At 42.1% G+C, this 103,066-nt stretch overlaps 13 protein-coding genes across 13 annotated transcripts; 12 read left to right on the top strand and 1 right to left on the bottom strand.

The window, feature by feature from the left end:
• Nucleotides 1-9,922: 9,922 nt before the first annotated feature.
• On the bottom strand, nucleotides 9,923-31,177 carry susd2 (sushi domain containing 2). The gene is made up of 14 exons (XM_076730751.1): nucleotides 30,695-31,177; nucleotides 30,283-30,481; nucleotides 29,930-30,078; nucleotides 29,064-29,421; nucleotides 28,190-28,391; nucleotides 27,256-27,341; nucleotides 26,888-27,156; nucleotides 25,929-26,072; nucleotides 25,142-25,294; nucleotides 24,447-24,698; nucleotides 22,819-23,097; nucleotides 22,303-22,479; nucleotides 14,169-14,265; nucleotides 9,923-10,712 (listed from the first exon to the last, which is right to left on the bottom strand). Exons 1-14 carry the CDS (start codon nucleotides 30,762-30,764, stop codon nucleotides 10,661-10,663), a joined length of 2,487 nt encoding a protein of 828 aa, XP_076586866.1. The 5' UTR covers nucleotides 30,765-31,177; the 3' UTR covers nucleotides 9,923-10,660.
• Nucleotides 31,134-33,945, top strand: LOC143320806 (retinol dehydrogenase 14). The gene is made up of 4 exons (XM_076730755.1): nucleotides 31,134-31,559; nucleotides 31,820-32,062; nucleotides 32,569-32,871; nucleotides 33,388-33,945. Exons 1-4 carry the CDS (start codon nucleotides 31,400-31,402, stop codon nucleotides 33,645-33,647), a joined length of 966 nt encoding a protein of 321 aa, XP_076586870.1. The 5' UTR covers nucleotides 31,134-31,399; the 3' UTR covers nucleotides 33,648-33,945.
• A 258-nt stretch (nucleotides 33,946-34,203) lies between these two features.
• On the top strand, nucleotides 34,204-35,652 carry LOC143320805 (zinc-binding protein A33-like). The gene has a single exon (XM_076730754.1). The coding sequence runs from the start codon at nucleotides 34,222-34,224 to the stop codon at nucleotides 35,650-35,652; it is 1,431 nt and encodes a 476-aa protein (XP_076586869.1). The 5' UTR covers nucleotides 34,204-34,221.
• Nucleotides 35,653-44,407: 8,755 nt separating this feature from the next.
• Nucleotides 44,408-45,841, top strand: LOC143320960 (nuclear factor 7, brain-like). The gene has a single exon (XM_076731022.1). It carries the CDS (start codon nucleotides 44,408-44,410, stop codon nucleotides 45,839-45,841), a length of 1,434 nt encoding a protein of 477 aa, XP_076587137.1.
• Nucleotides 45,842-49,357: 3,516 nt separating this feature from the next.
• LOC143320961 (nuclear factor 7, brain-like) lies at nucleotides 49,358-50,785 on the top strand. The gene has a single exon (XM_076731023.1). It carries the CDS (start codon nucleotides 49,358-49,360, stop codon nucleotides 50,783-50,785), a length of 1,428 nt encoding a protein of 475 aa, XP_076587138.1.
• A 691-nt stretch (nucleotides 50,786-51,476) lies between these two features.
• Nucleotides 51,477-54,408, top strand: LOC143321473 (nuclear factor 7, brain-like). The gene has a single exon (XM_076731848.1). The coding sequence runs from the start codon at nucleotides 52,975-52,977 to the stop codon at nucleotides 54,406-54,408; it is 1,434 nt and encodes a 477-aa protein (XP_076587963.1). The 5' UTR covers nucleotides 51,477-52,974.
• A 5,071-nt stretch (nucleotides 54,409-59,479) lies between these two features.
• On the top strand, nucleotides 59,480-60,907 carry LOC143321472 (zinc-binding protein A33-like). The gene has a single exon (XM_076731847.1). The coding sequence runs from the start codon at nucleotides 59,480-59,482 to the stop codon at nucleotides 60,905-60,907; it is 1,428 nt and encodes a 475-aa protein (XP_076587962.1).
• Nucleotides 60,908-63,121: 2,214 nt separating this feature from the next.
• On the top strand, nucleotides 63,122-64,555 carry LOC143321471 (zinc-binding protein A33-like). The gene has a single exon (XM_076731846.1). It carries the CDS (start codon nucleotides 63,122-63,124, stop codon nucleotides 64,553-64,555), a length of 1,434 nt encoding a protein of 477 aa, XP_076587961.1.
• A 2,183-nt stretch (nucleotides 64,556-66,738) lies between these two features.
• LOC143321009 (zinc-binding protein A33-like) lies at nucleotides 66,739-68,172 on the top strand. Its single transcript, XM_076731102.1, has one exon. It carries the CDS (start codon nucleotides 66,739-66,741, stop codon nucleotides 68,170-68,172), a length of 1,434 nt encoding a protein of 477 aa, XP_076587217.1.
• Nucleotides 68,173-78,253: 10,081 nt separating this feature from the next.
• On the top strand, nucleotides 78,254-79,681 carry LOC143321459 (zinc-binding protein A33-like). The gene has a single exon (XM_076731831.1). The coding sequence runs from the start codon at nucleotides 78,254-78,256 to the stop codon at nucleotides 79,679-79,681; it is 1,428 nt and encodes a 475-aa protein (XP_076587946.1).
• A 5,008-nt stretch (nucleotides 79,682-84,689) lies between these two features.
• On the top strand, nucleotides 84,690-86,117 carry LOC143321277 (zinc-binding protein A33-like). The gene has a single exon (XM_076731541.1). The coding sequence runs from the start codon at nucleotides 84,690-84,692 to the stop codon at nucleotides 86,115-86,117; it is 1,428 nt and encodes a 475-aa protein (XP_076587656.1).
• Nucleotides 86,118-91,141: 5,024 nt separating this feature from the next.
• Nucleotides 91,142-92,569, top strand: LOC143321366 (zinc-binding protein A33-like). Its single transcript, XM_076731670.1, has one exon. The coding sequence runs from the start codon at nucleotides 91,142-91,144 to the stop codon at nucleotides 92,567-92,569; it is 1,428 nt and encodes a 475-aa protein (XP_076587785.1).
• Nucleotides 92,570-97,594: 5,025 nt separating this feature from the next.
• LOC143321358 (zinc-binding protein A33-like) lies at nucleotides 97,595-99,022 on the top strand. Its single transcript, XM_076731661.1, has one exon. The coding sequence runs from the start codon at nucleotides 97,595-97,597 to the stop codon at nucleotides 99,020-99,022; it is 1,428 nt and encodes a 475-aa protein (XP_076587776.1).
• Nucleotides 99,023-103,066: the final 4,044 nt, after the last annotated feature.

Here is a 103,066-nt window from a genome sequence, read left to right as displayed (position 1 = left end):
ATATCTTCCCCAGTATCAAATCATGCAGACAGTTTTTGTGTTTATTTTTCCAGTTTTGAGTCTTTGACATTTCTGCCACCACTTCAATACAATAAAAGCAAATGAAAATCCTTTTGTGGCGCTCACAACATTAAAAATGACATTTAAGAAAACAGCCAGAAGCAGCTTCCTGGTTGTTCGAGAGCATTCACAGACCTCACTGTGAGCAGCGTTCATGGGAAATTAATCTGCAGCTATTTTGATAATAAATTCATTGCTTGTGTTACACCAGAATACTCAAATGTGATACCATACTGAATATGTTCGGACTGCTGGTTGGACAAAACAAATAATGTAAATAGCTCAATTTGGGCTCTAGCAAATTATGATTTTTCTCTACTTCCAGCTATCTCAATTAATGAAGAAAATAATTAGCAGAATTATCAGTCATGACAATAATTACTTGCAGTATTTATGGGAAATAGTTCCAGAACGGATCGCAGTCGATTGTTCTGTGGATTTTCTGGAGCAAACACAATACTGTTTCTGGGAAGACTTGTTTTAACGTGGTACAATATAAACAGCATTGCTGGGAAGGCAGCGGGAATCTCAGACAGATATCTTCAAACCGGAGCACAGAAAAGCAAAGCTAGATAAAGATAGTTGATAAAGGATGCTCTATGGTAAAACTAGTCTGTTCCAGGGAGTAAACACCCCGCTCCTGATGCTAAAATTAGGGGATTCGGGGAAATGTGTCTTGCACCCTGATGAATAGACTGTTGGCAGCAACGTGACAAGAAGAAGGATGACGATTTTGTCTCTCTCTTTGACATCACCACTGAGTCACTGTTTGCTGTCGGGATCGTTCTCCTCAGTGCCAAAATAATCTCTGCCATCGCTTGGCTCATTACATTAATTAAAAACAAAACACGCTTGACGCACAACGTCTTGCGTCTGCTCCTATGGGGGACACAGTGAGTCAATGCGATTACTCAACCAAAGCATCTGGTTGCTGTCTGAAGTCTGTGCGACCTGGCCAACAACCCCCACATGACCACATCAGTGTCTATATGATCCACATCATTAGTGGTTGCACACACAACACAACACACATTATGGTGTCACTCTCTGACCCCAGCAAAGCTCTGCTGAAGTGGGCTCCCCTTGACAAATGACTGCCTCTTGCCCCATCTGTCCTAGTAACAACGCCCCCAGCCACCATCTCTCAACTACTATCCCCGATACGTGCACACACACCTGTGCAGGCCCCTGAGGTTACCCGTGTTCAAAGCCAAGATAAAAGCTAAAGTTTACATCCAGCCACCTGCACGTAACCAGCAGCCACTGGAGCACCACAGCCCCTCCTCCTCCGCCTCTCTCCGCTGACACACACAGCCATCATCCATCTTGCTAGGCCTCCCGGGTCTCTAATTAGGCTCTGGGTGGGTGACACCCCCTGGAATGTTCATTGTAACATCGGTCAGCTTTATCTCCTTTACACAAAAAACCAGAAGAGGAGGAGAAATAATAGAAAACAGACAGAGAAGCGGAGAAATGATGAGAGGTGGATGGATGGAAGGTGTTTCGGTACACACCGAGATATTTATCTGGACTAAATTGCAGTAGATAGGTGCATTGCCGGTTATTACAACTTGGGCCTTATGGTTCGATTTTGTGCATTTTCTCCATCAGTTATAATAACACCGTACTCACCAAGTAATTGCAGAGATCTGGGAATATGGTGACAACACTGCAACACAATCCAGCTTTATGTGGTGGTGAAGCTCAAAGTGAGTACACACACCTGTATAAAGTACATTCACAGGTCAAAGCTGAACCCAGAAAGTCTGTCTGTAAACTGCAGTGGATGTTTAAAACAAATGGTTCGGTTAGTTTTCTCTTCCTGGCTAACCTGACTGTCTGTGCGTCTTGTCCTGTCAAATATATTTTTTTCGCAATGTCAGTGCGCTCTGAGATCTTGACAGTTAATTTGGTGCGTACAGTTGGATCTTATGATTACAGAGCCGATAACATACAGTATAACAATCATTTCAACTCGATTAAATGATCACTTAAGGTGACAGCCTGTGTGGGTTGATGTGATAACTTTACATTGGTTGTTTTGTTCGTCCAGTTTGAACAGCGGGGAAGAGGAGGAGTGAACTCTGAGCATGGCTGGTTGAGCATCAACCCAGTAGCCATGTTTTGACCACAGTGGACGCCAGACATTCGTGTTTCTTACGCTCTCCATCAGCCTCAAAGGGCAAAAATACTGAGGGCCTCAAACTCTCAAAACCAAACCAAAAACCCAACCTAAAGCATCCCGGTCCTTGTAAACCAAAGCCCCGTTCCTGCATAAGTGATCATTCCATTTTTGGGAAATCCTATAAAAGTGAATGATTTATTGGGTGACACAGTGAAATTTATTTGAAATAGGGTGGCAGCAGTAGCAGCAGTGGTAAGAAAACGTTGAAAAATAATGACAAAAAGAAATGCTCAAGATGACTAAACTTTTAAAGCGCGATCTATTAGATTTCCCTGAATATCATGAAGCTGCAGTGGATACACATTTAAATGTACTTACACAAACCAACACAACAATGTTAGCCAGATACATCCACATACCTTTTCTAAAAAAAAAAAAAAGATTTTTTTTTTGTCAGATATGGCATATTGCCAATATATAAATTCATTTATAGAGTTGTTGAAGCCAAAGTGTTAGCAAACACAAATCATTTGGGGTCATGTTTCTGGCCTTTTAGATGCTAAACGCTCCACTATGTTCACCAGCTAGTTGCTAACTCTGCCTCTGCTGTTTGGTGCTGGGTAGGCAGTGTACTTTTTCAGTGGAAACAGCTGCCTGCTGCGGCTCAAAGAGGGTTCATGAAAGGGGTGAGAGTGAATGAAAACAGTAAAGCTGCAAGATGCTAAAATCCTCCATAGAGCTGAGGGGAACTGCAAAATGACTCTGTGGGTTTGTCGCCACAAGTGACCCCGTTTGAATTACATGTCGACATTTTGCTCTAACAAAAATAGTGATTAGTGTAGCTTTAAACTAGCCTTAGATGCCCTACTCACTGCTTAGGGTAACACATTTTTAAGTCTACCACTTAATATGTGGCCCCTTAAAGATAGTACACAGTGCTCTTACTGAATATCCATTCTTCACTGACTAGAATATGTGATTGATATAACAGAAGAAAACAAGTAATTTTTCTGATTTATGCTTTGCTACTAACAAAGATAAGGATATCATGGCTAACACCATCACAACCATCATTCTTCCAAGTCAGAAATATCTTCACATTAATTCATCACAGACCAGGACAGGAGCCAGACAGCTGTTGGCCAGCGACGTCGCACTTCCCGCCATGACAAAATTACCAGTGCGCCGGTTTGTGGAAATCATCCTGAGATGGATCTCTGTTGTGGGCTGACAATGACAGCACATCAGGCTCGCACTCCAAAAGAGCTGCTAATGGTTAAAATGCGTCAGCGCTATTTCATATGTAGTTTGAGGCCTGTCAACAACAACAATACAGGTTTTCTCTATTGGGCTGGAATGGCACTTGATGCAGATCTTATATATCTACTTTTGTTATATTTGGCTCTGGGAAATTCTAGGAAACCTTGTTTTGCAGAAACAGAACAAATAAAATGATCTGAATGTTTTCTTTACATTTGGAAGTGGTGCGTCTTCTTTTGAGAGCTGTCTGGGCCTGGTCTTCAAAGGACTGTAGAAAGTGGTCACCACATTAAATCAACTTCAATCCAAATGCTCTTTCTGAGCACAAACAACTCTAGGGGGGTTTAGCTTTGTGGGGTATATTGAGGCCAGACTTGTTTTTACACTGCACCTCTCTATTTTCCACGTCAGACTTGACTACATTGTAAACATCCTGTGACGGGTGCCTTTTTCGTTTCATCCATTCAGTGAATGCTGTGTGAGAACAACAATCTGCCATATGCAAAGTGTAAACTGCTCATGAGAAACACACTTTGAGGATGCAAACTTTGGTATGGCTACATGGTTTACAACAGCTGAACAAAAATAAGATGAAAAGCATCCTGGCATCATATTTCATTTCAGCGGCCAAACATTTGGTGGCCAAGTGAAAACAGAAACACAGTTCTATAGTGTCTGATATCCCCGACGCAAGCCATGAACCAAGTTTCAGGACACAGAACAGGAACAAATGTATGTTTGCAGGTTTATGGTTTCAAGCTACAAACGAGGCCGTCCCCTGCACAGTCGCTGCTAATACACCATGTTATGCTGATGTTTGGCAGGTCTCCCACTACATCTCAGTCCCAATTATGAAATGAAACTAGTCGGGGGAAACTGTGTCCTCCATGCAATCTTCGAACACTAAGATCAGAGAGCATGACAAATCCTTGCCTACAAATCATACTGAAACCGATGGAAAAAAAAAAAAAAGTTGGAAGATTTCAGTCAGCATCCAGAGAATTACATTGTGCTGCACAGTAAGACACTACACAACAATTGCTGCAAGAGATTACTGTCTTACTTGAATTGCATAAATTTCAGTTTGTTACATTCAGTGGGGGATGCAGGCTGTCTGAGGGGCGTTGGTGAAAAAAAGAGCACCAACTGCATGAGGTGGAACACCAGCACGCAGAATGCAATTCCAAACCCTGGTTGAGAATAAAATTGTTTTATTTTGTGACTCAGACTCAGATGTCTAACTAGTCATACTACTACCATTTAAAGGCCAATAAAGTTTCTAGCATGTTATCACATATTCGTCACTGGAAGGGCACCCCAGGTGACACTTAATCACATTTTCTTGTCTGCTGGGCCACTGTAGAACACACTTTTTCATGTTTTATCTACCATAGAGGCATCCAAGAGGGCACATTTGCAGTGTTTTGGGAACGACTGGCATGCAGTAGCATCAGTTTTACAAAAGATGATATACAACATATTCTGTAATAAAAACACAGATAACTATTTACAATTTAACCATTTAGAGGCATGTAGACTCATTTTCTAGCATGTAGGGCAGCCAAGAGGGAGGAAAATCCTAGAGGGCAGTTCATGACCTTTTCTCCATTTTAAGGGCATCCTAGTGGGCACTTTATCATGTTTTCTCCACTGGAAGGCCACCCTACAGGGCCTTTTTCATGGTTTTTGGCACACTGGGTCGAGTCGAGTGCACTTTATCACATTTTATCTACCATAGGGCACTTTCGTGGCTTAAAATCCTCATAAAATCCTCACATTTGAGAGACTGGCGTGAAAAGTGACTGAAATGATTAACTATCAGATAAGTTTCCTATTAATTTTCTGGCAAATGATGGTTGGACTAATTGTCTGAGCTCTATAATTTCCAGTTTTTAATTAATGTGTTGGGGGAAAAAAAGGAACTCCAGCAAACTTAAAGGTTGAATGTGAGCAAAATTACAAATCCTTTGTAAATGCCAGCATAGTGTACTGAATTGTTTATATAGGTAGCGACTGTTTACACTGTACCCTATAGTGATGTATGTGTAGCACGCTGATGTGCTGTGCATAAGCACCATCAAACCACTAACCAGAGACATTACAACAGTTCAGAAGGCAGTCTGAATGACAGGGCTGAAACAAAGACAAACTCCTCTTTCCTTAAATGAATATGAATAACAAGGAATTAACCTGATGGCACTGTGGCTGCTGTGTCTTCTCAATTAGCGCAGGGCTGAGCGGGGACGGGGATATGAATACTTATGAGCTCTTTGACCTTGTCGGTTCAGGAAGAGACAACAAATGATGAAACACAGCACTGAAAATTCATAAGAAGACTGAGAGAGAAAAATTAAGGACCTTCAATGCCCCTGTGATATGAATCACACACTCACAAGAAGATATATGCACAGACACACACAGAGAAGAACACTCAGAGATATCACAAGCAAGTGTGTCTAGACAGTAAACAATACCTGCCTCTAGGGCCAAAGAATGTGGGCTAACTAGATACAAAACTGACTGCAGAAGGCTTGAAAGTGAGCAAACGTCTACATAAACAATTGTGAGTTTGTCATCTCATGCACTCCTATTAAAATCAATAGGATATAAACTGAGCAGACAAACACCCTAACTGCACCAGATTAGATGATCGTGAATAAGCACTGCATGCTGCAATCACTGAATATGAGGATGCTTCTTAATTAAGGCTCTAATGTCACTAAATGAAAAAGATGAGACAGAGGCAAGTCTAGGCTAGTACCAGCTTTCATTTGAAAGATATGTACACTGTATGTGTGTGGTGTACTGCAACTGATGGGACTTCAGACTGTGTGCACACCCACACACGGCCTCACACAAACAAATCCTTAGATGAAACTCCACGTACACAGAGCAGGGATTTAATTCCTTCTGTATCATATCTGTGCATCGGACAAGTTCCACAGTGCATGATAAGGAGGAAAAAAGGGGGAAAACACAAACCAAGCGAGGAGGAATATGTGCCTTTTGAAGTTGTCCTTTTTCTTGGAACTCGCTTTGGTGAAACGCGGCTAGTAAAGCAGATCATTAAGCGTAATGGTTGGGGAGGATTGCAAAGCTTTATCTCTGATGGCAAGAACAAAGTTCTTGATGATCTGGGGGATTCTGGAGCTGGATTTGTTGGGAATTCCCATGCCTGCTGGAACAGTTTACTTGCATTAACAGACAGGTGCTATCATAAATCTAGAGTCAAGGAATTACTCGCTCTGCTTTACATACCAAGACTTAAGGTATATGGAGACACATTTTGACAGATAATATCTACAGACTGAAGATTCTCCTTCAGACAGAAGCCATTTTTGTCAATGTCTGGCATCAACATGTGACAATAAATGAATGACATGGAGAAATACATGTCAAAGTTTGGAAAAGAATCCTATTTTTGGAAAACATGTTGCTGAAAATGCCAAGAGATGCCAAACCCTAAAAGATTGCCTTTGCAAGTTCAGTGTTGAGTAAATAAAAGACCACACAACAATAAAACCTGTGGCTGTGAATGGGATCAGATTGAAGCAGATGAAAGTCAGTCACATGGGCTACAGGTTGAGGTCAACTTTGGCAAAAAAAACAAAAAAACAAAAAAACAAAAAAGAGACATGGAATGCAGTGAAGCAGGGTCACGGGAGTTTGCGTCTGTAAGGAATGAATTTCTTCAAAGGGAGACAAACAACCAGGACAGAGCACAACTTTATCTTTGCTTGTTGCAAAGAAGTGCCACGATGCACATCTTTATTCATGAGTACGGTTGATCCGTGCATAAAAGATTTTGAAAATGGTTTGTATTCCTTTCAGTGGAGAAATCAGAGGGGAATGTTGTTTGAGGATTATCGCCACTAAAATGATTTCTCAGGATGAGAATGAGCTTTGAAAATATTTCCCCTCCAGGCAAATAAAAGGCGAACGCTAGCAATTCTTTATTTATTTTCTCCTCTCACTTCTATTTTGTCAGTGCCCTCCACTGCTTTGCATTTGAATCACTCCAAATCGGGAAATCGCTTCCACCCAGTTCTCGTGTTTATGAAAACACAAGTTTCCAAGAGCCTGCAATGAATTTATATTTGGTACAAGCTGCGTAGTGCATCTCACTCCCCTGGCAACGTGCCCCTCCACAAGCTTTCCATGGAGGTTTGTCCCCCAGGTTTCCACAGTGCCGACTGATTGATTTGCTCTTTAATGGCTTCCTGTGTTGGGCATGGTCTCGGATGAACATCTGTAAGGGTGGATTGGGCATGCTGGGTCTGTTTTGCTCTGCTACGCTCATCTGTGGTGTAGTAAAGTGAGGTATCTGCCTTTTCTGTGGCCTTGGAGAATGACGTGCTCCATTATAAAAAGAACTGCCTCCCATGAAAAATGAGCCTTGGGTCCTAACGGCCGCTGGTCGCTGAGTGGATTACACTGCCTCGGGGGATGAAGTTCAGCCTCTGATGTTGATGACTGAGAAGGTGGAACACTAGTAGCTGGCCCGTGAGTTATAAAGTTATACAGAGTGTTAATGTCAAGAGCAGTTTGTGTTTGAAGGGCCACTTCTACGAGTCCTGACAGGGGCTGAGGTTCAGCTTTGGGTCACACAGTGGACTGCAGTGTGAGTTCTGCATGCTTGGCGTGCCAATGGTCACAGCTCTGAAAAGACTGGTGGCATTGCTTAAGATCTGAGTAAATTAAGCTTGTGAATATTTATTCAGAATCTTTAGAATCACTGAAGCAAAACACAGGAAATTGGAAAAGGACAATGTGGCAAGACTAAATTAGTTGGAAAATGCAATTCAGGGAGTTCAATAATGGAGATATCAACTCATAAAATGCAAAACATTAAAGGGATATTAGAACAAAGGTGATGTGAAATTATAATATCTTATACAGAAAGGTTTCAAATTAGTTTCTTTTATATTTAAAATGTTATGTTTTACCTGCTTACTTTTCATTTCTGTGTTTCATTGTACTGCCTCAATGTTTGTATATATATGAAAGCATTTATGTGGACATTTATGCACATGATTGAAATGTGATCAGATCTTTGATTGGATTTTGGCTGTGATGTCACAAGCTAATGGCTGCAAATGAAAGATGATTTTTGTTTTTAATTGATTATTTATTTGACGGCTGTTCTATGTTTGGGGGGAAAAAAGAAATTAAAAATAAAGTATAAGACAATTAGGACCAGAAAAACAATCTTGTTTTATCTACCTTAGGATTAGCTGACTTTGCTCAAATCTTTTCTCCAACTTTAAGTGTTCAGGTTGCCAGTGACAAACTCAAACACAAAACTCTGTGTTTGGGCAAACACCTTAATCCTGAAATCCATCTTTATTTCAACCTACGCCTTAAAATTAGGAGTTAACATCAGAAGGCGCTGCTCAACTGTGAGGTATTAGGAGGTAAGGGACAAAGCACACCTGCAAAGCTGGAGTTGACATGAAACAAAGAAACGCCCCCAAAACAAAAGCCTCATCCAAAAGCCACTTCAGAAGCCTTTCTTCATAATCCAGGGATGTAGAGTAGATCTGAGAAATGGGAAAAGTCCCACGTGAAAGCAACAAGCTTCCACAGAGCACATTAGCATTTACTTGTGTTTGAATTTGATTGAACTAATTACGCCGGGTTGTTGGGATGATAAGCGAGCGTAAACATTCGGGGTTAGAACAGGCCCCCACAGAGATGAAAACCCTCGACTTTCATCCATACGCAATTAATCAGCATCTGACTCTGCAAACAGACGCAGCAGCTTGCTCCATTGCCTCTCTTGTAAGCACTGACTGACAGATGAAAGCAGGGAAATTTGCACCCAGTTCGGAGATTATACAGTGAGCGAGTCAAATCCGAGCTGATACTGTGGAAAGACCTCAGACAGCGTCACACAGTGAGGCTTATTTCAACTTATCAGAACAGTTTCATTACCAGGTAACACCACACGTCATGGTGCATGTGTGCTTGTTTACGGTTGTAAAAGGACATGAATGTGTTTTTATGTGCGAAACAATAGTGTCCCTGAGCGGCAGCAGCAGTCAGTCTCTGCAGGAGCTTTTAATGGTAGAGCACTGCACAACTACTAGTTAGGACACAGTGTTCACATGCAGCAAAAAACTTCAAAGCCTTCCATATACAGCAGACCAGGTTATTTCAATTAGTCTCCAACAAGAGCCCTTCTTCTTCCACAGCTGGACCCCCACCTATCACTCCCAGGGATCAGGCACACGGGACCCTGTCACTCTGTTTCCTCCCCCCTCCCCCCAAGGGCTTTGTTTTGGAAAAGGAGAAGTGAGTCAGGTTCAAAGTAGAGGAGAAGACCGTGGGGTAACATGAGATGATGATCTGTCGGACGGGGCATGTGGCTGTGCCAGACGATGCATGCCTGCTGGCCTGAAGAGGAGATGATGCGCACACACACACGCACGCACGCACGCACGCACGCACGCACAGACAACACCACTAGATAAAGAGTCGTTTTTAAAAATAAAATTTATTGATTTTTAATATTGATTTTTATCAATGTTTTGAATCACTTTGTGTGTTCAACAGCAGATGTGTAACAGTGCAACGAAAACCCAGAGAGCAAGTGTTGATATAGTGCAAAAAGGTGACCTTTATGTAACATTTGTGGATTTTTCGGGCTCAGTCACTCAGCAAAACCCTTCGTTTGACTGAAGGCTGGGAGCCCACACAAAGGCTGCATATGAGTTCAAAGTCTTTCAACCAAAAAATGGTCAGGTTCGCTTCACATCTGACATGAGCATGAACACATCTGGTCCTATTTTAAACTGAACAGGAGAAGGGAGTGTTGACGGTAATGATGATATCTCTGTGCAGTATTTATACAATTCTCTCTCTAGCGAAGATCGGGCGTCCAGTCATGCAAAACGGGAATATAAAAACAATTATGGCATTTTTCCTTTACTTCAATACCCTCAATCCTCACCCCATGCGCCTGCACAACCTGGAGGTTTTCCAAACTAAACAAGAGGAAAAAGCGGGCCAAACAACACGCTGAAAGCCTAACTAGTGCCTGAGGTTTTCCTGATAAGGTCAACAAGTCAAGAGAAGACCATCATCCTAATGAACAACACGACTGCATGTGATTCCCAAATGCTCAGCTCTAAACATATGTGTTGCCATCGGCCGCATAGTTGAAGGTTTCAGTGTAGAGTGGTGTGATCCATAGCCCGAAAGGACTTTGATGGTTTAGCAAGTTTGTTCTTGGGTCACCATCTGGTCCAGTTTCTCTTTCTTCTCTCTGAAAATACAAATTTACCAACAGTCACTGAAACAACTTTAGAATTTAAGAAACACGATGTTGATTAACATGAAAAAGCAACCAACTAATAGTAGTAATAAGACACTTTTTTTTTACACCACCACTTCTGTTTAGGTATGTCATTATTTCGTAGATGCTTATCCTCACCTTTCCATAGTTATTTGGGGGAAATAGCCATCCAGACTGCATGTCCTGCTGCTCCATGGGAGTTGAATAAGTGAAGTAATGGGGAACACTTGTTTAATCAAAACTGACCGCAGGAAAATTGTCTGGTGACCTTACATCAGGGCAGGGATCATTTTCGACTCGGTAATAACAACACTTTATTGCTCTTATTAATAGTTTTTTATTAATGCTGCATATAAAACTTAGTTGCCCATTAGGGACACTTACAAAACAGGGACAGAAATGTCAAAAGGCAAACATATTAAGCCCTCCCACGGTACTGGAACTAGTAATGCATTAGTTGGTTTTTGATATTATATCCATATACTATATATATTACCCACCTCCCCTCATATTATGAATCATTTTCAAATGGGGCTTTTGACTCTAATAATTAACATGTGAAGTGAACACCTTAAGACTGAGCTACAGTGATTAAAAAAAGGGCAGAATTCAAATCTAATTAGAGATCACCATCAGTGAGTCAAGCAATGAGAGGCTGGCAAAAGGCTTCCCAATCTCAGCACTAATCCTTGAACATTTACTGACTCACTGGCGATATTTTTCGGATTCTGAAATGTTTTTGAGAAGTCTAATCTTCTTTTCAGATACACCAGTGAGATGCGTTACTAAAATTTCCTGGCGTTTGGTGTGGAGACAGTTTACCTCACTTTGCTAAATGTGCTTCCTCCCTCACTCCTTCAATACATTTTGAACCTCTTGGCAGGTTCACACAAAGCCCCCCTCTACCTTTTTGATGTGTCATATAGCAGAAGTGGAGCAGACATGATGGTAAACACACATACACACATACACACATACACACACACACGCGCCTCTTATGGTGTAATGACTTTCTTACTCCTGTGGTGAGCTGCCAGCAGACCTGTTGAAACCTGCTGAGTAACCCTAGATGTGGAAAGTACCCATGCAAGTCTGAGTCTGAGACACAGAGAACTGAGGCACAGGAGGCCTTCACTATCTATCTGTCTCACACAAACACACATAGACATGCACACACAGAGTTGTGTAGTATCACTGCTACTTTCCTCCAGACACGCAACCCAGACATGATCTGAAATACAGTAAGACCCCCACTACTTCCATCCTGCTATGCTTCTGATGTTGGGAGGAATCAATGTGTCTGCACTTGTTAGCTGGGGAGTGTGTATGCGTGTGTGTGTGTGTGTGTGTGTGTATATATATGTGTGTGTATGTCTGTTCATGTATGTCAGTATGACCTCTCACACTCAAGGAATGTATAAGATTTCCCTTTGCACATTTAGGCTACTGTATGCACAGTGTGTTTCCTGGCTGTGTGTGTGCCGGGTCTTCTATATTAGCATGTCATGTGTGTGAGATCACCTCAACCACATCTGCTCACTCTTCATCTCTTTTTACACCTGGCCTCCCATGATCAAGGCTTTAAGAGAGGGCAGGTGTGTTCGCTCATTGCCCTCATGACTTGAAAACATAGCAGTTTCCTCGCCGGCATGCCCCAAGTGCTGCTGGGAGCGGGAGGTTGCTCTTGACTCCTGACATCCATCTTTTTTCTTCCTCTGCCGGAGTTACGGTGGGGGAAAGCCCAAATGAAGTCTATGAGCCCATAAAACAAGTCTTTAATTTGCTTGTATACGCCCAGGAGCTAGCGCTGCTGTTAGCTTCTTGCTTCTCGGAACTGCAGTCATGAATATGATCCCACAGGGTGTATGGGTTTACTCGTTTGATCAGATCAGAAAGAAAATTTACAGTTAGGAGGATGGGATATGTTGAGTATCAAACAAACAGGTGGGATTCATTGCTTTTGTGTTTTGTGTCTTTGTTGGCACAGCAGAAAGGTTGTGACTACTGAGAGGAAATGGGAGGGGAAGAAGACCTCTAGCTATGTACCGGTTTTCGCAAAGTGCCTCCTATTTCCAACACATAATCTGTGTATTCAAAGACATGATAAAAGATATACGGCAGACAATGGCTGGAGGCCTTCCGATCAAAAACAAGTCATTATTTGTGTCATAAGTCAGTGTTTGTCTGACCAGGGGAGATGTTTCCATTAGTGGTTTGTACTGAGACAGACAACAATCTGTTTTAGTCTCACCATAAAGTTAGAGTCATTAAGATATTCACAAAATCAAACCCTATTTTTGAGATGTATAGATTTACAGCATTTTTTTCAGCAATAGCTGTTCAGTGTGTTTGCATTCTGTATGTGCCTGTCTACTGTATATAGTAGTTTTCCTTCCTTGTATATATTAGTTTTCCTTCACATGCACACACGTAAGGAATTCACAAGAAACAATGCATTTATGTGTACATCAATGTCATTGTATCTCAATGATAGCAGCCCGCTTACTATGCGGACTGTATTGCATACTACTAATGCAAACACAACATTTCCCACTGCTGTAGCAGCTTTACATTGAAAGCGTTCGACTGGAAAAACACAGGGTGACTTTTACTGTGAAACAGTCACAGGAAATTCAAGGTATGCGCTCACTGTTTCTGTTCATCAAAAATGCATTTGCAAAACAAGACAATGGTGAGTTTCAGCAAGAAGGACCAGCCACAACTAGTTGTTAGATGAAGAGCTCCAGGCAAAAGGCAACCACCTCCATTCACTGTGCCCTGCTGCTGTATGAGGCCCGTATGGAGCATGAAATCAGATTATTGTAGTGTATGATGGCAAGAGAGCGATATGTCTCCTTTATGAAAACAACAGGAGTTTGTTTGGCTGCACTCTAAACAGATACACCAGTTGCTCTGCTGTTGTATTTCTAACAAAGCAGCTGCTCAAGGACTGTTTGCTTCCCCTGGGATTCTGGGAGCTGTAGTATTAAACCACATTTAACGTTATCATGGCAACCACAGGTGTCGCCAGATTCACCTGGATTGAAATCTTAAGGATTAGAACTTTAAACTAATCCTACAATGAGATCCTTTGAAATATACTAAACTATTATCAGCTTTCTGTGGTGATATTATCACCTCAAGCTGGATCACAATTATTATACTACCAAGCTGTTGGGAAATATCTTGGTGTGTTGGATACCTACACCAAACACTCAACATCCAGTGTCATCTGGGTCATAAAAACAATCTATGAATGCAGTATTTTATCTAAATTAACAGAAAGTGAAACAGACAGCTTAAACTCCTGAAGAGGGTATTGCAAGTCCTACTGATTTATATCTCATGCTTCCTATATAGCATTTTGTAGCACCAGTAGAATAGAGGCATTGATTTTCATGTGAAGCGAATCGTCTGTGAACCCACCTGTCTTGTTTCCTGTTGTGCAGATGGACCATTACCCCCATTGTGACCAGCGCTGAGAGGGAACCAACGGCGCCAAGTACAAACCCCACATTGTCATCTGTGAAAATCATACCAACACAGAATTAATCACCGCCATTGATGCTTCTGAACAACATCATCTTTTTCATATCTGGATCAATGCAAAGTTAAAAGGCAACCAGGAAAGCACTAGGTTAGAAGTAAAAACATGAGGAAAAGATCAATCAATAGTCCAGCATCCAGTGGAGCTGCTCCTGAGGCACAAGTAGAGGACTGTGATTGAAGCTCCATGGTGAGGGTGGGTGTAACAGTTTGAGAATGTAGCGAGGTGTGGCTGAAATTCACCATGCATGTTCACTCTGTTTTATCTGGGTAAATAAAGGATTAAGGAACAAAAACCTGCTAGACCAACACAGAGATTTCTGTGGACATGGAAGCAATGGTGACTGAGATCAGAAAGAAGAGCTGTGAACCGCTGGTCACATTAAATGTGCCGCTTGGCTGAATGTGACTGTTAAATGATGTCAGCTTCACTTGTAGGCCACTGTAATGTAAACAGATCTGATTTAGCTCTGAATTAGCACCCTCTATTTTAGCACAGGTGTGCTTTAATAGCGAAGGTATCTGTTGCCTTTAAATTAGCCTGGGGGCTGATAAGCTGGCTAAAAGTACTGAAATCAAATCCAAATCAAATCCATCAAGTGCACAAAGGTGATACATGTAGTGAACAATTACAAAAGTATAACTGCTACCAATTGATTCTGCCGTTCAGGTACGGTTGTCTGATATGTCATATCTGTTATGTATGATTGTCATAGAATTTGCCAAAGTGATTGTTTCAATATAGTCTGATAGTCTGACTGCAAAATCATATCATTTCACTTTAATTCAGGCAAACACTGTGCTCATGTTCATTTTGTTTTGCTTTACTGTAACCAGTCAGTGGTAGTGTTGTATTCATCCTCAATATAGCTTAATTAAAATTATGTAAAATGAGTATTTTATCCACACCAAACAATTCTACGTTCAGTAATCCTAAAATGTATCAGTGCATCTGTGATTGGCCTACGAATCTATTGTACATGTATATGAATAAAAAATGTATGAAGAGTTTCAGTGTAGTCCACATAGTAGTCTTGGTAGACTACGTGCAGGTCAAGCACAGCCATTCAACAAAAAAGCCCATTGTGCTCCGACAGTATATCAGCAAGTGCATGATATGCTGTCAGAGCCCGATGCTGGATGGACTGATACAGCCTCCATTCGCTGGATTTTCCCAGCAGTTGCCTTCACATTGTTTGCTCTTACTTAGGTAAGGCTGTGATCAAATTAGAATATCTGAAACGTTCCTTGGCAAGTTCACTCAACCATTTTCAAATCCATTTGACTATTCATACAGTATATTGTGCCAGGAGTTATTTTTTTAAGGAAGGCAAGTGTACAGACGTTACGAGGATGATAATTATCAAAGTACCGTCACCCTCTAACGCATGACTGCATGAACATATGTCAAGTATGGTAGATGTTTGTCAGGCAGGCACTGCAGGTGCTGGTGCTTTAAAATGTCATCAGCCTTGGAACATCAAACACAAACACACATGCATGCAGAAACACAGTGAAATGCACGCCCACGTGTACAAATATTCCCTGAAGTTTCTAAACCAATCAGTCTCGCTACACACGGCCAGGCCTTGGATGAAGGAGCACTGGCGTCAAACTGCTGCACACTGAAGCCTTCGGCATCAGTGCGACAAGCTGCCCAGAGTATAATTGCACTGGGAGCATGTGGAGGACTGGCAGTCAATCAGTGTTAACGTTCACCTTTTTCCTTTTTTCCTGCTGGCAAAAGCCCCAAAGTTATCTCATTACTCTACTGAACACCCCCCTGCATTGATCAAATAGTAAAGCTCCAGGGAGCGATACTGTAGCACTTAGTTTGAACCATTACATTTCCAGTGAGTGGGGATTAACACCTGGCAAACATCATGGGGTTGGACTAAACAAGTTGAAGGTGACAGAAAATAGAAAAAGGTGCTTTCCATACATTTTGAAGATGGGAGTGTATATCACCCATCTGTATCACCTCTACTTGGATGCAAATAGACTCAAAATGGTTATGTTTTACATGTAATTCCTGCAATTTGCTTCAAATTCAAACTCAAAAACTTCAGTTCATCATAGTTCAATCCATTTTCCAGTGTTTATCTCCCAAAGAAATTGCAAACCGACGATACAAATCAGACATCCAAGACTGTTTTCATAACCCTTCCACGTCCACACACCCCTGAGCTCTTATCACACAAAGCGTTTCGTAAGATAGAGATGAGTTTTTTGACAGAGCTGATATCATCTTAAAATAATTCTGTTGATTTCCTTCTCCCTGGTAACAGCGTGTGTCTGTACCGAGCTACTGTCGTCATCTGGTATCTCACCCTGTCTGACTTAATGTGATGGCGGAAGTATTTTTGGAATTTGAACCATGTGTCACACGCCGAACTTCAAACATCAAATGTTCCATTTCCAAACTTAACTATCACCTGGTTGCATAAACACACAGAAAGAACACAAAGCCAAGCAGTAGCCAGCTAAGACATTACTCATCTCTAAACATGCTTTTTGACTCCATCCATTTTGAGATCCACACCCCGACACTGAGTTTATGAATATGAAGTCGGCACACAGCAGCAGCAGCTCAGGAACATAAAGGTGTCCAACGGAATTAGACTCAGATTCAACAGCTAATGTTTCTTATGGTCTGGGACCCTGGGGCCAGGTGTGCGTGTCTCTGTGTGTAAATGTGCGCTGCATGTGTTTTGGAAATGAAATATTCTGATAAAATAAGTCAAGTACACTTTTAATCGCATTCTCACATCAAATCTATTTCTCTGATTTAATTTTCCAGTTCTATCCCTCATGTACGTACATGAGTCTGGTAAGTTGAAGATCTTTTTAGTCTGACGTACGTCCACAGCTCAACAGATGAGCTCAAGCACCCCATCACTGTTACTGATTTTAAACTAGATGTTACTTAACACCACTGAAGTGTCCTGCAATTGTCGATGTTTAGGCTTGATTTTATGTCCTTTATTTTAGGGCAAAATCTGGATCTGTTCGCTTGCTAGTATACACATGCTCACGTGGTGTTCAGGTGTTATAGCTGACTCATGGAAGGCACTGTCCTGTCGTAGCAGATAGTTCATGGGCATGGCATGACAGAATCCAACGCACCTATGTCCAGTCGACGTAACAGCTACAATTATTTACTCAAACCATTCAAATACATACAAATACAGGGCTTTGTTTTCTCTGCAACTATGCCGGCAAGGTAAGTATATCAGAAGTAATTTTATCATTTGTTCTTCACTCATTCCTTCATTTATCATTATCATAAACTCTTAAAGGCGTGGCTTCATGTGCAGCAAAAACAGCATTCTCTTCCTGATTTGTACTACAAAGCAAATTAATTCTAGAAAACAACAGATTGGATTTCTAAAAGGATCCCATCAGCTCGACAGTGGTCTTATTTGTATTTAAGACTGTAATCTTAAAAATACAGCCAGAATCAAATGTTTAGAGTCCCAAAATGACCAAGAGAAGCTCATGTGTGCTTATATTCCCAGTAGGGTTGACTGCTGTAATGGTGTCTCAACTGGTCTTCCCCAAATGACCATTAAAGCGCTGCAGCTCATTCAGAAAGCAGCTGCTAGAGTTTTATCTATTTCTAATGTGTTTTAGTTTTGCTCTTTGGTTTTCTATTCGGTGTTCCAAAGGAGATAAACACACAGTCAAGGCTACTTCCACTATGTTTTTATTGTAATCTATGCACTTTGTATTTTTTTTACTTATCTTTTAATTCCCATTTTATGTGTTTTGTACTCTCTTTAACGATATTAATAATGTTCTTTTGCTTCTATGTAGAGCACACTCACACGCCCTGTGTATGAAATGTGCTATATATATATAAATTTGCAATTGCTAATCAAAAATGCAGCGTTGATGCCAGTACGGGATGCAATCTTCTAAGCAACAGACTTGCCATTCAGATTTAGACCTCGCCATCGCACAGAAATGGCCCTCATCAGATGTGCCGACTATCTGTGCATAAGCACCAACTCAAAGAAAGCCTTCCTTCACGTGCCTCTTCATCTTAGTGACCCACTTGAAACTGTGGATCACATCACACTCTTAGATTGGAACTGTGGGTAGGCACAAGTTGTGTAGCTCTTCAGGTAAATCTGACTTCAGTTTGAGATGGACTGCTAATTAAAGCACGACGGAGACCTTTGTACATTGACAGAAACGGCCGAGAGAGAAGACGGTGAAGTGGGAACAACGTGAGATAAGTCTCAAGCAGCCCTTGGTTGGCATTTCAACAACTCCTGCTTCTACGCCACCTGCATTTACCAACCACTTCTGTCTCTCTTTCAGCACTCGAGTGCTCTATCTCAGGGGAATCTGAGAAGAGAACCATGGGCAGAAATTTGAGTGAGGCTTTGTCTTCCAACCCACGTCACTTCTTCCTGTGAAAATCACTCTATCCCTCTCTAGCAGCTGTCACCTTTCCTTTAATCACTTTCTTCTCCTCTGCGCACGGCACTCTATTAATATTATAATGCCATCAAGATGGATTATTGGTAAGCATCTGATACTCAACCAGGGCTATTGTTTTTCAGAAGACCGTGACAAGGCGCAGCCAAGCAAGTAAACTCTATAACCTCATACTTCTCAAGTCTCCCATAGTCCCGTTTGTGCTCAGATCAAACACACACCAAGGACTTTCTCACCAAACCCCACCCTCACCTCTCCAACACTGCTGTCATTTCCAGCCGAAGATATTAACATTGATCATCATGATGCACCACACCCCTGTCTAAAGTCTAAAGCAGCTAAAAAGCACATTGACAAGTACGACAGCAGGTTATAATCCATCTCAAATGGGTGGGGCTTTTCATAATGGGAGATATTCAAACAGAGATCCACTTTTGATGGAAGGGACTTAGTGTCACCTCTGCTGACAGGCGCCATTTCAATAGCAGCTCACTGAAGTGACTCAGAGAAGAAGCCAAACCGGATGCAGAGGCATTTGTTGTGCAGTGGCACACCGTTTCCATCTTAACCGCGACTGCAATTCTCTGGCTGTCCAGCCTACACATCATGCTGCAGTGATTCATAGAAGGGGAGGAGGAGAGATCCGTCAGGGCGTCTCCTGCTCGGTCTGTATTTAGTGTTGTTTACATGGCTAGAGGTCACATTTGAATGGCGTAGGTAACAGCTCATGCAACACCTGCCATTGAGCACCTCGGGTCATGTTGACAGTTGTTAGCTCTGATTTGTGTAATGAGAGTGTTGGAGCAAGTGTGATCATTGTCAGACAGCTAAAAAGGCCCAGCTTTACACGTTTGTGTGTGTGTGTGTGTGTGTGTGTGTGGGCTCTGTCTCACACTGTATTGTGTTATCTATAAATGCATGTGAATGTGTATGTATGTATGTGTGTGTGTGTGTGTGTGTGTGTCAGCGAGACAATATTTATTTGCAGACACTTCCAGAATCAGAATCAAAATTCTTGCCAAGTAGGTTTTTTCATATACAAGGGATTTGCCTCTGTAATTTGGTGCATAACAATAAACATAGTGAGAAAAAAAGAGATAAAAAGAAAGTGCAGATGAAGTCAAGAAGGATAGACAGAAAATAGAAACACTGACAATAAAAATATAAAAAATACTATAAAAAATATGTAGAATATATCAGTATTTTAAGAAGAAACAGTTGTACAGTGCAAAAATGTCCAAACACTGACCAAGGAAGGCATGAAAGCTCACAACATGAAGTATAAAGAATATGTGCAAAGTGCAGAGACAATAATCCCAAAGATGTGTGTTAATGTAACGCATTGAGTCAGACGTGGACTGTGCATTAATGGAACGTGCAGTGGGGTCCCTGGTCTTGTTGATGAGGCCAGCTGCAGCAAGGAAGAAACTATTCTTGTGACACATCATGTCACTTGCACACTCACTACGACAGATATTTGCTAAACTTTCTGTCTGACTAGTCGCTGCAGCAATGCCATACAGTCGATATACAATCAGCAGGTGCGGTTTTTTGTTGAAGATTAGAGGTGCATGTTAGTATAACACATAAAGCTTAATAAAAAACACCTCTCAACAGCGCTGCACTGGATAACCCAGTTATGAAACTAATATGTTTGCTTAATGAATGAGTCACAGCGTCAACTGCGTCCAGCTGTAACCCAGCCGCTGGTTACATGGGTCTCCAAATCTCACATATGAAGTCTATTCATCCCCGATTACCATCAAGAGGAAGTCTCTGTTTGCAGCTCTAACAAGGAAAGGATGTAGGACAGGGGTGAAGCCAGGAAGGGATGAAAGTGGAGGTGGATCACAAGTCAAGAGGCTTTGTTTCTCTGCTTCCTCTCACTTCACTCAGCCGATAGGTCGATGAAACCGAAACCTTTGAAATTTGTGAAGCCTTCACTCTTATGTTTCCCCAAATAAGAGATTCAAAGTCTGATTTTAAGCAACCATGCTGTCACTGCAGTATGGATGAATAGTTACTATTTTTCAAGGTTTTCTAAAACAGCTCCACACTCCTGGACCCACAACACTAGGCATTTAGTGGGAAATACTGCCACCTGATGGCCACAGCCAACAACTACAACAGTACTCCAAGAGGTCATGGTTGGGGTGATAAATGAAACCATTAGAGGAACCCAGGTGCTTCCAATTTACAAACAGAAAGCCAAGACAATCCAGGATCAGAAGTTTATAGCCTTGTAGCTAATGGTCTGCATGAGCTACAGAGCGCCAAGTCTATTGAATCGTTGCTTTCAAAGAGACTGGATGAGAAGTGGAGGATTCCCCAAGTCCCTCTCAGGTTTCAGTGGAGAATGATGCCAATCATACAGGATATAAAACATGTGAGGCGTTTGTAATGAGTTCATTATGTAGTGCCTTTCTAGAGCAACCACCACAAATTGTTTCACAGGTGAATGAAATAAAACAAAAAAATGTTCACACACTGTGAAAGAAACAGCCAATGAAACATGAATGGTTTTGCATGTTTTAGACCAATTTAAATGATGTCATCCCTGTAATATATTAAGTATATTGCACTACACTTTAGGCATTGTTCAGACTGCAGGCAAATTAGATTTGTTTCTAAAACTCAATATTTAAGACAGACTGTCCACAGTTATTTGCAAGTGATCAGATCAGATTTGTGTGTCCTGACACCTTATCTGCATGGGTTGCGATGATAACAATGTAGGCATCAATAACTTTATACACTGGTGATGTGGTTTTCAATGCAGAAGCATGAGAAATTTCAGCTTTGCCTGGACAGAGGCCCCCCCCCACAAAGTGCCAGCAGTGGACTGCTCATTCTGCTCAGCCAGCCTGATGCCCTTCCGTCACTCTGGATTTTATGTCATTGTCATGTTGTGAGTGATGCAAAAGACACTGCGAAATCCAATTTGAGCAGCAAGAACATCCAGCCTGAGACACGGCTGTGAATGGAATCACATTTCAAACCACCTCCAAATGTGGCTGGGATCCATATTGCAAAAATCGCATTTTGTGGGTTTTCTGCTGTCCAGAGTGCTAAAAAACAACTTTAGGCTGACTATGACTCCTACCATAAATGCAGCCAGCGGTTTTCTATGCAGTATAGTATAAAACTCAACTTGCAGACATTTAACATGTCAGAGAAAAATGATAGTAATTATTATTTTTCATTGTAATGTGGTAATGCTGTTGCCAGACAAGACTGCGTCAAAATCTTTCTCTGTTTGTGCTTAAGAACGTGTATTTGGACGTCTATTATTACTGTTAATAGGTACTCTGTTGTCCTGGGTTTGATTTCTGAAAACACAGCTGAATGCAATGCAATCCTGCAGCCAACTCTCAAAACTCTGATGTCAAAGAATCACTCAATGTACCACCTGGAGAGTTTTCCAGGCATTGTTTACAGTGCAGGCAATATTTATAGTAGACTTTATAGGTATGAGTTCATAATATTGGTGGTTCTCCCAAACACATTACAGTTGAGTTTATTTCAAGCCAAACAGCCAGCTGTAATTTTGTTTCATATGAGAACCAACCTGTTATGCAGTAAGGTTGCTCTCCTGTCCAGGTCCCATCATTCAGACAAGTGCGCTCTGTAGAACCGTACAGTATGTAGCCTTGATTGCAGGTGAAGCTCAGAGTGTTTCCCTCCAAGTAATGTGTCCCATTCTTCTTGCCATTCCTGGGTGTGGGAAGCCAGCCGCAAGACACCACTGAAGGAGCAATAACACATTCAAAAATCAATCAACTTGTGACAATCAGATGTTTTTGATAGATATGCAGATGAAAATAACTAACTTATGTAAACTAATGTCTTCCCCTCATTCATCTTTATAATGGCATTATATTACTATGGAGTATTGATGAATTCCTAATCAAACATCCAGAAGCTCCCACAGGTCCTGTATGTCACATTTCCAGAAATCCCATTATTCAAAGATGAAAAAAAAGCAATAATAAACATGTTAGTTACCCTTTGGCATTAATACAAACAAAATCAGCAGAAATAGAATTAATGAATGGACAGAGATCCATCTTGTTTGACACGGTACCTGGCTCCAGAGCTGCCGTTTGGGCTCGATGTCTCTGGTAGGCCTTGAGTGTGGCGTTTCCCATTGTGAGGCTCCGAGTGGTCAGGGTATCATATTTACAGAACTTCGCTCCTTCTCCAAAGCACACCCTCAACATGTCTGCCACCAGAGGGTCATCAGGTCCCTCAGGTAGAGAAAAGGCAGGAATGAACACAGGATCGTGGCTTGGTGGGAAATAGTAGTTGTCCAAAAGGTACTCTGAGTCATATGTGAAAAGGGAGGACTTCTTTGAAATGTTCCCTGTGGATAAAAAGACAAAACACCAGTTCAGACGTGCTACCATGCTGGATTGTTGTGTACACAAAGAAATTACAGGTTTGGGACTGATCCTGTACTACCTGAAATCAATGTCAGTGGTGGTATTTGTGATGTCAGAAGTATTCATACTTACACGAGAGAACATCATTAACTACATTACAGCTTTTTACCTTACAAACACACGTGGCATCTAAGGAGTTCTACCCAATATGCGAGGAAAGCACATGCAGGAAGACATAAACACGAATGGGTCTAGAAAGAGAGTGACTATATATAAATTATAAATATAAATTTGTCATGGCAACTGACATGGATAACCTCATTTATGAGAATTATTGCCACAGCAGCATATTCTTGACCAATCAGGCTGCTTGGCTCAAGCTACCGATTTTCTAAAAAACGGAATAAAAAATAAGAGAATATGAGGCATGCCATAATTTGGAGATAAGAACAGGACTCTGAGAGGTCAGTGCAGGACACACACGGCATGCTGTCCTGGTTTTCTTTAGGCCCAGACTTTGATGCACACAAAAACGTCATTCGTTATGCACCATTAAGTCTATTAGCTCCCACAAGCATAAACTGGGTGTTTGCTGCACTTACACTGAAGTGAATGATTACAGTGAAAAGGTCAAGCGCATGAAAAGTCAGCTACTCGCCGCTTTTGAGGGATATGTACTGTAATTAGAGCTGAGACATTATTATCATGTATGTATGCGGTCTGGCTCCAACTGTGCTCCAGAGATGTGGTTTTCCCCTGATATCTCTCTGTAATCTATCAAAGCTGTGCTAACTCTAAAACATGTGCCACATTTTCTTTGGCAGATTTTTGCCAAACGTGGCTCAAATATGGTCATTTACAACCCGGATTTCAAAAGAGTTGGGAAATAGAAACAGAATGTAATCATTTGCAAATGAACTGTGTTTACTGACAACAGTTTTATGAAGTGTTCCTGAGCCCATGTGTTAATATCCTTTGTACAATCATGTGTTCACAAAGTGGTGAACCTCGCTCCATCCTTGCTTGTGAACAACTGAGCCTTTCCAGGATGCCCCTTTCATACTCAATCATGTTACTATCACCTGTTACCAATCAACCTGTTTACCTGTGGAACGTTCCAAACAGGTGTTTTTGGAGCATTCCACATCTTTCCCAGTCTTTAGTTGCTCCTGTCCCAACTTGTCTGAAACGTGTCGCTACATCAAATTCAGAGTAAGCAGATATTCACAAAAACCAATGAAACTGACGAGGTAAAACATTAATTGTATTGTCTTTGCTCGGATTAGCAAATGATCACACTCTGCTCATGTTTTTTTCCTTTCACACTCACAGCCGGCTCCAAAGGTGAAGATTTGCTCCGACGTGGCGTCGGCCGAGGAGATGACCTCTCCTGCTTGGGTCACCAGGTCATCTGATGGGTCGGAGTTCATCAGGCCAAGGAGACCCTGAGTGTGGTTGGTGAACTCTGTTGGAAGCAGGACGGTCGCTGACATGGTTCCTTCATGTACATGAACCTCCACGCCAGCACCGGAGAGGAAGATTACCGTCAAGTCCTGAGGACTGGGGACAAACACAAACACTCCTGGAAAAGAGAGACTGCATTTGTATTAATACAAATTAAAGATGGTAAAAATCTTTAAAATGCCCACATGTGAAATACACTAAAATCTTACAACTTTTACAATACACAATGCTACAAGACAAAAACAGGGCCCCTACAGCAGATGTCAGTGAGGTTAAGGCTGCACTAGGTGACGTTCAGCTGTACAAATTATATAAACTAAGTTTTTAAAAGAAGACAGAGCATGCTATCCTCTTTAAACAACATGATATGAATGAGATTATGTCTGGTTTGATCACTTTAGCTTTACCAGACATTGAAAAGACAGAGAGAGGGTGCAACTGATGTCAGATTACAATATTTCATGGTCTGAAGATCTTTAAATTGTCAAAACAGTCATCTCTTGCTGCCAAAGTTAAGGATGCCTAGTGTGCAGCTGCTCAGGAGTGTCTAAATCATCTCACCGTGTAGGTCCATCCATCTCTGCTCGGTGACAGGAAGGACCTTTTGGTTCCTCAGCACCTGAAGCTGGCCCTCTGCTAGACGTACCTCGACGACATCAGAGGCCTTCTCCTTCATAGCCACTGATGACAGCCACGTGGCTCTGGCCAAGGTGCCTTGGTGGTCAATATACACATCGCATTGTTATAGATGCACTATGTATTCAGCATGCTGAAGTCAAGAATGGTTTTATCACTGCTTAAGACTCTGCAATATCAAACAATCCAGATGTTTGACTTCACTAATATAATGAGGAGAATATTTATGACATCTGGCCATCGACAGCCTCTTGGCCCATGGCCCCTTGGCTCTTGTGAAATTCTAAACAATGGAACCAATATCCGTTCTTCTGCACCACATGTGACCCCCATGAGATGCTGAGTGAAAACAACGGGGATAAGCTGTCAGCTTACAGTGCCAACACTTTTCACTCACACAGAGATCTGACATCACTTGCTCTCAGAACTGTGTACAAGACAAGAGAGAGCCTTACACACTCCTTCATTTGGGAGTGCAAACAAATGAAGACAAACAAAATTCAGCACGAAATATCATTGTCAATAATACTGAGCAGACCCTGGAGGCAGGCAATCTATCGTCAATCCTCAGCTGACCCAGAAAATAGGTCCCTTTGAAGAAAACCCTGGTTTCATCCAAACAAAGCTTTAAGCTGAAAGGGAGAGACACAGTAGGAGCATGGGGACGAAAGAGGGGACACAGACAGGGCTTTCAGGTCAAATGTGGACTCACCGTTCTTAAGTTTCACCTGTTCTGTTCTGGCCTGAACACTCAGCTCTCTGTCTGGCGAAGACACAAGGTAGAACTCTCCTTTTCCATTGAAGGTGTAGCTGAGGCCGTCGAACGTTACGAAATGCGGATCGCCGAGGACAACACCTGTGAGGCGTCAAGAAACAAAGCACTGATGAGTTTATATCAGATGCACATTTTGGCACAAACACACTTATTTCAAACAGTCAGCAGCCAAGCTCTGATTCATTTAAACACTGGTTTTCTAATATCAGTATGTGGCTTTATGTGTTTACAGCCCGTGAAGAGCAGGTAGTCGACTGCATGATAAAATATATTTCCACATCTTCACTCTCAGCTGCGGTCTGTAATTCATTTACTTGCCCTGCAACTGATCTGCTTATTACTTGCTACTCTAATGTCCATTAGCAGAGTAAAGTTTATGTGTGTGGCTGCGCAGTTGCAGTTAAACACAGACACAATATGCACACATAAACACACACTGTTGCCATTTCTTGCAGTTTTACCCCAAATTCACCGACACAAACCAGCATCAAGACTTTATAGTCACTTCAAACAGGTACTGTATGTTTGATATTCAGAAATATACTGTATGATATCCTTATCTCGTCCAGAATTATCAAAACATACATTATCACCTCAGTAATCATAGAGTCCAAAAACGCAGCTCAACATGAATGTTTGACCGTGAAATGAAGTCAGAAAATACATTTGACTGTAAAATAATTTCCCACAAATTTCCATTTGTTTGATACTAAACTACAAACCTTCAGGATCAAAGCAGCAGAGCAACTAATGAACCAGAAATGTGTCATCAGATTGAAATAACCTGGTTAAATGGGGTCATCATCATCATCACTGTGTATCTGTTAAGCATGTTGTGGCAGTCTGATATGTTGAAAGCAGACTATAAATACACTTGATCTTATGAACAGTCTCACCAGCTCTTGGGGGCCGGTAGTTCTGACATCCGCTAGAGGGTCGACGGTTGAAGTAGATGTGGCAGCGGTCAGACCACAGGCAGCAGTAGTAGAAACTCATGACATCGTAAAGCCAGTGGGAGTACCCCGGCACCCGTGGTGGCTCGCGGTACGGAGGTGAGCCCCAGTCGTGAGCCCTGTCTGGGGTGCTGCCACCGACTGAGTCTCCTGTCAGCATCAGAGCACCTGTGCTGTCATAGCAGCACTGCTGCCCTGAACCATGTGTAGGACTTGAAATATGAGAAGGAAGTCATGTCAGAAAGGGAATAAATGCTTCTATTTCCACTTTTAAAAGGTAGAAACTTCATCTATCCTCTTGTCTCTCCTACCTGGCCTGAATTGCTCTGACACAATGGACGCTACCTGGATGATAAGTGCAGACACTGCCCCTCTCAATGTCACAACTATAGTCAGCCTGGAATAACAGTAAATAAAAGTCAGTCTCATAAATGTGATTTGGCAACAAATACATCAACACTCCTGTATCAATCCCGTTGACTTTAACAGCTCCCAAATGAAGTCAGTGCCCGTAACGCTAATCACATACTATGATTTAACACAAAGCATGTTCCCTACATGAATCCTGAGTGTCTGTGTTTGCTCACAATGTGGCTGCCATCCATGAGAATCGTTTTAGTGCAATTCTGTGTCATTTTAGGACTTAGTTGCTACATTTACTATACAAGTGTGACCTTGAAAACATGATTCTCCCTCTCTCCCTCTCTCTGATCCGTCTGTTATTATCTTCAAATGACTGTGAGGAGCACATGGGTATTCTTCTTGCACATTTCAAAGTCCTTGTTTGTTATGCAAGTACTGCTTTGGAGAGAGGGGTTTTAAAAGTTACTGGACATGAATATTAAATACAATTTATAACAGGAACTGTGCATAAACTTCATGATTCAAGTTTTGATCTTACATTGAATGTTTGGTCTTAAATAAACAGTCTAGAGACAAATAATTCATATGCCTTGACCATCTTTATATTGCTTCCATACTGTGCTGTGTAACAGTGAAGGTCACTCTCACACCCAGATCTTTCTCTACCATCATCAGAATATTAACTGAATTGCTAGAGCACACTGCTGTTAATGGCCTCCTGAAACAGCCTTAGTTTAACCAGAGTTTGAAATTCAACTTTTAACATTCAAATATTAACCAACCACCTCTTTAGACGGTGCTGCAACTTCTTTAAGCAAACAAAATATCCAAAGCAATAAAGCCAGTGAAATTACGTTTCTAAAGAGTACCAGATGCACTCACATGAAACCTGCCCGTGTCTGCTCGGGCCTGTGCCAGAGTGCAAGGACAGTCCATGAGCTCATCCAGGAAGTTGGGCAGCTTCTTCTCCAAGACGTCCCACTGCAGACACTTGGTCTTGGCCCAGGCTGCAGAGTCATCTCTGAAAGCCTGCTCCAGGTGCCAAGCTAAGACATGACCTCCACTCCAGAGCCCCTGGACATCCCTGCATAGTATCAACAATTATAATTGGTTAATTGTTCATAGTAAAACATGTCCCCATCTTGAGATTGCTTGTTTGGCCAGACCATCATTTTCAATGTAAAATAGAGAAAGGCAGAACATCCTCATATTTGAGAAAATCTGGCATTTTTGCTTGTGATTAATCAAATAACAAAAAATGTGTAGGTTAATTTTCTGTCCTTTGTCGATGAATGGTTTCAGGTGCCTGCAGTCAGACCAATACCACCAGTACTGAACTCTGGAATCAATGCGACAACTCTACATATAGCCCATTCTCATTAAACTATTTTTATGTTGATTATCACTGCCATAAGGCAGGGCAAGGCACGGTGGACTTTAGCTTTTACAGCCAGGGACATGTGAGAATGTGATGAGTAAATCCAGATCACTGCTCCATCATAGGAGTAAACAACACTGACTTTCTGATACTTGCTAAATATACACGAAATATACTTTAAAAGCATTTGCAAACACTGTGTCTGTCACCCATTGTGCCAGTTTACAACACCTGTAAAATTGGCAGCATTAGAATGAGAGTTTCTCAAACAATCAGCCAAACAGGGGCATAAAAACGTCTCTTTTTTTTTCTTTCTTTCTTATGTTGCATACTTTTATTAAGACATATTTCTAGGAAGCTTGATATGCATTTGGATACCTTGCTCCATCTGGCTTCGAGCTAGCAGTGATCCGGATATTCCCCAACTCCCAGTCAGAGTAGTCCTGTGAGGGCTCAGGGATGAAGCTGAAGGCACCAGTGTTGGACATACTCCTGCCGAGAGAGTAGAGATAGCGCAGCTCGGCCTGCAGAGAGGATGACCCATTCGTCGCTGCCTCTGCGCCGCTGCTGAACTCTCTGTAACCCCACAGCTCTACATTGACCTTCTCTGCACCAATCAAAGAGCTGTTCCACGTCATCTTAAGCCGTCCTGCCATGTTCGGCGTGCCGTAGTACTGCCACTGTGTTGCATTCACCAGGGTGACTTCAAAGGCTGGATCTACTTTACTGGGGTGAACTAACACGGTGAAAAACAGAAAATATTAAAGGGACACACAGGTAACCAATTTTGGTGTAACTCCAGGTTTGCTGATCCAAAGTAAAAACAGAGACAAGAGAAAAGAACTGAAATGGAAAGGTCACTTTGCTCAATGACAACTCTTTATGAAACATTTACATAGTCATACAGTAACTGGTCAGCAATAATAATTATTGCAACCCAGGTGAAAAAAATATCACTTAGAATTTTTGAAGAATGAAGTGCATTTTGTGCTATTTTGTCACCTTCAAGTATACTTAAGTGTACCCAAGTAGTCTTTGAGTACCACTTGGCATTCAAAACACATTTGAAGTACAACTGTATGTGCTGAAAATATACTTACAATTAAGTACGCTAATAGTATATAATAAAGGACTTGAAAATAAGTATAGTTTCATACACTGTATTACTATTAAAAGTATTTGTAATTTAGTACACTTTTTATAAGCACTTTGAAAAGCCTCATTTTCATATTTTAGTAACATACCTGACAAGTACTCTCCTGATCTGTCAAAAGTTTTTCCATTTGTTGAGACAGCAAATGGTATCCAGCCTGTCTCATACAATAAAGGAGAGATGCAGTGAGCACGGCCTTCAGCATCAATAAACCCTTCTCGCTCAATCTCTCCTTTAAACCTGCAACAGAAACAGACAAACTCTGGAATACATGTGCTTTTGTTTGGGGCAGCGTACACATATTATACAAGCAACATCTACAGCAAAACATACGCACTTAAAAAAACACAGCATGTGAGAATGCTGAAATGTTAACTGATCAGTGCGTGCAAGACTTACATAATGATGCTTTAAAGGTCACTGTGTGTGCTCGCGGACACAAACCTGCAGAGAAGGCTCTCACCAGGATGAAGGTCCAAACTGAGGATCCTCAGAGCTCGTCCACCCAGCATGGAGCTGGAGTGAGGCACCACCTGGAAACAGGACTGGTTGTAGTCTGCACAGCAGTTCAGCAAAGACACACAGGTCGTACGGCAGGAGCATTCCTCCAATATGTGTCCACACTGTCCCCTGCATGTTTGACCTTAGAAAAAACAAACACAGCATCACAAACATTTGCACTGAATTCTGTTGAAGCTAATGCACAACAAGCTGCTTCATTTGGTTTGCTGTATATAGTTACTGCAAACAAGGCAAGCAGCTTATAAGAATTCAAATGGATTTTCCAACGGAAATATGACTGAACAGCAGCTCATGTTAATCTTAAATCCCAGAAATAGCTTTGAGAGTGACTTACCAGCTGTTTTAGATAAGGAAACAAGAAAAACTCCACATAGAAATATGGCCCCTCTCAGTGTTGCTGTCATGTTTATCTTGGAGACATAATAAGAGTGCGTGGACTCGCAGGCCTGCCTCCCTGTGTTTGGCTGAAGTCTGGCATTGAGCTGTGCAGCGTATCAAAGGTCATTTAAATAACAAACAAACTTAACGACCACTTTCCCATGACAGCTACAAGTTATGAATTAACACATGAAAATTTAACGTCGGCCGTTCAAAAAGTTTGTCTTCAGACGTACCAGCACGCAGTATATCTACCTCACAAAACGCACACTATTATGTTTATAATAACGTTTTTTGGTAATTTTAAGCAGAATTTTAACCTAACCGTTAACGCCTTTAGTTATTCATGTTGGTTACAAGCTGTCGCGAGACCTTACGCTATCTGGGCATTTGGCGCATGTGCAGTGCGCATCATGAAGCTAACGTCTCCCTGCTAAGTGTCTCACAATGAACTGGAGGAGGTCGTCAAAATAAATAAAACAGTTGTCTTCTGTTGTGTTTATTTTTCCCTGGATCATCTCCACCACATTAACCGCGACAGGACCTAAAATGGAAGAACAGTGGGGGGAAAATGACGTCTTTCTTAGTCAACTAGCAAGCTAACAGGCTAGCTAACGTTAGCTCCAGGTTTACACAGACAGCAGCTCAGCAGCTGCTTGTGATGAAAGGTATCAGCTCTCAAGGCAGCAATCATAGAGAAATGTATTTATTCTACACTGTCATCGCGTCTTTAGTTTCTTTTTTCATTTTGAAATGGATGAAAAGGAGGAGGTATTGCACGGATCTAAAAAGACTTGATGGCAAAACAGTTCTTATTACAGGTAAATAAACATGTCTTTTTTGTTGCAGCATACATCTCTTTGTAACCTCGTTTGTTCGGTGACTGTATGAAGATCAGTGTGTTTAAACTGATAGAATGACTTATATGACAGTTGTATGACATAAACTAAACATCATTGCCTGTTGCCTTATATTACAATAAAATTCAGATTGTTGCAGGCAGTATCACTGCTGTCCTCTTCAAGTCATGAGCACAGGTGAGGTTCATTTACATGTTTTGTTTTGTTTGTTTCCTTTGCAGGTGGGAATTCTGGCATTGGCAAGGACACAGCTGTTGCCTTGGCAATGAGAGGTGCTCGTGTCATCATCGCTTGCAGAGATGTGGACAAGGCTGAGAAGGCTGTGAGGGAGATCAAGTTCAAGAGTCACAGCCTGAACGTCCTTCACATGGAGCTGGATCTGGCCAACCTGCGCTCTGTAAGGGAATTCAGTAAGAGCTTCCTCCAGAGGGAGAAGAGGCTGGATGTCCTGATCAATAATGCAGGTGAGCGTGTCAACCACGCCAAGGCCTCCTGATGCATGAGAACACTGTTGGCAAAGAGAGAAATGAAGAAAGAAGGGGAAGTTGATTCCTTCCAGTAACCTGGAAGTTTAATTGGCCAGACGTTAGACCTGACCAGCTAACATTGCATTAAAATTTGTTGAGTTTTTCCTGATCTGAACCAAGGGTCTAAGCTTAGAGGGTGCTGTCTGCTGTGCAGATTGTGGCATATTTTTATTTGATCAATGTGAATTAAACATTTTCCTGACTTCTGTCATCTTTAGCATCAACAGAGGTGAGCCACACTGTTGCTCTGGGTGACGTTTTATTACCACAGCCTCTGTAGTTTGTTTTGAGTCAATCCAACTTACTGTGCACCGACAGTCTGAAGTAGTGAAGTGTCAGTATCAGGCCTGATCAACTTTAAATAACTCTGGAAGCCCAAATCATTGTCTTTCTCCACCTCATTGTTTTGACCTTTTTCTCCACCCTCTGTTGTGCTTCTGCAGGCATGCCCGGCGTCCTCGACTGGACGGACGACGGCTTCAGCATGTGTTTTGGCGTCAACCACCTGGGTCACTTCCTCCTAACCAATCTACTTCTGCCTCGGCTGAAGGAGTGTGCCCCCAGCCGGGTGGTCACCCTCACGTGCTCCACCTACAAATACCAGAAACTGGACTTCCAGGACCTCAACTACAATCTGCTGCCCTTCTTCACCTACTGCCGCAGCAAGCTGGCCAACATCTACTTCAGTCAGGAACTGGCCCGCATCACCGAAGGGAAAGGAGTGACCTCCCATGTTGTGCACCCTGGTAAGTGTTTCTTTTAACAAAAGTGTGAAAACAGTGGACACTTTTCAACCGTCAGAGATTTTTCTGTATAATTAAGACTGAGGTCGCTATTTCTGTATTTATAGTTGTATGAGGCCATTGTGGTTAATTTTAAAAATTCAGTGGGCGGGGCTTCTTTATGACAATGTTATATTTAATTACAGGCCTTTTGCATCAGTGGTGTAGGACCTTTAAAACCTTGATTTTTCACTATTTAATTCACAGGATTAACCAAAAACAGACATTCCTATGTGGTTATTTTATATATAGGAGTCAATTGAATTTCCAGAAAAATCACATTATATACTAAAATCAATTAGTAAAGTCACTCATGTCGAGGTAGAACATTTGAGTCATGTAGCCCAGACACTCTATCTATCTATCTATCTATCTATCTATATATGTGTGTGTGTGTGTGTATATACATACACACACACACACACACACACACACACACACACACACACATAAAAACTCTGCTTCCATGTGTTGCTTCAGGTTTTGTTCAAAGTGGTTGGACGTGCCACTACTCCATCCTGTTCCGGATGCTGATGCAGGTGATCATGTGGATGTTTTCTGTGCCGTGTGAGGTTGGAGCTCAGACTGTCATCTACTGTGCTGTGTCAGATGAAGCTGCCAAACACAGCGGGGGTTACTTTGTCGACTGCCGACCTGCTACTCTGCGTCCTTTTGCAAGAGATGCTGGTGTGGCAAAAAAACTGTGGGAGGCCAGTGAGAGACTGGTGAAACTGGCCTGATGGAAGCTGGAGAAACTGGTTGTTTGCTTTTATATTTTGACAAGAGTTATTTATGAACATGTACTCCATGTTTATTCATATGGTCTTTGGAGAGTACATCGTCATTTAATGAAATTATGATTTGATGTTTTAAACAGGGGTTAACTCATTAATTCTCATGGTGTTGATTGTTTCCTCAAACATATGAACTTAGGTATTAACATACGTTTTTCTACAGTCAATCATTTCTTTGCAATGTCAGTGTACTGCGTTATGTATTTATTGTTTTTTTTCACTTAAAAATAAATTATTTTTATGTTAAGGATTCCAAGGCTCATTATATGGAAAGTTAACAGATAAAAAGTTAAGAAATCAAATAGCCCCATCTGCTGGTAAGAAAATATCATGTCAGCTGTCAGTTATTTACTTCAAAGGAAAGAAAGTGAAACTTAAAGCTAATTTTGACGTGTCTGACTGGATCTGAGACGCCATTACAGGGTGAAAGAAATCTACTAGAAAGACACGAACGACTCTAATCTTTAATTCAGAGGGACAATTTGGTGAGTCTTGCTTTTGAAAGACAATTTGGATACAGATGGCTGAGAAAACTGCTCTCAAAGGTTACCTGAGTTGCCATGTGTGTTCAGAGACTTTCAGAGATCCTGTGTCTCTGAGCTGCAACCACAGCTTCTGTTCAAACTGCCTGCAGCAATTCTGGGAACAAGCTAAAAACAAAAACTGTCCCATTTGTAAAAGAAAATCATCAAAAGAACTTCCATTAGTGAACTTTGCATTGAAGGAACTGGCTGACTCCTTTGCTGGGAGACAGAAATCTGAATCATCTGAGACAGAAAAAGGAAAGAAGAAAGAGAAAGAGCAGGTCGTGTGTGATGAACATCCAGATGTCTCTTATTGGTTCTGTGAGGACGAGCAGCGAGCTGTGTGTCCTGTCTGTGAGTTTTCTCTGCACCACAGTCACAAGGTGGTTCCTGTAGAACAAGCAGTCAGTGAGCTGAAGGACCAGCTGAAATCTGACTTACAGTCTCTGCAGGACAAGAGGGACAAATACAAACGAGTGGAGAAAACATGCAAAGAAATGATTCAACACTCCAAGAAGCAGCTGTTGTCCACAGAGAAGCAGATCAGAGCAGAGTTCAACAAGCTCCACCAGTTCCTGAAAGAGGAAGAGGAGTCCAGACTGGCAGCTCTGAGGGAGGAAGGGGAGCAGAGGAAGAGGACTGTGAGCAGAGAGATGAAGATGATTGAGCAGCAGATCTCCTCTCTGTCAGACAGTATCTGTGCTGTTGAAGAAGAGCTGCAGAAACACAACGTGCCATTCCTCAGCAGTTATAAAGCCACTCAGAGCAGAGCCAGAGTCCAGTGCTCACTGTCAGATCCACAGCTGCTCTCAGGAGCTCTGATAGATGTGGCCAAACACCTGGGCAACCTGTCCTTCACAGTCTGGAAGAAGATGAAGGACAAGGTCCACTTCAGTCCTGTCATTCTGGACCCAAACACTGGACACCCCTGGCTCTATCTGTCTGATGATCTGACCAGTGTGACGTGTGGAGACACAGAGCAGCAGCTTCCTGACAATCCAGAGAGATACACTAAATACACCACTGTTCTGGGCTCTGAGGGCTTCAGCTCAGGGAAACACAGCTGGGAGGTGGAGGTGGGAGACCATCCTGACTGGACTGTGGGTTTGGCTAAAGAGTCAGTTGACAGGAAGGAGGAGATATTACTTTCACCAGAATATGGAATCTGGTGTTTAACGCATGAAAGTGGAAAATACACTGATGTGCTTGGTGAGACTGTCACAGTGAAGAAGAGTCTCCAGAGGATCAGAGTCCAGCTGGACTATGACAGGGGGGAGGTGTCCTTCTACGACCCTGAAGACATGACTCACATCTACGCTTACAAAGACACTTTCACTGAGAAACTCTTCCCATATTTTGAAATTGGAGACGCTGATGATGCTAAAACTGCTGCTATCAAAATGTTTCAAAGTGATGTTTCTGTGTGATGATCAGGGAGGATGGTGAGGTCCAAGTGATTCATTCAGATTTTTATAATGTGCTCGTTTCATGTCAATTACAGACAATAACAGTTAGTTCTTTAAAGGTGAAAATCCTGTAATTTGAAAGTAAATGAAGAAAATGTGGAGATCCAGGTTAAATAAAAAATAATATTTTGTCTCTTTCAGCAAATGACATGATGGAACACATTCCTTGGTCGGTGTCTGACATCAAATATATTTCCAAAGCACAGAATGACAAACTGAAGTGTGAATTTAGGATTAATTCAGTGTGTGAAGCGTTCTTTCCAAAATGGTGTTTGTGGAGTAAAGATGCTGCAAGAAATTAAACGAGAAGATTTAATGTGATAATTAAAATAAGAAAACTTTCATCTACAGATTTATTTGAAGTTTTCAAGGATGAACAACAAACACACATTTTAAAAAGGCTTTCATTTGAAATCATAGAAGAACAGAAAGCCTCATCTTGCCTTGTTTATTTTTGTCAATTCACAATTACTTTCCGTCTTTATTATCGGATTGTTGAAATGTTTTTGTGATCAATATGTTTTACTGTGGAGAACGTTGATGAAATAATTCAGCTGTTCATTTTTTTTTTTTTGCCATTTGTGTCAAATACAATCTTCCACATATTATTTCAGTTTTATCCAGATGAACAAACTCAGCCTCCTTCCTTATTTGTGCTTCTTTCGCTGCAGAAAAGTCTGCAGAAATTGTTGAATGGTGTCAGATGCTGTTTGTATTTCTCTACAAAGTATTTTAGTGACTTTAAGATTGTGTGAATTAAGGCTGCGACTAAAGACTGTTTCTAATATCAGTGTGTTGATTTATTTAGTTGATCAAATATGAGAAAATAATGAAAGATCCCAAATAAAAACAGCAAATCCTCAAATTTCAGCGCATGAGTGTGTGTTGGATGACGTCAGGATGTACTCTGGATAACTGTGGACTGACTTTATGTTGTGTTGAAAAACTTGTTGGTTTTCTACCTGCTTTGCAAATGTTCTGCTGAAAACATGACTGAGTTCATGTGTGTCCCGAGTTACTTCTGCCAGTACGAACAGTCAAAGCCATGCTGCTTTCTGTGTTTGGAATCAGAGAAACTGACTGACTTTTCTATTTAAATGATCATTTTATTGATAACACCTTAACACATTTTCTTGAAGTTATAGAAACACGTGTAGCACGTAAGAGAACAGAGCAATAATGGGAAGAATCAGAGAACTAGAGGATTAATAATATTATTATACAGAAGAAACCCAAAGTGAGAAAAAGAGACAAAAGGAAAGTAGAAAGAGCCAAGTGCAGAGAAATGATTGAGAAAGGTTGGAAACAGAGGGAATGGGAGAAAGAGTGAAAGACACCCGACAAAGAGAAGCCAGCTCAGTGTTGTCAGTGCAGCTCAGTCACAGGCTGCAGAAAGACGACGGCAGAGCTTCAGAGTGAACACAGCGGCTCCCGTCGACCTCAGCGATGCTTCATGTGACTAAGAGCTCGCACTGACCTCAAGACACCACAGAAGGACACTGACTGTACTTTCTGTAGGCCTGCTCAGTGAATCATTCTCTATCACCATTTCAGCTTCGATCATTCACACACAATCCTGATTTGTGGGCGATGTTGGTACGTTTAGTTTAGTTCAGAACATGAAAAGCCTTTCTGATGTCAGACCAATAAAGGAGACTGATTTTGTTCCCCAGAGGAAAACAACCACGCCTCAACATTACGATCGTGGTGCTGAACTTTGATCCGGACGGTCGTTTTGGTCATAACGGTGCAGCTCTGATCAATCATTATACCGGAAGCTTCTTCTTATTCTCCAGTGATAAACTGCTGTTGCCTCTGATTGTCTGACACTAAAGTCAACTTGTTATAACAGAAGCATCAATCTGCCATCCGCCTGTGTGCGTTTGTGCTTTGCTTTGTGTGACTGCGCCCCCTGCTGGAGCTCATTCACTCTCTGAGCGGCCTCCAGTCTGTCAGTTGGACTGAACGCTGCTCCTCAAAGTGACACGCAGGCCGAGTGAAGCACCTGCCACTCTTGGTGCAGATGCTCAACAGGCGCCTGTCGTATTCTCTCTGATGCGTGCGAAAGGCAGCCGTTGTGCACTGACAACACAGAGCCCCATAGAAAAGCATGCAAGATAATCTTCATCATATCGTCAACATCCTCATAGTCATCCTCATCGACTTGATCATCATCATCATCATCTTCATCATATCGTCTTGAGACAAAAAGAGTTATATGCACTTAAAAAGCTGAGAAAATCGATAGAGAAAGGTGGAGTATACCAGCATTCAGTAGAAAACCAGAAAGCAAATAAAAAGGAAAACACCAAAAACAAGTGTCCCGACTGTCATGCAAAGAAAATGCCAGCTACGCTGCTAGTTAGCTGCAGTTGTGTAATACTGTGAACTCCCTCATCTTAAATATGTCAATCTTATTTTATTGATTTTCAAGGCTAGTAAACACACTAAGAAGAACAGAAGAACAACACCTTTGTACTGCACATGCTGCTATGTCTTCTTTTTTCAGAGGCGGGTGGGTGGGAGTCACGTTTGGTCAGCACAGTCACGCACTGAACGCTTTCAGGCGACCTTTGACCTTTTGGTACAAAACACGGTCAACTAGGCTTTAACACTGTTACTGGATGATACAACACAACAACTCCGTGGTTCACCTTGAAAAACCTTCTTTCAAAAAAGCTTCGCCATCCTAAAAAAGGCCACGAAGCCTTTGGAGGGATAGTTCACGCAAAGTAGGATCCTGTGTTACGTGAGTTATCGTGATCGATGTCCCACTCTGGCAAAGTGGTAATGAGCTACATGGAAGAAAAACAATGGACAGCAGAAAACTGCAAAAACAACGTGAAAAATCAACTTCAATTTAAAGTTGCAGCAGAAAAACAGAAAAAGTAAGTCACACCATGTTGGTCATTGCAGAAAAACACATGCAGGATGCAAATTGGGTGTACTATCCCTTTAAAACAGTCATGTTTCACATGGAGCAGTGTCCCTTTGAACAACAACAGACAGTACTTGCACAAGTGCATGAGCTGTACACAACAGGAAAAGAAAAGAAAAAGAAAAGAAAGAAAGAAGCACAATAAAAATATCCACTAAAATAAATAAATAAATATTCCAAATAAATAGAAACCTGAGGACTACTCACCAAACCGACTGCCCGGTCTCTTAATATCTTGGTCTGACCAATAGGGGCGAGACAAATGTGAAGGCAGCCAATGGTGGACGAGCAAAGTACAGAGGAGCTGATCGCAAGTCAAACCCCCACAAAAACAGTTTTCAGTGCTTTGAAGTCCATCGGACTAATCCCGCCTCCTCTGGCACGAGCACTTTGTAATGATGAAAAGCTGATAACACATGAAAAACAAGAGATGAAAAAGCAGAAATCGAGAGAAAAAACAAAGTCCTGGGATGAAGGCAGGGGACTGATATGTCCTCCCAAATAAAGCCTTCTCCTTCCATCTCGCACACAACACCTCCCACCCCCACCAGGTTTCTACAGAACACACACTGAGAGCAACAGATGTACTGTACATGCTTGCAGACACACACACTCAAACACTGCAGCCTGTGGGATTGGACTGCCCTGAAATGAGAAGACAGACCACAGAACAGCAAAGCCAAACCTCACAACCTGCAGACGTTTCTGAACTCACGCTATGAAGGAAAACACTCGTGGAGGCTTTCAGCTTACAGAGCCTTCTTCATGACTGACATGGACTTAAATATTAGTTGTCACCAACACGCGTCCCTCCACGAGCACCTTTTTAGCACCACGAGCACAAACAAAAAGATGCTGCTGCTGCAACAACAACAAACAAGTTTGATGATGCAGAGGTGTGACGTCAGATGAGCGTGAGGTTTGAGAAGAAGGGCAGCATGTCGCTGCTGCTGTGACCAGAAACAGTGCTCAGTTTGTCATTTGACAAAATATTGTAATTCTAACAAGATACACTGATGGAACGTAAGACGTGATTCATTTGTTATGACGACAGACCAGAATATTCCATGGTGACAAGAAGCCTTTCTCATTGTATCACAAGTTGTTGTGTTGACAGAAGAAAAAGTAGAAAACAGAATTTTTGATGCTTTGATTTTTTTTTTTTTTTTCAGTCCTTTCTCATCTTAGTTTCACTGAGCAGTTAAATGTTTTGAGTCTCAGTGGGAGACACAACACAAAACATACACATGCAAAAACACTGATGTATTTATTCATCTACCAACATGGCCACATTGATTGATTGATTGATTGATTGATTGATTGATTGATTGATTGATTGATTGATTGATTGATTGAGGGGAATTCTAGTCCTTATACTAAAGCAGTGGTTTGAGTATTTTAACAACAGAATGGCTTTGAATGTGTTCAAAATGGTTTGTTGCAGAACATAAAAATATTATTCCAGTGTTTTAATGTTCAGTTAAACCTGCTGAGGTTTCTCTGGTCAAAGATCAGCCTAGTCCAGGACTAAACATAATCCTGAGTTTACTTCAAAACAGGACTGGGGCTGGTATCCATGCAGCCTTTCATGCCCCTCCACATGATGCTACATGGTGTTGATAATTTTCCTCAAACATTTGAATTTAGAATCAGAATCAGAATCAGAAAAAGCTTTATTGCCAAGTACGCTTTTACACATACGAGGAATTTTTTCTGGTGAAATTGGTGCATGACACATCTACTAAAATATGACACATCTACTCAAATAAGAGCATAAAATATAACAATTTAAATATACATACACAAGTCTGTTTTTGTTATTGCTATTTACCGGAAACACAGTACTGTTTTTCAGAAAGAAGTCCAAGTTGAGCGTTAATGTAACGCATAGAGTTATATTTATATCAGTCGATGTGACAGAATGAGTCCGAGGTGGAATGTGAAGAGTGTCGGGGGGGTTCCGGGCCTTGTTGGTAAGGCTGACAGCAGACGGGAAAAAACTGTTCTTGTGGCGTGAGGTTTTGGTCCTGATGGACCGCAGCCTCCTGCCAGAGGGGAGTGGCACAAAGAGTTTGTGTCCGGGGTGAGAGGGATCAGCCACAATCTTTTCTGCACGCCTCAGGGTCCTGGAGGCGTACAGGTCCTGAAGAGATGGGAGATTGCAGCCAATCACCTTCTCTGCAGACCGAATGACACGCTGCAGTCTGCCCTTGTCCTTGGCGGTGGCAACAGCGTACCAGATGGTGATGGAGGAGGTGAGGATGGACTCGATGATGGCTGTGTAGAAGTGCACCATCATTGTCTTTGGCAGGCTGAATTTCTTCAGCTGCCGTAGGAAGTACATCCTCTGCTGTGCTTTCCTGATGAGGGAGCTGATGTTCGGCTCCCACTTGAGGTCCTGGGAGATGATAGTTCCCAGGAAGCGGAAAGACTCCACAGTGTCAAAAGTGGAGTCACAGAGGGTGATGGGGGCGGGTGAGGCTGAGTTCTTCCTGTAGTCCACAACCATCTCCACTGTCTTTAGAGCATTTAGCTCCAGGTTGTTCTGATTGCACCAGGTCACCAGATGGTCAACCTCCCACCTGTAGGCGGACTCGTCGCCATCAGAGATGAGTCCGATGAGGGTGGTGTCGTCCGCAAACTTCAGAAGCTTGACAGACTGGTGACTGGAGGTGCAGCTGTTCGTGTACAGGGAGAAGAGCAGAGGAGAAAGAACACAGCCCTGGGGGGATCCGGTGCTGATGGTCTTAGCGTCGGAGAGGTGTTTCCCCAGCTTCACGCACTGTTTCCTGTCAGACAGGAAGTCTGTGATCCACCTGCAGGTGGAGTCAGGCACGCTCAGCTGGGAGAGCTTCTCCTGAAGCAGAGTTGGGACGATGGTGTTGAAGGCAGAGCTGAAATCCACAAACAGGATCCTAGCGTAGGTTCCTGCGGAGTCCAGGTGCTGGAGGATGAAGTGGAGGGCCAAGTTGACTGCATCGTCTACAGACCTGTTGGCTCTGTAGGCAAACTGCAGGGGGTCCAGGAGAGGGTCAGTGATGTCTCTGATGTGTGAGAGCACAAGGCGCTCAAAGGACTTCATGACCACAGAGGTCAGGGCGACGGGTCTGAAGTCATTAAGTCCTGTGGTCCTTGGCTTCTTGGGAACAGGGATGATGGTTGAAGACTTGAAGCAGGCTGGCACGTGACATGTCTCCAGTGAGGTGTTAAAAATGAGACAGCTGATCAGCGCAGTGCTTCAAGGCAGATGGGGAGACAGAATCCGGTCCAGCTGCTTTCCGGGGGTTCTGTCTCCTGAAGAGTCTGTTGACGTCCCTTTCATGGATGGAAAGAGTCGTCACTGAGGTGGGGGGGGGGCCTTTAAGGTGGGCATTGGTGGAGGTGACTGGAGCTGGAGCTGTTCAGAGGTGTCGTGGGGGATGGTTGCTGGACTGTCCCTTTGTCTTTCAAAGCGGCAGTAGAACTGGTTCAGGTCGTTGGCTAGGTGTCGATCGTTGATGGAGTGGGGGGCTTTAGGCTTGAAGTTAGTGATCTGCCTGAGCCCTTTCCAGACAGACGCAGAGTCATTAGCTGAGAATTGGTGTTGGAGCTTCTCAGAGTACAGCCGTTTAAGCTTGGTTTAGGCTTCGGCGTACGGCGTCGCCGCGATGCCGTCACTGAGCATTCGTAGTTCTGCGTCGAGGGAACGCGTTGCTCCGCAATTCACCGCCAAGCCGCTAGGGGGGTGCGGCTGTGTCTTTGTATGGTTTCGGGGGGCTCTTGCTGCCGCGAAGAGGAGTTGTAGAGGTGGTCGTACTTGCGTACCTCCTCGATAATTCTTTCTTCGGCTTGGTCCAGTTTTTCTTGTAGCTCTCGCCACAGAAACTTTGAAAATGGCGGTGTTGTTGTGCTGCGACCATAGGGCTGCGACTGAACCGAAAATTACGTTCTGAACGGACCAATCACAGTCCTCAACGTTCACGTCACTACGCGTCGATGCGACGCGTAGTCAGGATTTTTTGGAGGTGCACGTCAGGCTACGGCGTAGGGTCCGCGTAGGGGACGCAGAAGCCTAAACCAGGCTTAAGCCTCTTTCACCGCCTTGCTAAACTTGTACTTCGACTCTTTGTATCTGTCTTTGTCCCCACTCCTGAAGGCCTCTTCCTTTGCCAACCTTAGCTGCCTGAGTTGGGCTGTGAACCAGGGTTTGTCATTGTTGTAACTCACCCTGGTGCGTGATGGAACACAGCAGTCCTCACAGAAGCTGATGTAGGACGTCACAGTCTCCGTGTACTCATCCAGACTGTTGGTAGCAGTCCTGAACACATCCCAGTCAGTAGAGTCCAAACACGCCTGGAGATCCTCCACAGCCTCACTGGTCCACTTCCTTGATGTCCTCACTACAGGTTTGCAGAGCTTTAGTTTCTGCCTGTACGCAGGAATCAGGTGCACCATGACGTGGTCAGAGTGGCCCAGTGCAGCACGGGGGACGGCGTGATAAGCATCCCTGACGGTGGTGTAACAGTGATCCAGAGTGTTCTCCTCTCTGGTCGGGCATTTGATAAACTGTCTGTATTTAGGGAGTTTGTGGGTGAGGTTACCTTTGTTAAAGTCGCCAAGGACAATAACTAAGGAGTCTGGGTTGGTCTGCTCCACACGCAGTATCTGGTCCGCGAGCATACGCTGTGCATCCTGCACGTTGGCTTGTGGCGGGATGTAAACGCCGACCAGAATGAATGAAGCGAACTCACGGGGTGAATAAAAAGGCTTACAGTTAATGGTGAAAGATTCCAGGTCAGGAGAACAGTGCTGCTGGATCACTGTCCCGTCGTTGCACCAACCACTGTTGATGTAGAAACAGATTCCTCCACCTTTAGTTTTGCCGGAAAGTTCCGTGTCTCTGTCCGCGCGGTGGAGTTGAAAGCCAGCCAGCTGCAGCGCAGAGTCTGGTATTAATCCACAGAGCCACGTCTCGATGAAGCACAAAACCGCAGATGAAGAAAAGTCCCTGTTTTTACCCAACAGCAGTTGCAATTCCTCAAGTTTGTTGGGCAGTGAACGCACGTTAGAGAGAAATATTCCCGGTAACGCTGTACGTAGTCCGCGCTGGCGAAGGCGCACGAGCGTGCCGGCCCGTTTTCCTCTCCTCCGGCGTTTCACTGCGTGTGCAAGGGTGAGCGCACCTTTGACCAGTATGTCCAAAATTTCCACCGTTGGGAGCAGAAATTTAGGAAATAAATCCTCTGGTGTTGCTCCCCTGATGTTCATGAGCTCTTCTCTGGTGAAAGAGCTCCGGGTACCATCACAAAAAACAGGGTTAAAACACAAAACAAAACAAAACAACGCGCACCAACACACCGAGACAGCCGTCCGCGGCGCCATCTTGATCGCCAGATATTAGGTATTAATGTAGGTTTTTCTACAGTCAATCATTTGTTTTCAATGTCAGTGTGCTGTGTTATGTATTTATTGTTTTGTTTTGTTTTGTTTTTTTCACTTGAAAATAAATGATTTTTATTTCAAGGAGTCCAAGGCTCATCATATGGAAAGTTAACAGATAAGAAGTAAAGAAATCAAATAGCCCCATCTGCTGGTAAGAAAATATCGTGTCAGCTGTCAATGATTTACTTCAAAAGAAGGAAAGTGAAACTTAAAGCTGATTTTGACGCTTCTGAGCGGAGCTGAGACGCCATTACAGGGTGAAAGAAATCTACTAGAAAGACACGAACGACTCCAATCTTTAATCCAGAGGGACACCAATTTGGTGAGTCTTGCTTTTGAAAGACAATTTGGATACAGATGGCTGAGAAAACTGCTCTTCTGGAAAGTTTCCTGAGTTGCCATGTGTGTTCAGAGACTTTCAGAGATCCTGTGTCTCTGAGCTGCAACCACAGCTTCTGTTCAAGCTGCCTGCAACAATTCTGGGAACAAGCTAAAAACAACAACTGTCCCATTTGTAAAAGAAAATCCTCAAAAGAACTTCCAGCAGTGAACTTTTCACTGAAGGAACTGGCTGACTCCTTTACTGGGAGACAGAAATCTGAATCATCTGAGACAGAAAAAGGAAAGAAGAAAGTGGAGGTGGAGGTGGTGTGTAGTAAACATCAAGAAGAGCCTAAATTGTTCTGTGAGGACGAGCAGCGAGCTGTGTGTCCTGTCTGTGAGTTTTCTCTGCATCAGAGTCACAAGGTGGTTCCTGTAGAACAAGCAGTCAGTGAGCTGAAGGACCAGCTGAAATCTGACTTACAGTCTCTGCAGGACAAGAGGGACAAATACAAAGAAGTGAAGGAAACATACAAAGAAGTGATTCAACACTCCAAGAAGCAGCTGTTGTCCACAGAGAAGCAGATCAGAGCAGAGTTCAACAAGCTCCACCAGTTCCTGAAAGAGGAAGAGGAGTCCAGACTGGCAGCTCTGAGGGAGGAAGGGGAGCAGAGGAAGAGGACTGTGAGCAGAGAGATGAAGATGACTGAGCAGCAGATCTCCTCTCTGTCAGACAATATCTGTGCTGTTGAAGAAGAGCTGCAGAAACACAACGTGCCATTCCTCAGCAGTTATAAAGCCACTCAGAGCAGAGCCAGAGTCCAGTGCTCACTGTCAGATCCACAGCTGCTCTCAGGAGCTCTGATAGATGTGGCCAAACACCTGGGCAACCTGTCCTTCACAGTCTGGAAGAAGATGAAGGACAAGGTCCACTTCAGTCCTGTCATTCTGGACCCAAACACTGGACACCCCCGGCTCTATCTGTCTGATGATCTGACCAGTGTGAGGCGTGGAGACACAAAGCAGCAGCTTCCTGACAATCCAGAGAGAAACTCTAAATATCCCACTGTTCTGGGCTCTGAGGGCTTCAGCTCAGGGAAACACAGCTGGGAGGTGGAGGTGGGAGACCATCCTGACTGGACTGTGGGTTTGGCTAAAGAGTCAGTTGACAGGAAGGGGGAGACATATGCCTCACCAGAATATGGAATCTGGTGTTTATTGCATCGCAGTGGAAAATACACTAATGGTCTTGGTGAGATTGTCACAGTGAAGAAGAGTCTCCAGAGGATCAGAGTCCAGCTGGACTATGACAGGGGGAAGGTGTCCTTCTACGACCCTGAAGACATGACTCACATCTACACTCACAAAGGCACTTTCACTGAGAAACTCTTCCCATATTTTTGTATTGGACGTGCTGGTGATGCTAAAACTGCTGCTATCAAAATGTGTCAAAGTGATGTTTGTGTGTGATGATCAGGGAGGATGGTGAGGTCCAAGTGATTCATTCAGATTTTTATAATGTGCTGCTTTCATGTCAATCACAGACAATAACAGTTAGTTCTTTAAAGGTGAAAATCCTGTAATTTGAAAGTAAATGAAGAAAATATGGAGATCCAGGTTAAATAGAAAATAATGTTTTGTCTCTTTCAGCAAATTACATGATGGAACACATTCCTTGGTCGGTGTCTGACATCAAATATATTTCCAAAGCACAGAATGACAAACTGAAGCGTGAATTTAGGATTAATTCAGTGTGTGAAGCGTTCTTTCCAAAATGGTGTTTGTGGAGTAAAGATGCTGAAAGAAGTTGGACGAGTAGATTTAATGTGATAATTAAAATGAGAAAACTTTCATCTACAGATTTATTTGAAGTTTTCAAGGATGAACAACAAACACACATTTTAAAAAGGCTTTCATTTGAAATCATAGAAGAACAGAAAGCCTCATCTTGCCTTGTTTATTTTTGTCATTTCACAATTACTTTCTGTCTCTTTATTGTCCAAGTATAAAAAAAATCAGTAATTTTCTCAAAATGCATTTCTGTTAATACAGATTTTCAGATTGTTTCAATGTTTTTATCATCAACATGTTTTACTGTGGAGAACGTTGATGAAATAATTCTGCTGTTCATTTTTTTTTTTGCCATTTGTGTCAAATACAATCTTCCACATATTATTTCAGTTTTATCCAGATGAACAAACTCAGCCTCCTTCCTTATTTGTGCTGCTTTCACTGCAGAAAAGTCTGCAGAAATTGTTGAATGGTGTCAGATGCTGTTTGTATTTCTCTACAAAGTATTTTAGTGACTTTAAGATTGTGTGAATTCAGGCTGCGACTAAAGACTGTTTCTAATATAAATCAGAAAATAATGAAAGATCCCAAATAAAAACAGCAAATCCTCATATTTCAGCGCATGAGTGTGTGTTGGATGGACGTCAGGATGTACTCTGGATAACTGTGGACTGACTTTATGTTGTGTTGAAAAACTTGTTGGTTTTCTACCTGCTTTGCAAATGTTCTGCTGAAAACATGACTGAGTTCATGTGTGTCCCGAGTTACTTCTGCCAGTACGAACAGTCAAAGCCATGCTGCTTTCTGTGTTTGGAATCAGAGAAACTGACTGACTTTTCTATTTAAATGATCATTTTATTGATAACACCTTAACACATTTTCTTGAAGTTATAGAAACACGTGTAGCACGTAAGAGAACAGAGCAATAATGGGAAGAATCAGAGAACTAGAGGATTAATAATATTATTATACAGAAGAAACCCAAAGTGACAAAAAGAGACAAAAGGAAAGTAGAAAGAGCCAAGTGCAGAGAAATGATTGAGAAAGGTTGGAAACAGAGGGAATGGGAGAAAGAGTGAAAGACACCCGACAAAGAGAAGCCAGCTCAGTGTTGTCAGTGCAGCTCAGTCACAGGCTGCAGAAAGACGACGGCAGAGCTTCAGAGTGAACACAGCGGCTCCCGTCGACCTCAGCGATGCTTCATGTGACTAAGAGCTCGCACTGACCTCAAGACACCACAGAAGGACACTGACTGTACTTTCTGTAGGCCTGCTCAGTGAATCATTCTCTATCACCATTTCAGCTTCGATCATTCACACACAATCCTGATTTGTGGGCGATGTTGGTACGTTTAGTTTAGTTGAGAACATGAAAAGCCTTTCTGATGTCAGACCAATAAAGGAGACTGATTTTGTTCCCCAGAGGAAAACAACCACGCCTCAACATTACGATCGTGGTGCTGAACTTTGATCCGGACGGTCGTTTTGGTCATAACGGTGCAGCTCTGATCAATCATTATACCGGAAGCTTCTTCTTATTCTCCAGTGATAAACTGCTGTTGCCTCTGATTGTCTGACACTAAAGTCAACTTGTTATAACAGAAGCATCAATCTGCCATCCGCCTGTGTGCGTTTGTGCTTTGCTTTGTGTGACTGCGCCCCCTGCTGGAGCTCATTCACTCTCTGAGCGGCCTCCAGTCTGTCAGTTGGACTGAACGCTGCTCCTCAAAGTGACACGCAGGCCGAGTGAAGCACCTGCCACTCTTGGTGCAGATGCTCAACAGGCGCCTGTCGTATTCTCTCTGATGCGTGCGAAAGGCAGCCGTTGTGCACTGACAACACAGAGCCCCATAGAAAAGCATGCGAGATAATCTTCATCACATCCTCAACATCCTCACAGTCATCCTCATAGTGCCACAGTCATTAATCTCATCGACTTGATCATCATCATCATCTTCATCATATCGTCTTGAGACAAAAATAGTTATATGCACTTAAAAAGCTGAGAAAATCGATAGAGAAAGGTGGAGTATACCAGCATTCAGTAGAAAACCAGAAAGCAAATAAAAAGGAAAACACCAAAAACAAGTGTCCCGACTGTCATGCAAAGAAAACACCAGCTACGCTGCTAGTTAGCTGCAGTTGTGTAATACTGTGAACTCCCTCATCTTAAATATGTCAATCTTATTTTATTGATTTTCAAGGCTAGTAAACACACTAAGAAGAACAGAAGAACAACACCTTTGTACTGCACATGCTGCTATGTCTTCTTTTTTCAGAGGCGGGTGGGTGGGAGTCACGTTTGGTCAGCACAGTCACGCACTGAACGCTTTCAGGCGACCTTTGACCTTTTGGTACAAAACACGGTCAACTAGGCTTTAACACTGTTACTGGATGATACAACACAACAACTCCGTGGTTCACCTTGAAAAATCTTCTTTCGAAAAAAGCTTCGCCATCCTAAAAACGGCCACGAAGCCTTTGGAGGGATAGTTCACGCAAAGTACGATCCTGTGTTACGTGAGTTATCGTGATCGATGTCCCACTCTGGCAAAGTGGTAATGAGCTACATGGAAGAAAAACAATGGACAGCAGAAAACTGCAAAAACAACGTGACAAATCAACTTCAATTTAAAGTTGCAGCAGAAAAACAGAAAAAGTAAGTCACACCATGTTGGTCATTGCAGAAAAACACATGCAGGATGCAAATTGGGTGAACAGATGTACTGGTATCCATGCAGCCTTTCATGTCCCTCCACATGATGCCACATGGTGTTGATTATTTCCTCAATCCTTTAATTTAGATGTTAATGTAGGTTTTTCTACAGTCAATCATGTGTTTTCAATGTCAGTGTACTGCGTTATGTATTCATTGTTTTTTTTTTACTTGAAAATAAATTGTTTTTATTTTAAGGAGTCCAAGGCTCATCATATGGAAAGTTAACAGATAAGAAGTAAAGAAGTCAAATAGCCCCATCTGTAAGAAAATATCATGTCAGCTGTCAATGATTTACTTCAAAGGAAGGAAAGTGAAACATAAAGCTGATTATGGTGTGTCTGACGGGAGCTGAGACGCCATTACAGGGTGAAAGAAATCTACTAGAAAGTCAAAGAAGGAAGAAGCAGGATTGTAATCTTTAATTCAGAGGGACACAAATTTGGTGAGTCTTACTCTTGAACGACAATTTGGATAGAAATGGCTGAGAAAACTGCTCTTCTCGAAGGTTTCCTGAGTTGCCATGTGTGTTCAGAGACTTTCACAGATCCTGTTTCTCTGAGCTGCAACCACAGCTTCTGTTCAAGCTGCCTGCAACAATTCTGGGAACAAGCTAAAAACAAAAACTGTCCCATTTGTAAGAGAAAATCTTCAAACGAACATCCAGTTGTGAACTTTTCACTGAAGGAACTGGCTGAAGCTTTTGCTGGGAGACAGAAATCTGGATCATCTGAGACAGAAAAAAGACAGAAGAAGGTGGAGGTGGTGTGTCGTAAACATCAAAAAGAGCCTAAATTGTTCTGTGAGGACGAGCAGCGAGCTGTGTGTCCTGTCTGTGAGTTTTCTCTGCACCACAGTCACAAGGTGGTTCCTGTAGAACAAGCAGTCAGTGAGCTGAAGGACCAGCTGAAATCTGACTTACAGTCTCTGCAGGACAAGAGGGACAAATACAAACGAGTGGAGAAAACATACAAAGAAATGATTCAACACTCCAAGAAGCAGCTGTTGTCCACAGAGAAGCAGATCAGAGCAGAGTTCAACAAGCTCCACCAGTTCCTGAAAGAGGAAGAGGAGTCCAGACTGGCAGCTCTGAGGGAGGAAGGGGAGCAGAGGAAGAGGACTGTGAGCAGAGAGATGAAGATGATTGAGCAGCAGATCTCCTCTCTGTCAGACAGTATCTGTGCTGTTGAAGAAGAGCTGCAGAAACACAACGTGCCATTCCTCAGCAGTTATAAAGCCACTCAGAGCAGAGCCAGAGTCCAGTGCTCACTGTCAGATCCACAGCTGCTCTCAGGAGCTCTGATAGATGTGGCCAAACACCTGGGCAACCTGTCCTTCACAGTCTGGAAGAAGATGAAGGACAAGGTCCACTTCAGTCCTGTCATTCTGGACCCAAACACTGGACACCGCAGGCTCTGTCTGTCTGATGATCTGACCAGTGTGAGGAATGGAGACACAGAGCAGCAGCTTCCTGACAATCCAGAGAGACACACTAAGTATTCCACTGTTCTGGGCTCTGAGGGCTTCAGCTCAGGGACACACAGCTGGGAGGTGGAGGTGGGAGACCATCCTGACTGGAATGTGGGTTTGGCTAAAGAGTCAGTTGACAGGAAGGGGGAGAGATTTGCCTCACCAGAACATGGAATCTGGTGTTTCTTTCATCGCAGTGGAAAATACAGTAATGGTCTTTTTAAGACTGTCACAGTGAAGAAGAGTCTCCAGAGGATCAGAGTCCAGCTGGACTATGACAGGGGGGAGGTGTCCTTCTACGACCCTGAAGACATGACTCACATCTACACTTACAAAGACACTTTCACTGAGAAACTCTTCCCATATTTAAATATTGGAAAAGCTGGTGGTGCTAAAACTGCTGCTATCAAAATGTGTCAAAGTGATGTTTCTGTGTGATGATCAGGGAGGATGGTGAGGTCCAAGTGATTCATTCAGATTTTTATAATGTGCTGCTTTCATGTCAATTACAGACAATAACAGTTAGTTCTTTAAAGGTGAAAATCCTGTAATTTGAAAGTAAATGAAGAAAATGTGGAGATTCAGGTTAAATGAAAAATAACGTTTTGTCTCTTTCAGCAAATGACATGATGGAACACATTCCTTGGTCGGTGTCTGACATCAAATATATTTCCAAAGCACAGAATGACAAACTGAAGTGTGAATTTAGGATTAATTCAGTGTGTGAAGTGTTCTTTTCCAAAATGGTGTTTGTGGAGTAAAGATGCTGCAAGAAATTAGACGAGTAGATTCAAAGAGATAATTTAAATCAGAAAACTTTCATCTACAGATTTATTTGAAGTTTTCAAGGATGAACAACAAACACACATTTTACAAAGGCTTTCATTTGAAATCATAGAAGAACAGAAAGCCTCATCTTGCCTTGTTTATTTTTGTCATTTCACAATTACTTTCTGTCTTTTTATTGTCCAAGTTTAAAAATATATCATTAAATTTCTCAAAATGCATTTCTGTTAATACAGATTTTCAGATTGTTTCTATGTTTTTTGTGATCAACATGTTTTACTGTGGAGAACGTTGATGAAATAATTCTGCTGTTTTTTTTATTTTTTTATTTTTTTTTGCCGTTTGTGTCAAATACAATCTTCCACATATTATTTCAGTTTTATCCAGATGAACAAACTCAGCCTCCTTCCTTATTTGTGCTTCTTTCACTGCAGAAAAGTCTGCAGAAATTGTTGAATGGTGTCAGATGCTGTTTGTATTTCTCTACAAAGTATTTTAGTGACTTTAAGATTGTGTGAATTAAGGCTGCGACTAAAGACTGTTTCTAATATCAGTGTGTTGATTTATTTAGTTGATCAAATATGAGAAAATAATGAAAGATCCCAAATAAAAACAGCAAATGCTCAAATTTCAGCGCATGAGTGTGTGTTGGATGGACGTCAGGATGTACTCTGGATAACTGTGGACTGACTTTATGTTGTGTTGAAAAACTTGTTGGTTTTCTACCTGCTTTGCAAATGTTCTGCTGAAAACATGACTGAGTTCATGTGTGTCCCGAGTTACTTCTGCCAGTACGAACAGTCAAAGCCATGCTGCTTTCTGTGTTTGGAATCAGAGAAACTGACTGACTTTTCTATTTAAATGATCATTTTATTATTAAGGATTCCAAGGCTCATCATATCTTCCTGAGACCCAGCATATTCATTTGTGTCCTCTGTAGTGGACATTTGGTTGTGGTCTAGATCTTTTGACTCCTTTGAGCTACCCTACTCAGTCCTGGTGTGCTCAGTAGAGGACATCCTGGCCTCTCCAATGCTACCTCGTGTGTTTGGGTGGGATGAGGGGAACTTTGTTTTCATGCTGAGACAAAATGGAGACAGTAGCAAAATGCAAATGCCAGAAAAAGAGAAAAGGTAAGTCAAATATTGTTAAGATATACATGTTTTTTAACTACGGTCATCATATATTCTCTTGTTCATGAACATGTCAAGAATCATAAAATTGGAGTCAGAGTTCAGTTAAACTTCTTGTTAGGAAAAATAACAGCAATGTTATGAATGTTTAATAATATCAATTTTGTTCAGTAGTTCATCAAAAGATCTGCGCCAATTGTTCAGTTTCATTTAAAGAATGGATTGACATTTTTGTTTTCTTGTCAACTGATTATGATTTCATTGTGTTTTGGTAAAATTGTTCTGTTAGTCCACTACAGTGGACATGCTGGAAAATCTAAACTAAAAAGATTTTAACAAAATTCTAAATTGTGAGTTATTGTTTTAGCTCCAAAGAAGCAGGAAATCACAAAAAAAAATTAAATTGAACGATACTTTTTTCCCTTGGTTCTCAGGAGGATATGGAAAGTTAACAGATGAGAAGTAAAGAAATCAAATAGCCCCATCTGCTGGTCAGAAAATATCATGTCAGCTGTCAGTTATTCATTTTAAAGGAAAGAAAGTGAAACTTAAAACTGATTTTGACGTTTCTGACTGGAGCTGAGACGCCATTACAGGGTGAAAGAAATCTACTAGAAAGACAAAGAAGGAAGAAGCAGGATTGTGATCTTTAATTCAGAGGGACACGAATTTGGTGAGTCTTGCTTTTGAAAGACAATTTGGATACAGATGGCTGAGATTACTGCTCTTCTGGAAAGTTTCCTGAGTTGCCATGTGTGTTCAGAGACTTTCAGAGATCCTGTGTCTCTGAGCTGCAACCACAGCTTCTGTTCAAGCTGCCTGCAACAATTCTGGGAACAAGCTAAAAACAACAACTGTCCCATTTGTAAAAGAAAATCAGTCAAAGAACTTCCAGCAGTGAACTTTACACTGAAGGAACTGGCTGACTCCTTTGCTGGGAGACAGAAATCTGAATCATCTGAGACAGAAAAAGGAAAGAAGAAAGGGAAAGAGCAGGTCGTGTGTGATGAACATCCAGATGTCTCTTATTGGTTCTGTGAGGACGAGCAGCGAGCTGTGTGTCCTGTCTGTGAGTTTTCTCTGCACCAGAGTCACAAGGTGGTTCCTGTAGAACAAGCAGTCAGTGAGCTGAAGGACCAGCTGAAATCTGACTTACAGTCTCTGCAGGACAAGAGGGACAAATACAAACGAGTGGAGGAAACATACAAAGAAATGATTCAACACTCCAAGAAGCAGCTGTTGTCCACAGAGAAGCAGATCAGAGCAGAGTTCAACAAGCTCCACCAGTTCCTGAAAGAGGAAGAGGAGTCCAGACTGGCAGCTCTGAGGGAGGAAGGGGAGCAGAGGAAGAGGACTGTGAGCAGAGAGATGAAGATGATTGAGCAGCAGATCTCCTCTCTGTCAGACAGTATCTGTGCTGTTGAAGAAGAGCTGCAGAAACACAACGTGCCATTCCTCAGCAGTTATAAAGCCACTCAGAGCAGAGCCAGAGTCCAGTGCTCACTGTCAGATCCACAGCTGCTCTCAGGAGCTCTGATAGATGTGGCCAAACACCTGGGCAACCTGTCCTTCAAAGTCTGGAAGAAGATGAAGGACATGGTCCACTTCAGTCCTGTCATTCTGGACCCAAACACTGGAAGCCCCTGGCTCTGTCTGTCTGATGATCTGACCAGTGTAAGGCATGGAGACACAGAGCAGCAGCTTCCTGACAATCCAGAGAGACACACTAAATATTGGAATGTTCTGGGCTCTGAGGGCTTCAGCTCAGGGAAACACAGCTGGGAGGTGGAGGTGGGAGACCATCCTGCCTGGAATGTGGGTTTGGCTAAAGAGTCAGTTGACAGGAAGGGGGAGACAGGTGCCTCACCAGGATATGGAATCTGGTGTTTATTGCATCGCAGTGGAAAATACACTAATGTTCTTGGTAAAACTGTCACAGTGAAGAAGAGTCTCCAGAGGATCAGAGTCCAGCTGGACTATGACAGGGGGGAGGTGTCCTTCTATGACCCTGAAGACATGACTCACATCTACACTCACAAAGACACTTTCACTGAGAAACTCTTCCCATATTTTCATATTGGACCTGCTGGTGATGCTAAAACTGCTGCTATCAAAATGTGTCAAAGTGATGTTTCTGTGTGATGATCAGGGAGAATGGTGAGGTCCAAGAGATTCATTCAGATTTTTATAATGTGCTGCTTTCATGTCAATCACAGACAATAACAGTTAGTTCTTTAAGGGTGAAAATCCTGTCATTTGAAAGTAAATGAAGAAAATGTGGAGATCCAGGTTAAATAGAAAATAATGTTTTATCTCTTTCAGCAAATGACATGATGGAACACATTCCTTGGTCGGTGTCTGACATCAAATATATTTCCAAAGCACAGAATGACAAACTGAAGCATGAATTTAGGATTAATTCAGTGTGTGAAGCGTTCTTTCCAAAATGGTGTTTGTGGAGTAAAGATGCTGCAAGAAGTTGGACGAGTAGATTTAAAGAGATAATTAAAATAAGAAAACTTTCATCTACAGATTTATTTGAAGTTTTCAAGGATGAACAACAAACACACATTTTAAAAAGGCTTTCATTTGAAATCATAGAAGAACAGAAAGCCTCATCTTGCCTTGTTTATTTTTGTCATTTCACAATTTCTGGGGGTTTTTTTATTATCCAAGTTTAAAAACGAAATCAGTAAATTTCTCAAAATGCATTTCTGTTAATACAGATTTTCAGATTATTTCAATGTTTTCGTGATCAACATGTTTTACTGTGGAGAACGTTGACGTAATAATTCAGCTGTTAATTTTTTTTTTTGCCATTTGTGTCAAATACAATCTTCCACATATTATTTCAGTTTTATCCAGATGAACAAACTCAGCCTCCTTCCTTATTTGTGCTTCTTTCACTGCAGAAAAGTCTGCAGAAATTGTTGAATAGTGTCAGATGCTGTTTGTATTTCTCTACAAAGTATTTTAGTGACTTTAAGATTGTGTGAATTAAGGCTGCGACTAAAGACTGTTTCTAATATCAGTGTGTTGATTTATTTAGTTGATCATTTATGAGAAAATAATGAAAGATCCCAAATAAAAACAGCAAATCCTCAAATTTCATCGCATGAGTGTGTGTTGGATGGACGTCAGGATGTACTCTGGATAACTGTGGACTGACTTTATGTTGTGTTGAAAAACTTGTTGGTTTTCTACCTGCTTTGCAAATGTTCTGCTGAAAACATGACTGAGTTCATGTGTGTCCCAAGTTACTTCTGCCAGTACAAACAGTCAAAGCCATGCTGCTTTCTGTGTTTGGAATCATTGAAACTGACTGACTTTTCTATTTAAATGATCATTTTATTGATAACACCTTAACACATTTTCTTGAAGTTATAGAAACACGTGTAGCACGTAAGAGAACAGAGCAATAATGGGAAGAATCAGAGAACTAGAGGATTAATAATATTATTATACAGAAGAAACCCAAAGTGACAAAAAGAGACAAAAGGAAAGTAGAAAGAGCCAAGTGCAGAGAAATGATTGAGAAAGGTTGGAAACAGAGGGAATGGGAGAAAGAGTGAAAGACACCCGACAAAGAGAAGCCAGCTCAGTGTTGTCAGTGCAGCTCAGTCACAGGCTGCAGAAAGACGACGGCAGAGCTTCAGAGTGAACACAGCGGCTCCCGTTGACCTCAGTGATGCTTCATGTGACTCAGAGCTCGCACTGACCTCAAGACACCACAGAAGGACACTGACTGTACTTTCTGTAGGCCTGCTCAGTGAATCATTCTCTATCACCATTTCAGCTTTGATCATTCACACACAATCCTGATTTGTGGGCGATGTTGGTACGTTTAGTTTAGTTCAGAACATGAAAAGCCTTTCTGCTGTCAGACCAATAAAGGAGACTGATTTTGTTCCCCAGAGGAAAACAACCACGCCTCAACATTACGATCGTGGTGCTGAACTTTGATCCGGACGGTCGTTTTGGTCATAACGGTGCAGCTCTGATCAATCATTATACCGGAAGCTTCTTCTTATTCTCCAGTGATAAACTGCTGTTGCCTCTGATTGTCTGACACTAAAGTCAACTCGTTATAACAGAAGCATCAATCTGCCATCGGCCTGTGTGCGTTTGTGCTTTGCTTTGTGTGACTGCGCCCCCTGCTGGAGCTCATTCACTCTCTGAACGGCCTCCAGTCTGTCAGTTGGACTGAACGCTGCTCCTCAAAGTGACACGCAGGCCGAGTGAAGCACCTGCCACTCTTGGTGCAGATGCTCAACAGACGCCCGTCGTATTCTCTCTGCTGCGTGCGAAAGGCAGCCGTTGTGCACTGACAACACAGAGCCCCATAGAAAAGCATGCGAGATAATCTTCATCACATCCTCAACATCCTCATAGTCATCCTCATAGTGCCACAGACATTAATCTCATCGACTTGATCATCATCATCATCTTCATCATATCGTCTTGAGACAAAAAGAGTTATATGCACTTAAAAAGCTGAGAAAATCGATAGAGAAAGGTGGAGTATACCAGCATTCAGTAGAAAACCAGAAAGCAAATAAAAAGGAAAACACCAAAAACAAGTGTCCCGACTGTCATGCAAAGAAAACACCAGCTACACTGCTAGTTAGCTGCAGTTGTGTAATACTGTGAACTCCCTCATCTTAAATATGTCAATCTTATTTTATTGATTTTCAAGGCTAGTAAACACACTAAGAAGAACAGAAGAACAACACCTTTGTACTGCACATGCTGCTATGTCTTCTTTTTTCAGAGGCGGGTGGGTGGGAGTCACGTTTGGTCAGCACAGTCACGCACTGAACGCTTTCAGGCGACCTTTGACCTTTTAGTACAAAACACGGTCAACTAGGCTTTAACACTGTTACTGGATGATACAACACAACAACTCCGTGGTTCACCTTGAAAAACCTTCTTTTGAAAAAAGCTTCGCCATCCTAAAAAAGGCCACGAAGCCTTTGGAGGGATAGTTCACGCAAAGTACGATCCTGTGTTACGTGAGTTATCGTGATCGATGTCCCACTCTGGCTAAGTGGTAATGAGCTACATGGAAGAAAAACAACGGACAGCAGAAAACTGCAAAAACAACATGAAAAATCAACTTCAATTTAAAGTTGCAGCAGAAAAACAGAAAAAGTAAGTCACACCATGTTGGTCATTGCAGAAAAACACATGCAGGATGCAAACTGGGTGTACTATCCCTTTAAAACAGTCATGTTTCACATGGAGCAGTGTCCCTTTGAACAACAACAGACAGTACTTGCACAAGTGCACGAGCTGTACACAACAGGAAAAGAAAAGAAAAAGAAAGAAAGAAAGAAGCACAATAAAAATATCCACTAAAATAAATAAATAAATAAATATTCCAAATAAATAGAAACCTGAGGACTACTCACCAAACCGACTGCCCGGTCTCTTAATATCTTGGTCTGACCAATAGGGGCGAGACAAATGTGAAGGCAGCCAATGGTGGAAGAGCAAAGTACAGAGGAGCTGATCGCAAGTCAAACCCCCACAAAAACAGTTTTCAGTGCTTTGAAGTCCATCGGACTAATCCCGCCTCCTCTGGCACGAGCACTTTGTAATGAGAAAAAGCTGATAACACGTGAAAAACAAGAGATGAAAAAGCAGAAATCGAGAGAAGAAACAAAGTCCTGGGATGAAGGCAGGGGAGTGATATGTCCTCCGAAATAAAGCCTTCTCCTTCCATCTCGCACACAACACCTCCCACCCCCACCAGGTTTCTACAGAACACACACTGAGAGCAACAGATGTACTGTACATGCTTGCAGACACACACACTCAAACACTGCAGCCTGTGGGATTGGACTGCCCTGAAATGAGGAAGCAGACCACAGAACAGCAAAGCCAAACCTCACAACCTGCAGATGTTTCTGAACTCACGCTATGAAGGAAAACACTCGTGGAGGCTTTCAGCTTACAGAGCCTTCTTCATGACTGACATGGACTTAAATATTAGTTGTCACCAACACGCGTCCCTCCACGAGCACCTTTTTAGCACCACGAGCACAAACAAAAAGATGCTGCTGCAACAACAACAAACAAGTTTGATGATGCAGAGGTGTGACGTCAGATGAGCGTGAGGTTTGAGAAGAAGGGCAGCATGTCGCTGCTGCTGTGACCAGAAACAGTGCTCAGTTTGTCATTTGACAAAATATTGTAATTCTAACAAGATACGCTGATGGAACGTAAGACGTGATTCATTTGTTATGACGACAGACCAGAATATTCCATGGTGACAAGAAGCCTTTCTCATTGTATCACAAGTTGTTGTGTTGACAGAAGAAAAAGTAGAAAACAGAATTTTTGATGCTTTGATTTTTTTTTTTTTTTCAGTCCTTTCTCATCTTAGTTTCACTGAGCAGTTAAATGTTTTGAGTCTCAGTGGGAGACGCAACACAAAGCACTGATGTATTTATTCATCTACCAACATGGTCACATTGATTGATTGATTGATTGATTGATTGATTGATTGATTGATTGATTGATTGAGGGGAATTCCAGTCCTTATACTAAAGCAGTGGTTTGAGTATTTTAACAACAGGATGACTTTGAATGTGTTCAAAATGGTTTGTTGCAGAGCAAAAAAATATTATTCCAGTGTTTTAATGTTCAGTTAAACCTGCTGAGGTTTCTCTGGTCAAAGATCAGCCTAGTCCAGGACTAAACATAATCCTGAGTTTACTTCAAAACAGGACTGGGACTGGTATCCATGCAGCCTTTCATGCCCCTCCACATGATGCTTCATGTTGTTGATAATTTTCCTCAAACATTTGAATTTAGGTATTAATGTAGGTTTTTCTATAGTCAATCATTTGTTTTCAGTGTCAGTGGGCTGTCTTATGTATTTATTGTTTTTGTTTGTTTTTTTTAACTTGAAAATAAATGATTTTTATTTTAAGGAGTCCAAGGCTCATCATATGGAAAGTTAACAGATAAGAAATAAAGAAATCAAATAGCCCCATCTGCTGGTAAGAAAATATCATGTCAGCTGTCAATGATTTACTTCGAAGGAAGGAAAGAGAAACTTAAAGTTGATTTTGATGTGTCTGACTGGGACTGAGACGCCATTACAGGGTGAAAGAAATCTACTAGAAAGACACGAACGACTCTAATATTTAATTCAGAGGGACACCAATTTGGTGAGTCTTGCTTTTGAAAGACAATTTGGATACAAATGGCTGAGAAAATTACCCTCGTTGAAGGTTACCTGAGTTGCCATGTGTGTTCAGAGACTTTCACAGATCCTGTGTCTCTGAGCTGCAACCACAGCTTCTGTTCAAGCTGCCTGCAACAATTCTGGGAACAAGCTAAAAACAAAAACTGTCCCATTTGTAAAAGAAAATCCTCAAAGGACCATCCACCAGTAAGCTTTTCATTAAAGGAACTGGCTGACATCATTGCTGGGAGACAGAGATTTGAATCATGTGAGACAGAAAAAGGAAAGAAGAAGGTGGAGGTGGTGTGTAGTAAACATCAAGAAGAGCCTAAATTGTTCTGTGAGGACGAGCAGCGAGCTGTGTGTCCTGTCTGTGAGTTTTCTCTGCACGAGAGTCACAAGGTGGTTCCTGTAGAACAAGCAGTCAGTGAGCTGAAGGACCAGCTGAAATCTGACTTACAGTCTCTGCAGGACAAGAGGGACAAATACAAAGAAGTGAAGGAAACATACAAAGAAGTGATTCAACACTCCAAGAAGCAGCTGTTGTCCACAGAGAAGCAGATCAGAGCAGAGTTCAACAAGCTCCACCAGTTCCTGAAAGAGGAAGAGGAGTCCAGACTGGCAGCTCTGAGGGAGGAAAGGGTGCAGAGGAAGAGGACTGTGAGGAGAGAGATGAAGATGATTGAGCAGCAGATCTCCTCTCTGTCAGACAGTATCTGTGCTGTTGAAGAAGAGCTGCAGAAACACAACGTGCCATTCCTCAGCAGTTATAAAGCCACTCAGAGCAGAGCCAGAGTCCAGTGCTCACTGTCAGATCCACAGCTGCTCTCAGGAGCTCTGATAGATGTGGCCAAACACCTGGGCAACCTGTCCTTCACAGTCTGGAAGAAGATGAAGGACAAGGTCCACTTCAGTCCTGTCATTCTGGACCCAAACACTGGACACCCCCGGCTCTGTCTGTCTGATGATCTGACCAGTGTGAGGAATGGAGACACAAAGCAGCAGCTTCCTGACAATCCAGAGAGAAACACTAAATACTATTTTGTTCTGGGCTCCGAGGGCTTCAGCTCAGGGAAACACAGCTGGGAGGTGGAGGTGGGAGACCATCCTGTCTGGAGAGTGGGTTTGGCTAAAGAGTCAGTTGACAGGAAGGGGGAGCGACAGGGTACACCAAAATATGGAATCTGGTGTTTATTGCATCACCGTGGAAAATACATTAATGGTCTTGGTAAGACTGTCACAGTGAAGAAGAGTCTCCAGAGGATCAGAGTCCAGCTGGACTATGACAGGGGGGAGGTGTCCTTCTACGACCCTGAAGACATGACTCACATCTACACTTACAAAGACACTTTCACTGAGAAACTCTTCCCATATTTCAGTCTCGGAGACACTGGTGATGCTAAAACTGCTGCTATCAAAATGTGTCAAAGTGATGTTTCTGTGTGATGATCAGGGAGGATGGTGAGGTCCAAGTGATTCATTCAGATTTTTATAATGTGCTGCTTTCATGTCAATTACAGACAATAACAGTTAGTTCTTTAAAGGTGAAAATCCTGTAATTTGAAAGTAAATGAAGAAAATATGGAGATCCAGGTTAAATAGAAAATAATATTTTGTCTCTTTCAGCAAATGACATGATGGAACACATTCCTTGGTCGGTGTCTGACATCAAATATATTTCCAAAGCACAGAATGACAAACTGAAGTGTGAATTTAGGATTAATTCAGTGTGTGAAGCGTTCTTTTCAAAATGGTGTTTGTGGAGTAAAGATGCTGAAAGAAGTTGGACAAGTAGATTTAATGTGATAATTAAAATAAGAAAACTTTCATCTACAGATTTATTTGAAGTTTTCAAGGATGAACAACAAACACACATTTTAAAAAGGCTTTCATTTGAAATCATAGAAGAACAGAAAGCCTCATCTTGCCTTGTTTATTTTTGTCATTTCACAATTACTTTCTGTCTTTTTACTATCCAAGTTTAAAAATATATCATTAAATTTCTCAAAATACATTTCTGTTAAGACAGATTTTCAGATTGTTTAAATGTTTTTGTGATCAACATGTTTTACTGTGGAGAACGTTGATGAAATAATTCAGCTGTTCATTTTTTTTTATTTTTTTTTTGCCATTTGTGTCAAATACAATCTTCCACATATTATTTCAGTTTTATCCAGATGAACAAACTCAGCCTCCTTCCTTATTTGTGCTTCTTTCGCTGCTGAAAAGTCTGCAGAAATTGTTGGATGGTGTCAGATGCTGTTTGTATTTCTCTACAAAGTATTTTAGTGACTTTAAGATTGTGTGAATTAAGGCTGCGACTAAAGACTGTTTCTAATATCAGTGTGTTGATTTATTTAGTTGATCAAATATGAGAAAATAATGAAAGATCCCAAATAAAAACAGCAAATCCTCAAATTTCAGCGCATGAGTGTGTGTTGGATGGACGTCAGGATGTACTCTGGATAACTGTGGACTGACTTTATGTTGTGTTGAAAAACTTGTTGGTTTTCTACCTGCTTTGCAAATGTTCTGCTGAAAACATGACTGAGTTCATGTGTGTCCCGAGTTACTTCTGCCAGTACGAACAGTCAAAGCCATGCTGCTTTCTGTGTTTGGAATCAGAGAAACTGACTGACTTTTCTATTTAAATGATCATTTTATTATTAAGGATTCCAAGGCTCATCATATCTTCATGAGACCCAGCATATTCATTCATGTCCTCAGTAGTGGACATTTGGTTTTGGTTTATATCTTTTGACTCCTTTGAGCTACCCTACTCAGTCCTGGTGTGCTCAGTAGAGGACATCCTGGCCTTTCCAATGCTACCTCGTGTGTTTGGGTGGGATGAGGGGAACTTTGTTTTCATGCTGAGACAAAATGGAGACAGTAGCAAAACGCAAATGCCAGAAAAAGAGAAAAGGTAAGTCAAATATTGTTAAGATATATATGTTTTTTAACTATGGTCATCATATATTCTCTTGTTCATGAACATGTCAGGAATCATAAAATTGGAATCAGAGTTCAGTTAAACTTCTTGTTAGGAAAAATAACAGCAATTTTATGAATGTTTAATAATGTCAATTTTGTTCAGTAGTTCATCAAAAGATCTGCACCAATTGATCATTTTCATTCAAAGAATGGATTGACGTTTTTGTTTTCTTGTAACTGATTATGATTTCATTGTGTTTTGGTAAAATTGTTCTGTTAGTCCACTACAGTGGACATGCTGGAAAATCTAAACTAAAAAGATTTTAACAAAATTCTAAATTGTGAGTTGTTTTAGCTCCAAAAAGGCAGGAAATAAAAATAAAGAAAAAAATAAAAAATAAAAAAAATAATTAAATAATTAAATAAATAAATAAATTGAAAGATACTTTTTTCCCTTGGTTCTCAGGAGGACATGGAAAGTTAACAGATAAGAAGTAAAGAAATCAAATAGCCTCATCTGCTGGTAAGAAAATATCATGTCAGCTGTCAATGATTTATTTCGAAGGAAGGAAAGAGAAACTTAAAACTGATTTTGACGTGTCTGACTGGAACTGAGACGCCATTACAGGGTAACAGAAATATACTAGAAAGACACGAACGACTCTAATCTTTAATTCAGAGGGACACCAATTTGGTGAGTCTTGCTTTTGAAAGACAATTTGGATACAAATGGCTGAGAAAATTACCCTCGTTGAAAGTTACCTGAGTTGCCATGTGTGTTCAGAGACTTTCAGAGATCCTGTGTCTCTGAGCTGCAACCACAGCTTCTGTTCAAGCTGCCTGCAACAATTCTGGGAACAAGCTAAAAACAACAACTGTCCCATTTGTAAAAGAAAATCAGTCAAAGGACTTCCAGCAGTGAACTTTTCACTGAAGGAACTGGCTGACTCCTTTGCTGAGAGACAGAAATCTGGATCATCTGAGACAGAAAAAGGAAAGAAGAAAGAGAAAGAGCAGGTCGTGTGTGATGAACATCCAGATGTCTCTTATTGGTTCTGTGAGGACGAGCAGCGAGCTGTGTGTCCTGTCTGTGAGTTTTCTCTGCACCACAGTCACAAGGTGGTTCCTGTAGAACAAGCAGTCAGTGAGCTGAAGGACCAGCTGAAATCTGACTTACAGTCTCTGCAGGACAAGAGCGACAAATACAAAGAAGTGAAGGAAACATACAAAGAAATGATTCAACACTCCAAGAAGCAGCTGTTGTCCACAGAGAAGCAGATCAGAGCAGAGTTCAACAAGCTCCACCAGTTCCTGAAAGAGGAAGAGGAGTCCAGACTGGCAGCTCTGAGGGAGGAAGAGGAGCAGAAGGGGAGGACTGTGAGCAGAGAGATGAAGATGATTGAGCAGCAGATCTCCTCTCTGTCAGACAGTATCTGTGCTGTTGAAGAAGAGCTGCAGAAACACAACGTGCCATTCCTCAGCAGTTATAAAGCCACTCAGAGCAGAGCCAGAGTCCAGTGCTCACTGTCAGATCCACAGCTGCTCTCAGGAGCTCTGATAGATGTGGCCAAACACCTGGGCAACCTGTCCTTCACAGTCTGGAAGAAGATGAAGGACAAGGTCCACTTCAGTCCTGTCATTCTGGACCCAAACACTGGAAGCCCCTGGCTCTATCTGTCTGATGATCTGACCAGTATGACACGTGGAGACAAATGGCAGCAGCTTCCTGACAATCCAGAGAGAAACACTAAATATTCCACTGTTCTGGGCTCTGAGGGCTTCAGCTCAGGGAAACACAGCTGGGAGGTGGAGGTGGGAGACCATCCTGACTGGATTGTGGGTTTAGCTAAAGAGTCAGTTGACAGGAAGGGGGAGATATTTCTTTCACCAGAATATGGAATCTGGTGTTTAACGCATGATAGTGGAAAATACAGTAATGGTCTTAGTGAGACTGTCACAGTGAAGAAGAGTCTCCAGAGGATCAGAGTCCAGCTGGACTATGACAGGGGGGAGGTGTCCTTCTACGACCCTGAAGACATGACTCACATCGACACTCACAAAGACACTTTCACTGAGAAACTCTTCCCATATTTCAATATTGGACCTGCTGGTGATGCTAAAACTGCTGCTATCAAAATGTGTCAAAGTGATGTTTCTGTGTGATGATCAGGGAGGATGGTGAGGTCCAAGTGATTCATTCAGATTTTTATAATGTGCTGCTTTCATGTCAATTACAGACAATAACAGTTAGTTCTTGAAAGGTGAAAATCCTGTAATTTGAAAGTAAATGAAGAAAATGTGGAGATCCAGGTTAAATAGAAAATAACGTTTTGTCTCTTTCAGCAAATGACATGATGGAACACATTCCTTGGTCGGTGTCTGACATCAAATATATTTCCAAAGCACAGAATGACAAACTGAAGTGTGAATTTAGGATTAATTCAGTGTGTGAAGCGTTCTTTCCAAAATGGTGTTTGTGGAGTAAAGATGCTGCAAGAAATTAAACGAGAAGATTTAATGTGATAATTAAAATAAGAAAACTTTCATCTACAGATTTATTTGAAGTTTTCAAGGATGAACAACAAACACACATTTTAAAAAGGCTTTCATTTGAAATCATAGAAGAACAGAAAGCCTCATCTTGCCTTGTTTATTTTTGTCATTTCACAATTACTTGTTGTCTTTTTATTATCCAAGTTTAAAAAAAAAAATCATTAAATTTCTCAAAATGCATTTCTGTTAAGACAGATTTTCAGATTGTTTCAATGTTTTTGTGATCAACATGTTTTACTGTGGAGAACGTTGATGAAATAATTCAGCTGTTTTTTTTTTTTTTGTTGCCATTTGTGTCAAAGACAATCTTCCACATATTATTTCAGTTTCATCCAGATGAACAAACTCAGCCTCCTTCCTTATTTGTGCTTCTTTCGCTGCAGAAAAGTCTGCAGAAATTATTGAATGGTGTCAGATGCTGTTTGTATTTCTCTACAAAGTATTTTAGTGACTTTAAGATTGTGTGAATTAAGGCTGCGACTAAAGACTGTTTCTAATATCAGTGTGTTGATTTATTTAGTTGATCAAATATGAGAAAATAATGAAAGATCCCAAATGAAAACAGCAAATGCTCAAATTTCAGCGCATGAGTGTGTGTTGGATGGACGTCAGGATGTACTCTGGATAACTGTGGACTGACTTTATGTTGTGTTGAAAAACTTGTTGGTTTTCTACCTGCTTTGCAAATGTTCTGCTGAAAACATGACTGAGTTCATGTGTGTCCCGAGTTACTTCTGCCAGTACGAACAGTCAAAGCCATGCTGCTTTCTGTGTTTGGAATCAGAGAAACTGACTGACTTTTCTATTTAAATGATCATTTTATTATAAAGGATTCCAAGGCTCATCATATCTTCATGAGACCCAGCATATTCATTTGTGTCCTTTGTAGTGGACATTTGGTTTTGGTCTAGATCTTTTGACTCCTTTGAGCTACCCTACTCAGTCCTGGTGTGCTCAGTAGAGGACATCCTGGCCTCTCCAATGCTACCTCGTGTGTTTGGGTGGGATGAGGGGAACTTTGTTTTCATGCTGAGACAAAATGGAGACAGTAGCAAAACGCAAATGCCAGAAAAAGAGAAAAGGTAAGTCAAATCTTGTTAAGATATATATGTTTTTAACTACGGTCATCATATATTCTCTTGTTCATGAACATGTCAGGAATCATAAAATTGGAGTCAGAGTTCAGTTAAACTTCTTGTTAGGAAAAGTAACAGCAATGTTATGAATGTTTAATAATGTCAATTTTGTTCAGTAGTTCATCAAGAGATATGCACCAATTGTTCAGTTTCATTTAAAGAATGGATTAACATTTTTGTTTTCTTGTCAACCGATTATGATTTCATTGTGTTTTGGTAAAATTGTTCTGTTCGTCCACTATAGTGGACATGCTGGAAAATCTAAACTGAAAAGATTTTAACAAAATTCTAAATTGTGAGTTGTTTTAGCTCCAAAAAGGCAGGAAATCACAAAAAAAAAAAAAAATTAAATTGAACTATACCTTTTTCCCCTTGGTTCTCAGGAGGATATGGAAAGTTAACAGATGAGAAGTAAAGAAATCAAATAGCCCCATCTGCTGGTCAGAAAATGTCATGTCAGCTGTCAGTTATTCATTTTAAAGGAAAGAAAATGAAACTTAAAACTGATTTTGACGTTTCTGACTGGAGGGGAGACGCCATTACAGGGTGAAAGAAATCTACTAGAAAGACAAAGAAGGAAGAAGCAGGATTGTGATCTTTAATTCAGAGGGACACGAATTTGGTGAGTCTTCCTTTTGAAAGACAATTTGGATACAGATGGCTGAGAGTACTGCTCTTCTGGAAAGTTTCCTGAGTTGCCATGTGTGTTCAGAGACTTTCAGAGATCCTGTGTCTCTGAGCTGCAACCACAGCTTCTGTTCAAGCTGCCTGCAACAATTCTGGGAACAAGCTAAAAACAAAAACTGTCCCATTTGTAAAAGAAAATCCTCAAAGGACCATCCAGTTGTGAACTTTTCACTAAAGGACCTGGCTGAAGCCTTTACTGGGAGACAGAAATCTGAATCATCTGAGACAGAAAAAGGACAGGTGGAGGTGGAGGTGGAGGTGGTGTGTAGTAAACATCAAGAAGAGCCTAAATTGTTCTGTGAGGACGAGCAGCGAGCTGTGTGTCCTGTCTGTGAGTTTTCTCTGCACCACAGTCACAAGGTGGTTCCTGTAGAACAAGCAGTCAGTGAGCTGAAGGACCAGCTGAAATCTGACTTACAGTCTCTGCAGGACAAGAGGGACAAATACAAACGAGTGGAGAAAACATACAAAGAAATGATTCAACACTCCAAGAAGCAGCTGTTGTCCACAGAGAAGCAGATCAGAGCAGAGTTCAACAAGCTCCACCAGTTCCTGAAAGAGGAAGAGGAGTCCAGACTGGCAGCTCTGAGGGAGGAAGGGGAGCAGAGGAAGAGGACTGTGAGCAGAGAGATGAAGATGATTGAGCAGCAGATCTCCTCTCTGTCAGACAGTATCTGTGCTGTTGAAGAAGAGCTGCAGAAACACAACGTGCCATTCCTCAGCAGTTATAAAGCCACTCAGAGCAGAGCCAGAGTCCAGTGCTCACTGTCAGATCCACAGCTGCTCTCAGGAGCTCTGATAGATGTGGCCAAACACCTGGGCAACCTGTCCTTCACAGTCTGGAAGAAGATGAAGGACAAGGTCCACTTCAGTCCTGTCATTCTGGACCCAAACACTGGACACCCCCGGCTCTGTCTGTCTGATGATCTGACCAGTGTGAGGAATGGAGACACAGAGCAGCAGCTTCCTGACAATCCAGAGAGAAACACTAAATATTCCTCTGTTCTGGGCTCTGAGGGCTTCAGCTCAGGGAAACACAGCTGGGAGGTGGAGGTGGGAGACCATCCTGTCTGGACTGTGGGTTTGGCTAAAGAGTCAGTTGACAGGAAGGGGGAGATATTTCTTTCACCAGAATATGGATTCTGGTGTTTATTGCATCGCAGTGGAAAATACATTAATGGTCTTGGTAAGACTGTCACAGTGAAGAAGAGTCTCCAGAGGATCAGAGTCCAGCTGGACTATGACAGGGGGGAGGTGTCCTTCTACGACCCTGAAGACATGACTCACATCTACACTTACAAAGACACTTTCACTGAGAAACTCTTCCCATATTTCAATATTGGATCTGCTGGTCATGCTAAAACTGCTGCTATCAAAATGTGTCAAAGTGATGTTTGTGTGTGATGATCAGGGAGGATGGTGAGGTCCAAGTGATTCATTCAGATTTTTATAATGTGCTGCTTTCATGTCAATCACAGACAATAACAGTTAGTTCATTAAAGGTGAAAATAATTTGAAAGTAAATGAAGAAAATGTGGAGATCCAGGTTAAATAAAAAATAATATTTTGTCTCTTTCAGCAAATGACATGATGGAACACATTCCTTGGTCGGTGTCTGACATCAAATATATTTCCAAAGCACAGAATGACAAACTGAAGTGTGAATTTAGGATTAATTCAGTGTGTGAAGTGTTCTTTCCAAAATGGTGTTTGTGGAGTAAAGATGCTGTGAGGAGTCGGACGAGAAGATTTAATGTGATAATTAAAATAAGAAAACTTTCATCTACAGATTTATTTGAAGTTTTCAAGGATGAACAACAAACACACATTTTAAAAAGGCTTTCATTTGAAATCATAGAAGAACAGAAAGCCTCATCTTGCCTTGTTTATTTTTGTCATTTCACAATTACTTTCTGTCTTTTTATTATCCAAGTTAAAAATCTATCATTAAATTTCTGAAAATGCATTTCTGTTCATACAGATTTTCAGACTGTTTCTATGTTTTTGTGATCAACATGTTGTACTGTGGAGAACGTTGATGAAATAATTCAGCTGTTCATTTTTTTTTTTTTTTTTTTTTTTTGCCATTTGTGTCAAATACAATCTTCCACATATTATTTCAGTTTTATCCAGATGAACAAACTCAGCCTCCTTCCTTATTTGTGCTTCTTTCACTGCAGAAAAGTCTGCAGAAATTATTGAATGGTGTCAGATGCTGTTTGTATTTCTCTGCAAAGTATTTTAGTGACTTTAAGATTGTGTGAATTAAGGCTGCGACTAAAGACTGTTTCTAATATCAGTGTGTTGATTTATTTAGTTGATCAAATATGAGAAAATAATGAAAGATCCCAAATAAAAACAGCAAATGCTCAAATTTCAGCGCATGAGTGTGTGTTGGATGGACGTCAGGATGTACTCTGGATAACTGTGGACTGACTTTATGTTGTGTTGAAAAACTTGTTGGTTTTCTACCTGCTTTGCAAATGTTCTGCTGAAAACATGACTGAGTTCATGTGTGTCCCGAGTTACTTCTGCCAGTACGAACAGTCAAAGCCATGCTGCTTTCTGTGTTTGGAATCAGAGAAACTGACTGACTTTTCTATTTAAATGATCATTTTATTGATAACACCTTAACACATTTTCTTGAAGTTATAGAAACACGTGTAGCACGTAAGAGAACAGAGCAATAATGGGAAGAATCAGAGAACTAGAGGATTAATAATATTATTATACAGAAGAAACCCAAAGTGACAAAAAGAGACAAAAGGAAAGTAGAAAGAGCCAAGTGCAGAGAAATGATTGAGAAAGGTTGGAAACAGAGGGAATGGGAGAAAGAGTGAAAGACACCCGACAAAGAGAAGCCAGCTCAGTGTTGTCAGTGCAGCTCAGTCACAGGCTGCAGAAAGACGACGGCAGAGCTTCAGAGTGAACACAGCGGCTCCCGTTGACCTCAGCGATGCCTCATGTGACTAAGAGCTCGCACTGACCTCAAGACACCACAGAAGGACACTGACTGTACTTTCTGTAGACCTGCTCAGTGAATCATTCTCTATCACCATTTCCGCTTCAATCATTCACACACAATCCTGATTTGTGGGCGATGTTGGTACGTTTAGTTTAGTTCAGAACATGAAAAGCCTTTCTGATGTCAGACCAATAAAGGAGACTGATTTTGTTCCCCAGAGGAAAACAACCACGTCTCAACATTACGATCGTGGTGCTGAACTTTGATCCGGACGGTCATTTTGGTCATAACGGTGCAGCTCTGATCAATCATTATACCGGAAGCTTCTTCTTATTCTCCAGTGATAAACTGCTGTTGCCTCTGATTGTCTGACACTAAAGTCAACTTGTGATAACAGAAGCATCAATCTGCCATCCGCCTGTGTGCGTTTGTGCTTTGCTTTGTGTGACTGCGCCCCCTGCTGGAGCTCATTCACTCTCTGAACGGCCTCCAGTCTGTCAGTTGGACTGAACGCTGCTCCTCAAAGTGACACGCAGGCCGAGTGAAGCACCTGCCACTCTTGGTGCAGATGCTCAACAGGCGCCCGTCGTATTCTCTCTGCTGCGTGCGAAAGGCAGCCGTTGCGCACTGACAACACAGAGCCCCATAGAAAAGCATGCGAGATAATCTTCATCACATCCTCAACATCCTCATAGTCATCCTCATAGTGCCACAGTCATTAATCTCATCGACTTGATCATCATCATCATCTTCATCATATCGTCTTGAGACAAAAATAGTTACATGCACTTAAAAAGCTGAGAAAATCGATGGAGAAAGGTGGAGTATACCAGCATTCAGTAGAAAACCAGAAAGCAAATAAAAAGGAAAACACCAAAAACAAGTGTCCCGACTGTCATGCAAAGAAAATGCCAGCTACGCTGCTAGTTAGCTGCAGTTGTGTAATACTGTGAACTCCCTCATCTTAAATATGTCAATCTTATTTTATTGATTTTCAAGGCTAGTAAACACACTAAGAAGAACAGAAGAACAACACCTTTGTACTGCACATGCTGCTATGTCTTCTTTTTTCAGAGGCGGGTGGGTGGGAGTCACGTTTGGTCAGCACAGTCACGCACTGAACGCTTTCAGGCGACCTTTGACCTTTTGGTACAAAACACGGTCAACTAGGCTTTAACACTGTTACTGGATGATACAACACAACAACTCTGTGGTTCACCTTGAAAAACCTTCTTTCGACAAAAGCTTCGCCATCCTAAAAAAGGCAACAAAGCCTTTGGAGGGATAGTTCACGCAAAGTACGATCCTGTGTTACGTGAGTTATCGTGATCGATGTCCCACTCTGGCGAAGTGGTAATGAGCTACATGGAAGAAAACCAATGGACAGCAGAAAACTGCAAAAACAACGTGAAAAATCAACTTCAATTTAAAGTTGCTGCAGAAAAACAGAAAAAGTAAATCACACCATGTTGGTCATTGCAGAAAAACACATGCAGGATGCAAATTGGGTGTACTATCCCTTTAAAACAGTCATGTTTCACATGGAGCAGTGTCCCTTTGAACAACAACAGACAGTACTTGCACAAGTGCACGAGCTGTACACAACAGGAAAAGAAACTCAAACTCAAACTTTATTTATTTATATGGCAATTTTCATACTTAATAAGCAACACAAAGTGCCTCACAGAGGCTAAAAACAACAAAGAAAACCCAGCCCTCCCGCCCCCATAAATACATACAGAAACACACACACAGACACGTACACACGCGCACACACACCCACACACACACCCGCACACACACCCATACAGACAAGATAAGGGGTAAGCCACCTTTGGGGGCCATCCACACTGAGAGGGCCCCCGGCTCATGACCGGGGGGCGCCGCTCGAGACCACCCCGACCCAGGCAGACAGGAGACCCCACACCAAGGTGCAGAGGCCTCCAGCCATCCAGGACAGAGCCGTCCCCTCAGCAGCGCCCCCATCAGTAGGCCAGGAGCAGTTCCCAGTGAGGGGGGCCCCCATGAGGAAACGCTTGACCTAAAAACCAAGGACCCCCATGAGGAAACGCTGGAGCTAAAAACCAAGGGACTAAGACATAAACATAAAATGAAATAAAATGAGTAAATGAAATAAATAGCAATTAAACATGTTGTTAAGATATGCAACTAAAATAAGATACGAACAAAGATAAACACGCTAAGAAGCGTGAATAAGATAAATCAAACAAATCAATTGAAAGCCTGATTAAAGAGGTGGGTCTTGAGCCTCTTTTTAAAAACATCAACAGTCTCTGCGGCGCTGAGGCTCTCCGGCAGGCTGTTCCACAATCGGGGTCCATAATAACTAAAGGCCGCCTCCCCGTGTGTTTAGTTCTTACTTTTGGAATGGTTAAGAGGCCAGTACCGGAGGACCTTAGGGTCCGCGAGGGTTGGTAGGGTAAAAGTAGGTCAGATGAATAAGAAGGAGCAAGACCATTAAGACATTTAAAAACTAATAAAAGAACCTTAAAATCGATCCTGAAACGCACGGGAAGCTAATGCAGCGATCTTAAAACTGGCGTAATGTGCTCCCGCCCTCTGGTCCTCGTCAGCACTCGTGCGGCTGAATTCTGTAATAATTGAAGGTTGGAGATACTCTTTTTGGGAAGACCAGAGAGCAGGGCATTACAGTAATCTAAGCGACAGGAGATAAAAGCATGCATCAGCACCTCCGTGCTGGCCTGAGAGAGAAACGGGCGGACTCTGGCTATATTCTTGAGATGGTAAAAACCTATCTTTGTTATGTTTTTGATGTGTGGAATAAAAGTAAGCTCAGAGTCAAAAATCATGCCCAGATTTTTTACAGCATGTGTTGGTTTAAGATCTTGTAGTTTTGGTAAAAGTTTCTCTCTCTGGCCTTCAGGACCAATGACTAAGACCTCTGTTTTGTCCTGGCTGAGCTGAAGGAAATTTTCTGCCATCCATGACTTTATGTCTAAAATGCAGTTAAAAAGGGCATCAATTGGCCCTGTGTCATCAGGAGACACGGCAATGTACAGTTGTGTATCGTCAGCATAACTATGGAAGCTGATGCCGTGCCTCCTGATGACGTCCCCGAGGGGTAGCATGTACAGATTAAAAAGAGTTGGACCTAAAATTGACCCCTGGGGAACCCCACACTTGATCTCGTGGGTTCCTGAGGAACATGCATCCCAACTTACAAAGAAGTGTCGGTCAGAGAGGTATGAGACGAACCAGTTAAAAGCAGTACCTGAGAGGCCGACCAGGTGCCTCAGCCTGTCTAATAAAATGCGATGGTCTACTGTATCGAAGGCGGCGGTTAGATCCAGGAGTACCAAGACTGTGAGCTTGTGGTTATCCAAGTTGGACCTGATATCATTTAAAATCTTTAAGAGGGCTGTCTCGGTACTGTGGTTCATCCTAAAACCAGACTGATGCCTTTCTAAAATGTTATTTTTGTTTAAAAAGTCATTTACTTGGTTAAAAACTATTTTTTTCTAAAATTTTACTTAAAAAAGGTAAGTTGGATACAGGTCGGTAGTTATTTAAAATGTTGGGGTCTAAATTGCTCTTCTTCAGAAGGGGCTTCACCACCGCTGTTTCAAAGGAGGTGGGGAAGACACCCGTCTGAAGAGAGCAATTCACCATGTATAACAGCTGTTCCTCAAAGAATCCATAGAGTGTTTTAAAAAACGGTGTGGGAATTGGATCTAAAAGGCAGATTGTAGGGTTTACCTGGGAGAAAACTCGACCAAGTGTCCTTGCATCAACCAGGGCAAAACTCTCCAGTGTTTCCTCAGGTAGAACCTGTGATCCAGACGTGTTGGTAGTTAAAACCTGTTGAGATAAAAGACTGGATCTGATGTTATCAATTTTGTACCTGAAGTGGTCTGCAAAGTCTTCGCACAGGGTATTAGTTATTGTCTTATGAGATCTGTTAAAATTACTGTTTGTTAAAAGATCAATGGTGGAGAAGAGAAATTTGGGATTATTTTTGTGGTCAGAGATTAGTTTTTTGAAGTGAGAAATTCTTGCCTGTTTAATAGTGCTATTGTAAGTTTTGAGATGTTGACATAAAACTTCACAGTGGACTGTTAGTTTTGATTTTCTCCATTTCCTTTCGGCACTCCTGCAGTTTCTTTTCAGTTGCTTAATTTCCTCATTTCTCCACGGAGGTATAGGTTTTTTCTTAATTGTTTTTGTTAAAAGAGGAGCCACTGAGTCCAGCGTTGACTTCAAATTGCTGTTAAAACTGTCAACGATAAAATCACAGGGTGCTGGTAAAATCTATGCAGGAGTGCTCTGTAAAATCTGGATAAAATTTGCAGCCACTTCAGGAGTTAGGTAGCGTTTCCTCACTGTTCTCACTGGAGCCTCCTGCTGATTAAAACTGGTGATGTTAAAAAACACACAATAGTGGTCAGACACAGCCAGATCCACAACAGAGGACACACCCACGGACAGGCCATAAGTTATGACCAGGTCCAGGGTGTGTCCCCTGTCGTGGGTCGGCTGCGTAACGTGCTGTATAAAATCCAGACAGTTTAAGAGGTTTAAAAATTCTCTGGATACTGGGTCCGAGCTGTTGTCTACGTGTAGATTAAAATCACCAGTTATTAAAATCCTGTTGTAGGTGGTGTGAATGACTGATAAGAATTCAGAGAATTCGCTGATAAAAGAGGATGAATACTTGGGTGGTCTGTAGACGGTTATGCAAAGAATAGGAGGGCTGCTAAAAACAAATGCATGGTGCTCAAATGATGTAAAACTGTTAAAAGAGACTGCATTTGCAGACGTTGTAATTCTTGTGATGGATGCAGTTCCACCTCCTTTCTTGCCCCCCCTAGTAGAGAATAAAAAGTTAAAATTTGGTGGGGAGGCCTCAGTGAGAACAACAGGTGCATCGGTGCCAAGCCATGTCTCTGTAAGGAGAATGCCATCTAGCTTTTTGTCTAAAATCAAATCATTTATGATAAAGGATTTGTTTAAAAGAGAGCGCACATTCAGCACAGCTAATTTGATATCTGTGCTGAACGTGCGCTTAACATGGTGTTTTAAAGGAATATTAAAAACAGTGCTGGATCTAAAAACATTCCTGGGTTTTAACTGTCTGTGTGAAGTGATGGTTCTAATGGAGTGAATGCCCTGAGTTTTTGGTGGCTGAGAGGAGGTTACTGATGTAAAGGTGTGTATGGTGTGGGTGAAACATGTGGTGGACGAGGGTGCGGGTGAGTGTGGGGCAGAGGGCCCGTGTGCGTGAGTCATACCATTTAGTCAGGAGGCGGCTGAAGTGCAGGACCGGACAATGAGATCAATGTTGACTGATAAAAGCCGTGAACCCTCCTGGTTGGGGTGGAAACTGTCCGTTTAAAAAGGCAAGGTCTGTTTAAAAACGCTATAAAATTGTCCACATATGGGATACTTTTAGTCAGGCAGTATCCCTTCAGCCACAGGTGCAGCTGGCGAAGCCGGCTGGTGATGACGTCACCGTAGCGTGGTGGGGGAAGCGGGCCGGAGATAATTAGGCGCTTCCCTGTGTCCAACAGGCGGTCGATCAGCGACACGAAGTCCTTCTTCAGGACCTCAGACTGCTGGTTTTTCACGTCGTTGATGCCGGCCTCCAGGACCAGTGTGGAGGCCGGGCTGTGCTGCGCACACAGCTGAAGAGCGGCGGATGCAACCTCCGTGACGCGTGCTCCAGGGTGGCAGAAGGTCCGGCCGCCGAGCACTGCCACGTGCCTGACCATGGAGGTCCCCACCACCAGCACCGAGGGGGGGGTGCGCTGCATCACTGGCTCCCTGGAGGTGCGGCGGGGGCGAGGTGGAGCCTGCCGGGGTCGCGACGTGGTTGCTCCGGGCCGAGCTGGAGGGGAGGGACCATGCTGGACTGGCGGATCCCACTTCCTGGACTGGTGAGAGCCACGGACAGCTGGGTGGACAGGTCCTGGCGGCGAGCTGGACCGGGCACCGACGGGAGGGAAATCCTGTAGGCTCAAGATGTCGAACCTGTTGTCCAGTGGCAGCTCCGGAGGTGGTGGAGGAGGAGATGGCCGGGCTCCAGCGCCCCGGTGCACCACCCACCAGGATTCCCTCGGCCTGAGTGGAGTTGAGCTTACTGGACCCTCCGCCCCGTCCTCCCCGGTGAAGCAGTGCGACTCCGCGGGGCGAAGGCAGGAAGTGGAAGGTGCCGATGCCTTGGGCTCGGCTCCTTGTCAGTGCCAGGGGGACTCGGCCAGTGCTGGTGCCGGAGTTCCGGTGGTGATTGAGCCGGTCCACGGCAGGGTGGTCTCGTTCGTGGCCGCCATGTACCGGTCACCAGCGCCGGATTCCCTCAGGTAGGTGATATGTTTGGCCTGCGCCGTGGCGACAGTGGAGAAGTCCAGGAGGATCTTGTCCCTCTCCTTGAGGTCGGCCCGCAGACCGGAGATGCTCTCCCGTAGTTTCGAGAGGGTGGGAAGGCAGGACTCACACACCGCCATCATACCTGTAGCCGGTGGCGTCTCTCGGTAATCCACGAACCGGTAACACGCCGGCAAAAACGGGCTGGTAACATCGACGAAGGGCCATTAGATCCACTGCAGCCAATATATTTGGTCCAAAACGCGATAATAATCCACAGAAAGATGTTTTCTCAGCCAGCGGTGTGCCTCCGTTTGTCGTTACAACTTCCGCAAAAAAAATAAAAGAAAAAGAAAAGAAAGCAAGAAGCACAATAAAAATATCCACTAAAATAAATAAATAAATATTCCAAATAAATAGAAACCTGAGGACTACTCACCAAACCGACTGACTGTGAAGGCAGCCAATGGTGGACGAGCAAAGTACAGAGGAGCTGATCGCAAGTCAAACCCCCACAAAAACAGTTTTCAGTGCTTTGAAGTTCATCGGACTAATCCCGCCTCCTCTGGCACGAGCACTTTGTAATGATGAAAAGCTGATAACACGTGAAAAACAAGAGATGAAAAAGCAGAAATCGAGAGAAAAAACAAAGTCCTGGGATGAAGGCAGGGGACTGATATGTCCTCCGAAATAAAGCCTTCTCCTTCCATCTCGCACACAACACCTCCCACCCCCACCAGGTTTCTACAGAACACACACTGAGAGCAACAGATGTACTGTACATGCTTGCAGACACACACACTCAAACACTGCAGCCTGTGGGATTGGACTGCCCTGAAATGAGGAAGCAGACCACAGAACAGCAAAGCCAAACCTCACAACCTGCAGACGTTTCTGAACTCACGCTATGAAGGAAAACACTCGTGGAGGCTTTCAGCTTACAGAGCCTTCTTCATGACTGACATGGACTTAAATATCAGTTGTCACCAACACGCGTCCCTCCACGAGCACCTTTTTAGCACCACGAGCACAAACAAAAAGATGCTGCTGCAACAACAACAAACAAGTTTGATGATGCAGAGGTGTGACGTCAGATGAGCGTGAGGTTTGAGAAGAAGGGCAGCATGTCGCTGCTGCTGTGACCAGAAACAGTGCTCAGTTTGTCATTTGACAAAATATTGTAATTCTAACAAGATACGCTGATGGAACGTAAGACGTGATTCATTTGTTATGACGACAGACCAGAATATTCCGTGGTGACAAGAAGCCTTTCTCATTCTATCACAAGTTGTTGTGTTGACAGAAGAAAAAGTAGAAAACAGAATTTTTGATGCTTTGATTTTTTCTTTTTTCTTTTTTTTTTTTTCAGTCCTTTCTCATCTTAGTTTCACTGAGCAGTTAAATGTTTTGAGTCCCAGTGGGAGACACGACACAAAACATACACATGCAAAAACACTGATGTATTTATTCATCTACCAACATGGTCACATTGATTGATTGATTGATTGATTGATTGATTGATTATACTAAAGCAGTGGTTTGAATATTTTAACAACAGGATGACTTTGAATGTGTTCAAAATGGTTTGTTGCAGAGCAAAAAAACATTATTCCAGTGTTTTAATGTTCAGTTAAACCTGCTGAGGTTTCTCTGGTCGAAGATCAGCCTAGTCCAGGACTAAATATAATCCTGAGTTTACTTCAAAACAGGACTGGGACTGGTATCCATGCAGCCTTTCATGCCCCTCCACATGATGCTACATGGTGTTGATTATTTCCTCAAACATTTGAATTTAGGTATTAATGTAGGTTTTTCTACAGTCAATCATTTGTTTTCAATGTCAGTGTGCTGCGTTATGTATTTATTGTTTTTTCACTTCAAAATAAATGATTTTCATTTGAAGGAGTCCAAGGCTCATCATATGGAAAGTTAACAGATAAGAAGTGAAGAAATCAAATAGCCCCATCTGCTGGTAAGAAAATATCATGTCAGCTGTCAATGATTTACTTCAAAGGAAGGAAAGAGAAACTTAAAGCTGATTTTGACGTGTCTGATTGGGACTGAGACGCCATTACAGGGTGAAAGAAATCTACTAGAAAGACAAGAAGGATTGTGATCTTTAATTCAGAGGGACACGAATTTGGTGAGTCTTCCTTTTGAAAGACAATTTGGATACAAATGGCTGAGAAAACTGCTCTATTCAAAGGTTTCCTGAGTTGCCATGTGTGTTCAGAGACTTTCAGAGATCCTGTGTCTCTGAGCTGCAACCACAGCTTCTGTTCAAGCTGCCTGCAACAATTCTGGGAACAAGCTAAAAACAAAAACTGTCCCATTTGTAAAAGAAAATCCTCAAAGGACCATCCAGCAGTGAACTTTTCACTGAAGGAACTGGCTGACTCCTTTGCTGGGAGACAGAAATCTGAATCATCTGAGACAGAAAAAGAGAAAGGGAAAGAGCAGGTCGTGTGTGATGAACATTCAGATGCCTCTTATTTGTTCTGTGAGGACGAGCAGCGAGCTGTGTGTCCTGTCTGTGAGTTTTCTCTGCACCACAGTCACAAGGTGGTTCCTGTAGAACAAGCAGTCAGTGAGCTGAAGGACCAGCTGAAATCTGACTTACAGTCTCTGCAGGACAAGAGGGACAAATACAAACGAGTGGAGGAAACATACAAAGAAGTGATTCAACACTCCAAGAAGCAGCTGTTGTCCACAGAGAAGCAGATCAGAGCAGAGTTCAACAAGCTCCACCAGTTCCTGAAAGAGGAAGAGGAGTCCAGACTGGCAGCTCTGAGGGAGGAAGAGGAGGGGAAGGGGAGGACTGTGAGCAGAGAGATGAAGATGATTGAGCAGCAGATCTCCTCTCTGTCAGACAGTATCTGTGCTGTTGAAGAAGAGCTGCAGAAACACAACGTGCCATTCCTCAGCAGTTATAAAGCCACTCAGAGCAGAGCCAGAGTCCAGTGCTCACTGTCAGATCCACAGCTGCTCTCAGGAGCTCTGATAGATGTGGCCAAACACCTGGGCAACCTGTCCTTCACAGTCTGGAAGAAGATGAAGGACAAGGTCCACTTCAGTCCTGTCATTCTGGACCCAAAAACTGGAAGCCGCTGGCTCCATCTGTCTGATGATCTGACCAGTGTGACGTGTGGAGACACAGAGCAGCAGCTTCCTGACAATCCAGAGAGACACACTAGCGATTCCTCTGTTCTGGGCTCTGAGGGCTTCAGCTCAGGGAAACACAGCTGGGAGGTGGAGGTGGGAGACCATCCTGACTGGGCTGTGGGTTTGGCTAAAGAGTCAGTTGACAGGAAGGGGGAGACATATGCCTCACCAGAATATGGAATCTGGTGTTTGGTGCATGGCAGTGGAAAATACTGGAATGGTCTTAGTAAGACTGTCACAGTGAAGAAGAGTCTCCAGAGGATCAGAGTCCAGCTGGACTATGACAGGGGGGAGGTGTCCTTCTACGACCCTGAAGACATGACTCACATCTACACTCACAAAGGCACTTTCACTGAGAAACTCTTCCCATTTTTCAGTATTGGAAAGGCTGGTGGTGCTAAAACTGCTGCTATCAAAATGTGTCAAAGTGATGTTTCTGTGTGATGATCAGGGAGGATGGTGAGGTCCAAGAGATTCATTCAGATTTTTATAATGTGCTGCTTTCATGTCAATCACAGACAATAACAGTTAGTTCTTGAAAGGTGAAAATCCTGTAATTTGAAAGTAAATGAAGAAAATTTTGACATCCAGGTTAAATAAAAAACAACGTTTTGTCTCTTTCAGCAAATGACATGATGGAACACATTCCTTGGTCGGTGTCTGACATCAAATATATTTCCAAAGCACAGAATGACAAACTGAAGTGTGAATTTAGGATTAATTCAGTGTGTCAAGTGTTCTTTCCAAAATGGTGTTTGTGGAGTAAAGATGCTGCAAGAAATTGGACGAGTAGATTTAATGTGATAATTAAAATGAGAAAACTTTCATCTACAGATTTATTTGAAGTTTTCAAGGATGACCAACAAACACACATTTTAAAAAGGCTTTCATTTGAAATCATAGAAGAACAGAAAGCCTCATCTTGCCTTGTTTATTTTTGTCATTTCACAATTACTTTCTGTCTTTTTATTATCCAAGTTTAAAAATCTTTCATTAAATTTCTCAAAATGCATTTTGGTTAATACAGATTTTCAGATTGTTTCTATGTTTTTGTGATGAACATGTTTTACTGTGGAGAACGTTGATGTAATAATTCAGCTGTTCATTTTTTTTTTTTTTTTTTGCCATTTGTGTCAAATACAATCTTCCACATATTATTTCAGTTTTATCCAGATGAACAAACTCAGCCTCCTTCCTTATTTGCGCTTCTTTCACTGTAGAAAAGTCTGCAGAAATGATTGAATGGTGTCAGATGCTGTTTGTATTTCTCTACAAAGTATTTTAGTGACTTTAAGATTGTGTGAATTAAGGCTGCGACTAAAGACTGTTTCTAATATCAGTGTGTTGATTTATTTAGTTGATGAAACATGAGAAAATAATGAAAGATCCCAAATAAAAACAGCAAATGCTCAAATTTCAGCGCATGAGTGTGTGTTGGATGACGTCAGGATGTACTCTGGATAACTGTGGACTGACTTTATGTTGTGTTGAAAAACTTGTTGGTTTTCTACCTGCTTTGCAAATGTTCTGCTGAAAACATGACTGAGTTCATGTGTGTCCCGAGTTACTTCTGCCAGTACGAACAGTCAAAGCCATGCTGCTTTCTGTGTTTGGAATCAGAGAAACTGACTGACTTTTCTATTTAAATGATCATTTTATTGATGACACCTTAACACATTTTCTTGAAGTTATAGAAACACGTGTAGCACGTAAGAGAACAGAGCAATAATGGGAAGAATCAGAGAACTAGAGGATTAATAATATTATTATACAGAAGAAACCCAAAGTGAGAAAAAGAGACAAAAGGAAAGTAGAAAGAGCCAAGTGCAGAGAAATGATTGAGAAAGGTTGGAAACAGAGGGAATGGGAGAAAGAGTGAAAGACAGCCGACAAAGAGAAGCCAGCTCAGTGTTGTCAGTGCAGCTCAGTCACAGGCTGCAGAAAGACGACGGCAGAGCTTCAGAGTGAACACAGCGGCTCCCGTTGACCTCAGCGATGCTTCATGTGACTAAGAGCTCGCACTGACCTCAAGACACCACAGAAGGACACTGACTGTACTTTCTGTAGACCTGCTCAGTGAATCATTCTCTATCACCATTTCAGCTTCGATCATTCACACAGAATCCTGATTTGTGGGCGATGTTGGTACGTTTAGTTTAGTTCGGAACATGAAAAGCCTTTCTGATGTCAGACCAATAAAGGAGACTGATTTTGTTCCCCAGAGGAAAACAACCACGCCTCAACATTACGATCGTGGTGTTGAACTTTGATCCGGACGGTCATTTTGGTGATAACGGTGCAGCTCTGATCAATCATTATACCGGAAGCTTCTTCTTATTCTCCAGTGATAAACTGCTGTTGCCTCTGATTGTCTGACACTAAAGTCAACTTGTTATAACATAAGCATCAATCTGCCATCCGCCTGTGTGCGTTTGTGCTTTGCTTTGTGTGACTGCGCCCCCTGCTGGAACTCATTCACTCTCTGAACGGCCTCCAGTCTGTCAGTTGGACTGAACGCTGCTCCTCAAAGTGACACGCAGGCCGAGTGAAGCACCTGCCACTCTTGGTGCAGATGCTCAACAGGCGCCTGTCGTATTCTCTCTGCTGCGTGCGAAAGGCAGCCGTTGTGCACTGACAACACAGAGCCCCATAGAAAAGCATGCAAGATAATCTTCATCATATCGTCAACATCCTCATAGTCATCCTCATCGACTTGATCATCATCATCTTCATCATATCGTCTTGAGACAAAAAGAGTTATATGCACTTAAAAAGCTGAGAAAATCGATAGAGAAAGGTGGAGTATACCAGCATTCAGTAGAAAACCAGAAAGCAAATAAAAAGGAAAACACCAAAAACAAGTGTCCCGACTGTCATGCAAAGAAAATGCCAGCTACGCTGCTAGTTAGCTGCAGTTGTGTAATACTGTGAACTCCCTCATCTTAAATATGTCAATCTTATTTTATTGATTTTCAAGGCTAGTAAACACACTAAGAAGAACAGAAGAACAACACCTTTGTACTGCACATGCTGCTATGTCTTCTTTTTTCAGAGGCGGGTGGGTGGGAGTCACGTTTGGTCAGCACAGTCAGGCACTGGACGCTTTCAGGCGACCTTTGACCTTTTAGTACAAGACACGGTCAACTAGGCTTTAACACTGTTACTGGATGATACAACACAACAACTCTGTGGTTCACCTTGAAAAACCTTCTTTCAAAAAAGCTTTGCCATCCTAAAAAAGGCCACGAAGCCTTTGGAGGGATAGTTCACGCAAAGTACGATCCTGTGTTACGTGAGTTATCGTGATCGATGTCCCACTCTGGCAAAGTGGTAATGAGCTACATGGAAGAAAAACAACGGACAGCAGAAAACTGCAAAAACAACGTGAAAAATCTGCTGCAGAAAAACAGAAAAAGTAAGTCACACCATGTTGGTCATTGCAGAAAAACACATGCAGGATGCAAATTGGGTGTACTATCCCTTTAAAACAATCATGTTTCACATGGAGCAGTGTCCCTTTGAACAACAACAGACAGTACTTGCACAAGTGCACGAGCTGTACACAACAGGAAAAGAAAAGAAAAAGAAAAGAAAGACAGAAGCACAATAAAAATATCCACTAAAATAAATAAATAAATATTCCAAATAAATAGAAACCTGAGGACTACTCACCAAACCGACTGCCCGGTCTCTTAATATCTTGGTCTGACCAATAGGGGCGAGACAAATGTGAAGGCAGCCAATGGTGGACGAGCAAAGTACAGAGGAGCTGATCGCAAGTCAAACCCCCACAAAAACAGTTTTCAGTGCTTTGAAGTCCATCGGACTAATCCCGCCTCCTCTGGCACGAGCACTTTGTAATGATGAAAAGCTGATAACACGTGAAAAACAAGAGATGAAAAAGCAGAAATCGAGAGAAAAAACAAAGTCCTGGGATGAAGGCAGGGGAGTGATATGTCCTCCGAAATAAAGCCTTCTCCTTCCATCTCGCACACAACACCTCCCACCCCCACCAGGTTTCTACAGAACACACACTGAGAGCAACAGATGTACTGTACATGCTTGCAGACACACACACTCAAACACTGCAGCCTGTGGGATTGGACTGCCCTGAAATGAGAAGGCAGACCACAGAACAGCAAAGCCAAACCTCACAACCTGCAGACGTTTCTGAACTCACGCTATGAAGGAAAACACTCGTGGAGGCTTTCAGCTTACAGAGCCTTCTTCATGACTGACATGGACTTAAATATCAGTTGTCACCAACACGCGTCCCTCCACGAGCACCTTTTTAGCACCACGAGCACAAACAAAAAGATGCTGCAACAACAACAACAACAAACAAGTTTGATGATGCAGAGGTGTGACGTCAGATGAGCGTGAGGTTTGAGAAGAAGGGCAGCATGTCGCTGCTGCTGTGACCAGAAACAGTGCTCAGTTTGTCATTTGACAAAATATTGTAATTCTAACAAGATACGCTGATGGAACGTAAGACGTGATTCATTTGTTATGACGACAGACCAGAATATTCCGTGGTGACAAGAAGCCTTTCTCATTCTATCACAAGTTGTTGTGTTGACAGAAGAAAAAGTAGAAAACAGAATTTTTGATGCTTTGATTTTTTCTTTTTTCTTTTTTTTTTTTTCAGTCCTTTCTCATCTTAGTTTCACTGAGCAGTTAAATGTTTTGAGTCCCAGTGGGAGACACGACACAAAACATACACATGCAAAAACACTGATGTATTTATTCATCTACCAACATGGTCACATTGATTGATTGATTGATTGATTGATTGATTATACTAAAGCAGTGGTTTGAATATTTTAACAACAGGATGACTTTGAATGTGTTCAAAATGGTTTGTTGCAGAGCAAAAAAACATTATTCCAGTGTTTTAATGTTCAGTTAAACCTGCTGAGGTTTCTCTGGTCGAAGATCAGCCTAGTCCAGGACTAAATATAATCCTGAGTTTACTTCAAAACAGGACTGGGACTGGTATCCATGCAGCCTTTCATGCCCCTCCACATGATGCTACATGGTGTTGATTATTTCCTCAAACATTTGAATTTAGGTATTAATGTAGGTTTTTCTACAGTCAATCATTTGTTTTCAATGTCAGTGTGCTGCGTTATGTATTTATTGTTTTTTCACTTGAAAATAAATGATTTTCATTTGAAGGAGTCCAAGGCTCATCATATGGAAAGTTAACAGATAAGAAGTGAAGAAATCAAATAGCCCCATCTGCTGGTAAGAAAATATCATGTCAGCTGTCAATGATTTACTTCAAAGGAGGAAAGAGAAACTTAAAGCTGATTTTGACGTGTCTGATTGGGACTGAGACGCCATTACAGGGTGAAAGAAATCTACTAGAAAGACAAGAAGGATTGTGATCTTTAATTCAGAGGGACACGAATTTGGTGAGTCTTCCTTTTGAAAGACAATTTGGATACAAATGGCTGAGAAAACTGCTCTATTCAAAGGTTTCCTGAGTTGCCATGTGTGTTCAGAGACTTTCAGAGATCCTGTGTCTCTGAGCTGCAACCACAGCTTCTGTTCAAGCTGCCTGCAACAATTCTGGGAACAAGCTAAAAACAACAACTGTCCCATTTGTAAAAGAAAATCCTCAAAGGACCATCCAGCAGTGAACTTTTCACTGAAGGACCTGGCTGACTCCTTTGCTGGAAGACAGAAATCTGAATCATGTGAGACAGAAAAAGAGAAAGGGAAAGAGCAGGTCGTGTGTGATGAACATTCAGATGCCTCTTATTTGTACTGTGAGGACGAGCAGCGAGCTGTGTGTCCTGTCTGTGAGTTTTCTCTGCACCACAGTCACAAGGTGGTTCCTGTAGAACAAGCAGTCAGTGAGCTGAAGGACCAGCTGAAATCTGACTTACAGTCTCTGCAGGACAAGAGGGACAAATACAAACGAGTGAAGGAAACATACAAAGAAGTGATTCAACACTCCAAGAAGCAGCTGTTGTCCACAGAGAAGCAGATCAGAGCAGAGTTCAACAAGCTCCACCAGTTCCTGAAAGAGGAAGAGGAGTCCAGACTGGCAGCTCTGAGGGAGGAAGAGGAGCAGAAGGGGAGGACTGTGAGCAGAGAGATGAAGATGATTGAGCAGCAGATCTCCTCTCTGTCAGACAGTATCTGTGCTGTTGAAGAAGAGCTGCAGAAACACAACGTGCCATTCCTCAGCAGTTATAAAGCCACTCAGAGCAGAGCCAGAGTCCAGTGCTCACTGTCAGATCCACAGCTGCTCTCAGGAGCTCTGATAGATGTGGCCAAACACCTGGGCAACCTGTCCTTCACAGTCTGGAAGAAGATGAAGGACAAGGTCCACTTCAGTCCTGTCATTCTGGACCCAAACACTGGACACCCCCGGCTCTGTCTGTCTGATGATCTGACCAGTGTGAGGAATGGAGACACAAAGCAGCAGCTTCCTGACAATCCAGAGAGAAACACTAAATACTATTTTGTTCTGGGCTCCGAGGGCTTCAGCTCAGGGAAACACAGCTGGGAGGTGGAGGTGGGAGACCATCCTGTCTGGAGAGTGGGTTTGGCTAAAGAGTCAGTTGACAGGAAGGGGGAGATATTTCTTTCACCAGAATATGGAATCTGGTGTTTATTGCATGATAGTGGAAAATACAGTAATGGTCTTGGTAAGACTGTCACAGTGAAGAAGAGTCTCCAGAGGATCAGAGTCCAGCTGGACTATGACAGGGGGGAGGTGTTCTTCTACGACCCTGAAGACATGACTCACATCTACACTCACAAAGGCACTTTCACTGAGAAACTCTTCCCATTTTTCAGTATTGGAAAGGCTGGTGGTGCTAAAACTGCTGCTATCAAAATGTGTCAAAGTGATGTTTCTGTGTGATGATCAGGGAGGATGGTGAGGTCCAAGTGATTCTTTCAGATTTTTATAATGTGCTGCTTTCATGTCAATCACAGACAATAACAGTTAGTTCTTGAAAGGTGAAAATCCTGTAATTTGAAAGCAAATGAAGAAAATTTTGAGATCCAGGTTAAATAAAAAACAACGTTTTGTCTCTTTCAGCAAATGACATGATGGAACACATTCCTTGGTCGGTGTCTGACATCAAATATATTTCCAAAGCACAGAATGACAAACTGAAGTGTGAATTTAGGATTAATTCAGTGTGTGAAGCGTTCTTTCCAAAATGGTGTTTGTGACATAAAGATGCTGCAAGAAATTGGACGAGTAGATTTAATGTGATAACTAAAATAAGAAAACTTTCATCTACAGATTTATTTGAAGTTTTCAAGGATGACCAACAAACACACATTTTAAAAAGGCTTTCATTTGAAATCATAGAAGAACAGAAAGCCTCATCTTGCCTTGTTTATTTTTGTCATTTCACAATTACTTTCTGTCTTTTTATTATCCAAGTTTAAAAAGATATCATTAAATTTCTCAAAATGCATTTCTGTTAATGCAGATTTTCAGATTGTTTCTATGTTTTTGTGATCAACATGTTTTACTGTGGAGAACGTTGATGTAATAATTCAGCTGTTCATTTTTTGCCATTTGTGTCAAATACAATCTTCCACATATTATTTCAGTTTTATCCAGATGAACAAACTCAGCCTCCTTCCTTATTTGCGCTTCTTTCACTGTAGAAAAGTCTGCAGAAATGATTGAATGGTGTCAGATGCTGTTTGTATTTCTCTACAAAGTATTTTAGTGACTTTAAGATTGTGTGAATTAAGGCTGCGACTAAAGACTGTTTCTAATATCAGTGTGTTGATTTATTTAGTTGATGAAACATGAGAAAATAATGAAAGATCCCAAATAAAAACAGCAAATGCTCAAATTTCAGCGCATGAGTGTGTGTTGGATGACGTCAGGATGTACTCTGGATAACTGTGGACTGACTTTATGTTGTGTTGAAAAACTTGTTGGTTTTCTACCTGCTTTGCAAATGTTCTGCTGAAAACATGACTGAGTTCATGTGTGTCCCGAGTTACTTCTGCCAGTACGAACAGTCAAAGCCATGCTGCTTTCTGTGTTTGGAATCAGAGAAACTGACTGACTTTTCTATTTAAATGATCATTTTATTGATGACACCTTAACACATTTTCTTGAAGTTATAGAAACACGTGTAGCACGTAAGAGAACAGAGCAATAATGGGAAGAATCAGAGAACTAGAGGATTAATAATATTATTATACAGAAGAAACCCAAAGAGACAAAAAGAGACAAAAGGAAAGTAGAAAGAGCCAAGTGCAGAGAAATGATTGAGAAAGGTTGGAAACAGAGGGAATGGGAGAAAGAGTGAAAGACAGCCGACAAAGAGAAGCCAGCTCAGTGTTGTCAGTGCAGCTCAGTCACAGGCTGCAGAAAGACGACGGCAGAGCTTCAGAGTGAACACAGCGGCTCCCGTTGACCTCAGCGATGCTTCATGTGACTAAGAGCTCGCACTGACCTCAAGACACCACAGAAGGACACTGACTGTACTTTCTGTAGGCCTGCTCAGTGAATCATTCTCTATCACCATTTCAGCTTCGATCATTCACACACAATCCTGATTTGTGGGCGATGTTGGTACGTTTAGTTTAGTTCAGAACATGAAAAGCCTTTCTGATGTCAGACCAATAAAGGAGACTGATTTTGTTCCCCAGAGGAAAACAACCACGCCTCAACATCACGATCGTGGTGCTGAACTTTGATCCGGACGGTCATTTTGGTGATAACGGTGCAGCTCTGATCAATCATTATACCGGAAGCTTCTTCTTATTCTCCAGTGATAAACTGCTGTTGCCTCTGATTGTCTGACACTAAAGTCAACTTGTTATAACAGAAGCATCAATCTGCCATCCGCCTGTGTGCGTTTGTGCTTTGCTTTGTGTGACTGCGCCCCCTGCTGGAGCTCATTCACTCTCTGAACGGCCTCCAGTCTGTCAGTTGGACTGAACGCTGCTCCTCAAAGTGACACGCAGGCCGAGTGAAGCACCTGCCACTCTTGGTGCAGATGCTCAGCAGACGCCCGTCGTATTCTCTCTGCTGCGTGCGAAAGGCAGCCGTTGTGCACTGACAACACAGAGCCCCATAGAAAAGCATGCGAGATAATCTTCATCACATCCTCAACATCCTCACAGTCATCCTCATAGTGCCACAGTCATTAATCTCATCGACTTGATCATCATCATCATTATCATCTTCATCATATCGTCTTGAGACAAAAATAGTTATATGCACTTAAAAAGCTGAGAAATCGATAGAGAAAGGTGGAGTATACCAGCATTCAGTAAACCAGAAAGCAAATAAAAAGGAAAACACCAAAAACAAGTGTCCCGACTGTCATGCAAAGAAAATGCCAGCTACGCTGCTAGTTAGCTGCAGTTGTGTAATACTGTGAACTCCCTCATCTTAAATATGTCAATCTTATTTTATTGATTTTCAAGGCTAGTAAACACACTAAGAAGAACAGAAGAACAACACCTTTGTACTGCACATGCTGCTATGTCTTCTTTTTTCAGAGGCGGGTGGGTGGGAGTCACGTTTGGTCAGCACAGTCAGGCACTGGACGCTTTCAGGCGACCTTTGACCTTTTAGTACAAGACACGGTCAACTAGGCTTTAACACTGTTACTGGATGATACAACACAACAACTCTGTGGTTCACCTTGAAAAACCTTCTTTCAAAAAAGCTTTGCCATCCTAAAAAAGGCCACGAAGCCTTTGGAGGGATAGTTCACGCAAAGTACGATCCTGTGTTACGTGAGTTATCGTGATCGATGTCCCACTCTGGCAAAGTGGTAATGAGCTACATGGAAGAAAAACAACGGACAGCAGAAAACTGCAAAAACAACGTGAAAAATCTGCTGCAGAAAAACAGAAAAAGTAAGTCACACCATGTTGGTCATTGCAGAAAAACACATGCAGGATGCAAATTGGGTGTACTATCCCTTTAAAACAATCATGTTTCACATGGAGCAGTGTCCCTTTGAACAACAACAGACAGTACTTGCACAAGTGCACGAGCTGTACACAACAGGAAAAGAAAAGAAAAAGAAAAGAAAGACAGAAGCACAATAAAAATATCCACTAAAATAAATAAATAAATATTCCAAATAAATAGAAACCTGAGGACTACTCACCAAACCGACTGCCCGGTCTCTTAATATCTTGGTCTGACCAATAGGGGCGAGACAAATGTGAAGGCAGCCAATGGTGGACGAGCAAAGTACAGAGGAGCTGATCGCAAGTCAAACCCCCACAAAAACAGTTTTCAGTGCTTTGAAGTCCATCGGACTAATCCCGCCTCCTCTGGCACGAGCACTTTGTAATGATGAAAAGCTGATAACACGTGAAAAACAAGAGATGAAAAAGCAGAAATCGAGAGAAAAAACAAAGTCCTGGGATGAAGGCAGGGGAGTGATATGTCCTCCGAAATAAAGCCTTCTCCTTCCATCTCGCACACAACACCTCCCACCCCCACCAGGTTTCTACAGAACACACACTGAGAGCAACAGATGTACTGTACATGCTTGCAGACACACACACTCAAACACTGCAGCCTGTGGGATTGGACTGCCCTGAAATGAGAAGGCAGACCACAGAACAGCAAAGCCAAACCTCACAACCTGCAGACGTTTCTGAACTCACGCTATGAAGGAAAACACTCGTGGAGGCTTTCAGCTTACAGAGCCTTCTTCATGACTGACATGGACTTAAATATCAGTTGTCACCAACACGCGTCCCTCCACGAGCACCTTTTTAGCACCACGAGCACAAACAAAAAGATGCTGCAACAACAACAACAACAAACAAGTTTGATGATGCAGAGGTGTGACGTCAGATGAGCGTGAGGTTTGAGAAGAAGGGCAGCATGTCGCTGCTGCTGTGACCAGAAACAGTGCTCAGTTTGTCATTTGACAAAATATTGTAATTCTAACAAGATACGCTGATGGAACGTAAGACGTGATTCATTTGTTATGACGACAGACCAGAATATTCCGTGGTGACAAGAAGCCTTTCTCATTCTATCACAAGTTGTTGTGTTGACAGAAGAAAAAGTAGAAAACAGAATTTTTGATGCTTTGATTTTTTCTTTTTTCTTTTTTTTTTTTTCAGTCCTTTCTCATCTTAGTTTCACTGAGCAGTTAAATGTTTTGAGTCCCAGTGGGAGACACGACACAAAACATACACATGCAAAAACACTGATGTATTTATTCATCTACCAACATGGTCACATTGATTGATTGATTGATTGATTGATTGATTATACTAAAGCAGTGGTTTGAATATTTTAACAACAGGATGACTTTGAATGTGTTCAAAATGGTTTGTTGCAGAGCAAAAAAACATTATTCCAGTGTTTTAATGTTCAGTTAAACCTGCTGAGGTTTCTCTGGTCGAAGATCAGCCTAGTCCAGGACTAAATATAATCCTGAGTTTACTTCAAAACAGGACTGGGACTGGTATCCATGCAGCCTTTCATGCCCCTCCACATGATGCTACATGGTGTTGATTATTTCCTCAAACATTTGAATTTAGGTATTAATGTAGGTTTTTCTACAGTCAATCATTTGTTTTCAATGTCAGTGTGCTGCGTTATGTATTTATTGTTTTTTCACTTGAAAATAAATGATTTTCATTTGAAGGAGTCCAAGGCTCATCATATGGAAAGTTAACAGATAAGAAGTGAAGAAATCAAATAGCCCCATCTGCTGGTAAGAAAATATCATGTCAGCTGTCAATGATTTACTTCAAAGGAGGAAAGAGAAACTTAAAGCTGATTTTGACGTGTCTGATTGGGACTGAGACGCCATTACAGGGTGAAAGAAATCTACTAGAAAGACAAGAAGGATTGTGATCTTTAATTCAGAGGGACACGAATTTGGTGAGTCTTCCTTTTGAAAGACAATTTGGATACAAATGGCTGAGAAAACTGCTCTATTCAAAGGTTTCCTGAGTTGCCATGTGTGTTCAGAGACTTTCAGAGATCCTGTGTCTCTGAGCTGCAACCACAGCTTCTGTTCAAGCTGCCTGCAACAATTCTGGGAACAAGCTAAAAACAACAACTGTCCCATTTGTAAAAGAAAATCCTCAAAGGACCATCCAGCAGTGAACTTTTCACTGAAGGACCTGGCTGACTCCTTTGCTGGAAGACAGAAATCTGAATCATGTGAGACAGAAAAAGAGAAAGGGAAAGAGCAGGTCGTGTGTGATGAACATTCAGATGCCTCTTATTTGTACTGTGAGGACGAGCAGCGAGCTGTGTGTCCTGTCTGTGAGTTTTCTCTGCACCACAGTCACAAGGTGGTTCCTGTAGAACAAGCAGTCAGTGAGCTGAAGGACCAGCTGAAATCTGACTTACAGTCTCTGCAGGACAAGAGGGACAAATACAAACGAGTGAAGGAAACATACAAAGAAGTGATTCAACACTCCAAGAAGCAGCTGTTGTCCACAGAGAAGCAGATCAGAGCAGAGTTCAACAAGCTCCACCAGTTCCTGAAAGAGGAAGAGGAGTCCAGACTGGCAGCTCTGAGGCAGGAAGAGGAGCAGAAGGGGAGGACTGTGAGCAGAGAGATGAAGATGATTGAGCAGCAGATCTCCTCTCTGTCAGACAGTATCTGTGCTGTTGAAGAAGAGCTGCAGAAACACAACGTGCCATTCCTCAGCAGTTATAAAGCCACTCAGAGCAGAGCCAGAGTCCAGTGCTCACTGTCAGATCCACAGCTGCTCTCAGGAGCTCTGATAGATGTGGCCAAACACCTGGGCAACCTGTCCTTCACAGTCTGGAAGAAGATGAAGGACAAGGTCCACTTCAGTCCTGTCATTCTGGACCCAAACACTGGACACCCCCGGCTCTGTCTGTCTGATGATCTGACCAGTGTGAGGAATGGAGACACAAAGCAGCAGCTTCCTGACAATCCAGAGAGAAACACTAAATACTATTTTGTTCTGGGCTCCGAGGGCTTCAGCTCAGGGAAACACAGCTGGGAGGTGGAGGTGGGAGACCATCCTGTCTGGAGAGTGGGTTTGGCTAAAGAGTCAGTTGACAGGAAGGGGGAGATATTTCTTTCACCAGAATATGGAATCTGGTGTTTATTGCATGATAGTGGAAAATACAGTAATGGTCTTGGTAAGACTGTCACAGTGAAGAAGAGTCTCCAGAGGATCAGAGTCCAGCTGGACTATGACAGGGGGGAGGTGTTCTTCTACGACCCTGAAGACATGACTCACATCTACACTCACAAAGGCACTTTCACTGAGAAACTCTTCCCATTTTTCAGTATTGGAAAGGCTGGTGATGCTAAAACTGCTGCTATCAAAATGTGTCAAAGTGATGTTTCTGTGTGATGATCAGGGAGGATGGTGAGGTCCAAGTGATTCATCCAGATTTTTATAATGTGCTGCTTTCATGTCAATCACAGACAATAACAGTTAGTTCTTGAAAGGTGAAAATCCTGTAATTTGAAAGCAAATGAAGAAAATTTTGAGATCCAGGTTAAATAAAAAACAACGTTTTGTCTCTTTCAGCAAATGACATGATGGAACACATTCCTTGGTCGGTGTCTGACATCAAATATATTTCCAAAGCACAGAATGACAAACTGAAGTGTGAATTTAGGATTAATTCAGTGTGTGAAGCGTTCTTTCCAAAATGGTGTTTGTGACATAAAGATGCTGCAAGAAATTGGACGAGTAGATTTAATGTGATAACTAAAATAAGAAAACTTTCATCTACAGATTTATTTGAAGTTTTCAAGGATGACCAACAAACACACATTTTAAAAAGGCTTTCATTTGAAATCATAGAAGAACAGAAAGCCTCATCTTGCCTTGTTTATTTTTGTCATTTCACAATTACTTTCTGTCTTTTTATTATCCAAGTTTAAAAAGATATCATTAAATTTCTCAAAATGCATTTCTGTTAATGCAGATTTTCAGATTGTTTCTATGTTTTTGTGATCAACATGTTTTACTGTGGAGAACGTTGATGTAATAATTCAGCTGTTCATTTTTTGCCATTTGTGTCAAATACAATCTTCCACATATTATTTCAGTTTTATCCAGATGAACAAACTCAGCCTCCTTCCTTATTTGCGCTTCTTTCACTGTAGAAAAGTCTGCAGAAATGATTGAATGGTGTCAGATGCTGTTTGTATTTCTCTACAAAGTATTTTAGTGACTTTAAGATTGTGTGAATTAAGGCTGCGACTAAAGACTGTTTCTAATATCAGTGTGTTGATTTATTTAGTTGATGAAACATGAGAAAATAATGAAAGATCCCAAATAAAAACAGCAAATGCTCAAATTTCAGCGCATGAGTGTGTGTTGGATGACGTCAGGATGTACTCTGGATAACTGTGGACTGACTTTATGTTGTGTTGAAAAACTTGTTGGTTTTCTACCTGCTTTGCAAATGTTCTGCTGAAAACATGACTGAGTTCATGTGTGTCCCGAGTTACTTCTGCCAGTACGAACAGTCAAAGCCATGCTGCTTTCTGTGTTTGGAATCAGAGAAACTGACTGACTTTTCTATTTAAATGATCATTTTATTGATGACACCTTAACACATTTTCTTGAAGTTATAGAAACACGTGTAGCACGTAAGAGAACAGAGCAATAATGGGAAGAATCAGAGAACTAGAGGATTAATAATATTATTATACAGAAGAAACCCAAAGAGACAAAAAGAGACAAAAGGAAAGTAGAAAGAGCCAAGTGCAGAGAAATGATTGAGAAAGGTTGGAAACAGAGGGAATGGGAGAAAGAGTGAAAGACAGCCGACAAAGAGAAGCCAGCTCAGTGTTGTCAGTGCAGCTCAGTCACAGGCTGCAGAAAGACGACGGCAGAGCTTCAGAGTGAACACAGCGGCTCCCGTTGACCTCAGCGATGCTTCATGTGACTAAGAGCTCGCACTGACCTCAAGACACCACAGAAGGACACTGACTGTACTTTCTGTAGGCCTGCTCAGTGAATCATTCTCTATCACCATTTCAGCTTCGATCATTCACACACAATCCTGATTTGTGGGCGATGTTGGTACGTTTAGTTTAGTTCGGAACATGAAAAGCCTTTCTGATGTCAGACCAATAAAGGAGACTGATTTTGTTCCCCAGAGGAAAACAACCACGCCTCAACATTACGATCGTGGTGCTGAACTTTGATCCGGACGGTCATTTTGGTGATAACGGTGCGGCTCTGATCAATCATTATACCGGAAGCTTCTTCTTATTCTCCAGTGATAAACTGCTGTTGCCTCTGATTGTCTGACACTAAAGTCAACTTGTTATAACATAAGCATCAATCTGCCATCCGCCTGTGTGCGTTTGTGCTTTGCTTTGTGTGACTGCGCCCCCTGCTGGAACTCATTCACTCTCTGAACGGCCTCCAGTCTGTCAGTTGGACTGAACGCTGCTCCTCAAAGTGACACGCAGGCCGAGTGAAGCACCTGCCACTCTTGGTGCAGATGCTCAGCAGACGCCCGTCGTATTCTCTCTGCTGCGTGCGAAAGGCAGCCGTTGTGCACTGACAACACAGAGCCCCATAGAAAAGCATGCGAGATAATCTTCATCACATCCTCAACATCCTCACAGTCATCCTCATAGTGCCACAGTCATTAATCTCATCGACTTGATCATCATCATCATTATCATCTTCATCATATCGTCTTGAGACAAAAATAGTTATATGCACTTAAAAAGCTGAGAAAATCGATAGAGAAAGGTGGAGTATACCAGCATTCAGTAAACCAGAAAGCAAATAAAAAGGAAAACACCAAAAACAAGTGTCCCGACTGTCATGCAAAGAAAATGCCAGCTACGCTGCTAGTTAGCTGCAGTTGTGTAATACTGTGAACTCCCTCATCTTAAATATGTCAATCTTATTTTATTGATTTTCAAGGCTAGTAAACACACTAAGAAGAACAGAAGAACAACACCTTTGTACTGCACATGCTGCTATGTCTTCTTTTTTCAGAGGCGGGTGGGTGGGAGTCACGTTTGGTCAGCACAGTCAGGCACTGGACGCTTTCAGGCGACCTTTGACCTTTTAGTACAAGACACGGTCAACTAGGCTTTAACACTGTTACTGGATGATACAACACAACAACTCTGTGGTTCACCTTGAAAAACCTTCTTTCAAAAAAGCTTTGCCATCCTAAAAAAGGCCACGAAGCCTTTGGAGGGATAGTTCACGCAAAGTACGATCCTGTGTTACGTGAGTTATCGTGATCGATGTCCCACTCTGGCAAAGTGGTAATGAGCTACATGGAAGAAAAACAACGGACAGCAGAAAACTGCAAAAACAACGTGAAAAATCTGCTGCAGAAAAACAGAAAAAGTAAGTCACACCATGTTGGTCATTGCAGAAAAACACATGCAGGATGCAAATTGGGTGTACTATCCCTTTAAAACAATCATGTTTCACATGGAGCAGTGTCCCTTTGAACAACAACAGACAGTACTTGCACAAGTGCACGAGCTGTACACAACAGGAAAAGAAAAGAAAAAGAAAAGAAAGACAGAAGCACAATAAAAATATCCACTAAAATAAATAAATAAATATTCCAAATAAATAGAAACCTGAGGACTACTCACCAAACCGACTGCCCGGTCTCTTAATATCTTGGTCTGACCAATAGGGGCGAGACAAATGTGAAGGCAGCCAATGGTGGACGAGCAAAGTACAGAGGAGCTGATCGCAAGTCAAACCCCCACAAAAACAGTTTTCAGTGCTTTGAAGTCCATCGGACTAATCCCGCCTCCTCTGGCACGAGCACTTTGTAATGATGAAAAGCTGATAACACGTGAAAAACAAGAGATGAAAAAGCAGAAATCGAGAGAAAAAACAAAGTCCTGGGATGAAGGCAGGGGAGTGATATGTCCTCCGAAATAAAGCCTTCTCCTTCCATCTCGCACACAACACCTCCCACCCCCACCAGGTTTCTACAGAACACACACTGAGAGCAACAGATGTACTGTACATGCTTGCAGACACACACACTCAAACACTGCAGCCTGTGGGATTGGACTGCCCTGAAATGAGAAGGCAGACCACAGAACAGCAAAGCCAAACCTCACAACCTGCAGATGTTTCTGAACTCACGCTATGAAGGAAAACACTCGTGGAGGCTTTCAGCTTACAGAGCCTTCTTCATGACTGACATGGACTTAAATATCAGTTGTCACCAACACGCGTCCCTCCACGAGCACCTTTTTAGCACCACGAGCACAAACAAAAAGATGCTGCAACAACAACAACAACAAACAAGTTTGATGATGCAGAGGTGTGACGTCAGATGAGCGTGAGGTTTGAGAAGAAGGGCAGCATGTCGCTGCTGCTGTGACCAGAAACAGTGCTCAGTTTGTCATTTGACAAAATATTGTAATTCTAACAAGATACGCTGATGGAACGTAAGACGTGATTCATTTGTTATGACGACAGACCAGAATATTCCGTGGTGACAAGAAGCCTTTCTCATTCTATCACAAGTTGTTGTGTTGACAGAAGAAAAAGTAGAAAACAGAATTTTTGATGCTTTGATTTTTTCTTTTTTCTTTTTTTTTTTTTCAGTCCTTTCTCATCTTAGTTTCACTGAGCAGTTAAATGTTTTGAGTCCCAGTGGGAGACACGACACAAAACATACACATGCAAAAACACTGATGTATTTATTCATCTACCAACATGGTCACATTGATTGATTGATTGATTGATTGATTGATTATACTAAAGCAGTGGTTTGAATATTTTAACAACAGGATGACTTTGAATGTGTTCAAAATGGTTTGTTGCAGAGCAAAAAAACATTATTCCAGTGTTTTAATGTTCAGTTAAACCTGCTGAGGTTTCTCTGGTCGAAGATCAGCCTAGTCCAGGACTAAATATAATCCTGAGTTTACTTCAAAACAGGACTGGGACTGGTATCCATGCAGCCTTTCATGCCCCTCCACATGATGCTACATGGTGTTGATTATTTCCTCAAACATTTGAATTTAGGTATTAATGTAGGTTTTTCTACAGTCAATCATTTGTTTTCAATGTCAGTGTGCTGCGTTATGTATTTATTGTTTTTTCACTTGAAAATAAATGATTTTCATTTGAAGGAGTCCAAGGCTCATCATATGGAAAGTTAACAGATAAGAAGTGAAGAAATCAAATAGCCCCATCTGCTGGTAAGAAAATATCATGTCAGCTGTCAATGATTTACTTCAAAGGAGGAAAGAGAAACTTAAAGCTGATTTTGACGTGTCTGATTGGGACTGAGACGCCATTACAGGGTGAAAGAAATCTACTAGAAAGACAAGAAGGATTGTGATCTTTAATTCAGAGGGACACGAATTTGGTGAGTCTTCCTTTTGAAAGACAATTTGGATACAAATGGCTGAGAAAACTGCTCTATTCAAAGGTTTCCTGAGTTGCCATGTGTGTTCAGAGACTTTCAGAGATCCTGTGTCTCTGAGCTGCAACCACAGCTTCTGTTCAAGCTGCCTGCAACAATTCTGGGAACAAGCTAAAAACAACAACTGTCCCATTTGTAAAAGAAAATCCTCAAAGGACCATCCAGCAGTGAACTTTTCACTGAAGGACCTGGCTGACTCCTTTGCTGGAAGACAGAAATCTGAATCATGTGAGACAGAAAAAGAGAAAGGGAAAGAGCAGGTCGTGTGTGATGAACATTCAGATGCCTCTTATTTGTACTGTGAGGACGAGCAGCGAGCTGTGTGTCCTGTCTGTGAGTTTTCTCTGCACCACAGTCACAAGGTGGTTCCTGTAGAACAAGCAGTCAGTGAGCTGAAGGACCAGCTGAAATCTGACTTACAGTCTCTGCAGGACAAGAGGGACAAATACAAACGAGTGAAGGAAACATACAAAGAAGTGATTCAACACTCCAAGAAGCAGCTGTTGTCCACAGAGAAGCAGATCAGAGCAGAGTTCAACAAGCTCCACCAGTTCCTGAAAGAGGAAGAGGAGTCCAGACTGGCAGCTCTGAGGCAGGAAGAGGAGCAGAAGGGGAGGACTGTGAGCAGAGAGATGAAGATGATTGAGCAGCAGATCTCCTCTCTGTCAGACAGTATCTGTGCTGTTGAAGAAGAGCTGCAGAAACACAACGTGCCATTCCTCAGCAGTTATAAAGCCACTCAGAGCAGAGCCAGAGTCCAGTGCTCACTGTCAGATCCACAGCTGCTCTCAGGAGCTCTGATAGATGTGGCCAAACACCTGGGCAACCTGTCCTTCACAGTCTGGAAGAAGATGAAGGACAAGGTCCACTTCAGTCCTGTCATTCTGGACCCAAACACTGGACACCCCCGGCTCTGTCTGTCTGATGATCTGACCAGTGTGAGGAATGGAGACACAAAGCAGCAGCTTCCTGACAATCCAGAGAGAAACACTAAATACTATTTTGTTCTGGGCTCCGAGGGCTTCAGCTCAGGGAAACACAGCTGGGAGGTGGAGGTGGGAGACCATCCTGTCTGGAGAGTGGGTTTGGCTAAAGAGTCAGTTGACAGGAAGGGGGAGATATTTCTTTCACCAGAATATGGAATCTGGTGTTTATTGCATGATAGTGGAAAATACAGTAATGGTCTTGGTAAGACTGTCACAGTGAAGAAGAGTCTCCAGAGGATCAGAGTCCAGCTGGACTATGACAGGGGGGAGGTGTTCTTCTACGACCCTGAAGACATGACTCACATCTACACTCACAAAGGCACTTTCACTGAGAAACTCTTCCCATTTTTCAGTATTGGAAAGGCTGGTGATGCTAAAACTGCTGCTATCAAAATGTGTCAAAGTGATGTTTCTGTGTGATGATCAGGGAGGATGGTGAGGTCCAAGTGATTCATCCAGATTTTTATAATGTGCTGCTTTCATGTCAATCACAGACAATAACAGTTAGTTCTTGAAAGGTGAAAATCCTGTAATTTGAAAGCAAATGAAGAAAATTTTGAGATCCAGGTTAAATAAAAAACAACGTTTTGTCTCTTTCAGCAAATGACATGATGGAACACATTCCTTGGTCGGTGTCTGACATCAAATATATTTCCAAAGCACAGAATGACAAACTGAAGTGTGAATTTAGGATTAATTCAGTGTGTGAAGCGTTCTTTCCAAAATGGTGTTTGTGACATAAAGATGCTGCAAGAAATTGGACGAGTAGATTTAATGTGATAACTAAAATAAGAAAACTTTCATCTACAGATTTATTTGAAGTTTTCAAGGATGACCAACAAACACACATTTTAAAAAGGCTTTCATTTGAAATCATAGAAGAACAGAAAGCCTCATCTTGCCTTGTTTATTTTTGTCATTTCACAATTACTTTCTGTCTTTTTATTATCCAAGTTTAAAAAGATATCATTAAATTTCTCAAAATGCATTTCTGTTAATGCAGATTTTCAGATTGTTTCTATGTTTTTGTGATCAACATGTTTTACTGTGGAGAACGTTGATGTAATAATTCAGCTGTTCATTTTTTGCCATTTGTGTCAAATACAATCTTCCACATATTATTTCAGTTTTATCCAGATGAACAAACTCAGCCTCCTTCCTTATTTGCGCTTCTTTCACTGTAGAAAAGTCTGCAGAAATGATTGAATGGTGTCAGATGCTGTTTGTATTTCTCTACAAAGTATTTTAGTGACTTTAAGATTGTGTGAATTAAGGCTGCGACTAAAGACTGTTTCTAATATCAGTGTGTTGATTTATTTAGTTGATGAAACATGAGAAAATAATGAAAGATCCCAAATAAAAACAGCAAATGCTCAAATTTCAGCGCATGAGTGTGTGTTGGATGACGTCAGGATGTACTCTGGATAACTGTGGACTGACTTTATGTTGTGTTGAAAAACTTGTTGGTTTTCTACCTGCTTTGCAAATGTTCTGCTGAAAACATGACTGAGTTCATGTGTGTCCCGAGTTACTTCTGCCAGTACGAACAGTCAAAGCCATGCTGCTTTCTGTGTTTGGAATCAGAGAAACTGACTGACTTTTCTATTTAAATGATCATTTTATTGATGACACCTTAACACATTTTCTTGAAGTTATAGAAACACGTGTAGCACGTAAGAGAACAGAGCAATAATGGGAAGAATCAGAGAACTAGAGGATTAATAATATTATTATACAGAAGAAACCCAAAGAGACAAAAAGAGACAAAAGGAAAGTAGAAAGAGCCAAGTGCAGAGAAATGATTGAGAAAGGTTGGAAACAGAGGGAATGGGAGAAAGAGTGAAAGACAGCCGACAAAGAGAAGCCAGCTCAGTGTTGTCAGTGCAGCTCAGTCACAGGCTGCAGAAAGACGACGGCAGAGCTTCAGAGTGAACACAGCGGCTCCCGTTGACCTCAGCGATGCTTCATGTGACTAAGAGCTCGCACTGACCTCAAGACACCACAGAAGGACACTGACTGTACTTTCTGTAGGCCTGCTCAGTGAATCATTCTCTATCACCATTTCAGCTTCGATCATTCACACACAATCCTGATTTGTGGGCGATGTTGGTACGTTTAGTTTAGTTCGGAACATGAAAAGCCTTTCTGATGTCAGACCAATAAAGGAGACTGATTTTGTTCCCCAGAGGAAAACAACCACGCCTCAACATTACGATCGTGGTGCTGAACTTTGATCCGGACGGTCATTTTGGTGATAACGGTGCGGCTCTGATCAATCATTATACCGGAAGCTTCTTCTTATTCTCCAGTGATAAACTGCTGTTGCCTCTGATTGTCTGACACTAAAGTCAACTTGTTATAACATAAGCATCAATCTGCCATCCGCCTGTGTGCGTTTGTGCTTTGCTTTGTGTGACTGCGCCCCCTGCTGGAACTCATTCACTCTCTGAACGGCCTCCAGTCTGTCAGTTGGACTGAACGCTGCTCCTCAAAGTGACACGCAGGCCGAGTGAAGCACCTGCCACTCTTGGTGCAGATGCTCAGCAGACGCCCGTCGTATTCTCTCTGCTGCGTGCGAAAGGCAGCCGTTGTGCACTGACAACACAGAGCCCCATAGAAAAGCATGCGAGATAATCTTCATCACATCCTCAACATCCTCACAGTCATCCTCATAGTGCCACAGTCATTAATCTCATCGACTTGATCATCATCATCATTATCATCTTCATCATATCGTCTTGAGACAAAAATAGTTATATGCACTTAAAAAGCTGAGAAAATCGATAGAGAAAGGTGGAGTATACCAGCATTCAGTAAACCAGAAAGCAAATAAAAAGGAAAACACCAAAAACAAGTGTCCCGACTGTCATGCAAAGAAAATGCCAGCTACGCTGCTAGTTAGCTGCAGTTGTGTAATACTGTGAACTCCCTCATCTTAAATATGTCAATCTTATTTTATTGATTTTCAAGGCTAGTAAACACACTAAGAAGAACAGAAGAACAACACCTTTGTACTGCACATGCTGCTATGTCTTCTTTTTTCAGAGGCGGGTGGGTGGGAGTCACGTTTGGTCAGCACAGTCAGGCACTGGACGCTTTCAGGCGACCTTTGACCTTTTAGTACAAGACACGGTCAACTAGGCTTTAACACTGTTACTGGATGATACAACACAACAACTCTGTGGTTCACCTTGAAAAACCTTCTTTCAAAAAAGCTTTGCCATCCTAAAAAAGGCCACGAAGCCTTTGGAGGGATAGTTCACGCAAAGTACGATCCTGTGTTACGTGAGTTATCGTGATCGATGTCCCACTCTGGCAAAGTGGTAATGAGCTACATGGAAGAAAAACAACGGACAGCAGAAAACTGCAAAAACAACGTGAAAAATCTGCTGCAGAAAAACAGAAAAAGTAAGTCACACCATGTTGGTCATTGCAGAAAAACACATGCAGGATGCAAATTGGGTGTACTATCCCTTTAAAACAATCATGTTTCACATGGAGCAGTGTCCCTTTGAACAACAACAGACAGTACTTGCACAAGTGCACGAGCTGTACACAACAGGAAAAGAAAAGAAAAAGAAAAGAAAGACAGAAGCACAATAAAAATATCCACTAAAATAAATAAATAAATATTCCAAATAAATAGAAACCTGAGGACTACTCACCAAACCGACTGCCCGGTCTCTTAATATCTTGGTCTGACCAATAGGGGCGAGACAAATGTGAAGGCAGCCAATGGTGGACGAGCAAAGTACAGAGGAGCTGATCGCAAGTCAAACCCCCACAAAAACAGTTTTCAGTGCTTTGAAGTCCATCGGACTAATCCCGCCTCCTCTGGCACGAGCACTTTGTAATGATGAAAAGCTGATAACACGTGAAAAACAAGAGATGAAAAAGCAGAAATCGAGAGAAAAAACAAAGTCCTGGGATGAAGGCAGGGGAGTGATATGTCCTCCGAAATAAAGCCTTCTCCTTCCATCTCGCACACAACACCTCCCACCCCCACCAGGTTTCTACAGAACACACACTGAGAGCAACAGATGTACTGTACATGCTTGCAGACACACACACTCAAACACTGCAGCCTGTGGGATTGGACTGCCCTGAAATGAGGAAGCAGACCACAGAACAGCAAAGCCAAACCTCACAACCTGCAGACGTTTCTGAACTCACGCTATGAAGGAAAACACTCGTGGAGGCTTTCAGCTTACAGAGCCTTCTTCATGACTGACATGGACTTAAATATCAGTTGTCACCAACACGCGTCCCTCCACGAGCACCTTTTTAGCACCACGAGCACAAACAAAAAGATGCTGCTGCAACAACAACAACAAACAAGTTTGATGATGCAGAGGTGTGACGTCAGATGAGCGTGAGGTTTGAGAAGAAGGGCAGCATGTCGCTGCTGCTGTGACCAGAAACAGTGCTCAGTTTGTCATTTGACAAAATATTGTAATTCTAACA

This window comes from Chaetodon auriga, chromosome 5 (genome assembly GCF_051107435.1).
Source record: "Chaetodon auriga isolate fChaAug3 chromosome 5, fChaAug3.hap1, whole genome shotgun sequence".
Taxonomy (NCBI): Eukaryota; Metazoa; Chordata; class Actinopteri; order Chaetodontiformes; family Chaetodontidae; genus Chaetodon; species Chaetodon auriga.
Note: the sequence above shows the minus strand (reverse complement) of the source record. Positions and strands in the feature narration are given on the sequence as shown.

Coding starts and splice junctions, on each gene's coding strand:
- susd2 (XM_076730751.1), bottom strand. CDS start 30,764: ATGACAGCAACACTGAGAGGGGCCATATTTCTATGTGGAGTTTTTCTT. Junction 30,482..30,694: donor TTCCTTATCTAAAACAGCTG/GTAAGTCACTCT, acceptor GTTTTTTCTAAG/GTCAAACATGCAGGGGACAG. Junction 25,295..25,928: donor ACAGGTGAAACTTAAGAACG/GTGAGTCCACAT, acceptor TTGACCACCAAG/GCACCTTGGCCAGAGCCACG.
- LOC143320806 (XM_076730755.1), top strand. CDS start 31,400: ATGAAAGGTATCAGCTCTCAAGGCAGCAATCATAGAGAAATGTATTTA. Junction 31,560..31,819: donor CAAAACAGTTCTTATTACAG/GTAAATAAACAT, acceptor TTTCCTTTGCAG/GTGGGAATTCTGGCATTGGC. Junction 32,063..32,568: donor TGTCCTGATCAATAATGCAG/GTGAGCGTGTCA, acceptor GTGCTTCTGCAG/GCATGCCCGGCGTCCTCGAC.
- LOC143320805 (XM_076730754.1), top strand. CDS start 34,222: ATGGCTGAGAAAACTGCTCTCAAAGGTTACCTGAGTTGCCATGTGTGT.
- LOC143320960 (XM_076731022.1), top strand. CDS start 44,408: ATGGCTGAGAAAACTGCTCTTCTGGAAAGTTTCCTGAGTTGCCATGTG.
- LOC143320961 (XM_076731023.1), top strand. CDS start 49,358: ATGGCTGAGAAAACTGCTCTTCTCGAAGGTTTCCTGAGTTGCCATGTG.
- LOC143321473 (XM_076731848.1), top strand. CDS start 52,975: ATGGCTGAGATTACTGCTCTTCTGGAAAGTTTCCTGAGTTGCCATGTG.
- LOC143321472 (XM_076731847.1), top strand. CDS start 59,480: ATGGCTGAGAAAATTACCCTCGTTGAAGGTTACCTGAGTTGCCATGTG.
- LOC143321471 (XM_076731846.1), top strand. CDS start 63,122: ATGGCTGAGAAAATTACCCTCGTTGAAAGTTACCTGAGTTGCCATGTG.
- LOC143321009 (XM_076731102.1), top strand. CDS start 66,739: ATGGCTGAGAGTACTGCTCTTCTGGAAAGTTTCCTGAGTTGCCATGTG.
- LOC143321459 (XM_076731831.1), top strand. CDS start 78,254: ATGGCTGAGAAAACTGCTCTATTCAAAGGTTTCCTGAGTTGCCATGTG.
- LOC143321277 (XM_076731541.1), top strand. CDS start 84,690: ATGGCTGAGAAAACTGCTCTATTCAAAGGTTTCCTGAGTTGCCATGTG.
- LOC143321366 (XM_076731670.1), top strand. CDS start 91,142: ATGGCTGAGAAAACTGCTCTATTCAAAGGTTTCCTGAGTTGCCATGTG.
- LOC143321358 (XM_076731661.1), top strand. CDS start 97,595: ATGGCTGAGAAAACTGCTCTATTCAAAGGTTTCCTGAGTTGCCATGTG.